Raw genomic sequence first — 108,109 nt, 5'->3', positions numbered from 1 at the left:
TTTTGTCTGACTTGTCGTTGTGTTTTCTGACTTGTTAATTTGTTTTCCGATTTGTCGTTGTGTTTTCTGACTTGTTAATTTGTTTTCAGATTTGTTTTTGTGTTTTCTGATTTGTTAATTTGTTTTCAGATTTGTTGTTGTGTTTTCTGAATTGTTATTTTGTTTTCTGAATTGTCGTTGTGTTTTCTGACTTGTTTTTTTGTTTTCTGAATTGTGATTTGTTTTGCACCTCTCGGCCACCGTATGAACCTTTAGTCTAATTACACATTGTTACCTAGTCAACCGTTATCTGAGATTTGTTTTCATGATTGCCGAATGTAAATAGTTTTATCTCTAAAAACAGTTTAGCCTATAACGCTAGTATAATGCTAGTATATAGGGCATAGAGTAATGACAAATAAAAATCGCTTGTCATTAACACTAAAAAGGCTCAAAATAGCCCCACAGTAACACGACAGCATAAAAAGAGTCGCTACATTCAAACCGAAGCATTGAGAACTTTGTCAGTGTCCATACAGTTTAATAAGCAGATGTTTTATACACACAGTAAATTTCGCGAATTCAGGAAGAAGCCATCTTGGAAAAATAGTCTCTACCAGTCGATCTACGAACGCCGATCCAAGTGCGCTGGTGAGATGTGAATAAGGTGATAAGGTGAGCGCGAACAGTAGGCTCCGTGTACATATTGAAGACAAGTAAACGGTTTGTGTTTCTTCTGGAAACAACGGACCATTTGAGATTCTGCACAGTTCAGCGCACTTGGATCGGCGTTCGTAGATCGACTGGTAGAGACTATTTTTCAAAGATGGCTTCTTCCTGTATTCGCGAAATTTACTGTGTGTATAAAATATCTTCTTATTAAACTGTGTGGACACTGACAAAGTTCTCAACGCTTCGGTTTGAATGTAGGGACCCTTGTTATGCTGTCGTTTTGGTGTGGGGCTATTTTGAGCCTTGTTAGTGGTAATAACAAGCGATTTTTATTTGTCATTACTCTATGCCCATATACTAGCATTATACTAGCGTTATAGGCTAAACTGTTTTTAGAGATAAAACTATTTACATTCGGCAATCATGAAAACAAATCTCAGATAACGGTTGACTAGGTAGCAATGTGTAATTAGACCAAAGGTTCATTTTGCGCCGGAGTTGTCCTTTAAGTGCTTTATCCATGTGTTCAAAGTACCAAACATGACAAAAACACAAGCACATGCTCAGTAGAGCAAATCACCAAAATGGCAAGCCGTTTTAGCTTTTATTCATTTCCAGGATATGAATTCTTGATATCAAGAATTCAATTGTTGATATCAAAGATTAAATTTTTTGATATCAAGAATTTAATTGTTGATATCAACAATTAAATTATTGATATAAACAATTACATTCTTGATATCAATAATTACATTTTTGATATAAAAAATGTAATTCTTGATATCAACAATTGTATTTTCACTAGTGAAATGTCACCATATGCTGCCATTCAAAACCAATTGTTGATATCAAGAATTGATTTCTTACTAGTTGAAATTCCAATTTCACATATCAGAAATACAATTATTACTAGTAAAACCTTTATTTTTGATATCAAGAATTCAATTGCTACTAGTTGAAATGTCTATTCTTAATATGCACAATTTAATTTCTACTAGTAACAATGTTCATTTTTGATATCAATAATTCAATTTTTACTAGTGACAATGTTAATTTCTGACATCATGAATGTGATTGTTACTAGTAAGAAAGCCATTTTAGATATCTGAAATAACAAATATCAAAAGATCAATATAATATCAAGATATAAAATATCACAAAATATCAAATAACATATCAAAAATGGTCATTTTTACTAGTAGCAATTGAATTGTTGATATCAAGAATAGACATTTCAACTAGTAACAATGTAATTATTGATATCAAAAATGATATTTCTACTAGTAAAAAATCAATTCTTGATATCAACAATTCATTTTGAATGGCAGCCTATGGTGACATTTCACTAGTGAAAATACAATTACAGATTGTTGATATCAAGAATGTAATTGTAATTCATATCCTGGAAATGAATAAAAGCTAATACGGCTTGCCATAAATCACAAGCCATGTCCTAACGGCAGCCAAAGAAAACACTCGTAAGCCACATGATCACCCAAAATATGACAACATGAAATCACGCAGCCTGTGAAAAACACAAGCACAAGCATGCAACACAGCACAAGACAAAATGTCCCAATTTCTGATATCAACAATTAAATTTCAACTAGTCAAAATTCATATTTCTGTATGTGATGACGTCATTGTTTATATCAAGAATTAATGTTTACAAGTGTAAATGTAATTCCTTTCATAAAAAAAAAAAACATAGAGTGCCGAAGTGATGACGTCACTTTGTAGGACGACTCGGAAGCTAGCGGCGCATGGGTTCCCTCGGTCAAAAAGGAATGCATTTTCCCCATAGACTTTTGGAAAATCACAAAAAATAAGATATGTGTTTAACAAAGAGTTGTGACCCTTACACGTTTTGTCTATCAAGATAATCTTTACAAGTTAATCCAAAATGTATACATTTTAAAAACACATCAGACACAATAAAGTTTAAAAGCAGGTTATAACTGTGTGTTCTATGTCATAGATAAAAAACGTGAAAATATTTAGAGGTTTTGTTCACCACAGACCTTATTTCAGGCGATTTAGCAAAAACCCATTCAAAAATCCCATATTCTTTAGAGCGAGGGAACTGTAGTGCTAAAATGCTAACTCACTTCCGCGTTTTGGCCTACAGAGTGACGTCGTAACTTCGGCACTCTATTGTTACGGTTAAAATCCAATTTCTGATATCAAGAATGACATTTTTAACTATTTTTTTTAATTATGTTTCTGCAAGTGTTGGTGTCAAGAAAATATCAAGAAATCATATTATTAGTGGAAATGTAATCCCTAATGTTAAACATCGCCATTGATCGAAAAATCCAATTTCTGGTATCAGGATTTATTAAGTGAAAATCATAGCTGTCAACCCTCCCGTTTTTTCCGGGTTTCTCACGTATTTTATCTCTGTTCCCGCTGTCTTCCCGTTTTAGTATTTTCCCGTAAAATATCCCGTATTTTTACGCTCTGATTGTGTGAGACGTACAAGCTCGGACCTATTCGGCTTGACGTCGTTCATACTCGGATGCAGCGCTGCGCGCGCTGGCCGGAGACACATTGGCTGCATGCGTCTCAGCTGCGTGGCGTGGCCGTTTTTATTTTACTGTCTATGGTTTTTATTTCGGCTCCCATGTTAACAGATTAGAGCTTGCACACTGCCTGCGTGACACGCGCAAACGCGTGCATGCTAGAAATAGAACCAGATGCCTATTTTCCACGCGACACACAAGCGTGTTGGAAGCGTTTCCAGGCCAAAAAAAAAAAACGATGTTCATATGTCAAAAATTTCCATTATTTTTGCCTATATATATTTTCATGTCATTTTTTAAACAATCGAGTCCTGGTGTCCACTACAGAGGTCATAGCATAACATAGGAATAAAATATATATATATTTTTCATTTGTTTCTTATGCTCTTAATAATGTAAAAAAAAAAAAAAATCCCTTATTTTGGTGATGGATTCCGGGAAATCTCCATTATTTTCAATGTTCAATGTTGACAGCTATGGAAAATAATAGAAAAAGCGGCTTGCCATACTGCATCTGCTGGTCGCGTGAGTTCTCGCGGTATTACAGGATGTACATCAGCTCTCCGCTGGAACTTGTGGTTTGTTATGTTCGTTTGCTCCAGAAAATGACAGAGGCCGAACTGTACACGGTTCATAAAGGTGTGTACGTGCCGACGCATTTACACCCTCCTGAAAGCCTGAAATACTGTGAGGAGTTTACTTTCCGTCCAGATGACATCCTCATCGTCACTTATCCCAAATCCGGTGAGTTTGCAGAGTTTTACTTTTTTATTATTGCATTAACATTATATAATTATCATTCTGTAAAGCGTCACTCGGCAGATAGTAGCCCACTGTGAACTTAGTAGTTCGTTAAACGTCCAACAATTCACCATGAAAACTGTTGTGAACTGTTGAAACCTGTTGTGTACTTTTTATATAAATAAAATATTGACAATATTGAAAATATTGACTCATTTAGCCTACTGTATGTTAAAAACTGTAGCAAAATATCTTGCAGAATTTACAACTTGGTTATTCGTTTAAGTTGCTGCAGAAAGACAATCGATTTCCTTCATGCTGTCTAGGCAGCTCACGGACAAAACCTGCTTTGGACTGGAATGTTTGTTATGTAGAAACATGGCTGTGCATGTTAATAATTATTACAAGGCTGGATCTGAAAACACATAATATACTTCCCTGCTGTATAGTAGGTGACAAAATAATATGTTCGAATTAACTGATGGACACTTTACTATCCCATGAGGCCACGGGAAAGGGTTTATGAACTACCAGGTCACTTGATAATGACAACATGTGATTTAAACAAAGTGATAATTTTAAGAGTGTGTCACTGTGTGTGAGTAAACTCAGTCATGTCAGTGACCCGTGATTCGCTCGACGTTCTCAGGCACCACATGGATGCAGGAGGTCGTGCCCTTGATAGTGAGCGAGGGCGACCTGACGCCGGTGCTGACGGTGCCGAACTGGGACCGAGTGCCGTGGCTGGAGGAACACCGGGCGATGCTGCTCAGTTTAGACCAGAGACCGTCTCCTCGCATCTTCGCCACTCACTTCCATCACGCAATGATGAACGAGTCTTACTTCAAGATAAAGCCCAGGGTAACACCAACGTCCAGGTGCACTTCATAACTCATAAATCATGTGAATCGTCGTCTTCTGCATGCTTTGCTCTGTGCTTCAGGTCCTGTACGTCATGAGGAACCCCAAAGACGTGTTCACGTCCTCATATCACTACTATGGGATGGCCTCATACCTGGTGAAGCCGGGAACCCAAGACCAGTTCATGGACAAGTTCCTCCATGGAGACAGTAGGACTTCAGTCAATCAATCAATCACTTTATTTATAAAGCACAATTAAACACAACTTCCGTTGACCAATGAGCTGTACAGATTAAAAATACTAAACCAAAGCTAGATAAAAGACAAGGACAAACCGCAGACAGATCAAATAAAAAAGTCTTTAACCTCACTTAAAAGTGGACAGTACTAATTTCAGGAGGGAGATTGTTCATTATGGCTCTCCTCATGTTGTTCAACCCCGTAAGACTTTCGTTCATCTTCAGAACACTAATTAACCCTTGTGCATCCTTATGGACATTTTTGTCCTTTTCAGTTGTTTTTTTTTTTATCACTTTGCCTGTTTTAAAGCTAACGGCAAAAAAAAAAATGGCACAGGTGTGTATTTTTATTGGAATTTTAATATTTCACCGTCATTTTCTTAAAAAAATATTTTTTGCATTAGGTACAAAAAATACTCCCTCTCAGCGCCTTTTGGACAAAAATGTCCCCATTGAAAACTGCCATTTTTAATCTCCGGTTCAGTTAACTATAAAATTATGCAATCTTTGTTCAGAGGCTTTCATTCTGATGGCAAGGCTTCAAAATTTTATTTTTTACAATTTTTTTATCAGATGGTGCCATTTTTTTTCCATGGATGTCAGAGTGTGGTTAGTATGTGTGTTATAAAAAAATATGTGTGTGTTTGTAAGACTGAGACAGAAAAACTGCAAATTCAAATCCAATCACTGTGAGCTCCAGTGGGGTTTTGCTGCCACCCAATGGGGAAAATATGTTACTATGCCCAAACAAACTGTTACCCAAAGCTCATTTTTTGAGATATCATCCTCAAATTTGTAACACAACCTTTTTAAAATTATGGCTTTGATTTTATTGCAGTTTTGAGTTTAACCTGATTTATAAAATATATATTTTATGTAAAATATTTTTTATAAATAATTTTCATAAACTTATACCTATATAACTTTTTTTTTGGATTGACTTATTTATTTATTTTTACTTCAGCAATAATCTGCAAAGGGTCTTCTTTAAAATGATATCAAACTTAAGTCTGTGCTCCGAAGCGTCACATTTTTATGACAGTTTTTTGACATGCACATTTTTGTCCTCTTTTTACCTAAGTGTAACTTTTTTAAGTAGGGCTGTCAAACGATTAATCGCGATTAATCGCATCCAAAATAAAAGTTTGTGTTTACATAATATATGTGGGTGCACTGTGTATAATTATTATATATATATATAAATACACACACATGCTTGTATATATTTAAGAAATATTTTCATGTATATATTTAGATATAATTTATATTATATATAAATGCTATTTTTTTTTCTTAAATATACATGCAAGTATGTGTATAGATACAAAATAATAATACACAGTATATTATGTAAACATAAACTTTTATTTTGGATACGATTAATCATTTCACAGCCCTAATTCAGAGATCATTTTTGTTAATTAATGTCAGCAAAACATTCTTTTTAAAAAAATGTTTGTTTGCTGGGATTTTTATCACTTGAGCAAACAAACCGAAGGTCCAAATACTGAAGTACAAATCGATTCTCCTGCCTATAGATCCCAATAAACTATGGTAATATAGTTTTCTCTTTGTCCTGCAATGAAATGAATTACAGGTTTGGTGTGATTCAAGCGTGATTTCTTTTCTCCACAGTCATGTTTGGTTCCTGGTTTGATCATGTGAAAGGTTGGCTTAATGCGGGTGACCAGGAATCCGTACTGTACGTTTTCTATGAGGAGATGATCGCTGTAAGTTTGGGTGAATATGGAGCTTGAGTTTATGACTGCTGTCGTTACCACAGATGATATAAGCTTGTCTTTATCCAAATCTTCCGTCAGGATTTGAAAGGATCCGTGGAGAAAATCGCTCAGTTTCTTGGGAAATCTCTGAGTCCGGACGTGACGGAGAAGATCGCCGAACACTGCGTTTTCAAGAACATGAAGCAAAACAAAATGTCCAACTTTTCTTTGGTTCCAGAGGAATTCATGAACCAGAAGAAGTCAGAATTCCTGAGGAAAGGTAGCAGATCATTTCTTCTTAGTGATTGGGGAAAAAACTGACAAATACTCACTCTTCCATGCTTCAAAAGTTGCAAACGCACCAACAATAGTGTTATAAAAATAATTTCACTTGAATATCATTTGACTGTAAGAGTTACTGTAATCTTGTCTTGTTTTATTGATCAGGAATCGCAGGCGACTGGAAGAATCTGTTCAACGAGGCTCAAGAGCAGCGATTTGATGCTGTGTACAACGACAAAATGAAAGACGTGAAATTCAAGTTTCCGTGGGACTGAACAAATAGTGCTTTTAATAACCCTGATGAATCCTTTGGTGCTCGTTTATAATATTCCTGGTCCGCAGATGTGTGTGATTATTACATAAATCCACCTTGACTGTCTTTTTGTCCACATTATTTTATAGATCACAAAAGTGGTTCTGCTCTAGATATCTCTGTAATGCATTACTTTATCAAAATTAATATTAACATTCCTCCTTTGATTAAAAGTATAGTTTCTTTATCAATGAGTGACAATGATTTAGCTGTGTTAATTATGCTTTCTTACTATTTTAATGTGATTTGGTAATGTTTTACAATATGTTACAAAGAAATATAAATTTTACAGCATTTATTAACCTTTCATGTTAGTAAAAATGTTCAGATTATTTACTATGTAAACAGATATAATACTGGATCATACAAATGTATTCATGTATAAAACTGAATAAATAACTTTTAAAGGCACTCTATATTACTCTTTCTTAATCATAATGTATATAATGAGTGAGTACATCATGAACTCATCTTGAGTTACGACGGTACGCTTATAATTAGTGTTTTTATTCGGACTATTTTACACCACCCGCTGCGGAGGAGCACAGTACCTGCGTGACTTGTCATAGACATAAACAGAGAAGTAGCTCCGGCAACAATGTTCTTCCGCGAGACGCATGCAGTTCTGTTTATTAACCGTTTTATAGAAATCTTGGAAGATTCAAATTGGATTTTTAGATTGAGTTGTATGCAGTTTTATTTTTAATGCCCGAAATTTTAATAAATATATAGTGTGTTATGTATAATCAGCTTTCAAATTCCTGAGGTAATCGTGAGTGAAAACATGAGCGATATGCTTCCACATCACTAGAGGGCAGCGGTGCTCCTCTTAAACTCCCAACGGCACAGAACCGAAGAAGAAGAAGCTTAGAAATAGAAACATATCGCGCATCTGAGGGAAATGGGAATAAATTCGGAGTCAAACTCATTCATATGTTTGGAGTTCAAATGACTATTCAAAACAACTGGTCCTACCATTATTTACAGTAATTAGATGATATATCTTACATTTACATATTAGAACGGGCGCTACTTTTCTTGAGGTATTTATTTTAGCCGCAAAACTATCTTCAAACAGCGTAACTTACCTAAATAGTATTTTCCCCTTTTGGATAAATCCAGTTTTATGTGACTTAACAGATTATTATTAATTTGCTGCGCTTTTCCTTCTGACTAAAAAAAGTAAAAGACACAAGTCAATGAATCAGGATTATGATTTACAACGTATGGAAGTTCAATGTTATGAAAGTCTTGTTTATGTATCAAATAATAAATTCTCATCTTTAAATCTGAGATGGCACACAGTTTTTCTGAAGAAAATTTAAGTTTGAACTGAAATGATTTTTGTCTGATATCTGATGTTAGATGAGTGGAGGCCGTCAGAGAGAGCAGGGGCCCCCGGCGAGGTCAAGGGCCCCGGAGGAACAGACGCCCCCCACGTCAGGAGCCCATCAAAGTATTGTTCACCTCTCTCTGGTCCAGCAGTATATACAATTTATATTTTTATCACTTTTTATAGTTTGTGTCAGGATAAAGATACTACACAAACACTCACACACTCACTCATAAAAACACTCATACACATCACTCACTCATACAAACACACACACACACACACACATGCTTACATATACATTTTAATGAATTAGTTTGTAGCAGGATAAAATCTGATGGGAAAGATATTACATGTCTTGCTCAGCTGTACCGTACACCTTCTTCTTCCTCTTCTTCAGGCCCGTCGCTGCAAACCCTGATAGAGGAGGTCGTGAGCCTCCTCCAGAGTTACCCAGAAGGCATTGAGGTGTCCCGGCTCACCGCCCTCTACAGACGGGTCTACGGTAAGAGGTTCGGGCCCTTGACCAGCTACGGGCTCTCAGGCCTCCAGGAGCTGTTCCTGCAGATCAGGGACCGGGTGTGTGTGGAGAGGACACACACTACAAACATCATCAGAGCCGTGACCCCGAGGCTCAGAGGTCAAGGTATGAACCTTTACCCAAGACAGATTCTAAAATAAGTGTAGTCGGAGTAGCATAGTGGCCAGGTTGATTAACTATCATTTTTTAATGAATGTTTTTTTGTAAACAAATAATTTAAAGTGGTTTTTGAATCCAACACTGAAGTGAGTTAAACTGCAGTTCCTCCACTGGCCACTAGAGACTCAATCCCATAGACCCGCATGTTAAAATGGCCAACTTTACAGCAGAATAAAACACGTTTACAGTCTAGTGCAAAACGTGGTTTTGGTCTATATCGCTAATTCTGCTCTTCATGACGACTGTGAGAGGGTGTTTTTTTTTAAATAACTCATCCGTTTACATTATATTAAGTCTTAAAGTTCTGCATAATTAAGGGCGTGGCCATTTGAGTGACAGGTGCATTGTCGCTGATGTCACTACTAGCCGTTTGTCTGCTAGCGTTAGCGTCACGTCACCTCAGCTAATATGCATCCTATGCAATGTCGTTTGCAGGGTTCGATCAAGGTGCTTAAAGTACTTGAATTTGGCTTTTTGACATTGAACTCATGGAAAACCCTTGAAAACAGACATATTTACAAACAGGTACTTGAAAAGTGCTTGACTAAATATAATATATTTGAAATTTGATTAAAAAATACTAAAAAACAAATCTTTTCACGCAAAATGATCACTGCAGCCCGTCTGTTAAATCGATATGAAACACGCCAACAATATAAAATAAAATATGAAGAGTTCAGATGCAAAAGCCTCTAAATGCCATTTGAAATTTTCTTCTAAAATGACCATTTTTATCAAACTTGTATATTTAAGTTCAGTAATTTCACTTAAATAACAATTAATAGGTAATCTTCATTGCCATTTAAGTGAAATTACTGAACTTAAATATACAAGCTTGATAAAAATCATCATTAAAGAAGAAAATTTCAAATGGCACTTAAAGACTTTTGCATCTGAACTCTTCATATTATTTACTGAACAATAATATCCATTACAAACTTTGTATTAAATATATTATTAAATGTGTTGTAAGTTGTGTTTTTGATACCTTATATCCTTGAAAATCCTTGAAAAATACGAAAGATTTTGTTTGAAAATTGCAATGTCTGATTGTAATCCTTCAAAATAAAAAAAGTAGAGCTTGAAAAGTACAAGTAAATATTAAAAAAGGGTTTCCACACACACACACACACACACACACACACACACACACACACACACACACACACACACATATATATATATATACTATATATATATATATATATATATATATATGAAGAGTTCAGATGCAAAAGCCTCTAAATGCCGTTTGAAATTTTCTTCTAGAATGATCATTTTTATCAAGCTTGTGTATTTAAGTTCAGTAATTTCACTTAAATGGCAATGAAGATTACCTATTAATTGTCATTTAAGTGAAATTACTGAACTTAAATATACAAGCTTGATAAAAATTATCATTCTAGAAGAAAATCTCAAATGGCACTTAGAGGCTTTTGCATCTGAACTCTTCATATATATATATATATATATATATTTACATTGAGTCAACCTCAAGGAACATATAAAAATAATTAAAAAAGAATATCCTCATGGCCTCTTTTAATTGAACATCTAATTCTAATGTCTAATTTTCTATCATTAAATATGTATTTATATAATAAATCTCAATGTATTTGATCAGCTTTTGTTATTGGTCTTGCAAAAGTTGCATCATTAAAACATTAAAACTAAATGCCAAATAAATTATTATAATACGATCTATACGGCATGTATCAGTATTTCCTGCATGCTGAGCAAACGAGGGATCTTTGTAAATAAGCATATTTTATTTTCCTCACTGCCCCTTTATTTGGCCAGCCATTTGAGTATCGTGTTTCAGGGAAATGCAGTAGCGTATGTCATCACAGGCTCCAGCAGGGAGAGTCACATGACTTCCTTCACAACAGAGAGCCTTAGATCAGCTGAGGGCAGGAAAACGAAACCTACGGGTGAAGCTCATGCCGTCATTAATCATTCCTCACAAGCCCTCTACACGCTCACACTGTGTTGTTATGATCGCAGTCGAGTCGTTTAACGCATTTCTCAAGCATGTTCAGTCTGTCAGGTAGGATCTTTAACCAGATGGTTGCCTTGTTTTCTAGAAACGAGAACATGACTCAAGCCTTTTGTTTCAGTTTTGTTTCTCATGATGCAGTGCATATTTATGATCTAGTCTAGTATAAGGCAGAACACAGTACGTTAGTCACTCAGTTGTTCAGACAGAGCTGCACATTCAATGGGTAAGACTATGCTATGCTAACACATGCGTATAAGACATTATTGTAAAGTGTTACCAGGTTTATTTGATCTTACTTTAGAATAAATGGTGTTATAATGAGTATGTATGTAATTCACTTGTGAAATGGCTTGTGAACCCATTGTTATTGCTGAATAACTTGGCAAATGTAACTGATTTATATACAGCATTTATATACAAATTATTATTATGCACAGCATTAATTATTATGTGTAGGGTTAGAATTAATTATTATGTGTATTAATTATTAATTATTAATACAGCATTAATTAATTATTAATTATTTATACAGCATTAATTGTTATGTTTCCCCCAGTAGTCAATAATTTTATTCCTTAAAACTCATCTTTGATCACCAAAATGACATATTTAAAAGTTTACATGCCTTAAAATATCTTGAATGTAACTCGACACCCTCGGCTCATTTAGTATGCGCGGTTCTATTAATATGCAAATGAGCTCCGCCTCCACTCACTCACTCAGAGAGCCACTGGTTGTCGATCACACGTTGATCTGATTGGTTACAAGGTGGTTTGTGACGTCAGAAACACCAGCGATTTCAAAGTGTGTTTTTGAGACTGTCTTTGGTTCGCTGCAGTTTTAAGGAGGAAATACTCAGCAATGCTGTCCACTTATCAACTTAAAGCATATTAAAAGCACCACATAGACACATAAACAACATTAAAAGCTTGATTATTTAGCTTATGAGACAAAAAACAGTTTTACTGAATTATATGAAGGCTTACTTGTGAGTTTTGTCCATTTCAAGTTCAAAAGTGATTCTCGAACGAACACCGCAGTGTGGAGTATATTGAAGGTGGAGTTTAAGAATAAAATCCTCAAAGGAATGTTCGTTGCTGTTGAATTTTGATGTAAAATTTTAAGTCCATATTTGATAAAATGTGTAGACCTTAAAGGAACACTCCGACTTTTTGGGACTTTAGCCTATTCACCTTACCCCCCAGAGTTAGATAAGTCCATACATACCTTTTTCATCTCCGTGCGTGCTATAAGTCTGTTTGACGCACCCACCGCTAGCCTAGCTTAGCACAAAGACTGGATGTGAATGGTTGCAGCTTTCATACTGATCCAAATGAGTGGCAAAATAACGCAAACGTTTTCCTATTTACATGTTGTGATTTGTATAGTCACATAATGTACAAATAACAAAGTCAAATGAGACACAGACATCTTTTAACCGTATAAAACCTGGGAACTATTCTCTGAAGGCGAAGCACTGCTACTTTGACGGCGTAATAACCGCATCACCGGAGACACGCCGTGGTGAGGAGCGGAGAGTTCGCTCGGTGTTTGGGTAATAGAGTCAGCAATTTATAAATAGTAAAAGCGTAGTTTAGAGTAATGGGTTTTCGCTCTATTGTAAATAGCTGCGACAGTAAACTGGGGAGGTAATACCATGTTTCACAGAATTCCAACTAAAAACGCTGACTGGATGAAGAAATGGCTAACTTACTCTGGATATTTATCCAAACACACCTAAATAGATTATCAAGGGACATTATGTTTGCTCGGTACATTTCAATGAGGACGACTATTTTGAAAAAATGGAATTTGCCACACGGACCATAATGTGCTGAAGGATACGGCAATCCCATCTATAGCACAGACAGGACAAGTGGATCACCTGCGGCTGAGGTAAGTGATCCGTTATGTTTTTAGATGACCTACTGTAACAGTGCCTTTAGCCAGATCTAATGTAACGTTAGTGACACTATTATATGATTAGGGTATGAATATGTTTTTATCTTGATGCGGTGCGGACGCGCTTGGGAAAAAAAAACGAGCGTGTTTACCGCGTTGAACTTGCACCCTGCGCGCGGCGCGCCTAGTAGCCTAAATTTGAAATAACCATGGAAATAACGAACTTGAGCGTGCAAAAGGGTACGATAGGCTGTGAGTTCATTGTGCAAAAACAATTTGTGCTATTACTTTCCCCTTATTCTATCCTATAGTAATGCAATACTGTATATTATATAGGCAAATGTATTTACTGTTGAATACATTTGGTTCAGCTAATAAATTGCATTTAAAATATATTGATTCCTGTAATAATAATTATTTATTCATGATATTTATAAATCTGGGTGCGTTTTTGGTTGGAAATCAATGAAACATGGTACTGTATTACCTGGTCTCCCCTGTTTATTGTCACAGCTCATACAATAAAGCAAACACCCATGATAAACCTTGCTTTTCTATCTAACGTTAGTAATTGCTGACTCTTTATTCCAACGCTGAGCGAAGGTAACTCTCTGCTCCTCGTCACGGTGCGTCTCAGGTGATGGTTATCTCTGCCCAAGTAGCAGTGCTTCCCCTTCAGAAAATATAGTATTTATACGGTCAAAAGATGTCTGTGTCTCATATGACCATGATATTTGCACACTCTGTGACTATACAAACCACAACATGTAAATAGGAAAACGTTTGCGTTATTTTGTCACTCATTTGGATTAGTATGAAAGCTGCAACCATTCACATCCAGTCTTTGTGCTAAGCTAGGCTAGCGGTGGGTGCGTCAAACAGACTTATAGCACGCACGGAGATGAAAAAGGTATGTATGGACTTATCTAACTCTGGGGGGTAAGGTGAATAGGCTAAAGTCCCAAAAAGTCGGAGTGTTCCTTTAAAAATATTATTTTATGTTAAAGGAGTAGTTCACTTTTTTTTTTTTTTAACTTTTGCTGATAATTTACTCGCCCCCGTGTCATCCAAGATGTCCATGTCTTTCTTTCTTCAGTCGAAAAGAAATTAAGGTTTTTGATGAAAACATTCCAGGATTTTCTCCATATAATGGACATCAATGGGGTCCAAACGGTTCAAGGTCCAAAAGACAGTTTCAGTGCAAACTACAAACTGTTCAAAGGGCTTTAAACGAGTTAACGGACGCAGATTCATGTTTTCGTTACACAGGGAAACATCAACACTATATTTTTTAATGTGTTTTGCGCCCTTTCCGGAGCTGTGCGTATCTACTACCAGATTAAACCTAGTCTCGGATTAAACTAGTAGGATTTTCAGTGGCCGAATCGCCTGTTATACCTTATAATATAAAGTACTATCAGGAAAGCCATCTTCAAATATATCTTACACTATATGTCCTATATTTTACAGGTGAAGACTTTGAAAAGAGATGCAAAGAGGTCGTGGAGTTGGTGAAACGTCACCAGGAAGGGATTCCTCTTATAAAATTAGCAGTGTTTTATAATAGGGCGTATGGGAGATCTATAAGAAAGAAAGAGTTAGGCTTCTCCTCAATTGCAGATTTCATTGACTCTCTCAGCCACGAGCTGTACGTGGAAAAGGGTCAGATCTTCTACAGGAGGGCCATGGCTGAAGCTTCAGCACCTACAGGTAAATTGTCAACTTGTATGACTCAAAAAAATACAATAAAATTAAGGGTTCTGTCATTCACTCTCATATGTTTTTTTAATAGTTTTCTCAGCACCCGTTCACATCGATGGGGTTTGTGAAGACGTTGTGGAGCTGGTTAAGGAAAATCCACAAGGCATTTCTCTTAAGTCGTTATCTACATTCTTCAATCAGAAGTATCGGCGAAACCTCAAAGTCTTAGACTATGGTTTTAGCTCAATCCCCGACTTCGTTGATTCTCTGAGCGACGAGCTCTTGGTGGAGAAAAAGAGAGTCTTCCATAGGAGTCACAGAAGTGTCCCGACACCAACAGTGGACATCAACCCAACACCTGCGAATCCATCCAGCAAAGCAAATGTATTGGGAGATTACTTTGCTCAAAGAGGTAGTGAAATGACGCAAGAGGATCTGATAGATAAAGTTAACGAGGTTATAAGAAAGTATCCCGCTGCAAACAACTCCATTAGTGAACTGGAGAACGGCTACTCCCTCTTATTTGGGTCAACATTGCCGTTAAAAACGTACTCCTCTTGTCCAGCGGTAGACAATAAACAAACAGGAGCAAAGTGCCTTGACAGTAAGAGTATATACAGTTATATAAGGGGCTTTCACACCGGAGGAGCCAATTGGAGGAACTAATTTGCTCCAACTCCAGAGTCGGTCTAAACCAGCGCTATAAGAACTATCCTTGACATCGCTGATTGGCCGAACGCACCAGCACCCACTATTTTTTTTACAAACATACAGATTATAGCCTATATATTTACACCGAAACTAACATAAAACATAAAAAAAGATGGCCGCCAACGGGTTTCGATTTTGAGATGCGCAAAATTTCCGTTTTTTTATTTTTATTTTTACATTTTTAATTTGTTAATTTTTACATTTTAAATTTTTAAAATGTTTAAATTTTAAAATGTTTAATTTTTTTTAATGTTTTAATTTTTAATTTTTTTTATTTTAATTATTTTAATTTTTTTAAATTTTTAATTTTTTTTAATTTTAAATTTTTTAAATTTTTTAATTTTTATTTTTTTAAATTATTTAATTTTTACAATTTTAAATTGTTAAAATTTAAAATTTTTAATTTTTTTTTAATGTTTTAAATTTTTAAGTTTTTACATTTGTAATTTTGTAATTTCAAAATTTGACGCACAAATTAACACAAAGTGGTCAAGCATCAAACTATACGCGAATTTTACACTCTATTCACGTCTGGTGTGAATGTAGCATTAGGGGAACCATTAGTTCTCTGGGACTAGAACTATCCAGTGCGAAAGCCCCTTTTATAGACTATAAATAAACGTTTTCTTGTTCTTAAGTCTTTAAAAACACGTCTTTATTTTTGTAGAACCACAACAGAAGATTGACGAGGACCCAAAGAAGGTTCAGTCCAAACCCGTGGTGGATGACCAAGTGGTCCGGCCCAAGGCGAGTTTAACCCCCCTTGGTAATCTGTCATTTGGCGACTTCCCAGTTCTTGGTTCCAAGATTCCCAAAGCTGAGGAGAAGAAGCTGAAGGAGGGACGAGGGCTCGTCTTCTACGAGTCCTTCTACAGCCAAGTGAGGGAGGTTCATGGTGCGCACATGCGGGCCGCAGACGCCTTGCTGGAAGACGAAAACAACGTTCGGAGACGGAGGAAAGCCATGAGCGCAAGCGAAGTGAACAGTTTGGCGGAGGACGTCATGAGAGCCCTTTCAGCCGTAGGAGAGCATGTGACCATCGAGAGGGTTTGTGTCTTGGGAAATAATCCAGACCTATTTTGTTCACTTGCCCAATGTCGAAACCATGACTACATTTTTGTTTTTTCACAGGTAATATGCAGAGTTTGCTCGCTTCTACAAGTGTCTACTTTGAAAGATTTGAAGGTGGACGCTCGTTGGCATCTGCCTGCAGTGCAGGACCTTCAGCGCACCATCAAGGAGATCAATTTGTACATTGAGGTATGAGGTCATGTGATGAGTCTTTTCTCTGGTGTCTTGAGTTCACAGGGTTCCTACGCAGTTTGGAAAAGTATGGAATTTGATTTGAGTAATTTCCAGGTCTGGAAAAGTATGGAAAAAAATAATCAGAGTATGGAAAAATATTGATGTTTCCAGACTATTGTGCCTATTTCGTTTTCTAAATATAAAATTAATCATTTCTAAATGTATATAATATGCAATCGTCTTTTTCATGGCGTTTGGATTAGGCTGCCAGCGAGCGCTGCCTAAAGATCGTTTTTACACTTGATCTGCCAGAGTCTAGTCTGCAGTGATTGGTTGTTACGTTGTTAGGCAGCAGTTGCCATCACAGCGCCCCTACCTCAAACAGAGTTTGACTAAACAACTAAACATGACTTTAGCTCTATTTTCTAATTTTCTGGTTAATTGTACATGAACATCCTTTCTGTTTTTGTAGGGGTTTACAGTTATTTAAATTTTAAAAAAATTAAATTTCAAAAATGAACAAATATTTAGCATTGCAGTTTTAATAAAATGCTGTGCTTTGAACCTGACTGGGTTTGGTGTTAATTGACTTGTACGTGTATACAAATTTAACACGATCGCATACACATTTTGACTTGTCGGTGCTGATAGCATTGTGGGTAAGTGCGTCACCATGTAGCGCCATTGTGCGTCAGGATCATCAATCTCAATCTCCTATTCGAATTAAAGGCAAAAGCGCCAATAATACATCTTTAGAATGTAACATACTTGTTAGCAGTTGAATTTTAAAACGATTTATCAGAACAAGTTAAAGACAACCACTATTCAACCAGAAAGAAGTCATATAACCATTCCAATAACTCCGAAGCTGTTCAGTTCTGCTAAAAAACCTGAATAGTTCCCTTTAAATATGGTCGGAAAAATCTGTAGTGAGGTCTGGAAAAGTATGGAATTTTGAAATGGAAATTGTGTAGGAACACTGATGTGTTTCTTTCCCCGTCAGTCAGTGGAGGCGGTGTCTTCTGTGTGCACACTTTACGAACTGGGACAGGCTCTGGCCAATCTGAAGAACAAGAAGCGCTTTGAAGAGCTCAATCTGGGCCCTCTCTGCAAGATCCCTCTCATCCACCGAATGTTCAAAATAGATCCAAATACTAAAGATGATGATGTACATCAGATTGCAACTGTGGACATTCTCAGGGTGAGTTAGTTTGGCACTGGCCGCGTACTTGACCGTCCTGCAACATACTCGAAATGAGGAGTACGTCTGTGGTGATGTAATGCTGTGGTTTTGCGCTTGCTTTAGAGTCTCCGAATGTTTCGGAGAAAATCCAAGACGCCTAGAATTGACCTTGCTGATTTCCTGAAGCACCTTGCAGACCATTATAGCTGCGAGTCGCCTTATGAGCTCGGCATCAGAATCCAGAGTCTTGGGTTGCCCATTTCGGTAAGATTCTCTATTGTTGTTGCCATATTTTTTTTGGTCTGTCCACCCCTCTTTTGGAAATGTCTGATTCGTTGTTGAGGGTTCAGTCTGCAAATAGGGATGCACGATATTAGAGCCAGGCCGATACCGATACAAATATTTGTTGGTTTTAAAATCCGATATATCGGCCGATATTATTTTTATTTCAGAAACGCGCAACAAAATAATAACAGATTTATTTATGAGTTTTCATTAAAATAATATGATAATGCATTTTAAAAAGAAACTTGTTCCTATTGTCACAACAGAACGGAGGAACATCAAAATATATTAAAGTTCTGATAAATAAAATAATAATTAGTCCCTACATTGCCTTATAGTTATAAGCTACCTTATAATTACAATGTCAGCTTGCTTATCCCTTTACCTGCACTTTTTGACGACACTCATGACATGGTTGAAGCGTGATTCGTCCGTTTTTTTTTTATTTTTTAAATATTAATTTATCGGCCGTTTATAACTGCCGATACCGATATTTTAGAAAATGCCTAATATCGGCCGATAATATCGGTCTGGCTCTACACGATATATCGGCCACCATAACGGTATCAGCCGATATATGTTCGTTTTTAATGTACTCGTTATCGTCCCGTTAAGAAAATTTGGCTGACATATTAAAGCTGATAAATAATATATTATTTTCTTGACGCTTCAGATGCGCACTGCTCAACATGATGGGTTTGAATTGCTTGAAATATGATTGAATGCACAAAAGTTCAACATGTGCAGCACAAATCTATCATATCGGCTGCATAACATTATAATGAGAACATCATGATGAGACTTCTGTTTTTGTAATCAGGCCCTCAAAAATTATATAAAAATTTGGATTTAGATTTATCGGCCAACATATCATTATATAATCGGTTATCGGCTTTCAAATATGAATAATTATCGGTTATATATCGGAAACATAAAGGCTTCCGTCCTCAATGTAACTGGATGGAAAAGTCTTCAATATTTCTCCTTTTGTGTATTGTGAAATATAGAACATAAAATGGATTATATTGTGTGTTTGGGACATGGATTTTAATGGTGACACTTTAGTTTTTGTAATCAGTTTCTCAAAATTATATAGATTTTTTTTATCGGCTGGTCATCGGCTTTCAAGCATAAAGAATTATCGGTATCGGCCAAAATGTTCATATCTAATCCATTGAAAATACATCCTTCAAGAATTTTCCAAAACTCTAAAATTCCCATCATTCTTAATCCAATGGTGGCATTTGAAAAGACTTTGGACTTATTTGCTCATGCTGTGTTCTTAGACGTTGGGCAAGGCATCGTCTTTTGAGCATTTACTCATGGACAAGGCCAAAGAAGCCATTCAGAGGGAGATTCAGGAGGAGGTGGATGCCAAAATGTTTAAGATCAAGAAGAGCCTGCTGGATCCCGCCCAAGGACCTGTGATCCACTCCCAGATGGGAAACTCCGAGCTTAGGAAAAAATACGCAAATATGACCGCCGCCGAAGCAGTCATGGAAGTCTTCATCAACTCCGAAGGCGTCTTCAGTAAAGCTATGATGAAGGTGAGCAACTTGATGCTTTTCTTGGACTTGATGCTCCAGTCCAAATATCTAAATATTCTTAAGTCAAGGTGCATTTACTAGATTAATAAAATGATGTACGATATTATGTCCTGGTTTCCGGGGGAATTAATCAAAATCAATTTGAGTGAGTTGATGCTTTAAAAAAAAGCTAAATTATCTGCTCAAGAAAAAATTATCTTAATTCAAACAGAAACAAGACTATTTTTTACCCCATTGGCAGATCATTTAGCAAGTTTTAAGCAAAAATATTTATTTATTTCCCCAGAAAACAAGACTTAATGTCTTACTGTATGTCATTTTACTACTTAACTAAATGCATCCCGATTTAAAATTTTTAGATTTTTGGACTGGAAAGCATTTTTTGCCGTGTAAGGGCAAGTATTCTTAGGCTTATTCAGAACAAGCTCACGTATTATTATAAAACGTTGATTGCAAGCTGGTTTTTCTTGTGGTTTGGATGTTTGATGTCTGCTGACCGCACTGGAAACGCCCGAGTTGCTGTTCTTCATGGGTGTCTTCTTGCTAAGTTAATTATTTAGCAGTGCTTGCTTTGGCAATCACCTCTATTACTTTTGTGCATACTACTAAATTTTTTTTTCCAAAACTCCTAACTACCGAATTCGAGTTAAAGGAGTAGTTCACTTCAGAATTAAAGGAGTAGTTCACTTTTAAAAAAAAAATTGCTGATAATTTACTCGCCCCCATGTCATCCAAGATGTCCATGTCTTTCTTTCATCAGTCGAAAAAAAAATTAAGGTTTTTCATGAAAACATTCCAGGATTTTCTCCATATAATGGACTTCAATGGGGTCCAAACGGTTCAAGGTCCAAAAGACAGTTTCAGTGCAAACTACAAACTGTTCAAAGGGCTTTAAACGACACCAGACGATGAATAAGGGTCTTATCAAGGAGCCTTCGAGTCATGACTCAAAAAAAGATTTGTTCATTTTTGATAAACGAGTTCGAACAGGAGAGTCACGAACGTGCATCACAGAACAGAGCAAGGCGAGCATTTGAGCTTATAAAACTTAAACTTTGTTATTTATTTATTAAATGAGCGATCGTTTCGCTTGATAAGACCCTTATTCATCGTCTGGAATCGTTTAAAGCCCTTTGAACAGTTTGTAGTTTGCACTGAAACTGTCTTTTGGACCTTGAACCGTTTGGACCCCATTGAAGTCCATTATATGGAGAAAATCCTGGAATGTTTTCATCAAAAACCTTAATTTCTTTTCCACTGAAGAAAGAAAAGACATGGACATCTTGGATGACACGGGGGCGAGTAAATTATCAGCAATGTTTAGTCTGACATTTTTTTGGTCCACGACAAGATTTTAGGAGTCAAAATCGCGTAATCGGACACAGACTAAGAAATCGTGTATCGATGTAACCTTGCTCTCACTTGAAATGTGTCCCCACATTAAATCCTTGAATTTGAGGGTATTGGACCTGGAAAGTCCTTCAAAGCTCCTTGAGTTTGAAGTTAACCGAGGTGTGGGAACCCTGTAATTGAATCCGACGGAGGACATTTTCAACGAACGTGTCATGCAAGCGTCTGATTGTGCTTGTTTTTGTGTGTGTCCTCAGAATATCCAGGCATTCCTGTTGTGTGTGAACAATGACCGGCTAGCTAGAGCCCTATTCCAGCTAGCTATATGCTGTGGCTCCCTGGACGCGCCTCAGGATCTGGTGGCCAAAGAAAAACCTCAGAGAAAAGCCGAGGCAAAGAAAGCTACGGAAGAGAGAGCAACAGAGATGCTCCCCACTGAAGGTGTCCTTATTAGTTATAGTGTTTTCATTTTTAGTTTTATTTAATGAATATGTCCTCTCAGTAACACAATAAACACACAACAGAAATGAGAAAGCATCTGCACTCAAAGCACTCAAAGATGAGTTTTAAGGGATGCAATATTGACTACAGAGGGACTTAAATAAATAAAATAGTTAGTTTTGTTAAAAAAAAGGATGAATTGTTACCAATTAATTCGGGAAAATTTTAGTCAGCTGACAGTCTAACATTTCGTTACGAAACATTGCATTGATTTGTTGCATCTTTCTTTCTGTTATAATTAATGTTCTCCTCTTACTAGCATGATGATGGGGAGTGTGTATAATCAGTATTTGTTGAATCATATGTCATACTTCATTAATTGATATGCTTTCCTGCCTAACGATGTGGTCCTGTGTTGCATAGCTGACGTGAAGAGCTATTTCCAGGATCGCGTGGCTAGCTTCAGTAGCACACCTAGCCTAGCTCAGCTGCGCACGCTGGAGAAGAAGATCGCAGAACACTTCGGGTGTAAGGACTTCAGTCAGCTGCAGCAGGGAACCTACCTGGACTTCCTCATCAAGAACAAAAAGGTGTGTGTTTCTGCTTCACCTCGTCTTTAAGTCGAGTCTCCTTCATCTATACAGCGCTTTAACAGTGTAGAGTTTCACAGCAGCTTTACTGTGATAACAGGAGATTACAGTAACAGAGAGTGTTCAGGCTTCACAGCAGATCTAGAATAAAGGTATTGTCCAAATAAAGTTAGTTTTGATTGATTCACTTCCGTCGCAACGATCATTAGTGATTTTTTTTCCCCCTTGCAAATTGTTTTATGCATTTTATCTGCATGTAAGATGTCCTTAAGTGTCACGTAGCGCACCTATAAATAAAAAGTATTATTTTTTGTTGTTAAAGGAGTAGTTCACTTTTTAAAAAACTTTTGCTGATAATTTACCTGCCCCCATGTCATCCAAGATGTCCATGTCTTTATTTCTTCAGTCGAAAAGAAATTAAGGTTTTTGATGAAAACATTCCAGGATTTTTCTCCATATAATGGACTTCAATGGGGTCCAAACGGTTCAAGGTCCAAAAGACAGTTTCAGTGCAAACTAAAAACTGTTCAAAGGGCTTTAAAGTATTCCAGACGATGAATAAGGGTCTTATCAAGGACCCTTCGAGTCATGACTCGAAAAAAGATTCATTCATTTTGATGAACGAGTTCGAACAGGAGAGTCATGAACGCGCATCACAGAACAGAGCAAGGCGAGCATTTGAGCTTATAAAACTTAAACTATGTTATTTATTTATTAAATGAGCGATCGTTTCGCTTGATAAGACCCTTATTCATTGTCTGGAGTCGTTTAAAGCCCTTTGAACAGTTTGTAGTTTGCACTGAAACTGTCTTTTGGACCTTGAACCGTTTGGTCCCCATTGAAATCCATTATATGGAGAAAATCCTGGAATGTTTTCATCAAAAACCTTCATTTCTTTTCCACTGAAGAAAGAAAGACATGGACATCTTGGATAGGACATCCCTATTTAAATGAATTGACCCTGTTAACTGGTTTTTGTCCTGTCAGTTTAAATAAAATAAACGAGAAAGAGAAAATCACTTTTATGAATTATATTTAACCTATACTGTAAAAACTGTATATTTTAAATTTGATTATTCAATTACTGAACACAGTTACACACCGTGATGGCGACAGCTTGTAAAGTGTGAGATCCAGAGCAGAATGGTGTGTGAGGTTTGTGACGGTGTGTGTTGCTGTTCCCGCAGATCCTCCAGGAGGCAGCAGGGGGCGCCGTCGCCATCGACAGCCAAGACCCCGGAGTCAACGGATTCAGGCCTTGCAGACAAGATGTGTTTGAGTTCATCAAGCAGTGCGGGGAGGGCGACGCCAGCAGAGTGAGTGTCGTGTGAGAGCTTATGAATTTTGAATTTGGGGTTTTCATATCTGTAATCCATAATAATCATCAACATTATAACAAATAAAGGCTTGAAATATCTCACTTTGCATGTAATGAGTCTATATAATATATTAGTTTCACCTTTTAAGTTGAATTACTGAACTTTTGCACCATATTCTGATTTTTTATTCATGTTAAAACAACATATATTTCGCATAGGGATGCAAGATAATTTGTCCCGAACACCAGATTATATGTCTATTTTAACACGTCTTCGGTTCAGCTGCCGTTCATCGAGGCGGCCCTGAGGAGCCACTACGGGATCCGGGACAGTCGGGAGCTCGGGCACGGCCCCCTGGGTTGTCTTGTGAACTACACGCAGCGGCAGAAAGGTCTGAGCGGGGACGCCGTCGCCAGCGTTGTGCGCTACGAGTGCCCGCTGATGCCCGCCGGTTCAGGGTGAGCTGAGCGGCTACGCTAGCGCTGCACGGTTCATCACAATGAACCCGCACGCCATTTGGCAGAGGTGTTTAGAGGGATATATGTGTGTGTGTGTGTGTGTGTGTGTGTGTGTGTGTGTGTGTGTGTGTGTGTGTGTGAGTGAGCCATACTTCACCATTTGAGTGATTACATTAATAATTTAAACATTTTTTGTATTACAAGTTTTCTCAAATTTTGTTTAAATATGCAAATGAGGTGCTATCTAATTAAATATTCACTAGTTTGCAAACTTTTCTAGAACAAAAATCTGAACACTGGATGAAGTCAGGTTCAAAATTCTTATTTCATTTGTTGTGATATTTAGATTTCTCTATTTATCACTCTCACATTTTCGCCATTTGTAAAAACCTTCAGAATATAGATAAGAATAAAACTGAAGTGTTTGGTGTGTGTAAGTGGAGATTTCAGGCTCAGTGTAGGAGGAAAAACTAATTTAGAGTAAACGGCCCCCGTGTCATCCAAGATGTCCATGTCTTTCTTTCTTCAGTCGAAAAGAAATTAAGGTTTTTAATAAAAACATTCCAGGATTTTCTCCATATAATGGACTTCAATGGGGTCCAAATGGTTCAAGGTCCAAAAGACAGTTTCAGTGCAAACTACAAACTGTTCAAACGGCTTTAAACGATTCCAGACGATGAATAAGGGTCTTATCAAGCGAAACGATCGCTCATTTAATTAATAAATAACAAAGTTTAAGTTTTATAAGCTTAAATGCTCGCCTTGCTCTGTTCTGTGATGCACGTTCGTGACTCTCCTCTTCATCAAAATGAACAAATCTTTTTCCGAGTCATTTGGTTCATTCAACGAACGAATTGACTCGGAAAAAGATTTGTTCATTTTGATGAATGAGTTCAAATAGGAGAGTTACGAACTTTTTTAAGTCACGATTTTTTTAAATAAGCGCTCGTTTCGCTTGATAAGACCCTTATTCATCGTCTGGAATCGTTTAAAGCCCTTTGAACAGTTAGTAGTTTGCACTGAAACTGTCTTTTGGACCTTGAACCGTTTGGACCCCATTGAAGTCCATTATATGGAGAAAATGCTGGAATGTTTTCATCAAAAACCTTAATTTCTTTTCAACTATAGAAAGAAAGACATGGACATCTTGGATGATGTCCAAGAAAGTTTTTTAAAAAGTGAACTACTTCTTTAAAGATATGCACTATAAGTGAAATGTAGAGATGCAAATGCTCTAAAAGAGACAGTTAAAGTGTGTTTAGGGTGTTTTCTGTCCACTAGTTTGAAAAAAACAATTTATGAAAAGCTGAAGTTGACAGATGCATGAAAAAACACTATAGTGTCTCGACCCTGTTGGCTGCAGGCCTCATCGAGTGTGTGTGTGTGTTCTCAGGGAGTGTGTGTCAGATACGGTGGGTCTGCTGGGCGAGGTGAGCCGCGATCAGGCGTGTGTGTGTCTGCTGTCGGCTCCTCTTCTGCAGGATCTGCAGGAGTGGACTCAGTGGGAGCTGGTGTTTCGGCCCGACCTCGGCCCCATCAAGGACTTCATCGACAAGCACTGTGGTGGGTCAACACAAGCCGGCCTCCTTCGTTTATTTTGATCGTTCATGTGTGACCCTGGAGCACAAAACCAGTCACAGGGGTCAATTTCTTTAACCCTCAGGTGCTCTTCGTTTCGGAGTCACACTTGTTATCTTCCGGACACCTAAAAATTAAATTTCCTCCATCCCAGTAAAACCAATGCAATTTATTTTTGTTCTATAATATTTATTCTTTGTAATTTAGTATTTTGAGACAATTTGATTGAATTTATTAATATTTATGCAATATTTATGGTCTATTTTTGCCATGGAAAAATATATATTTTTCTATATATATGTATATTATTATATATTATTTATATATTTATTTATATATTATTGTATATTATTATTATATTATATTATATATATATATATATTATTTTTTTCAAAAAATTATTAATGCAGTATTTTAGTTTAATATAGAGTCTAGGCCTTCAGAAAAAAAATATTTTTTGAAGAAAATTAGCACCATCTGGTTACAGTATACTGTAGAGAAAAAGTGTAGAATCATGGTGTGACCACTAGATGGCATGTACAGCTCTCTATGGAGAAGCATGTGAATTCCCCAGCTGTTTATGAACACATTTTTTTTTTTTTGGTGGTTTTGAATATATAGTTGAAACAATCTCAAAAACGATTTTTTATAAAAAAAAAAATTTAAAAAAAAAAAAAATATATATATATATATATATATATATATATATATATATATATAAATGTGTGAATTTTTGTGTTTTTGTCAATTTTCCATTCATTTCCTATGGATCGGTCATTTTTGACCAAAGACCACAACTGTGACTATTTTTTTAAGACCACTTAGCATGCCCGGATCATGACCTCAATTTTTTTGTGTGTTCACATACATAATGCCATAAAAGTCACCAGGTTTCATAACATTGCGATGAAGCTGTGATTTTTAATCATTCAAAACATACTTTTTGTAATCAAAATTTATTGGTGTGTATGTGTATAAAAGTGTATTTGTATGTGTGTGTGTGTTGGTGGGTGTGTCTGTTTTGCACTCTAGATGTTGTAGAGTGTCACCCCTTTCCTGCGGTGTACTTTTTTTTAGAATTGTGGCCGATTTATAGATTGCACGTACAAATATTCAGAGAATTTTTTTTTGTCAATTTCCCATTCATTTCCTATGGGGGTCATTTTTGACCGAAGACCACAAGTGTGACTATTTTTTTACGACCACTTAGCATGCTCGGATCATGACCTCAATTTTTTTGTGTGTTCACATACATAATGCCATAAAAGTCACCAAGTTTCATAACATTGCGATGAAGCTGTGATTTTTAGAAATTCAAAACAGAACATTTTTCGGTCAGAAATGACCAAAGAGCACCTGAGGAAAGCTGAATAAATAAACGTGGTTTGTTAAATCTGGAATCTGATGGTGCAAAAAAATTAAACATGAGAAAATCACCTTTAAAGATCACGATTGTGCAGCATTCACTCACAAATATAAATGTTTCACATATTTACAGTAGGAAATTTACTAAATATCTTTATGGAACATGATCTTTACTTAATATACTAATGATTTATGGCATAAAAGAAAAATCTATAATTTTGACCTAGACAGTGTATTATTTTATATACACAAACACACCCATGTGATAGAGTATACAGTAGCACAAAAACATGCTTATCTAATAATTCAAATCCCAGTAAATATCATGATGTCATTAATATTGGGGATAATGTCTTGTCTTTGATTGGTTCGTCATTTGTCATCAGGTAAAACGAAGCTGCTGGCTCTCGAGGTGTCTCCCGGTGTCCTGCTGAGAGTCACCACCGATACCAGTGACAAGCACTTCTCCGAGTCGGCTCAGGCTCTGGACCCGGTCGGCACCGCTGGGCACCTGGTCTCCATTGTGGTGTCTGATGGGATACCGAACACGCCCACGGCGCTCTTAGCCAATCACATGGAGAGTGCGCTGAACGTAGCAGTTGCACAGGAAGGTAGGAGCTGCTGTTCTCTCGTGACACCCCTTGCCACAATATATATTATTGTCACTATCCATACATACATATTGTTGCATTTCACAATTCGATTTGATTTCGATTCACAAGCTTGCGATTCGATTTCGATTACGATTCGATTCAGTATTGATTATTTTGGATATCAGGAACAATACATGGCAATTTTTTTCAATGTAGGGCTGTCAAACGATTAATCGCATCCAAAATAGAAGTTTGGTCTTTACACAATATATGTGGGTGCACTGTGTATAATTATTTTGTATATATATATATATATATAAATACACACACATGCATGTATATTTAAGAAAAAAATATTATTTTTATATCAAATATTTATATATAATATAAATTATATATAAATCTATATACAGTATATACATGAAAATATTTCTTAAATATATACAAGCATGTGTGTGTAGTTATATATATATATATATATATATATATATAAAATAATTATACACCCACATATATTATGTAAACACAAACTTTTATTTTGGATGCCGTTAATCGCGATAAATCATTTGAGAGCCCAATTTCAGGGAAAACAAATCTCTTAACTAATGCTGAGTCAGTTGTAGCATACTAGTCTTCATTAATATTGAAGGTAAAAAATAACTGACCTGTAGCTTTACAAACACTTAAATTACACTTTAACATTATATGAAATATAAACATTTAAATGGTGGCTGTCATAAAAACTTGCCAGATTTATTCAAACATCCATTACATATTGAAGAACATTAAAATTATAATGAATATGTAAATGGTGCATATATTTAGCAAAATTCTCCACTCTACAGTTAATTTTTATAGCTGACTAACCGGCTAAGTTTTTGGTCACATGGTTTTTCTGAGGTAAATGTGACGTTATATTACATTGTTTACAAGCTGTTTTATTGACATCGCGGTCTTTCCACGGTTGAAACGCTGATTGAGCGTTTCCATGTGACATGATCCGGCTTTCGATAGTTGTACTCAACCTTTTAACACACTTTCAGAAGCTCGTTCATGTTTATTTGGCGCTGTAACTGGTATTATTAAGGCAGAAGAGAAGATCATGTGATCTCACGCCACAGTGCCAAAACGCTATTCGTAAGAAAATGGATGTAATTCGAAATCTGAGACTTTATTTCATAACAGTAGTCACAAAACACAAATATTATTGCGATTTATTGGATGTGATGTGCGCTACAATGCTCCATTCATTCATCAAATGAAAATAGGATGACTAATCAATTCTTGAGATTTAATAATCAATATCGGTTCGTAAAAATGAGAATCGATTAATATGGAGAGATGGATATTTTTTACCCAGCCCTACGATATATATTGTGACACCCTTATTCTGCACTGGTGTGTTTATCTTGTCTGTAACACGCTATCTCTGCTAATGTTGGACTCATGTGATGTTTGTACACAGGACTAGCGCCCGGGGAAGAGGAGTACTCGTGCGGCGGCGTGGCCCGCTTTGTGCTCGAATGCATCGCAAGGATTCCCACGAGGATCTGCAAGGAACTCCTGCAGCAGGTGAACAGCCAAACTACTGTCTTCAGGCAAACTCTGGAAGAAAACCACTGTCACTGTGCATTACAACAAAAAATATTGCTTTTTAGGACATATATCTAAACAGATACATTAAGATATTAACTTGAGAATTAAAGGTTAAGTTATAAAGTGTTGTTTTATGAAAACATCATCAAAATGAAGTCAGTTTGTGCTTGAAACAAACACAAATATCTGTCAATGTGGACTGAAAAATAGTTATTTGTGACAGAAATTTGTAATCACAAACTCGTTTTGATAAGATATGTGTTTTGTTTTCTGAAAAATGTATCAATTAAGTGCCTTAATGCTTTAAATTAAGTCTGTTTTTGTCCAAATTGTAAGATAATTGAGTATCAGTTAAAGCCAACATGCATTATGCATTATAAAGGTATTCATAATGCATGTTATAATTAAAGGAGTAGTTCACTTTTAAAAAAACTTTTGCTGATAATTTACTCGCCCCCGTGTCATCCAAGATATCCATGTCTTTCTTTCTTCAGTCGAAAAGAAATTAAGATTTTTGATGAAAACGTTCCAGGATTTTCTCCATATAATGGACTTCAATGGGGTCCAAACGGTTCAAGGTCCAAAAGACAGTTTCAGTGCAAACTACAAACTGTTCAAACGGCTTTAAACGATTCCAGACGATGAATAAGGGTCTTATCTAGGAGCCTTCGAGTCATGACTCGAAAAAAGATTTGTTCATTTTGACGAGCGAGTTCGAACAGGAGAGTCATCGCATCACAGAACAGAGCAAGGTGAGCATTTGAGCTTATAAAACTTAAACTTTATTATTTATTTATTAAATGAGCGATCGTTTCACTTGATAAGACCCTTATTCATCGTCTGGAGTCGTTTAAAGCCCTTTTAACAGTTTGTAGTTTGCACTGAAACTGTCTTTTGTACCTTGAACCATTTGGACCCCATTGAAGTCCATTATATGGAGAAAATCCTGGAATGTTTTCATCAAAAACCTTAATTTCTTTTCGACTGAAGAAAGAAAGACATGGACATCTTGGATGACATGGGGGCGAGTAAATTATCAGCAAAAGTTTTTTTAAAAGTGAACTACTCCTTTAAGGCTGCATGCCTTTTGTGCTTGAAGGGACGCATACACACGACATTGTCAAAAGGCCAGAGTATCCTCGTAAACACAGTTGCTAATGAACGTAATCAATTGAGAACGCAAACGGATGTGTGTCGTTATATTGGATCCATGCATTAGTTCTTAAAGTGACAGCAGCCTAATAAACCTCATCAAACTATAAAAGACAAGGAATTAATCTTCGTTAAAGCTACAAAAGGGATTTTCTCTATTTAATTTATACAGTTAAGACTGTTATTTTACATTTGATTATTCAATTTCTCAACCTGAATACTGTCAGACTTACTTAGAAAAATTTATATAAAAAATTCAGCTGTATTTATCTGTATTTCTGTTTTCTATGCAGATACACTCCTCTACATAATCATCCTAGAAAGATTAAAATCTTTAAAAATAGAGCTGGTGAAATGATTTTCATATCATCCAATATCGCAATGTCACGCAGCAAAGTACCCTTTCATAAGTGATTGCAACCAGAGTTAAAATGCATTATAATATTTTCAAATTCCTTGTTGCTTCTGAAATGAGTTGCTTGTCATGTGTTTTAAAGCATTATAGTCTCTATGGGTGAATTGATAAGTATTATAATGCTTTATAACTATGGGTATTTTTATTCATAGGATCATATAATGCATAATAAGGCATGATTTTGAAAAAATTCTTTTATAATGCATTATATGTGAAGATGTTACTGATATATATTTTTAAATGTTTACATTTAAAACGTATTAGTAAATGTTGAAATTAATTCTAACTAAGATGAATCAATGCTGAATAAGAATCGTTCCTTCTTAGCTCATGCTCACTAATGAACCTTGTTGTAAAGTGCTAGGCGAAGATCATTTTCCCATCATCCCTCGGGTGTCAGGCGAGACGTCTCGTGTGTGGGAACCAGAGGCTCTCGGGGCGGGAAAAAGTCCTGTATCTAGGTTGTTGTCATGACAACCGTTGCCGAGTGTCTTTTTTTGGGGGTCTCCTGTCACATCATTAGTCTCGAACGCCTTTCTTCATTCCCATAATGACACGAGAGCGCCTGCTGGGTATTTGCTTTATGATTGGCCTTAGGCTGGCATTTGGCAGATAATGTTTGTGCTGCTTGGCTATAAATGACCTAACATTGCAAATTCACTATAGTATGTTTTAAATCTCCCTGTAGTCAATAATTTTATCCCTTAAAACTCATCTTTGATCATCAAAATGACATATGTAGACGTTTTTTCATCCCTTAAAATATCTTGAATGTAACCCGACGCCCTTGCCTCATTTAGTATGCGTGCTTCTATGAATATGCTAATGAGCCCCGCCTCCACTCACTCAGAGTTCCACTGGTTGACGATCACACGTTCTGATTGGTTACTAGTTCGTTTGTGACGTCAGAAACACCAGCGATGGTAAAGCGTATTAAAAACAACATTAAACGCTTGATTTTTATTGATTAAATGAAACCTTATTGTAAAGTGTTACCAAATATTCTTTAAAAGTAATTATCATTGGGAACACTTTATTGTACAGTGTCATTGTTATATGTAGTTACTGAAGTAATTATAACTAACATGGAATTACAACTAAACCAAACCAAACCCCATTCCTAACCCTATAATATGTAGATTTATTTTTATATATATTTTAGATATATTTTTATGTATATATTTATTAAGCTTTGTCAATGTTCATATCTGTGTTCACGTTGCAATTACTAATGAAGTGTTTCTTATAAGAAAAAACTCACTTTTTTAGGTGTTCTTTTGTACATTTTGTATTTCTATCTGTGTATTTTTTCTCCCTCGTTATTTTATTGTGTAAAGTGCCTCGAGAAGCTGCTTTAAAGGCGCAATATAAAATAAAGTTAATTGTTTATTTCACTTCAAAAATGCTTTTCTTACTGAGTATTTGTGTCTTGTTTCCAGTCCAAATATCAAACATTTCTTAGATCGAGATGCATTTACTAAAGTAGTGAAATTACAAAAGATATTATGTCTTGTTTTCTAGGGAAATAAATAAAAAATTAAGTGAGTTTTTGCTTAAAACAAGGGAGAGTAATTTTTTGTTTTAATTAACATTATTTTTCGGACCCCGTTGGCAGATAATTTAGCTTTTATAAGACTTAATATCTTATGTCATTTCACTCATTTAGTTAATGCATCTTGATTTAAGAGTTTTTAGATATTTGCACTGGAAACAAGACAGAAATACTAAATAAGAACGGCATTTTTTGCAGTGTGTGTGTGTTTATGATTTGGTGTGTGCAGGTGTTTCTGGAGCCGCTCTCTAAAGTGCTCGGTCAGGCCAAATCTAAAGCGCTCCTGCTGGACGCCGCCCGGTCCAACACGCGTCACCTGACCAAACTGCATCAGATGGGGCTTCTCCTGGGCATCACCGAGTGGAGAGGAGACTTCAGCAGCAAACTGGTGTGTCCAGCTCGGCCCGAAGCGCTCGCACGCCTCAAGAAGGTCTGAGTTCACTTCTGCTTTCCTTAATCAGAACCTGGTTTCAAACTGGATTCTGTAGACACCAAAATTGTTTCACTGTTTTAACTTTTGGTGACTTGACAAATGCGCATTTGTAAATGTTTCCAAAAGGTTATAAAATACAGTAAGTGTTCTCATCTCATTACGAGGTGGGAAGCATCGAAAAAAAAACCGAAGTTGCATTATGACTGCGATTTAATTAAATGAATATATGTTTCAGTGTGAAGCGCACATTTGTGTTTATTTACACATGAGCAGCTCATTTGAGTTGCTTTAATGTGCAGTTTTCTTAAATACTCTTTATTTTACAATGGAACATTACATATATTTGTTTTTTTAGCAATTATTATTTATGAATAATAATAATAAAATGTAGTAGTAGTGTTACTATTATTTATGCCATTCTGTATAAACAGCATTTTGTGTTGCAGTGCTGCAAAAAAGCACAGCAAACCTGCATTGTTTTAAATCGCATTTTAAGTCGCAATTGCAATTTTTTATCACAAAAATCATGCATCTCTAATTTAAAGTCATACATGTTAAGCTGCAGACAATGCAAAAGCAATTCAACACAACTATATAAGTACAACCATGTATAACGATGTAACTACAGGTGAAACTGGAAAAATGAGAATATGGTGCAAAAGTTCATTTATGTCAGTAATTCAACTTAAAAGCTGAAACTAATATATTATATAGACTCATTACATGCAAAGTGAGATATTTCAAGCCTTTATTTGTTATAATGTTGATGATTATGGATTACAGATATGAAAACCCCAAATTCAAAATTAGAATATTGTGAAAAGGTTTTCATATCTGTAATCCATAATTATCAACATTATAACAAATAAAGTCTATATAATATATTAGTTTCAGCTTTTAAGTTGAATTACTGACATAAATGAACTTTTGCACCATATTCTCATTTTTCCATTTTCACCTGTATATATGTTTCGCTGTGATGCTGTTTCTGAATAGCGTTACAGTAAGTGAATGAGAAAATGTTGAGATTTGGGGTTTATTGATGAAATCTCTGCAGTTTGTGGTGGAGGACTCGATGAGCGATGTGTCTTCAGTGCTGAGTCTGAGCGAGATGGAGAACGACGAGCGAGCGCCCAGCTCTTCCCCCAGCAGCCCGAGAGCAGCGCCACCGCAGGGTGAGACTCACGTGTGTGTGTGTGTGTGTGTGTGTGGTGCTTTAGACACGGTCACATGATGAGTTACAGGAGCTTCATCAGAAACTCAGAGCGTCTGGTATTTAAGTCTTAGGGTCAGCGAGAGGGATTTTACTGCAAACCGTAGACATTAAATAAAAGAACAATACAGAATAGGTATACGCGTGTAGGATCATGTTCGCTTGCAAATGAAAGATAGATGATAAAAAAAGGATAAATGTGTAGAAGAATATGATTTAAATTAATGAATGAATAATAAAAATGTGTAGAAAAATGTCAAAACAAACAATATACAAATAAATGTATAGGAAAAAATGGCTTAAAATTTAAATAAAAGATCAATAAAAAGTGCTAAACGTGTGTAGAAAATAGGATTTAAAATGATATAAAAATAACAATAAAATTGATAAAATGTAGAAAAATATGAAGTAAAAATTAAATATAATAATAAGCATCAAGTGATAAATATGTGTAGAAAAATATGGCTTAAATTTTATACATAATAATAATAATAAAAAGTGATCAAATGTAGAAGAATGTGGCGTAAAAAATTAAATAAAATAACAATAAAAAGTGATACAGTTTAGAAAAATATAGAGTAAAAGTGAATTATAATAATAAGAATAAAGTGATAAATATGTGTAGAAAAATATGGCTTAAATATTACATAAAATAACAATAAAACAGTGATAAAATATGTAGAAAATATGGCTTAAGTATTACATAAAATAACAATAAAAAAGTGATCAAATGTAGAAAAATATGGCTTAAATATTACATAAAATAACAATAAAAGTGATAAAATATGTAGAAAATATGGCTTAAATATTACATAAAATATGTAGAAAATATGGCTTAATTATTAAATAAAATAACAATAAAATATTTAGAAAATATGGCTTAAATATTACATAAAATAACAGCAAAAAAGTGATCAAATGTAGAAAAATATGGCTTAAATATTACATAAAATAACAATGAAATATGTAGAAAATATGGCTTAAATATTGCATAAAATAACAATAAAAAGTGCTAAACGTATGTAAAAAATAGGGTTTAAAATGAAATAAAATGACATTAAAAAGTGATAAATGTAGAAAAAAATGGTTTAAAATTAAATAAAATAACAATATTTTTTTCTTTTAAATGTAGGAAGTGTTTTAAATTAAATAAAAGAACAATATAAAAGCTGTTAAAAATTTATAGCAAAATATGCTTTAAAATTAAATAAAAAACAACAAAAAAGTATGTACAATTTTTTAAATGGAATAAAATAATGAAAAAAAAAATGTAACCAATGTGTAAAAAAATATGGTTTAAAATTAAATAAAAGAATAAAAATGTGGCCCCTTTTAAAGCAGTTTTCTTCTCCTGAAATGACTTGATTCAGACAGTGAAGATGAGGATGATGATGATGAGCAGATGTACGAGCTGGTGTCTGAGGGCAATGCAGAGACGGACGGCAGTGAGGAAGAGGAGGAGGAGGGCAGAGAAAACTCCACGACTGATGATGAAGCAGAGGAAGAAGAGGACGAAGAGCTCGACCAACACAGAGCCATCATAGAGGACATCAGGTGCGTCCCTGATGAAAAAAGCTTTGCTTTTCATTTATTACTGAAAGTTCTCCGATACCACATCACAAACTGATGAAGTTCAAGCATTATCACGCACAAGTGAACAGTCAGTAATAAAAGAAGAACAAATACACAAATTACACGCAGAGATGAACACTAAATAACACATTCAGGGACAGAAATTGATAAACAAATTACATATAGGCTCATCTCAGTTATTAAAGCTGTATTTTGTTGTTTTATGAACATTAACGACACAGACGACAGCAGGAATATCAGTGCCGTCACTTTAAGACCGAATACACTGACAAACATCCGGTTTCTCTCTGGACTGTTCATGGCAGACCCGAGAGAGTGCTCGCAGAGACGGGGATTGGTGTGTGCGTTCAAGAGAAAGAAGAATCAATTCGGTGTTCGAGAAATCTGAATCTGAAACACACACCCCTCTCTCTCTAACGCTGTGTGTGCTGGTGTTGCAGGAAGGCTGAGTTCGGCATCGGCGTGGAGCTGAACGAGGAGGGCCAGACCCTGATGAGGAAGCAGCAGGCGAGACTGGGCCGCAGTCTGGAGCGCCTCTCCACCGAGCTCTACAGCAAAGACACACACTTCGTCCTGGAGCTCATTCAGGTCCGGACCTGCAGGGGTCATTTCGCTCAACTTCCTCACATTTCGTAGAAACATTATTTTTTCACAGACGAAGACGAGACGAGAACTAAATAAAAACAGTTTGGAATGACAAAAACTATTTCGCCAACGATTAAAAACGAGTTGGAAATGTTCATTAGGGAGGATTTTGGGAAGAGATCCAGTCTGAACGCATGAGCAGTGTCAGTGGTGTGAGTCTGACCCTCTGATGGTCCTCGTCACTTCTGACCGAATAATTTTCTGTTTTGAATTATTAAAAATCACAGCTTCATCGGAAGGTTATGATACTTGGTGACTTTTTTGGCATTTGGTATGTGAATACAAAAAAAAAATTTAGGTCATGATCCGAGCATGCTATTAAAAAAAATAGTCACACTCGTGGTCTTCAGTCAGATATGACCGACCCATAGGAAATGAATAGGAAATTTACAAAAAAACTAAAATTCTCTGAATTTTTGTTTGTACAATCTACAAATCGGCCACGATTCTTTAAAGAAGTATACCGCAGGAAAGGGGTGACACTCTACAACATCAAGAGTGCAAAAAATTTACACCCACACACATACAAACACACTTTTATACACATACACACCCATAAATTCAGACTACAAAAGAATCTGTTTTGAATTTTTAAAAATCACCGCTTCATCTGAATGTTACGAAACTTGGTGACATTTCTGGCATTAGGGATGTGAACACACAAAAAAATTGAGTTCGTGAAAAGTGGTCGTAAAAAAATTAGTCACGATTTTGGTCTTTGGTCAAAAATGACCCCCATAGGAAATGAATGGGAAATTGAAAAAAACATAAGAATTCACCATTTTTTAATGAATTAATTTTTGTTTTTTTACGATTTTTTTAATAAGAAATAGTTTTTGAGACTGTTTCAATTATATATTCAAATCCTCCAAAAAAAAAGTGTTCATAAACAGCTGGGGAATTCACATGCTTCTCCATAGAGAGCTGTACATGCCATCTAGTGGTCACACCATGATTCTACACTTTTTCTCTATACTGTAACCGGATGGTGCTAATTTTCTTCAAAACATATTTTTTTTCTGAAGGCCTAGACTCTATATTAATCTAAAATAGTGCATTAATAAAAAAAAAATTATATATATATATATATATATATATATATATATTTCCATTGAACAAATAGACCATAACTATTGCATAAATATTAATAAATTCAATCAAATTGTCTCAAAATACTAAATTAAAAAGAATAAATATTATAGAACAAAAATAAATTGCATTGGTTTTACTGGGATGGAGGAAGTTTAATTTTTAGGCCTCCGGTCACTTCTGACCGGGAAGGCTCAGGACGTGACTCATAAAGAAAGACCATCAGAGGGTTAATTTATATATTGATCATAATAATAAAGATGTTCACTTGTGTTGAGTCACACACTACCAGGTATAAGTTTGGAATAAGTTGTTTTTGAAAGAAGTCCTGACGTGTTTGACCTCAGTTTTGTGTGTGTGTGTGTGCAGAACGCTGATGACAACAGCTATCCTGAGGGTGGAGAGACACCGGCTCTGATGTTTGTGGTGGAGAGAGATTGCATCACCATCATGAACAACGAGAGCGGCTTCGAGGAGAGCAACGTGCGGGCCGTGTGTGACGTCGGCAGGAGCACCAAAGGAAAACACAAATATGGATACATCGGTACTGCAAACTATCCATCCATCCATCCATCTATCTGTAAAAAACACTCAAAATAACATACGTTTTAGTCTAAGAATGACTCTTTACCAGTGCAATAACAGACTGGGATAATGAAGGATGCATGTATTACCAAAATAAGAGTCCCTCCTTTAGAAATCACATTCTCAGCTGGATCTTAACAAACCGCCTGTATTTACCCACAATCCTTCCTCTGTTTTTTGTCATACAGGACAAAAGGGCATTGGCTTTAAATCAGTTTTTAAAGTCACCGACTGTCCTGAGATCCACTCCAATGGCTTCCACATTAAATTCGACAAGACCAGCGGCCCCATGGGATACATCTTACCACACTGGGTCGAGCAGGAGAGGCCCGTGAGCCAAGCTGCCAAGGACATCGCAGAGCAGAGGTCAAACATACACTCATATGTGAAATATGTTCATGATGATGCATAATTTAATAATACATACCTGTTGCAGTGGCCTTTTGGTCTTTCAAGGTGCTTAAAGTTGACTTTCTGATTTCTAAGTCCTCTTGAAAACAGCCATTTTTATGAAGAAGTACTTGCAAAGTGCTTGAATTATTGAAATACAATATATGAGAAATTTATTTGTAATTTTATTGAGAAAGCAATCTTATCACACGCAGTCCATCTGATATAGATATAGAGGTGTTTGGCATGGCTATGAGTGTGATATTGCTCATATAAATATCCAAGTGTATGATACAGCTTTTATTCTTCAGCCAGTCGTATATTAGTGGGAGAAAAAATCCGTGTGAAAGAGGAAAGCGATATCTTTGTCATAGTATAGTTAAAGTTACCGCATTCATCACATGCGCTGCACTGGATTTGTACCATTTTGTTTTATTAGTTTATTTTTATTTATATATTTACCTTTTTTTTTAGAATTTAAAAGATAATAACGAAAGATATTATTTGATAAAAGAGATCTCTGATTTTAGTCCTTGGGAAAAAAACAACAACAAAAAAAGTAGTGCTTTTTTATTTTCTGTTTTGTTTCCAGTCCAAATATCTAAAAATTCTTAAATCAAGATGCATTTACTAGATGAGTAAAATAAGATATTATGTCCTGTTTTCCAGGGGAATTCATCAAAATTAAGCGAGTTGATGCTTAAAATAAACAAAATTATCTGCTAATGGGGTCATAAAAATGATCTTAATTCAAACATAAATAAGATTATTTTTTCTGACCCCACTGGCAGATAATTTAGCTTTTTATAAACATCAATTCACTCAAAACAAGACTTAATATCGTAATATTGTGTAATTTCAGTACTTTAGTAGATCCATCTCGATTTAAGAAATGTTTGATATTTGGACTGGAAACCTGACACAAATACTAAGTAAGAAAAGCATTTTTCTGCACAAACGCTGTTGTGATGAAACGGCTCTTGGTGTGTGTGTGTGTGTGTGTTATCATAGATGGACGACAAAGATCCACCTTCCCCTGCGGTCGGAGAACTACCAGACTAAAAACCTCTTCCATGATGTCCATCCCTCTCTCCTTCTCTTCCTCCATCGTCTGCGCTCCATCACTATCTTCAATGAGGTGACGACCCTATAAAACCTGCTCTATCATAACTGAAGTAAAAGTCTTTTAGTCTAACTGTACAATCGTCCTCCAGCTCGTGATTCATCAAATCTCTGATCTTTATCAAGTAAACACAAGAATAACTTTCAAAATGTTAGTAATATTTCAGCTGGACTGGATTTTTTATCAAGTATCAAATATCAGGCTTTTGAGGAAGGTTCATTAACATCATTGTATTGCATTGTATTATATGTTTTAAAACTACTGAGCTTTGATCATAAAACTTAAGCATTTAAAGACATTATTGGTGGATATTGATATGCATTTTATGTAAGTATATGCTGTACTGTTATAAAGATCTCATTGATTTACATTACAAACGATGATATACATGCATTGCAAAGTGAGATATTTCAAGCCTTTATTTGTTATAATTGTGATGATTATGGATTACAGCTTATGAAAATCTTTTCACAATATTCTAATTTTGAATTTGGGGTTTTCATATCTGTAATCCATAATCATCACAATTATACCAAATAAAGGCTTGAAATATCTCACTTTGCATGTAATGAGTCTATATAATATATTAGTTTCAGCTTTTAAGTTGAATTACTGACATAAATGAACTTTTGCACCATATTCTCATTTTTCAAATTTCACCTGTAAATCATATCTGCACCAAATTGCGTATTTTTACTCCGTTTGAGTCTTGGATTACAACTAAGCTGAGATGTTTTTCCTCCATATTCCCGCTATATCAGATTATATGAGCCGTAAAAAAGCCTGATGCTCAACAAATTTTTTTTTTTTTTATATATATATATATATTGACTATATTTCATATGTCAGGGTTTAAAGGATTAGTTCTCTTAGGATTAGTTGAAAAAACTTTTGCTGATAATTTACTCACCCCTATGTCATCCAAGATGTCCATGTCTTTCTTTCTTCAGTCGAAAAGAAATTAAGGTTTTTGATGAAAACATTCCAGGATTTTCTCCATATAATGGACTTCAATGGGGTCCAAACGGTTCAAGGTCCAAAAGACAGTTTCAGTGCAAACTACAAACTGTTCAAAGGGCTTTAAACGACTCCAGACGATGAATAAGGGTCTTATCAAGCGAAACGAGCGCTCATTTAATAAATAAATAACAAAGTTTAAGTTTTATAAGCTCAAATGCTCGCCTTGCTCTGTTCTGCGTGACTCTGAACAAATCTTTTTTTGTGTCATTTGGTTATTTTTTTTGTTCATTTTGATGAACGAGTTCGAACAGGAGAGTCACACAGAACAGAGCATTTTATTTATTAAATGAGCGATCGTTTTGCTTGATAAGACCCTTATTCATCGTCTGGAATCGTTTAAAGCCCTTTGAACAGTTAGTAGTTTGCACTGAAACTGTCTTTTGGACCTTGAACCGTTTGGACCCCATTGAAGTCCATTATATGGAGAAAATCCTGGAATGTTTTCATCAAAAACCTTAATTTCTTTTCGACTGAAGAAAGAAAGACATGGACATCTTGGATGACACGGGGGCGAGTAAATTATCAGAAACCTTTTTTTTAAAGTGAACTACTCCTTTAAGTGCATTGTTTCATCTTCAGGCCGAGAAGCGTTTGGTGTCGATGACTCGCAGAGATTTGAGCCATAACATCCTGGAAGTGTCTCACAGCGGTGGAGAAGAGCGTTGGCTGGTGGTCAAGAGAATGCTTTACCCCAAAAAGGCAAGTCCCACACACACACTTACATGTTCACGGTCAGTCAAACCAAACATAATTTACACACCAGATATCATTTTTGATATTGTTTTACTAGTGTGATCAGGAAACTATAGTTCATTTCTGTAAGTGAGGAGAGCAAAATAAAGTAAACTGTGACATATTACACTCAAATATTCTTTAAATTGATACAAATTTGGGAGCAAAAGTGACTCCTCCAGTTTGAGCTGATGATGTTTTGCTGAAGTGTGTTTTCTGCTCTTTTTACACACACACTGAACAACATTCGCATTGCTTGGTCACTGGTTGAGCTAAACTGGTATTATCTAATTGTGTAATTTAACAGATATTCAACATAATTCATGTGTGAGAGTCCAACAGAAGGACGGACAAAACCAGTCACATATCAAACACTGATCTGAGAACTGAGTTCTGCTCATTTTTGAGCCAATAAACTGATAATGTTGAATAAATTCTGGTTTGACTGTATGTCTAAAATGTGCTCAGAAACCAAGGGAAGTCGTCCTTGTCCCAGTTTTGTCTTCTTTTAATTGGCCTGTGTTCAGTTTCGGGGAGCGTTCCTGTGGTTTATTCCTCTGGAGAGCGACATGTTTTACTCTCCCGTCTCATTCAAACTTCATGCGCAGAATCTTATTAGCAACATCCGTTTGTACCCTTTGTTCTCAGAGAGAGATCACAGCACTGTCTGTCCGTCTCTGGGATTTCTCTTACTCGTAGACACGTAATCACACGCAGAAATGTGTTTCAGAGGCTCGTACACATCAAACTGCAAAGATACGCTAATGTTGGGTGGTGTTCGTTTTAAAGAAATTGATTGTTTTATTTAAGACATTTATGATGTGGCAAAGGACTTCTGTTTAATATAGAAGGATTTCTGAAGGATCATGTGACATGTTAAATTACACTTTATTATATATTCACATAGAAAATGGCTGTTTTATATTGAAATAATATTTTTGATCAAATCAAATTTTTTTCATTTCATTGATTTTTTTGCATTTATAAATAAAAATCTCCCTGATTTATATATGTAGATAATGCTCAATATTTTGAAAATAATAATAAGAATAAAAACACTCAAAACTAATGCATTTTTCAGAATAATTTTTTCAATTATCATTTGAATGCTTTGATGCTTAAATGTAAGAATTATTTGAAATACTTGTTTTTACATTTTTACTTTGTTTAATGTACATTTTAGAAATACTGTGCGTCCCTATATTATATATAATTCAATAACTTCAGCTTTTCCTCAGTATTGCTGCGTGTTTTTAAATCATGATGTCTGACGTTCACCGAGTGTCTTCATCGTTGTCTTCATGTTTTCCTCTGCAGATTAAAGAGGACGTGGAGTCGACAGAATTGGCTCTTGCGTTTCAGCTCAGCGGATCGACTTCCTGTGACGTGAAGCCGGAGAAACAGCCCGTCTTTGCCTTTCTTCCTCTGCGCAGCTTTGGTTTCCGGTTCATCATTCAAGGTTTAGTGACTTCAAGGCTTGAAATATCTCACTTTGCATGTAATGAGTCTATATAATATATATATATATACACACACACATACTATATATATATATTTGTGTTTTAGTTATGTGCATGTGTGCAGGTTACGTGCATCTCAGAGTGGTTTCGTTCACAGTTAACTGCTCCACACGAACACTTACTCATTAAAGAAGTGGAAGAAAGCAGAATAGGAGCTCTTTAAAACACTGCATCATTGATGCTGATATAACCCTGTCACGTTGTGTTCTGTACTGCAGGGGATTTCGACATCCCGTCCTCCAGAGAAGACGTGGACCGGGACAGTTCCTGGAACCAGTGGCTCCGCTCCGAGATCCCACTACTGTTCGTTCACGCCATGGATGTCTTCAGTGTAAGAGACGAGTGGGATTGATACATTTATTCCCATATATTTGCATTTTAACTCCAGCTTCAGATGGAGCTTCGAGGGATAGAAAATTAGCCCATTTACTCACGAATACAATCAGAGTTATATTAAAGGAAGAGGTGGAGCACTTTAATGATGGACAGATGCACTTTTATGATGGACAGATGCACTTTTATGATGGACAGATGCACTTTTATGATGGACAGATGCACTTTTATGATGGATAGATGCACTTTTATGATGGACAGATGCACTTTTATGATGGACAGAAGCACTTTTATGATGGACAGATGCACTTTTATGATGGATACATGCACTTTTATGATGGATAGATGCACTTTTATGATGATAGATGCACTTTTATGATGGATAGATGCACTTTTATGATGGACAGATGCACTTTTATGATGGACAGATGCACTTTTATGATGGACAGATGCACTTTTATGATGGATACATGCACTTTTATGATGGATAGATGCACTTTTATGATGGACAGATGCACTTTTATGATGGATAGATGCACTTTTATGATGGACAGATGCACTTTTATGATGGACAGATGCACTTTTATGATGACAGATGCACTTTTATGATGGACAGATGCACTTTTATGATGAACAGATGCACTTTTATGATGGACAGATGCACTTTTATGATGGACAGATTCCATATGATGGACAGATGCACTTTTATGATGGACAGATGCACTTTTATGATGGATAAATGCACTTTTATGATGGATAGATGCACTTTTATGATGGACAGATGCACTTTTATGATGGATAGATACACTTTTATGATGGACAGATCCACTTTTATGATGGACAGATGCACTTTTATGATGGACAGATGCACTTTTATGATGGACAGATCCACTTTTATGATGGACAGATCCACTTTTATGATGGACAGATGCACTTTTATTATGATAGATGCACTTTTATGATGGACAGATGCACTTTTATGATGGATAGATGCACTTTTATGATGGACAGATGCACTTTTATGATGGACAGATGCACTTTTATGATGGACAGATGCACTTTTATGATGGACAGATGCACTTTTATGATGGACAGATGCACTTTTATTATGATAGATGCACTTTTATGATGGACAGATGCACTTTTATGATGGACAGATGCACTTTTATAGACTTCAAAACAGAAACGGCCATTCACTGCCATTATAAAGCTTGGAAAGAGCTAGGACATTTTTTAAATAACTCAATTGCTAAATAACAATTGTATTCGTATAAAAGAAGAATGTCATATAGATGAGCTTGAGTAAATCATGGGCTAATTTTCATTTTTGGCTGAACTATCCCTTCAAGGCTCATAAATCTCCCTTTAGCTTGTTGCAAGAAAAGAAAAACTTGCTTTCTTTATGTTTCTTTGGTCATTGAACCAAACACAGTGCTAACGAATGCATGCGATGTGAATCCCACAGCAACACCCAGAGTTCAGAGGGCTCGAAGGACTCTGTTACTTTCTGCAGTTTATCCCTCAACCGAGCGAGATCCTGGACTTCTTCAACCCCGTGGCCAATCAGATCCTTCAGTTGCTGAAGGGCAGACCGTGCCTCCCTGCGAAAGAGGACCGCGGTGAGGACAAATTCACTTTTACATTAAGAGCCATAATATAGATATTCCGCAGTTGGACATTGGGGTCAGTGAGAAGGTTTTTGGGGTGTGGGGAAGAAATAAAATAAATCAAGCAAGAATGCATTAAATTGATTTCAAGTTAAGTTACATTTATTTCTACAGTATAGCGCTTTAACTAGTGTTTTAACACAGCTTTACAGTGATAACAGGGAAATAATGCCATATATATGAAATAAAATAAATACATATGTGGCAAATTAATGAGGTATACATATTCGAAACGGATCAAGAAAAGTTATTTTTCCATTTAGAGCCAATATTTAATGCAATATTTAGTATTTGAGTGTTTTGAGCTAAAGCTAGGGACTTATTTATCTTGTGAAATGGCATTATATGAATATGCTAAGCTGATGTTTTGCATTTATGCTTATTTTACATTGCATTTCAAGGTTCACATTTCCATTCTTATCAGTCCGTTTACGTTCAGTGCGTTGAAGATTAAAGGTGTCTCTTTGTTTAGATGGCGGCGTGGAGTTCAAGCAGCCGTCGCAGCTCGCCGTGTGTCCGGACCGCCTGATCCAGGAGGTGATTGGAGGAGAAGATCTGTGCCGGAGCCTGAGCCTGTCGTACCTCCATCCGGCGCTGCAAACTCGCCTCTCCAGCTCCCTGCTCACAGCGCTGGGCGTGCATCGGCTCCGCGCCGCCGAGATCATCACCGTCACCTGCTCCATGGCCAGAGAACTCGTGCAGCACGGCCGGCTCAACTCAGGTGGGGCACTATTCATCAGAACCTGTGTTTTGCAGCCCTCTTAAAGGAGTAGTTCACTTTAAAAAAAAAAAACATTCCAGGATTTTCTCCATATAATGGACTTCAATGGGGACCAAACGGTTCAAGGTCCAAAAGACAGTTTCAGTGCAAACTACAAACTGTTGAAAGGGCTTTAAACGATTCCGGACGATGAATAAGGGTCTTATCAAGCAAAACGATCGCTCATTTAATAAATAAATAACAAAGCTTAAGTTTTATAAGCTCAAATGCTCGCCTTGCTCTGTTCTGCGAGACTCAAGATCAAAATGAACAAATCTTTTTTCGAGTCATTTCGTTCCAAATGACCTGAAAAAAGATTTGTTCATTTTGATGAACGAGTTCGAACAGGAGAGTCTCGCAGAACAGAGCAAGGCGAGCATTTGAGCTTATAAAACTTAAGATTTGTTATTTATTTATTAAATTAATGATCGTTTCGCTTGATAAGACCCTTATTCATCGTCTGGAATCGTTTAAAGCCCTTTGAACAGTTTGTAGTTTGCATTGAAACTGTCTTTTGGACCTTGAACCGTTTGGTCCCCATTGAAGTCCATTATATGGAGAAAATCCTGGAATGTTTTCATCAAAAACCTTAATTTCTTTTCGACTGAAGAAAGAAAGACATGGACATCTTGGATGACATGGGGGCGAGTAAATTATCAGCAAAAGTTTTTCAAATGTGAACTTTAAGGCGAAATGTGAACTTCCATTTAAGGCGAGAGGGAATAGGGAAAAAAAAACTAACCAATATCAGCTTGAAACTTCCCCTGTTGATTACTGACATTAAGACAAATACATGTTGTATTACAAGTTTTTAGAATATGTATGTTTAAATATGCAAATTCGGTGTTATCTCATTAAATATGTGCTAATTTGCATATATTTGAACATTGGATAAGGCCAGATCCAAATTTCTTGTTTCATTTTGTTGACATATTAGAGTCAAAGGGATATCTCTTTTTATCACTCCATTACTCAGAGAAAAATGTCAATAGCCATAAAATATCAATCCCCATTTTTAGGTATCAAATGTCCCAGAATCTGAATGATATATGAACAAACCCTTCTGTGAAAACCTTTAGAATATAGATAGGAATACAACTGCAAGCTTTGATGTGTGTAAGTGCCGCTGAAGAGGAGATTTTCCACTTTTTTTCAGATTTGCCATTTTGAGAAAAAAAGCCTTTAAAGATTTCGCTTTTAGACTTACCGGGATAGTTCACTTTGAAATTAATTTTTGGTATGTTTTATCTTACCTTAAGGGCATCCAAGATGTAGGTGTCTTTGTTTCCACAGTATTTTCAATTTTGATATTTTTAGGTCAAACCGTTCGTGTCTATCAGTCATATAATGGAGGTCTATGGTCACCACCTCAAAGAGCATACACAGAGAAGTCCAAATTAAACATGATTTAATGACTCGTAAATGTAAGTACACATTGATGGCCTAAGATACAAAACGAGCGGTTTGTGGGAGAAAACGAACAGTGTTTATATCGTGTTTGCCTCTTGTAACCACAGCCACGTCCAACTGATCTGAGGGCGCGGGCGCTTTGTGGCTATAAAAATAGATCCTAAAAATAATCTACAGGGAACGTTCCTAGAACCAGATGGGAACCGTACTGGCACGTTCTGTGTTTGCTGGGTTATTAGTTCATGTTCACTAATGTTATCTAATGACGTAATGAATTAGCTGATGTGTGTCCTCCGCTCAGAGCCCGATCTGGCGCGGCTGGCGCGGCTGCTGGTGTGTGGCCTCCGCGCGCTGGAGCCGGAGTATGAAGTGGACGCGCTGCTCCAGACGCTCAGAGAGGTTCCCATGATCCCGCTGGCCGACGGCAGTGTGGTTTCCCTGAGTTCAGAGGGAGTCTTCTTCCCTCTCAGTGATGTGACGCAAGCCGGCACAGGTACCTTTTTTGTTTTTAAAATACATGATTTCGACATATTACCGTTTTTTTTTTTTAAACGGAGAAAAACTGAAGAAATGTATGCTTTTGTTCCGCAAGGAAAAAATCTTTCAAATCAAAATCTTTCTTTCTTCAGTCAAAAAGAAATTAAGGTTTTTGATGAAAACATTCCAGGATTTTCTCCATATAATGGACTTCAATGGGGTCCAAACGGTTCAAGGTCCAAATGAGAGTTTCAGTGCAGCTTCAAAGGGCTTTAAACGATTCCAGACGATGAATAAGGGTCTTATCAAACGAAACGAACGCTCATTTAATAAATAAATAACAAAGTTTAAGTTTTATAAGCTCAAATGCTCGCCTTGCTCTGTTCTGCGAGACTCTCCTGTTCGAACTCGTTCATCAAAATAAACAAATCTTTTTTCGAGTCATTTGGTTCATTCAACGAACGAAATGACTCGAAAAAGATTTTTCATTTTAATAAATGAGTATATATATATATATATATGTATTTGTATTTCAACTACACTTTATTATTTATATATAATTAGGGCTGTGCAAAAATTAATTTCGATTAATCGCATCCAAAATAAAAGTCTGTGTTTACATGATATATTTGTGCGTGCTGTATATAATTATTTTGTATATAAATACACACACATGCATGTATGTATTTAAGAAAATGTGTTATTCATATGTAAAATATTTATATTTATATAATATAGATTATGTATTTTTATATATATACAGAATTTAAGCGCAAATAATTCTTAAATATATACATGTATGCATAGGTATTTATATATACAAAATAATTATATACAGCACACACAAATATATTATGTAAACACAGACTTTTATTTTGGATGCGATTAATCGCAATTAATTTTTGCACAGCCCTATATATAATATATTTGAGCTGTCAACGTTAATGTGTTAATTATTTTCTGTTTGTGTGTATGCAATTAACACAGGATCTTTTTTTGGCATTGTTGGTGTTCAATTAAATTAAAGCGGTTGTTCAGAAATGCATCAGACATGAAAAGAAAAGCAGTTTAATCCAAATCTCCTCAATGATGAACATATTTAATTTAGCCTTTTATTCACATTGATGAATGCACATACAGGGAACTCAAAATATGGTGACATCATGGAAGATTAAAAGTGGGCGAACCAATGATGTTTGAGCTTGCGTCGATTCATCTTGTAGTGCGTCTGGAGTCGTTGTTTCCCCGTCTCTCTAGACCGGTCTTCGATGAATGATCGTCCTCATCTGCTATTTCATGAATCAATAAAGTGAGTCACAGGAGAGAAAGACGCACTACTTGCGTCATTGCAGTAAAAAAAAGGTATTTTTGTGAATGAAACTCAAACTGCAGATGCATTTCTCCACCTCTAATCTCCTTCATAACTCGCTTCTCTTTGATTTATGACCCATTTTTTGTTGTCAGATTAGTCAGATGCGTCCTCACTGCTCCGGCCGAATGGAAACGCGTCATGCTAACGCTGTGTGTCAGGTAGAGTCGGGCATAGCTGCTAAAATCAGTGATGAATTAAACATCAGGCTCAGCGGGACAGGAAGTGGGTCATCAGCCGCTCTCATGCTTCCTGTACAGGGCTTCAAATTAACTTGTTCACTCACAGGCCCAGTGTGGCTACTAAATCTTTTACGTTACCAGCCATTCAGAACGTCTACTAGCCAAAAACGTAAAAGAAATAGTCAAGTCACAGCGCTTTTAACAATACAGAGTGTTTCAAAGCAGCTTTACGGAGATAACAGGAAAATAACGCAACATTATTTAAACATCGTATACAATTTTGAATATTGCTGATTACTCACAAAGCACTTAATGCTCTTTAATTTAATATTCAACAAAATATCCAGATTAACTACGGCCCTGTATATTATGAAACTGGAAATGAGAATATCGTGCAGAAGTTCACTCAAGGTGAAACTAATATATTATATAGACTCAGTGAGATATTTCAAGCCTTTATTTGTTATAATTTTGATGATTATGACTTACAGATATGAAAACCCCAAATTCAAAATTAGAATATTGTGAAAAGGTTTTCATATCTGTAATCCATAATCATCACAATTATAACAAATAAAGGCTTGAAATATCTCACTTTGCATGTAATGAGTCTATATAATATATTAGTTTCACCTTTTAAGTTGAATTACTGACATAAATGAACTTTTGCACGATACTCTAATTTTTCAGGTTTAACCTGTATATATAATTAAAAATATATAAATATATAAATATACACTCTAAAAAATGCTGGGTTGTTTTAACCCAACTTTGGGTCAAATATGGACTAACCCAGCCATTGGGTTAAATTTTTACATTACATTTTTAACCCAACATTTCGGGTTTGTCCATATTTGACCCAAAATTGGGTTAAAACAACCCAGCATTTTTTAGAATGTAATATATATATATATATATATATATTCAAATTCAAATCTGAAAGTCTGTGCAAATCTGTCATTCACTTAAATGTGAAGTCCTGAAAAAGTTGCTTGTCCGGAAAAATAAAATACAATTGTGTTGTAATTATAAATTATTCTGAAGCAATATTCTCATCAGTGTTCAATCAGCTTTGATATATTTATATTGTCATATCTGCATATCTGTCTTATTCTCATCCTTCGCGGGTCAAATCGAAAAATTATCCCTAATGATACTTTTTTGCTCATTAGTATGGTTGAATTAAATCATTGAAGATCAGCAGCAAAGACATCGGTTAATAAAGTGAGAATAAATTCATAAAGTATATTTGTGTAATTTTAATATTAATTATAAAAGTTTTGCATAAAATTCTGAGATTGCGTTTCACTGTTTTTATTAATTTTGAGGAATTCTGGATGTTTTTGTGCATGTGAGACGAGTAAACGCATGATCACATTTAGTCTAGAACGAAAATAACCATCATGTTTTCACACACATACATTTCTCTCAACATGAGGACAGGACCGCTGTCAGTCAACAAATTTGAAAAAGTAACAAGCGTTACTTATTTGATCTTAGATATTTTTTTTGTAAATTGTAACAGTAATATGTTACTTCAGTAGTTACTTGAAAGAGTAATCTGCTTACTGTACGTAACTCCCGTTTACCTGTAATGAGCTCCACACAACCCCTGTCCTGCTCCGGCTGCAGATCTGAAGGCTCTGTACCAGGACCTGAACACCGTGGAGCCGCGGCTGCTGGCGTGTCTGGACGAGCTGGGGAACTCGCAGGTTCGGGAGGTCCTCCGCAGACTCGGCGTTCACGAGCTGGAGCCTCAGCAGGTCCTGCAGCAGCACATCTACCCCGTGCTGAGGAGCAACGCCTGGCAGGTCAGAGAGGAACACACACGCTCGCACACTGAGGCGCTAATAGAATTAGAATAGTAATGGTATGATACACTTTATGAAAATTAAAACTAATATAAAATTTTAAATGTTGTTAAATTTAATTAAAATTGTATTTAAGTTAATTTAAAATGCATGTTATTTTGTCTCCATACAAGTGAACTTATGCATCAAAACATTGCTTTGTAAAAAATTACTTTGTACCATAAAATTCCCTCAAAATACAAAAATATATTATACTAGGAGGAAAAAATTGAGTCGTGTTCGTCATTTAAGGCTCTGAATTGGAGCTCTCAAAACGCTACGGATGCGTAAAACACAGATTTGAGTAACGCCACATTGTTCGCTTGAGCCTCCAAATTAAAATTAATATAACATTTTAAATGTTATAAAATTTAATTAAAATTGTATTTAAGTTAATTTAAAATGCATGTTATTTTGTCTCCGTACAAGTGAACTTATGCATCAAAACATTGCTTTGTAAAATATTACTTTGTACCATAAAATTCCCTCAAAATACAAAAAGATATTATACTAGGGGGAAAAAATTGAGTCGTGTTCGTCATTTAAGGCTGTGAATTGGAGCTCTCAAAACGCTACGGGTTGCGAAAAACACAGATTTGAGTAACGCCACATTGTTCGCTTGAGCCTCTAAATTAAAATTAATATAAAATTTTAAATGTTGTTAAATTTAGTGTTTACGTTAATTTAAAATGCATGTTATTTTGTCTCCGTACAAGTGAACTTATGCATCAAAACATTGCTTTGTAAAAAATTACTTTGTACCATAAAATTCCCTCAAAATACAAAAATATATTATACTAGGGGAAAAAAATTGAGTCGTGTTCGTCATTTAAGGCTGTGAATTGGAGCTCTCAAAACGCTACGGATGCGAAAAACACAGATTTGAGTAACGCCACATTGTTCGCTTGATCCTCCAAATTAAAATTAATATAAAATTTTAAATGTTATTAAATTTAATTAAAATTGTATTTAATTTAATTTAAAATGCATGTTATTTTGTCTCCGTACAAGTGAACTTATGCATCAAAACATTGCTTTGTAAAAAATTACTTTGTACCATAAAATTCCCTCAAAATACAAAAATATATTATACTAGGGGAAAAAAATTGAGTCGTGTTCGTCATTTAAGGCTGTGAATTGGAGCTCTCAAAACGCTACGGAAGCGTAAAACGCAGAAATTCGAACCCGATCCGATTTTTTTATGACGGACGAAAGTTACGTGAAAAAAACGTGATTGACAAAATGTCAGGTCGTATTTTTTTTTTTAACACGAATTTCGTACTCGGTGTGCGTGGGCCTTTCTGCCAAGTTCACACTGCACGATGTTCTGGGGTAGTGTTCAGTCACTGGTGTGTGTGTGTGTGTGTGTGTGTGTGTGTGTTCACACTTTACAAAAGAAAGAATCGCAGACAACTTCTGTCTGTTTATTCCTCGCAATTCCAAGTTTATATCTCACAATTATGACTTTTTCTCGCAATTCTTCATGATCACGAGTTTATAACTTGCCATTCTGATTTCAAAATATGAACTCGCAATTGTGTAATTAATATGCATAAACACAGCATAAAAAATAACAATGGTAATTGCGACTTCGCAATTCTGACGGTTGTCTTGCAATTCCAAGTTTATATCTCACAATTATGACCTTTTCTCGCAATTCTTCATGATTACGAATTTTTAACTTGCCATTCTGATTTCAAAATATGAACTCGCAATTGTATAATTAATATGGAAGGTTGTTTCCTCCACAGCATAAAAAATTACAATGGTAATTGCAACTTTATTTCTCGCAATTCCCGAGTTTATCTCTCAATTCTGACGGTTGTCTTGCAATTCCAAGTTTATATCTCACAATTATGAGCTTTTCTTGCAATTCTTTGCAATTCCAAGTTTATATCTCACAAATATGACCCTTTCTCGCAATTACGAGTTTATAACTTGCCTTTCTGATTTCAAAATATGAACTCGCAATTGTGTAATGGGCTCTATGCACGGCGGTATTTCCGGTGAAGGATTAAGGATGCTCGATAACTTCCGCCGATCGTAGAGTCCAAAGCAATACCGAGAATTTATATTGAATTTTATACTCCATGGTTATACTAATGAAACGTTAGTCACAAAAACAGATAAAACAGACACCCCTCGTTGTGTTTATGCTTCTTTTTCAAATTATATTAAATGAACATAACTATATATAAAATTACATCTAAACGTATGTACGTTTCGTTTCAAAGTCGGGAGGACAGTAAATATTGAAGACTCTGCCATAACCCCTTTTTCCTCGGTTTTCCTCCGCTTTAATCTACACAACCGGAAATGGACGAGCATCCTTACGTCAAATGCGGAACTTATGCGTGCATATAGCCCATTAACATGGAAGCTTGTTTCCTCCACAGTATTAAAAATAACAATGGTAATTGCGACTTTATTCGCAATTCCCAAGTTTATCTCGCAATTCTGACGGTTGTCTTGCAATTCCAAGTTTATATCTCACAATTATGACCTTTTCTCGCAATTCTTCGCAATTCCAAGTTTATATCTCACAATTATGACCTTTTCTCGCAATTCTTCGCGATTACGAGTTTAAAACTTGCCATTCTGATTTAAAAATATGAACTCGCAATTGTATAATTAATATGGAAGCTTGCTTCCTCCACAGCATAAAAAATAACAATGGTAATTGCGACTTTATTTCTCGCAATTCTTTTCAATCACGAGTTTATTACTTGCCATTTTGATTTTGAGATATAAACTCGAAATAATGAGGAAAAAAAACCTGTCGGCGAGCAAAAATCGTGAAACTCTGACTCGATAAACTGCTGATAATGACGAAACTTGCGACTATAGTTGGCTAGCGATGCTTTCGGGAAACACAACTGGATGTTTGAAACTGGATCAAGTGTGTGAAAATGCTGTCATCTATTATGAATGTGCCTCATATTCTCATTTAATTCATTTTCTCTTAGAAAAAGCCCAAGGATGTTGTGGTCAGCTACCTGGTGTTCATCAAAGCGCACTCTCAGGATCAGGACTACAGGAGCCTCGCCGCACACATACCTGTGCTGACCAGCGAGGGCTTCCTCTTCCCTTCACAGAGCAAAATACAGTTCTCCAGCCAGTACGGCAACATCGACCTTCCCAGCGTGCTCCCTGGTAAACGAAGTTCAGCTTGGTGTGGGATTTACTTTGAAATTGCTAGTAAAATTTACAAAATATTGCAAAGAAATGGCAAGTAACACATTAAATTAAAAATGAACACACTTTTAACATTCTTTTAACACACTTTAATGAACTGTTATAAACTTCAAAGTTTTGTTTGCAACTTTGAAAAATAATTTTGAAAATTAAAAGTGTAGCCTTTTGGTGAATTAAGATGGTGACGCTTTACAATGAGGATTTGTTAGTTAAATCATAGAAGCTTTTGTCCACAATGGAAAAAAAAGGTAAAAGATCCTAATTCTGACTTTATTTCCTGCAATTCCAAGTTTATCTCGTAATTCTGACTTTATTTTTCGCAATTCTAAATTTCTCGCAATTCTAACTTTTTTCTTGCAATTGCGACTTTATTTCAATTCAGCTTTTTACTTCTTGCAGTACTGACTTTATTCCTCACAATTCCAAGTTCCAAGTCTATCTCGCAATTCTAAATTTATGACTTGCAATATGTGATCGTATCTCACAATTCTGACCTTATCTCAATTCCAAGTTTATCTCGAAATTCTGACTATTTTTCTCTCAATTCCAAGTTTGTCACAATTCTGACTTTATTTCTCTCAGTTTCAAGTTTATCTGGCAATTCTGACTTTTTTCTTGCAATTCAATTCAACATTTTACTTCTTGCAATTCAGACTTTATTCCTCGCAATTCCAAATTTGTATCTCAGAATTCTGAATTTCTTTCGCAATTGCAATTTTTTTTTTTTAGAATTTCAAGTTTATATCTCGCAATTATGACTTTTTCTCGCAATTCTTTGCGATTACTAATTTAGAACTTGCCATTCTGATTTTGAGAAATAAACTCACAATTGTGTAATTAATATGGAAGCTTGTTTCCTACACAGATTTAAAATAAAAAAGGTAATTGCGACTTTTTATCTCACAATTATGACTTTATTTCTCGCAATTTCAAGTTTATATATCACAAATTATGCAATAATCTCGCAATTCTTCGTAATTATGAGTTTATTACTTGCCATTCTGATTTTGAGATATAAACTCGAAATTTTGAGGGAAAAAAAGTCATAATTATGAGATTAAAAAGTCATAATTACCTTTTTTTATTTTTTAGTCTGTGGCGAAACAAGCTTCCATATTATCTACATTAGTTAACATGAACTAACGATGTTAATTTCAGCATTTAGTAATACATTATTCAAATCAAATAATTATTATTATATAATGAAGTGGACCCGAGCTAACATGAACTAACAATAATCAGCTGGATTTGTACTAACTAGTGTTAACAAGGATTATTAGAAACTTTTACAAATAAATTGCTCATTACTAATGTAACGTTTACTAATGGAACCTTATTGTAAAGTTTTACCATTTTAAATCCCACAGAAATATTCAGTTATGATCAAATTACTTCATTTTTTGAGTAAGCTTCACAGTTAACTGCAAAAAAAAAAAGATTTTCTTACTTAGTATTTTTGTCTTGTTTCCAGTCCAGATATCATTTCATAACATTAATAAGATGCATTTCATTTTATTTTCATTTTATTGGAGAAGGATAACCCCTTGAGATGGAACATCTCATTTTCGAGGGGGTCCTCAAGATAACACCAAACACTTACAGACATACTAAAGCTCTTCCACACAACCAACACCCCAAACTGTCCCAACTCTGTCCAAAGCATATCACATAAACAATATACTATGACATTAGGATAGCCTATATTACAGGAGAAAACCATAATTGACGAAACCACAAAAACAAACAAATATAACCTACATATACATACAAATACAAAAATACATACCTATATACACATATGCACACAAACATGCATGCATGCATGCACTGCCTACATACATACCACATACATACATACACATGTACACATCCCCGCACACATGCTCTTTTCTTCACATTAGTGAAGGAAAAAACAAAAGACAAACAAAATAAATAAATAAATAAATAAATAAATAAAGCAAATTAAAACACAACTCATATACTAGGAAAACATATACATTGGTCACAAGATTGCAAGTAAGTTAAAAGGGCTGACTTAAAGAGTGGAAAGGAAGAGATGGACCTTAAGGAACAAGGTAAGCTGTTCCAATCAGAGGGGGCTTTGAATTTGAAAGAACGTCTTCCAATTTCTTTAGATATATTTGGGACAGAAAAAAAGAGATGATCAAGGTGTCTCAGACCATAAGTTGACCTATATAGAACTAAATGTTGCTTCAAATAAAAAGGATAATTAAAAAATATACATTTATAAACAAATTGAAACCAGTGTAGCTGACGTCTAGCCTTTGGTGATAAAAGATTCAATTGTTGGTACATATGACAATGATGGGTTTGAAACGGACATCTCAACACAAATCGACAGAGACTGTTATAAACAATATTTATGGGTTTAAGGTGTGATTCTGTTGTACTCATATAGACAAAGTCAGCATAATCAATAATAGGAAATAAAAGCTGAGTTACAATTCTTAATCTAATCAATTGTGTAAAGCAATTAATTGAACGATATAATAATCTTAAATTATAATTTACTCTTTTCACTATAGAATCGATATGAGGCCTAAAGGAGAGGCTGGAGTCAAGCCAGAGGCCCAAGTATTTCAATTCCTCAACATTCTCCATTAATGTACCATCTGAGAATTTAATTGTTAAGTTATTGCCATGGTTATGTCGAGCAGATCTAGTTGAGAATAACATACTATAAGACTTACTTTTATTCAATATAAGTCCATTATTCGAAAACCACTTTTGAATAGTATCAAACTCAAGTTGCAGTGATGATTGGATTGAAATAATATCACGTTTTGAAGAATAAATAACTGTATCATCAGCATACAAGAGAATTTGACTATCAGAGCACATTTGTGGGAGGTCATTAATGAAAATAGAAAATAAAAGAGGGCCTAAACAAGAGTAGTACTAAAGTAGTAAAATTACATAAGACATTAAGTCTTCTTTTCTGGGGAAATAAATACAAATTAAGTGAGTTTTTACATAAAACATGGAAAATTATCTGCCAATGAGTAAAAAAAAATAATATTGTTTTTGTTTGAAATTGATTATGAACTGATTAATTCCTCCAGAAAACATGACATGATATCGTATGTCATTTCACTCATCTAGTAAATGCATCTCGATTTAAGAATGATTAGATATTTGCACTGGAAACAAGTCAAAAATACTAAGCAAGAACAGCATTTTTTGCAGTGTAATTGACTCACCGAACTAAAAGTCTTTCGTAGGGACTTACAAAAGCATGAATTGTGCATGAACACGGATCCACCCAGTCCTTCAGAGCCAACCGGTGACTTTCCTTTCCCAGGTGTGGCGTGGGTCCTGCTGGACGCCTGCTACCTGGCGGCCGATCGAGACGTGAGCGGATGGAGAGAGCTCTTCAGTTCACTGGGCGTGCGAGACCTTCTGATCTTCAGGAAGGAGAAGCGCACATTCACTACATCTGAACTGGTGAGGACGGGTGGCACTGCAAAAAATACTGTTCTTACTTAGTGTTTGTGTCTGGTTTCCAGTCCAGTTATCTAAAAATTCTTAAATCGAGATGCATTTACTAGATGAGTAAAATGACATAAGATATTATGTCCTGTTTTCCGGGGAATTAATCAAAATTAAGTGAGTTGATGCTTAAAATTATCTGGCAAAAAAATAATGTTAATTCAAACAGAAACAAGATTTTATTTTATTTTTTTACTCCATTGGCAGATCATTTCCTTGTTTTAACAAAAACTCACTTAATTTTTATTTATTTCCCCATAAAACAAGACTTAATATCTTATATAATTTTACTACTTTAGTAAATGCATCTTGAATGCATGCAGAAATGTTTAATATTTGGACTGGAAACAAGACACAAATACTCAGTAAGAAAAGCATGTTTCGCAGTGTAATGAAGCATGTCAGCGCTTGCTTTTGTTTTGTGCGCAACCTCGATTTCAGCCAATCACGGCGCTCCCCACGGCCTTTAATGGAGTGGAAGTGTGAAATTGGCAGTAATTGGATGTGATAAAAGGAGGACGTCAAGCTGAACTCCTCAACTTCCTATGCCATTTGTGGTCTCAAATAACATGTTGTACTCATGCTGTTCTGTGATCGTAGGTTTTTTTTATCCTAAATGTAATGAGAACAGCTGAAAATACCAGGAATGGGTGATTATGAAACACACTAAACTAATTTTCCTTAGTTAAAATATGTCATTAAGTGTGCCTGACCTCATCATATAAGCGTGTGCATTCAGTGATGTTCGTTCAGTAATTCATTCAGATAAATAACTTTTTTAACAAGAAATTATATCTTGTTTTCTTAAAAAAATAATAATAATAAATAAATTTGCAAATTATTTATTTGCCAATGGGGTGAGAAAAATAATCTTAATTCAAATGGAATAGATGATTCTTTTTCTTACCCTGTTGGTAGATCATTTTGCTTGTTTTAAATAAAAAGTCTAGAAATTTATTAATTTAAATTAATTAAAAAATTTATTAATTTAAACTTAATTTAGAATTTTATTACTATCAGAAAATATGATAGAATTTCGTTCAGCCACAGAATAAAACATTTTAAAAGATAATTGCTACTTTTTTCTCAGAATTTCGAGTAGAGAAGTGCGTTACAATTCTGACTTTATATCTCGCAATTCTAACTTTATAACACACAATTGCGACTATATATCTCGCAATTCTAACTTTATAACTCACAATTGTGATTATATCGCAATTCTGACTTTATAACTCGCAATATATATTGCGACTATATATCTTGCAATTCTGACTTTATAACTCGCAATTGTGACTATATATCTTGCAATTCTGACTTATAACTCACAATTGTGATTATATCGCAATTCTGACTTTAAAACTCGCAATATATATTGCGACTATATATCTTGCAATTCTGACTTTATAACTCTCAATTGCGACTATATATCTTGCAATTCTGTCTTTATAACTTGATATTGAGACTATATATCTCACAATTTTGACTTTATATCTCGCAATTGCGACTATATATCTCGCATTTCTGACTTTATAACTTGATATTGCGACTATATATCTCACAATTCTGACTTTATATCTAGCAATTGCGAATATATATCTCGCATTTCTGACTTTATAACTCGCAATTGCAACTATATGTCTCACAATTCTGACTTTATAACTCGCAATTGCGGCTATATATCTTGCAATTCTGACTTTATAACTCGCAATTGCAACTATATCTCACAATTCTGACTTTATAACTCGCAATTGCGAATACAAATCTTGCAATTCTGACTTTGTAACTCGCAATTGCGGCTATATATCTTGCAATTCTGACTTTATAACTCGCAATTGCAACTATATCTCACAATTCTGACTTTATAACTCGCAATTGCGAATACAAATCTTGCAATTCTGACTTTATAACTCGCAATTGCAACTATATCTCACAATTCTGACTTTATAACTCGCAATTGCGAATACAAATCTTGCAATTCTGACTTTGTAACTCGCAATTGCGCCTATATATCTTGCAATTCTGACTATAACTCACAATTGAGACTTTATATTGATAAACTCGGAATTGCGAGAAATAAAGTTAGAATTGTGAGATAAAAAGTCACAATTACCATTTTTATTTTTCGTTCCGTGGCAGAAACAAGCTTCCATAAATGTCTTATGTCATTTTGCTTATCTAGTAAAGACTTCTTGATTGAAGAATTTTCAGATACTTGGACTGGAAACTAGACAATAAGGCAATAAGGAAAGCATTGCAGTGTAGTTCATTCATATTGCATTCTGACCTCATCATCATAAGCTTCATTAGAGTACAGTAGTCTCTCCCGGTATGGTCCTGAGTAACCTGACGTCTCCTCCAGGCGTCGAGCCCGTGGGCGGTGGAGAGCGAGCTGTGGCCGAAGCCTTCGGATGGGCGTTACGTCATCGAGGATCATCACTGCGCTGAGTTTCATACGCTGGCCACCGCCGATCTGCCGGCGAACACTAAACTACAGCAGAGACAAGCTCTCATCAACCTGATGGACAAGCACTGGAATGCTGGGTAATAAACACTGCAGAAGATGTGCAGCATGCACCCCACTTTCATGCACATTATATATTTACATTTATGCATTTGGCGGATGCTTTTATCGAAAGCGACTTGCATTGCATTTCAAGGCACACATTTACATTCTTATTATTGCTTTCCCTGGGAATCGAACCCATGAGCTTGGCGTTGCAAGCGGCATCACTCTACTGTGTGAGCTACAGGAAAACGCTATGCATTGAAGTCACTTTCCCTGAGACTGGATTTAACAGGGGAAACTGCGAAAACACGAGTAAAACAAACAAATATCAGTTTAAACTAAAGCTTGGACTCGATATAGTGTTCCAGAGATCGTGGATATCATCATGCAGCCAGAAATCATGTTTCCTCACATTTATATGAGACTGATTTCAACACCGGGGAAATACATACAGCAAATTTGCCTGTGAACACTTTATATAAACACAATATAGGTCTAAATCCATGTGATCCCTCATATCACTGTTATATATATCACCATATCGTTGTCCAGCCCTAAAAGACTAGATTCTGCTTTGCACTATGGCTGGAAAGACTAAGCGGTTGAACTCTTCAACTCATCCAGAAACCCAGCAAGTAATGCCGTGATCCCTCATGATTTGTCCACTTAAGCTCAATATGCTCTCTGAACAGCTCTTTAGTCCAGATTATTCAACACTACGGTCGCACTATTAGTCTGGCATGCAATTCATCATCTGCATTTGATCATTTTTGACCTGCTGTCTGGCATATGTGTGTGTGTGTGCTTGAAGGATTGGGCTGTTTATTTAATGGACTGTGTCTGATGACCATAAATCGGGAACATGCATCCGTCTATTCTTGGTCGCTCGCTTTTATAAAGCGAATAAAGTAAACTGTCATGAGAACTTGGTTTTAGCGAGTCTTCTGGCACTTGAATGGTTTAGAAACACATTAAAACGCCAACATAGGAATCATTAAACACTTTAATCATTAAAGGGAATCGAAATGCAGGTGTCTCATCGAATCCCTGATTATTGGAAATTTGGAACCGGTTCTGAAACGGTAATGATGTGATTGCTTGCACACTGCTTGTATAGTTTTGTACTGTACATTAAAAAAAAAATGAGTAAACCACCTGACAGATTAATGTAATGTAAACCCATAAAGCGAAGTGCTTTCTTAACCACGGTCAGAAAAATTTCTGTTTTGAATTTCTAAAAATCACAGCTTCATCGGAATGTTATTAAACTTGGTGACTTTTATGGCATTATGTATGTGAACACAAAAAAAAATTGAGGTCATGATCTGAGCATGCTAAGTGGTCGTAAAAAAATAGTCACACTCGTGGTCTTCGGTCAAAAATGACCCCCATAGGAAATGACACGAAAATTCACAAATTTGTATTTATTTTTTTTACATTTTTTTTTATAATAAATAGTTTTTGAGATTGTTTCAAATATATATTCAAATCCACCCAAAAAAAAAAAAATGTGTTCATAAACATCTGGGGAATTCACATGCTTCCCCATAGAGAGCTGTACATGCCATCTAGTGGTCACACCATGATTCTACGCTTTTTCTCTATACTGTAACCAGATGGTGCTAATTTTCTTCAAAAAATATTTTTTTTCTGAAGGCCTAGACTCTATATTAAACTAAAATACTGCATTAATAATTTTTTGAAAAAAATAATACATATATATAGAAAAATATATATTTTTCCATGGCAAAAATAGCCCATAAATATTGCATAAATATTAATAAATTCAATCAAATTGTCTCAAAATACTAAATTACAAAGAATAAATATTATAGAACAAAAATAAATTGCATTGGTTTTACTGGGATGGACGAAATTTAATTTTTAGGTGTCCAGGAAGGCTCAGGATGCGACTCCGAAACGAAGACCGTCTGAGGGTTAAGTTCGATCATTGTAAAATGTTACCATTATTTTTGTATTATGTGAGCCTCGGTGTGCCGACTTTCTTCAGTTTTCTATTGTTTCTTCTGTCGAGTGCATATGTTTGCCGGTGATGGTCTTTCTTTGCTCAGCCCATGACCCCTGTGCTGTGTGTGTTTCAGAGAGAGGTTCTCGCAGTATCTGCGGGCGCAGGTGTTGGACAGCGCGGGCCGCCCCGTGCGAGAGGCGCGGTCCTCCTTCCATCACTTCCTCAGGCAGCTGCCCTGGGTCCCAGCGTACAGGCCGTCGACCCCCGAGAGCCGGCCCGTGACCTTCCTGCAGCCCACGTCTGTCTACATCTACTCCGCACACGTGCACCAGCTCCTCGGCTCACACGTCGATTATGCATACGCCGTACAGACGCCCAGCGACTTCACCAGCGCGATAGGTAACGCTACGCTTAATAAACATACTGTAAATACTCTACCGATTGAGATCAGGCAAGACAAATCTTTTGGTATTTTTAAATCTCAGCTTAAAACTCAATTTTGTAGGTTAGCTTTTAATTGATTTATTGTCTTTTATGTTTATTTTACTGTGTGTTATGTCTCTTTGTGCGTTGTATCTTTGCTGTTTTCATTGTTTTTGTACAGCGCTTTGAGAGGTTAATAAAGGTTATTATATTATTATATAAATTTAAGCTTCTTGTACAGCACTTTGGACAACTGTTGTACTAAATTGTGCTTAAGAAAGAGAGAAAGAAAGACAGAAAGACAGAAAGAAAGAAAGACAGAAAGACAGAAAGAAAGAAAGACAGAAAGAAAGAAAGAAAGAAAGTAAGAAAGAAAGAAAGAAAGAAAGAAAGAAAGAAAGAAAGAAAGAAAGAAAGAAAGAAAGAAAGAAAGAAAGAAAGAAAGAAAGAAAGAAGTTTTCCCTTGTTTGTTTCGAATGTACACAATTTTTCAAAATTTTGGGGTCTGTAATTTTTATATACAGGTGAAACTCGAAAAATTAGAATGTGGTGCAAAACTTCATTTATTTCAGTAATTCAACTTAATAAAGAAATGAATAAAGAAATGAATTTCTTCTAAAGAAACGAATACTTTGATTTGGCGAGGGTGCATTAAAATGATCAAAAGTAAAGATATTTAAAATGTTACAAAAGGTTATATTTCAAATAAATGCGGTTCTTTTGAACTTTATATTCATCAAAGAATCCTGAAAAATTTGAATTTATCCTGGTTTTCAACTCGCTAATGAACATCGTGATTAATCGCATCCAAAATAAAAGTTGTTTTCATAATACACTACCTGTCAAAAGTTTTAGATCATTTAATGTTTTCATAAGAAGTCTCTTCTGCTCAGCAAGGCTGCATTTTTTTTTGTGATATTGTGAAATATTGTGACAATTTAAAATGATTTCCTTCAGAAATCACTCTAATATGCTCAAAAAACATGATTTTATTATGATTTTATGCTCAAAAAACATTCATTATTACTTTCAATGTTGAAAACAGTTGTGCACATTTTTTTTTTTCAAAAATTCTTTGATGAATAGAAAGTTCAAAAAACAGCATTTATTCAAAATAGAATCTTTTTTAAAATTATAAATGTCTTTACTGTCACTTTTGATCAATGTAACTCATCCTTGATGAACTCAAAAAATAAAATAAAACTTCTTACTGACCCCAAACTTTTTAAAGGGTAGTGTTTAATGTTACAAAAGCTTTCCATTTCAGATAAAACCTGTTCTTTTTGAACTTTCTATTCATCAAAGAATCCTGAAATAAAAATGTAAAAAAAAACAGTTTTCAACATTGATAATAATCCTACATGTTTTTTGAGCATAACATCCTCATATTTGAGTGATTTATTTCACAATTTTACTGTTTTTTTGTTTTAAAAAAATGCAGCCTTGGTGAGCAAAAGAGACTGCTTTTGAAAACAATAAATGATCTACAACTTTTGACCGGTAGTGTATATGTGTGTGTGTTAATTATTTTCTATGTATATATTTAAGAAATATTTGCATGTATATATATCTATACATCATGATTTATATTATATATAAATAACACATTTTTCTTAAATAAATGCAACATGCATGCGTGTGTATTTATATATAGAAAATAATTATACACAGCACACACACACATATATTATGTAAACAACTTTTATTTTGGATGTGATCAATCGCGATACGTTTCACAGCGCTATTTTCAACATTGATAATAATCAGAAATGTTTCAATGCCAGCCGGTGCATATTATTACAGCTGAGGTATACGTGTGTGTGTGTGTGTGTGTGTGCAGGAATGAGACACAGTGTGCACGTGGAGGACATGATTGGCTATCTGAAGCGCTGGTGCACGAAGGTGTCCGAGGATCCGTGTGACGAGCCCGAAGGAGCCGACTTCAGCTCTACTGTGGGTCACATCCATGCAGTGTACCAGTACCTGTACGCCGAGTGCACTAGCGCCCAGATCCGAGACCTGTTCCAGCACTCGCCCGCCGTCTTCATCGAGTACGACAGGTCAGATACTAACTATATATATTCTTCAAAGGGATAGTTCACCCAAAACTGTAAACTCTGTCAGTACTGACTCTCCCTCGTGTTGTTCAACCCCGTCAGACTTTCCTTCATCTTCAGAACACTAATGAAGATATTAAGATAAATCTGAGCACTGGATCACTCCTCCATAGGCTTCTGTTGTAATTGAAACTTGCCGGCCCAGAAAGTTATTAAAGACATCGTTAAAATAGTCCAAGTGACGACAGCGGCTCAACCGCAAGACTTCAACCAATAGTTTCACATCATCGCACCATAGGCTCCCACTGCAGTAATAGACTCCGCCCACTGCAGTAATAGGCTCCGCCCACTGCCGTTCAAACGCTTAATGGCTGACTTTTTGCCTACACTGGATGTGAGCGTTGTGTCAAAAGCCATTATAATGACTGACGCTGTCTACACTCGTACAGTATACAGATGCGTGTTCAGTTTTCAGTCGTATGGTTTATTTTAAGGCGTCCCGGATCGCGTCAGTATGTTTGTTCGGAGCGTTTGATTGTCTTGTAAACGAGCCTCAGTGTAATGAAGAAACTTTTGCCACTGTAAAGTGAAGGATTTCATCGCGCTTTGTCTGCGAATGACGGTTTTATAAAACACTTACTCAAAACGGTTTCCTATGCAATGACGTTAGCGTTTACTGACAAGCCTTAACGGAGCCGCACATTAAAAGAGGCTCAGAATTAAGCTTGAAAATAATATTTTACAGTCAAACCAACATTTATTGAGACACTTTCAACATTATCAGTTTATTGGCTCTAGTTTATAAATATGAGCAGAACTCAGTTCTCAGATCAGTGTTTGATATGTGACTGGTTTTGTCCGTCCTTCTGTTGGACTCTCACACATGAATTATGTTGAATATCTGTTAAATTACACAATTAGATAATACCAGTTTAGCTCAACCAGTGACCAAGCAATGCGAATGTTGTTGCATTAGCAATTACAGAAAACACACTTCAGCACAACATGACCGGGTCTGAATCATTTTTGGTTTGACTGTATTTGTTTTTTGTGTGCAAAGAAGTTTATTAACATTATAAGTGAATGTGTCCTCATGTGGTGCAGGACGGACGAGTGGTGCTCGGGGCGCTTCTATCATCTTAAAGAGGTTTGCTGGTGGGATCCGACGGGGATGTTCCAGAGATACAAGGAGTTGATCCGGCGGCCCGACAGCGGCGTCCAGGAGCCCAGAGTCTTGGCTCCGCTCTATAATGGGTTGCAGGACATGAAGAGCATGTTCAAGGTTTGTTTAGGGTGTAATAAACATCTATAAGCCCGACATTATTGCCATGTTCTGGGTAAGAAATAGCCTATATTAAAATGTTGCACTGTTTTGTCTAAATAAATTTAAAATGAAATGCCTAAAAACCTAAAATTGTGAATGTAGATATCACTGTAGACATCACAACAGTGTAATTATTGATGATTATGTCTTACAGTTTATGAAAACCTTTTCACAATATTCTAATTTTGAATTTGGGCTTTTTATAATCTGTAAACCATAATCATCAACATAAAGGCTTGAAATATCTCACTTTGCATGTAATGAGCCTATATAATATATTAGTTTCACCTTTAAGTTGAATTACTGAAATAAATGAACTTTTGCACCATATTCTAGTTTTTTGAGTTTCACCTGTAAATGCATTGTGGAAAATATTTACATAGTTGTGGAATCCAGTTGTAAAAATGGAATTTACTGTATAAATTTGTGGCAATTTTGGATGAGTCAATCAAAACCACTTTAATGTGATACACACAGAAACTCAAAAGTCTTGTCAAAATAAAAGTTTAGTTTAACTTGAAGAAATTATGACAGACGTATATTACTATTATTCAGCAGAATGTAATAATGACAATAATAAGTTCATTAAAGCAATATTTTTTAGTAATATGACTGTATTAATTATACAGTGAATTTTTGTTTTGTTTAGCCAAAAATGAAAGAAATTAATATATGTTTAATTTGTTGCTTCAAAAATAGAATTTGGGGGAAAAATAATGGGACACTATTATTGTTAAATTTAATAAATTATTAAATTGTAAACTTTTTAAAGTCTATTCACTAGACATCGTTTATTAAAATTTAATTAAATCATTAAAATTTAATCAAAATTTAAACAAGAAATTTGGGGGAAATACAACATTTCATAAAGCCCTATTATTTTTAAAATTAGTTTAATAAATGATTAAATTGTAAACTTTTTTAATTATTTAAAATAAATGCATTTTTTTAAAAATAATAAATGTATTAAAAAAATGTATCAAATTATTACATTAAATACATTTGGGAAAAAAGAAAACATAGGGCTCTATTATGATTTCAAATTTGAATCAATTATTACATATAAAAAAATCAGTTGATTAAGACATCCATAATTTGTTTATATTAAAATAAAAAATGAAAAAAGAAACCAGAAAAAATGTAAACAAAACGAGGAATTTGGAACACAATAAACAGGTTTATTCTATATCTGCGTATATATATATATATATATATATATATATATATATATATATATATAAAACATATATATAGTGTATATAAAGTGTATATTGTCATTGCAGTCGCTGAGAGTGGAGCAGAACCCCTCGATGAAGCAGTATGTGTCCCTGCTGGAGGCCGTGTGCGAGTCCTCTCCGCTCGCCACAGGAGACGTCGTCCAGGACGTGTCCGTCATCTTCGCCAAACTGGGTACCAGTCGAACTCGCCATAATTGGCCATTAAACTGGCATTTCTGATCTCTCTCTCTCTTTCTCTGTCTCTCAATTCAATTCAAATGTGTTTTAATGGCATGACAATTATTTCAATGTATTCCAATCATCATACATATACACACCGTACATAAAATAGGCAGATAAATAAATAAATAAAATAAAAAGGTAAGTTTAGAATTCTGAAATGTTGATTAATTGTTCTAATTAATCAACATTTCAGAATTCTATGAACAATTTAGAATTCAGTGAGTGTGTGTGTGTGTGTGTGTGTGTGTGTGTGTGTAGGCAATTTATAATACCAGGAAACATAAAATTGAACAAGAAACAAGTTATGATTTAGAGGCAGTGTTTTCAAATCAGTGAAATCTAGAATTTGAATGAATTTTCGATATTTTAAAGCCATGAATGATCTTGATCTTTGATTTGATGCAATAAGGGGTTATTGATGACAGCCTGTGTTTTGCATGATGTTGCCTTTTCTGTTCTGATTTTTGTTTGACAGTGTGTTAAATGACTGGGCAATGTTTTAAAATTTGTAATAAAATGATTTTGAAACTCTCTCTCTTTCTAAAAGCTGATAAATGTAAAGTCGGTGGCCACGGAGAGCAGGACCAGGACGCGCCGCTGAACTCCACGTACTGCATCTCTCTGAAGGGTGAGCGTGTGTTTATCGAGCTGCTGAATCCCTGCTCTGCTCTCGTCTTCATCTGTCTTAATGTCTCAACAGAAATGGTGTCCCATAAACGAGTTTTCCCCACCAAGACTAGCGGATGGGTCACGCTAGCTCGCAAGCCCATGATCGCGGACAGCGCACACTTGGAGAAGATCTTCAAATCGCACGGTTCGGTTTGTTTGCTGAACCTGCCGTCCGCCGCCAGGAGAGCCGCCAGCAGATCTAGGCCGGAGACAGGTACAGGCCTCAACTGTGCAGGACTCTTGCTTTGTACACAGAGAGCCAATGCTAAATCAGCCGTTGAGCTACTCAGTGTTTAGAGGCTTCCCAAAGTCAGTGATGATGGAAACCAGCGCTTTAAATCAGACGTTTCATCATGAACTTAAAAAAATGAGTATATCGTCCAAAAGTGCATTTATTTCAGTAATTCAACTTAAAAGATGAATTTAATATATTATATAGACTCATAACATGCAAAGTGAGATATTTCAAGCCTTTATTTGTTATAATTGTTGATCATTATGGATTACAGATATGAAAACACCAAATTCAAAATTAGAATATTGTGAAAAGGCTTTAATATCTGTAAGCAATTATAACAAATAAAGGCTTGAAATATCTCACTTTGCATGTAATGAGTCTATATAATATATTAGTTTCACCTTTTAAGTTGAATTACTGACATAAATGAACTTTTGCACCATATTCTCATTTTTCGAGTTTCACTTGTACCGTATTTGCTGATCCCTCAAACTGTGTTTAAATTCAGGGGCGTGTGATCGATATTTCAATATTACGATGTCATATATGCCTTTTTTTACACAACCACTGGACTTTAAAGCCGAGAGCCTGCAGGCAGAGCCAGTGTTGTTTGATGCACTGCTCCATTTTGAGCTGTTCTGCTCTTTTATTGCACTTTATCTATTAGCATGTGTAGATTTAGGCTTTAGAGGCGATCTAGAAACCTCCAATCCAGCAGCTTTACACACAGCAGACTGAGATTTGAGATTGAGATCGGTCAGATTTCTGTTGTTTTTAACCTTCTGGGCTTCGGGGTCTATACGACCCCAACAATTGATTAATTATACGAAAAATAGACATTTTTGATCATACAAATAATATATCATTTTTTTGTTTACTTCTCATCTATTCATTAATGCTGTGTTTTTTTGAGATATAAAGTAGTTTTGTATCCATATACCACACAATTCCTCAACTACACCATTAGCTTTAGCATTAGCATATGAAATGTTATTTTTTTATGATACGTTGCATTTATGCTCTAGTACTAGGCCTTCATTTCTGTGTAAAAAATTTCAGATTTATGCTGGTTTTTTTGACACATGATGAAAATATATTTAGTTTTTTTCACATTTTCCATTCATTTCAATGTGGGGTCATATTGACCCCGAAGACCAGAAGTGTAAACATTTTTTTTTTAACATACCTTCAGAATAACCCAATCAAGCCCAGTTTTTGTGTGTGTGTGTGTATAGATATATAATGTATGAAAAGTCACAAAATCTTATTCCACTCAGATGAAGGGAACCTTTTTTTTTATTAAGTAAGAGTCGATTGGGGTCGCTAAGAGAAGTCTCTTATTTTCACCAAGTCTGCATTTATTTGGTTAAAAATACAAAAAACGGTACAATTTTAAAATATTAGTACAATTTAAATCAGCTGTTTTCTATTTTAATATATTTTAAAGTATAATTTATTCCTGTGATGAAAGCATCATTACTCCAGTCTTCAGTGTCACATGACCCTTCAGAAATCACTCTAATATGAGGATCTGATGCTCGAGAAATGTTAATATTTAAATGTTTTATCCCTTAAAACTCATCTCTGATCACCAAAATTACATATATAAATGTTTTTCTCTCGATTCGATTCTCGATGCCTTGAATGTAACTCGACACCCTCGCCTCATCCACTGGTTGACGATCACACGTTGATCTGATTGGTTACAAGGTGGTTTGTGACGTCAGCGATTTCAAAGCGTGTTTTTGAGACTGTCTTTGGTTCACTGCAGTTTTAAGGAGGAAATACTCAGCAATGCTGTCCACTTATCAACGCACACACGCAGATTAAAACTGACTTATAAACAAGCTGTATTTGGGGGGCGTTACGTTCGGCTGTGTTTTAGCTGTGTGGTGAATGTCCTGGGTGGTGACGTTAGTGCTCTGGTCCTCTCGTCCGCAGGAAAGCCGGAGAAGGAGCTGTTCAGCGAGCGCGATCGGGATCTGTTCCTGCAGATCTGCGGCGTACAGAAACTCTCCCGCTGCGTGACCACCGAAGCGCAGACCGAGCTGTACCGGCCGTGTCCCGCACTGCAGGCTCTGGTCCGACAGCTCGTCCCGTACATCCAGAGGTTCATCTTCCACCATCCGGACTTTGAAGACGTGTACAGTGAACTGAAGGATTCTGGGATTGCCAAACGCATCAGCTCGCTGAGTTTCGGACAGGTGTGGTTACTCACGTTTATATTAATAAGCCATAAATCATGATAATGCGCCTTTTATTGCCTACACGTAGTCAAACCAGCATTTATTCAGCACATTATCAGTTTATTGGCTCTAGTTTATAAACATGAGCAGAACTCAGTGTTTGATATGTGACTGGTTTTGTCCGTCCTTCTGTTGGACTCTCACACATGAATTATGTTGAATATCTGTTAAATTACACAATTAGATAATACCAGTTTAGCTCAACCAGTGACCAAGCAATGCTTCATGTTGTTCAGTGCGTGTGTGTAAAAAGAGCAGAAAACACACTTCAGCAAAACATCATCAGCTCAAACTGGAGGAATCACTTTTGCTCCCAAATTTGTGTCAATTTGAAGAATATTTGGGTGTAATATGTCACAGTTTACTTTATTTTGCTCTCCTTACTATATAAATGTCAATATACAATATCAAAAATCATATCCGGTATGTGAATTATGTTTGGTTTGACTCTGTGTTCTGGTTAGTACATTAAAGGGGTTCACTTTTTAAAAACTTTTGCTGATAATTTACTCACCCCCGTGTCATCCAAGATGTCCATGTCTTTCTTTCTTCAGTCGAAAAGAAATTAAGGTTTTTGATGAAAACATTCCAGGATTTTCTCCATATAATGGACTTCAATGGGGTCCAAACGGTTCAAGGTCCAAAAGACAGTTTCAGTGCAAACTACAAACTGTTCAAAGGGCTTTAAACGATTCCAGACGATGAATAAGAGTCTTATCAAGGAGGACCCTTCAAGTCACAACTCGAAATTTGTTCATTTTGATGAACGAGTTCGAACAGGAGAGTCACACAGAACAGAGCAAGGCGAGCATTTGTGCTTATAAAACTTAAACTTTGTTATTTATTTATTAAATGAGCGATCGTTTCGCTTGATAAGACCCTTATTCATCGTCTGGAGTCGTTTAAAGCCCTTTGAACAGTTTGTAGTTTGCACTGAAACTGTCTTTTGGACCTTGAACCGTTTGGACCCCATTGAAGTCCATTATATGGAGAAAATCCTGGAATGTTTTCATCAAAAACCTTAATTTCTTTTCGACTGAAGAAAGAAAGACATGGACATCTTGGATGACACGGGGGCGAGTAAATTATCAGCAAAAGTTTTTTGAAAAGTGAACTACTCCTTTAAGTTAAACTCAAGTGATGTTGCTTGTAATAATGCACTGAACACACTCTCCACACACACACACACTAAGATATGCGCTTAATAAAACCACACATTTGCCTAGATTAACATTAGAGCGAACGGCTCTGCTATTTACATGTTTCAGGGGATATTAGCCATATTTTGAGGTCGATAAATGAATGGCGACTGAATTTCCGTCACAGCCGGCGTGATTTCGCCACTTTTTTTAGTTTTATTTTTCCAATTAAACGACTACTGTAGTTTTGGTCGTCTCAGCCTCTTCTAGAGAGCGACAGGAACTGAAGCGTGTGTGTTTGTGCAGGTCGGGAAGCTGTATAATCATTATCGGCTCGAGGTGCCGGACGAAGACCCGATCTTCGAGAGCGAGGATATTATATGTCTCCTGAAAGACAAAAAAGAGCTGTACATCCACAAGGATCATCTCTCAGCGCGACTGGACATCTGCAGGTACAGCGCCTCCCTGTGGTTTCAGCACGTCATGCTCTCAATCCTCATGAGGGACCGATGCCGATAACTCTTTATATCTGAAAGCCAATAACTGATAAATCTAAATCCAAATCTTTATATAATTTCTGAGAGCCTGATTACATAAACAAAAGTCTCATCATGTCCCAATCACACAACTATAATGATGTTCTCATGATAATGTTACGTAGCCGCTATGACTATATGTCAAGTGTATTTTCCTTTTTTGAACTGATTCCAATTATATTTCAAGCAATTCAAAACCATCATGTACTGATGGAAATAATGCATTATTTATCGGCTTTAACCCTTATGCTGCATTAGGGACATTTTTGGTCTTTTGCAGTTTAATTTCTTTGACCATTTTGGCTGTTTTAATGCAAATGGTATGAAATTTGGCAAAATTGTGACTTTTTGGATACATGTAAAAAATGTGATCCCATTTTGCAAAATATGTATAACACACACTGTGTAGATCAAATAGTAACACTCAGCACCATAAAGACCAAAAATGGCCCATTGAAACCCATTAAAACGTTGTTTAAATCAGTAATACATGAAACATGATTTTTGCACAAACATCCTTTCATTTTGAAGCAAAAGCATTATATTTGCATTATATAGTGTATTCCACCAGATGACGTCACTACATATTTATTCCCTATGGGTGGAAATGCACCTTATTTTAGGCAATAGGCAATGTTTAATAGGTGGCCATTTTTGGTCTCTAACGCGCTAAGTGGGATTTTTTGCAAAGTGGGACTGTGATAATCCAAATCTAAAGTTTTCTCTTTGCATTTAGTTTATTGAAAATAATTGAATTTTTGTGTTTTTTCCTCTTATACAAATCGATGGTTTCGCAAACAAAACTGGTAATTAAAGGGTTAAAATCCTGAAATTGAATACATTTTTGGTAGTTATGATGAGGACTGATGCTGGTTAAAAGATTTAACTTGGTAAAAGTGGAAAATAATAATAATATATAATATTTTAGGCAATGTTTAATATGTGGCCATTTTTGGTCCTTAATGCACTCAACGGTGTTAAAAATCTAATGCAGCACAAGGGTTAATATATCGGCCAAATTTTCTAATCAGGCCGATAACGATAACAATAAAAATGAATATACAGGTGAAACTAGAAAAATGAGAATATGGTGCAAAAGTTCATTAACTTAAAAGGTGAAACTAATATATTATATAGACTCATTACATGCAAAGTGAGATATTTCAAGCCTTTATTTGTTATAATGTTAATGATTATGGATTACAGACATGAACACCTTTATTTGGGGTTTCCATAAACTGTAAGTAAATGTAATTATATCAAATAAAGGCTTGAAATATCTCACTTTACATGTAATGAGTCTATATAATATATTAGTTTCAGCTGTATATCGTCTGGTACCGATATGGTGGCCGATATATCGTGCATCCCTAATCCTCGTGTGTGTGTTTATGTTATTTTGCAGAGAGCTGGTGAAATTGTTCACCACTGAGAAGCCGTTTGCCAAAGAGCTGGAGCGCTTCCTCCAGGGCCTTGTTACAGCCATAAACGTGAGTCATATTTGATATTTATATTGATATTTATGCATTTGCAGACGCTTTTATCCAACTTACATTGCATTTCAAGGTACATTTTTTACATTCTTATCAGTTCTTGCTTTCCCTGGGAGTATAGAGTTTAAATCCGAGTCGGATCGTGATTAAAACGAGCCTGCAGGCCCCACACACACACACACACTGAAGCCAGCTGTATTCCTCCAAGGTCACGCCGCCCTTGTTTTCAAAAGCCGGATTGAGTGGTTGAGAGCTGAAAGCTAAATTTATGGCTTGAAAAACACTAAATGCTGCATCTAAAGTGAAAGGCGAGAACACTGTGGGATAAAGACGAGGGTTTCCTCTCACCTGGAGTGATATGGACTCGCAGAAACTACAGCATTTATTCAATCCAGAATAGTATGTTAAAATTAATGTAGCCATACATACATTTAATAAAGTTACATTTTTGACCTTTTATAAAATATTAAAGTTTCTTCAGCAGAGATCGGCAACATTTATTTCAATTAATGTAACATGGCTCTTGTTTTTATTCACATATGTACCAATTACACTCTTTGTGTTAATTTCATATATTCATATTTGGTCTTTAGGTATGTCATGTGGTGCAGGCTATTATCATGAACTAAAACCGTAAAACATTTATTCCTTGAAATAAAATAAATATTAAATGGAAATGTATTTAAAAAAAAATGTATTTAAATAATGACATAAATACTAAATATTAAATGTACTAAAATTGTTTTTTTAAAACAACATTTCTAATTTTTGTTTGTTTTATTTTAAGCACTAAAATCTAAAAACTAAAACTTATAATAAGTGTAATAATAGTTTTAATATGATAATAACTATTTAAAAAGACATTTAAAAAAATGACAAAAACTACAAAAATAGAAATCAATATATTAACAAAAACTATAATAGTGCCTCAGTGATGCTAAAATAAAAATAATAACCCACATTCTTTACACCTTAAATACACGAGTGTACGATTTAATTTTCTAAAATATATAAGATAATTTTTTCTATATAATAATGCTTTGTCTGCATGTTTCATCCCGATTTGGTTTACAAATGTTTTAATTAGCATCAATAAGCAGTAAATTAGTTTGCTATTTTTCTAATAGATAATAATCACTAATTCCAAACTACTTAATTTATTTATATATATATTTTTTTATTTATATGTATGTCTAATTTTGTTATATATACTTTCATGTATTTTTTCAATATTTTTGTTACTGTATATATATCTATATGTGTGTTTGTGTATATATATATGTAAATATGACTGTTATTATTTATATAAATTATATATATTATTGAATTAAATGAATCTCGATTGTGATTAACTACGATCAAGTAATTGGCGTATCTTGTAATTATTTTGCTTAAAATGTCTTCTTGATTGACATCCCTCACATGAATCTTGTTAATCATGTGACCCAGGACCGAGCGGATTTAAAGAGGCTTCTGGACCGGGAAAACGCTCAAGAACTGCCCGAGGCCGAGGAGCCGTGGGACGTCCCGGCGCCGCCAGCGGTGGAAGCGCGAACCGAAGGTAATCAGATCCTCCGAGCATCCAGGAACTCACAGCTGTGTCGATCCGCCCTCGTTTCATCACTCCTCGCGCACAGTGCGCGTATGCTAATGTGTGTTTGTCAGAGATGAAAGCGCAGCTGTTGCCGGGCGAGAGGAGAGAGAGAGCGAGAGAGTCGCATTAATAACCAGGCCTGCGCACTGACACACTTCTCACCGCTCGGGTTCACATCACATGTGCAGTTTCATTCAATATTCAATCAATATTACAAAGTCTTTCAGCTAATTAAGCCCTATTCACACGGGATTGGCATTACCTGCTGACCTCTAGTCATTTGTAATAATTGAGGAGGTTAATTTGGCCACACTGCAAAAAATGTTTCCAGTCCAAATATCTAGAAATTCTTAAATCAAGATGCATTTACTAGATGACCTGTTTTAGGTCCTGTTTTCCAGTGGAATTAATCAAAACTAAGTGAGCTGATGCTTAAATTATCTGCTAATGCGGTCAGAAAAATAATCTTAATTCAAACATAAACAAGATTATTTTTGTTTGTTTGTGCGCAGAAGCAACCTCGAATTCACGATTGCGTTTTGATTCAATATTGATTCGTTTGGATATATCAATCAAAAAAATCTAATTCATTAAACTATACAGGAACTCTGTCAGCTGGTACATTATTGTAATATTAAAGTTGAAAATGAACAACTGAATTGTACACAGACATTATTATTTTAGCATAATAATGTTTCTACCACAATTCATCTTTTGCAATATAAACATTTAACATAAACATTCACCGGTATGAACATTTTGGCCGATACCGATAACCCTTTATATTTGAAAGCCGATAACCGATATATTGGCCGATAAATCTAAATCCAAATTTTAATATCATTTTTGAGAGCCTGATTACAAAAACAAACGTCCAAATTGCAAACAAAAAAGGAAATAATTATTTATTTATCGGCTTTAATATATCTGCCAAATATTTTTATCAGGCCTTACGATAACATAATATACGATACGATATTTTTATCAGGCTACAATAACAAATATTAACATGTGATGATAAAACGATAACATAACAAATTATCATATACGGTCTGATGAACTAAAATACTATTTTCAATTTTATTATGAAATTATTTGGTAACACTTTACAATAAGGTTCATTAGTTAACATTAGTTAATGTATTTACTAACATGAACTAACCATGAGCAATACATTTGTTACTGTATTTGTTCATCTTTGTTAACGTTAGTTAAGAAAAATACAGCTGTTCATTGTTTGTTCATGTTAGTTCACGGTGCGTTAACTAATGTTAACAAGATTTCAATAAAATATTAGTAAATGTTGAAATTAACATTAACAAAGATCAATAAATGCTGTATATGTGCAGTTCATATTAACTAATGTAGTTACGTGTAACTAATGTTAACTAACGGACCTTATTGTAAAGTGTTAGCAATTATTTTTTCAAAAACACATTATATAAAACACCATATCAGGTGGCTGATTTATCGTGCAACGTGTTTTTGAAAATATATATATTTCATTACAAAATTGAGAATAGTTGAATAATTAAGAATAATTAAAATAATTGAAAATAATTTTTTCATTTTGAACTTTAATGTCACTTCAGCAATAATCTTCCGAGTGTCATCCTTGAAAAGAGATCAACTTCAGTCTGTCGCTCTGAAGCGTTAAAGTCGGCAGTGTAATTTTCAGCTCTACGCTCAAAACGTCAATAAATGGATTATAAATACAGCGTAAATATAATCAATTAAAATTGAAAAATTTTATATTTTAGATCCAGCCACAGCTGTACGGACGCATAATTTTGTGCTTTAAAATTGATATTTACAGGGGACACTCGAAAAATTTGAAAATTTCGTTTATTTCAAAAGTTCGTTTACTTCAGTAATTCAACTTAAAAGGTGAAACTAATATCTTATATAGACTCATTACATGCAAAGTGAGATATTTCAAGCCTTTTGCTGATTATGGCTTACAGATATGAAGCTTAGAATATTGTGAAAAGCATAATCATCAACATTATAACAAATAAAGGCTTGAAATATCTCACTTTGCATGTAATGAGTCTATATAATATATTAGTTATGAATTACTATTGAACTTTTGCACCATATTCTCATTTTCCGAGTTTCCCCTGTAATACGGCCGGTTTTGTGAGGCGAGATCAGTGTTGATCTGTGGTGTGTGTTTGCAGTTCGTCCATCAGAAGTCATGGAGGAGGAACAAACGCCGGCGGATCTGAATAAGGAGGATCGTCTGGTTTGCTGGCCGCCCAAAGCTTCGCTCAGTAAAGCCGGCGTACAGAGTTCAGGTAAAGACCAGGAGAGGAGAGGAGCCACTTTGAGATTTGAGATTTTGAGTTGACAAATTTTAGTGTTTATTGATGTTTCGTAAGTTTATTTTTAGTGCTGTCAAACGATTCAAATATTTAATCGCGATTAATCGCATTAACGTCATAGTTACTCGCAATCGCATAGATTTTATCTCCTCTAAATGTCCCTTGATTATTTTTCTCATTTTAATGCTTTTTTAAATTTTTGTCATTCATTTCGCGCAAATTGAGCGTCTGGCGCGAATTATTTTATTTTGGTGCTTTCACGCGAGTTCGCGAATTCATGTTAACTTTTTAAAAGTAATCTTTCCCTTCAGAATCTTATTGGCATCAATTTCTGCGTCTCGCGCTCGCCATCCACTCAACACCTAACGTTAGCCTACTACTATTTGGCGGTCTCGCTAGCCCAAACAAGTGTGTGTGGCGCCTGTTGTTTTGTTTCCGGTCTAGCTAGATCCGGAGTGGTGTTGTAGTTTTTCTAACGTTACTAGTTGTTGTAACAGCATGTAAAAAAAACTACAAAGTTTGCTAGCCCAAAAAGAACGTTAATCTCGCGATAAAAAAATTGACGCCGTTAAAATGGGTTTGCGCTAACGCCATTAATAGCGTGTTTAAATGATAGCACTATTTATTATTATTATTATTTTTTTTTTGAACATTGTATTTATTGGGTTTTTTTTCTTTTCTTCAAAAAAAAAAAAAAAAGGGGGATAAACAATACAAAATACAAATTGAAAAATTCTTCCATATCACAACCCTATGTCACACCCCAAACCTCCCTCCCACAGTGCCACTAATACCATAAACAGAGTAAACAAGAAAAATGCATTATTTTTTTTTTTAGATCAGTAAATCATGTGACCTTAGACCCCGCTTGTTCTTGTGTGTTTGCAGTGGTACCAGCGGACGAGCTCGTAACGCATGTGTGTGTGTTTTGCAGGTTCAGGCAGCCAGGCTTTGGAGGAGGTGATGAAGATGTGGCCTCCTCCTGCTCCTCCAGCTCAGTCCCGAGACGAGAGGAGCGCGTCCAACACCGGTGTCCATCAGCGGACCGCAGAACCTCCAGCGCATGGAGATCCCAGAGCCCCACACCAACACCATCAGGCCCCCAGAGCGAGCAGCACCGTCCCACAGCCCTCAGGTCTACTGACTCAAACATGTTTTAGGTCATCGTATTGGTAACTTGGTAAAGATTTTGGGAGTTGCTGTGTAAAAACACACACACAAAAAGGTTAAATGGTCTTAAACAGTAGTGCTCCTCCGCTGACCGTGAGACAGGTTTCCTCTAGTGGAGGCGTTCGGTACTGCAGCCGAACAACATCTCACTGAACGCTCGTTTACTGAGATATCAAGCTCAAATTTGGAACTAGGGAAAAAATCCTGTTTGATTTTTGAGTTGAATCGATTGTTAAATTGACTTTCCATGTCTAAAGACGTTTCCATTTTCAACACCAAATGAAATGAAATACTGTCCAATCACGAGCCAATCTGGCGTCAAAATGATTTATCTGTGCACTTCATTATTGTGTTAATAATCCTGAATCAGAATCAGTTCTTCTCCAGCATCTCTTCTCTGATTATGTGGGCGGGGCTTTAACCTGTCACTCACATGAGATCAGCCAATAGCAATCCAATCAACTCCACAGACACAATCAAGCCCCGCCCACATGTGTTCTCGTTCTAGAAGCGTTTCACTCGATATACGACACAATAGAGAGTAAAAGAGCGGGGCAACTTCTGTTTTATGTCGACTAAAAGAAACTATTTTAGCTAAAAGTTTGTGAATCGCTGTTTTGAACTTGTTTTTGTTCACACAGAGGAAGGAGAAGAGGATGTCAGTCGTCAGAACGGAGGCGATGAAGCTCCAGCGGACGAAAGCAGCGCCGCAGCGGATCCGCAGTACGTGTTCCTGTGTTTCATGCATAAAGCTCGACTAAAAGCATCAATCGAAAGCTTGAACAGTCAAAATTCATCCCGTTTTGAAGTTAGACGTTGCGTTACCGTGAAAACGAAACATTAAAAGCTTTTAGCGGCTCATTTAAAAGAAAAAAAAATTGGAACACAACTTGTTTACACATTTGTCTTTGATTTTCAAGCAATTTTAGAGTCCAAATTATTTAGTAAAACACATATTGTGTATAATATTAATATTAATAATTAATATTATAATATTAATATTAAGTCCCCCTGTGGTGAAAATCCAGCTTTTATGTGTGTTTAATACGCTTTAACACACACCATGTGTAAATTCATAAGTCGACAGTAAGTCTCAAAACCACGCTTTGAAATCTCTGGTGTTTCTGACGTCACAAACAACCAGATCAACGTGTGATCGTCAACCAGTGGATCTCTGAGTGAGTGAGTGGAGGCGGGGCTCATCTGCATATTCATAGAACCGTACATACTAAATGAGGCAAGGGTGTCGAGTTACATTCAAGATAGTTTAACCCTTACTAGCATCCTTATGGTCATTTTTGTCCTTTTCTGTTTTGGTTTTTTTTATCACTTTGCCTGTGTTAAAGCTAACTGCAAAAAACTTGGCACAGGTGTGTATTTTTATTGGAATTTTACTATTTCACCGTAATTTTCTTAAAAAAATATTTTTTGCATTAGGTACAAAAAATACTCCCTCTCAGCGCCTTTTGGACAAAAATGTCCCCATTGAAACCCATTAAAACTGCCATTTTTAATCCCCGGTTCAGTTAACTATAAAATTATGCAATCTTTGTTAAGAGGCTTTCATTCTGATGGCAAGGCTTCAAAATGTTATTTTTTACTATTTATTTTTATCAGATGGTGCCATTTTTTTTAAGTTTGGCCTTTAAAACAAATATCGCTTTATCCCTGTTTTCTGGTTCGGCATATTATAGAGCCAACTGGATAAATTATGCAACAATATTTGTGTGGGTGTGTTGGTATGGATGTCAGAGTGTGGTTAGTATGTGTGTTATAAAAAAATATGTGTGTGTGAGAGAAAATATACTGAGAGAGAAAAACTGCAAATTCAAATCCAATCACTGTGAGCTCCAGTGGGGTTTTGCTGCCACCCAATGGGGAAAATATGTTACTACACCCAAACAAACTGTTACCCAAAGCTCATTTTTTGAGATATCATCCTCAAATTTGGAACACAACCTATTTTTAGATTCATGACTTTGATTTTATTGCAGTTTTGAGTTCAACCTGATTTATAAAATATATATTTTATATAAAATATTTTTTATAAATAATTTTTATAAACTTATACCTATATAACTTTTTTTGGGATTTTATTATTATTATTATTTTTTTTTTTTTTACTTCAGCAATAATCTGCAAAGGGTCTTAATGATACCAAACTTAAGTCTGTGCTCCAAAGCGTCACATTTTTATGACAGTTTTTTGACATGGACATTTTTGTCCTCTTTTTACCTATGTGTAACTTTTTTTAATTGATGCACAAGGGTTAAGGAAAAAAATTTCAAATATGTAATTTCGGTCATCAAAGATGAGTTTAAGGGATCAATCTTTCTTCTCACCGCATTTGAACACGTTCCTCCTCCAGAAGCCGGACGGCTCCTCAGGCTCCAGAGATGGTGTTGAGCCGGTTTCAAGGCGCTGAGAGTCGGCCTCGTCCGCCGATCACGCTGGATAACGCGGTGTGGAGCAAGTCCATGAGTCCCGAGGACGTCCTGGAGGATCTGGCGCTGGACTGCTCGATTCCTCAGACGCTGGTGCTCCCCGCGGACCAGGAGGACTCGGCCAGCATCGGGCAGTGGGGAGAGCAGCTCGTCTTCTCCTTCCTCACGCACTGGAGAGAGACGGGCGGCCGCTCGGGTCCCAGCGAGATCACATGGTTCAACGAGAGGGGCGAGAGCGGGCGCGCCTGCGACTTCAAGCTGAGCTTCCCTGGTAATACACCGGCTACACTTGATGTTAACTAACACAACCTTTGGTTTTAATTACGTATCAGTAAACGTTGAAATTTAAATAAAAAGCTGTAGAAGTATTGTTCATTATTAGCTCACTAATGAACCTCAAAGTGTCACCTGAATGCTTGCAGCCACACTAATTACCAGTAAACTTAAAGAGTGTTATGATTAGTTAACTTATTTATACTTTGTACAAAATAGCATTATATACTATAATGGATTTTGAAGGTATACTTTCAATGCGTTGTTACAATGATCATTTTCGGCACAGTTAAAAATATACCTGAAAAATGTTTTTAATAAAGCGTAAAAAAAAAAAATTCAATATATTTTGAAAAAAATTTAAAAAAAATATTTTTTATAAAATATAATAAAGTGCCATTATTTTAAAGTGTGTTAAAAGTTGTGTTGTGAAAATAGGTAAAGCATGATGCTGGATCACAAAACCATGCGTATATATGTGTATTTGTGCAAAATTCAAAATTATGAAAAATCATGGGTGTATAAAGTAAAGATCATGTTCCATGAAGATATTTGCAAAATTTCCTACCGTAAATATACTAAAAATATATTTTTGTGAGAGAATGCTGCACAATCTTTACATCGTTTGACTCATGTTTCGATTGTTTTGCACTCTCAGATCTCAGACGTTCATCATATCTCGTCCAAATATTGTCCTATCCTAACAAACCACACATCAGTGGATAGCTTATTTGTTCAGCTTACTGTTCAGTACACGTCTCAATTTCAGAAAATGTACCCTTATGACTGGTTTTGTGGTGCAGGGTCTCATATACTTTTAATATATTTAAAGATATTTTTTAAATATAAAAAAATAAATATTAATATATAAATAAAAATATAAATATTTTTACTTTTTAGATTTAAAGTATTTTTTGTAACTATATTTGCATTTTACTATTAAAAAAGGGAATGAACATTTTCTTGAGAATTTCTGTTGAATGCTTTAATTTTCTTCACTTGTTTTTGTGTTGTGTTTTATTTTTATTTATTTATTTTTTGCTAGTACCTTCACTCGACCCTTTATTACCAGTTGATGGATGATTGTATGTGCTGCCTGTACCACGGTTCTGACGTTGTAAAATTATAAAAACAATTCTTCAATAAAAAAAGGGGGAATGAAACTGGAAAAATTAGAATATGGTGCAAAAGTTCAGTAATTCAACTTAAAAGGTGAAACTATATAGACTCATTACATGCAAAGTGAGATATTTCAAGCCTTTATTTGTTATAATTGTGATGATTATGGCTTATATGAAAACCCCAAATACAAAATTAGAATATTGAGAAAAGGTTTTCATATCTAATCAAAATTATAACAAATAAAGGCTTGAAATATCTCACTCTGCATGTAATGAGTCTATGTAATATATTAGTTTTAGTATAGTTATATTAGTTTGGAGTCAAACTCAGTGAATGTGGGTGTTCCTCACTAGGGTCGGCAGGCGAAGCTGAGCGCGAGATCTTCGTGGAGGTGAAGACGACGGTCCGGCGAGATCGGCACTTCATACACATGTCTGCGAACGAGCTGGACCTGGCGCTGAAGGAGAGAGAGCGATACCACATATATCGAGTGTACGGCGCTGGAGATGTTCGGCACGTGCGCCTCTGTCGCATCAAGAACCTCGCTCAGCATCTGCACTCCAAGTCTCTGGAGCTCTTCTTATTCGTGTAGCCGCTTTTACCCTCAGGTTTTAGAGTCTGTGTTTGTATTCTTGTGTTTGACTACTAATGTTTGTACTGGGATTATATGAGATTACACATTTTGCTCCGTTCAATTGCATTTGATCACGTCTTGAAGAACATGTTTATAAAAGTGTAACTTCCCTGTTTGATTAATTCAGTAAATGAGTTAAATGTTCTGAAAAAGAGAGGTCTGAATGGATTCATTGGATGAAAGTCTTTATGGATGGAAAGGAAACCGTTTGGTGTTTAATTAAGGACAAATGTGGCATTGCATACAAACCATAGATAAAACTGTAGGAAAAATAACCAGAACAAACTACAAAAAGTGATGTGTTAATTATAACAACATGGAGGATAACTATAAAGCACAAAAACATGTAAAAAATAAAATAAAGCTACATATATACATATGTTTATAACTATAGTCATGTTATATGAAGTTATACAGGGTTTACATCATCGGATGTCATCGTTATAAAACGCTGATGTAATGTTGGAAATAAAGTGAATTCGGTCACAAAACGTTCCCCTAACGTTAGCATATGGTTCACATTTGAGAGTCAAATAATATAATTCTTAATGGTTATATTTTGGTTTTATTTTGTCACCATAAAAATAATCCAATGATATATGGAAGCTTGTTTCCGCCACAGAATGAAAAATAAAAAAAGGTAAAAGTGACTTTTTATCTCAAAATTCTGACTTTTTTTCTCACAATTGCAAGTTTACATCTCGCAATTCTGAATTTATTTCTCAGAATTGCAAAATATAAAGTCAGAATTGCATGATATAAAGTAGCAATTGCGTGTTATAAAGACAGAATTGCGAGTTAGTCTTTTTTCTTTCCCCTTAAAATAGCTTACATGATAGCTCACAATTGTGAGTTTATATCTCACAATTCTGAGAAAAGATTTAGAATTTCGACATATAAACTCGCAATTATGTGTTATAAAGTCAGAATTGCGAGAGATAAACTCGCAATTGTGAGAAAAAAAGTCGCAATTACCTTTTTTATTTTTCATTCTGTGGCGGAAGCAAGCTGTCCTTTATCTCGCAATTCTGACTTTATATCTCGCAATTGCAACTTTATATCACGCAATTCTGACTTTATAACACGCAATTGCGAGATAAAAAGTCGCAATTATTATTATTTTTTTATTCAGTGGCAGAAACAAGCTTCCATAAATGAGTGATTTGGGAAGTCGCTGGGAATTTTTAGATTAGCCCTAAAAAGCAAAAAAAAAAAAAATGCATTTACATTTTCTGTCATCAATTCATTTCACAATTATTTGTATAGCACTTTTCACAACACACATCATTCAAAGCAGATTTACAGAAAATACACGAGTCCACATTACAGTGTACAGTGATCTGTTATCAGAGGAGACTGACTGAGTTACGTGTTTCAAAAATCACAGCTAGCGAAAAACGTATTAATTAAACTATGTCATAATTTAATACAGGAACAATGAGCTCAATCTTATTACAACGAATAAACATTAAAATGCAACTAAAATATGCTCATATGCTACTAATAACGGTAAATAAACCTAATACCTAAAAAAAACTATTATAAAATGCATCTCTGAAACCGCCTCAGCGACTAGTCTCGCGTAGCCAGACCTTCAGACTGACGGCTGAAGGTCTGGAATTCATAGCAGCTTTCTTTGGCCAAGGCCCGCCCATAAGGCCGTTTGACCGACATGTCAAACAACCAATTACAGTTCGTTTCATTCAGCGTCACGTTTCGGGGCGTGGAAATGTCCCCACAACATCAGACCGGCGTGCAACAAGTCAGTCAGACTCAGCAGCAGTCACCGGAGGCGCTCGTTAACAACGGTCCGCGTTATTAAATTCACCCACAAACTCGCGCTCATGTCCATCTTATGCCCGCTTTGTCACACGGCCAGTTCAACCTCGTATAAATCAGGTTATGTGTGTAAATCACGTGCTCACGAGCGCTCACTCAGACACACTGTACCCGGCGCTGCTTGTGCGTCACAGTTATGTTCATGAAAGCGCTCCACCGTTCACAGTAACCGGCTCGTCTCATTCAAAACAGCCAGCTGTAACGTTAGCTGTCAGCGAGCCGCCGCACATTGAATACTCGCAGTCAAACGTTTGACTCTGCAGTATCTTATGCACCTTATAATCCAGTGTGCGCATATATGAATACTGAATCGGCCAGCTGCGATGTCAGCGTCTGTTGTTTCATGTTTGCCCACAAACGCGGCTGATATCCCCTTCGCAATTAAGTACTTCACTTGATCTTCCATAATCGATAGGAGGGGACATACAACTACGTTTAGCTGATCTTGATTAATGCTCATTGTCACTCATAAACTCAACAGTTTTTCTTCCGCAATCACACTTCTGCGCTTTGTTTCCCGGCGGACCGAAAATAAACGCGACACTGACGCCCCCCGGAAATCCGATAAAATTCAACCAATCAGATGACGACTTCGACATTCCTGAAGTGTTTCCAGTTAAGTGTACCATATGCATCAGACGTTTAGCCAACGTTCCGTGGGCGTGACGTCTGAGGCTGAGACTACTCAGCGACTAACGCTGCTGTTTGCTGTGATTGGCTGATGCGCACAGTAGGCGGAGTGTACAGGTGACGCAGGAAGCGTCCTGTGCTGCTATTGGCTGGCTCTCGCTGTGGGCGTGGTTTCATCAGCCCCGCTCGGAAGCTGTGATTTTCCCCCTCAGTGTCAGTTGATCCTCGCCGGGTGAATGTCGTCCGATTCTCCGAAACAAATGCGGATAAAAGAGACGCGACACTGTACCATGAGAACAGACTCGCATTATTATAATATTTGTGGATAGAAGCAGAAGCGCTGGTGTTCTGGACGGATTTCATGTTTGGTGAGTGCACCCCGCTCGATGTCAACAGTATTATGGCATTGCAGCAGTCGATACTCCGATGCTCGATTAGAATGACTGTCCTGCTCTGGAATGATGGGGATATGAATATGAATAATTATAATCGCTGCCTGACGACCTTAAACATCACTGCAGAATAATAATTGCTGCTAGGAAATTAACGAAAATAAAGAATAATAATAATGGTGGTATTACTATAATTATATATTTCTATTAATTCATAAGCACTGATGAATAATAGTAATACCACTATTATGTTTATTCACTTTGTTGAGCCAATTGGATTAAAAATAATAATAAGGGATTAAGGAGTAATAGTAATATATAATAAATTATTATAACATAAAAATGTTTTTGCAGTATAATTCATAAAAATAATTAATAATAAGCATAATATAAAAAACAATTTAAAAAAACAATAAAAACTATTATCCTGCTAATACATATATATATATATATATATATATATATATATATATAGAGAGAGAGAGAGAGAGAGAGAGAGAGAGAGAGAGAGAGAGGGAGATTTGTATTTGTTCTGGATATGCATGTATGATATTCCTTTTGTCCTGTTCACCATGTAAACGTATTCCCCCTTTAAGATGAGCAAGTGTGTGTGTGTGAAGCTGCAGACTGCAGGCAGCACTGTGTGTGTGTGTGTGTGTGTGTGTGTTCTCAGTGCGGATAGGATGAGTGTGCAGGTATCCGCAGGTCACCCAGAACTCAACAGCGTTAAATGGAGGCTGTCAGAGAGCGGATGAGAAATGAGCGGATCGACTCGGGGAAAAGAGTTCGGATGCTGATGCTGAACATCAGTGCAATTTACACTCGCTGCTGCTGCTGAACGCCTCACACACACATGCACACACATGCAATCAGCTCTTCACATGCGTTTGCAATCAGATAGATACACACACCGATTTGCACGATCACACCGGACAACAGCGCTAACACTTTTGGGAGAAATGTGGCGTTAACACACACACCGAGAGACCCACACTTTATAACAACACCGTTTCTCCACATTCAGTCTTATAAACTGTATTGTCCCGGCTGTGTGTTCATTCTTCATCAGTGTTTTATTATAAACAAACACCAATATTGGGGTAATACTGTAGATTATATTTCCAATCATATTCTTTGAAGCGTCTTGGAGTAACACACAGTCCAACCAAACATTATTCAGACACCGGATGTCATTTTTGATATGTTTTGTTTGGCATTAAATTACAGAAAACTAGTTTAAGGGATAGTTCACCCGACATTTCGGTCATTATTAAAATGATATCAAAACTGCATTTTTCCATCTTTGAAATATGGCCGTCTCTATCACTCTCAGATGCAGAAAGGCTCATTCACGCCTTCATTACGTCGAGGCTTGATTATTGCACTGCACTCTATGTTGATCTCCCAAGCCCATCCATTAAAAAATCACAATATATTCAAAATTCTGCCGCCAGGCTTTTGACGCACACAACTGCCCGACAGCATATGATATCACCCCAGTACTCCATGATTTACATATACAAGCACGCATCGAATTCAAAACACTGATCTTAACGTACAAAAGCGATTCATGGGACGGCCCCTGCCTATCTCTGCAGCTTAGTTAGCTCTCACACTCCAGCTCAATCCTTCATCAGCCTCGATATAAATTAAAATCAATGCATTTTCGGTCGTAGCACCGCATTTATGGAAAGCTCTACCTTCAGGAATTAGAGACTCACCAACATTGGACGTTTTCAAGAAGTCTTTAAAGACACACCTTTTTAGAGTTGCTTATCGTGTGTCTGTTTTTATTGTTTCTCATTGTTATCCCTCTTTTTTTGTATACTGTAGCGCCTTGAGTTTAAGAAAGGCGCGTTATAAATAAAATGCATTATTATTAATATTATTATTATTAATTACAAACCCTCGTGTTTTTCGACACCCGTAAGACTTCGGTTCGTCTTGGGAACACAAATGAAGATCTTTGTAATGAAATCTGCGAGTATTTTGTCCCTCCATTGACAGTCTACGCAACGCATCAGTTGTGGAAAGCTCAAGCATGTCTGCTTCCCGTGTTTCTCATCACACACTTGAACTGTTTGTGTTCGCTGATCAATGTTAATCGGTGAATAGAAGACAAATTAAATCTGTTTATACATGTCGTAGTTTCCGTTTTCCTCAAATTACGCAACTCTAACGACCTTCGGGGAACTTGTGGAAATGTGAGAACGTCACAAAATGTTACAATTTGTTCATATACAGAATGTTCATATTAGTCTCTCAAAGGTCGAATATGACGTGACTCATCTGATCAGCAACAGGTCATCGCATCGTCGCTTTTCACCAATCCATCAAATCCATCCCCCTTCATTTGAGAAAGTCTTGCAGGGTTAGTTATGAATATTCCAGTGTGGAAGAACTGAGAGATTAAAGCCCCGTGTTTGTTTCTCCTTTCCTTTCCTCTCGTCTGCGTTTTTCCAGCTTCGATAAAGAAATGACAAAATATCTAGTGCTCAGGAATAAATGAGCCATGAGTGTTTGATGACTTTAAATGGTTGTGCTGACGAGACGCAGTGGGATTGTGTACCATAATGTGTGCTGAATGTCTTCGGATGTCAAGGCTTGACTTTACAGAGATTTGCTAGATTTGCATTTCTTTGCCTTGAGCAGTTTTGACCCAGTGAGTCATTTATACCCCACCAGCCCGGCTTTATTCCGGAGTATTCCGCATCAGCCCAGATTTATTCCCGGCTTTATTCCCGGATTTATTCCCGGCTTTATTCCAGGCTTTACTCCCCGCGTATTCCGCAACAGCCCAGCTTTATTCCCGGCTTTATTCCAGGACTTATTCCCGGCGTATTCTGCAACAGCCCAGCTTTATTCCCGGCTTTATTTCAGGATTTATTCCCGGCGTATTCCGCAACAGCCCAGCTTTATTCCCGGCTTTATTCCCGGATTTATTCCAGGCTTTACTCCCCGCGTATTCCGCAACAGCCCAGCTTTATTCCCGGCTTTATTCCCGGCTTTATTCCTGGCGTATTCTGCAACAGCCCGGCTTTATTCCAGGATTTATTCCTGGCTTTATTCCAGGCTTTACTCCCCGCGTATTCCGCAACAGCCCAGCTTTATTCCCGGCTTTATTCCCGGCTTTATTCCTGGCGTATTCTGCAACAGCCCAGCTTTATTCCCGGCTTTATTCCAGGATTTATTCCTGGCTTTATTCCAGGCTTTACTCCCCGCGTATTCCGCAACAGCCCAGCTTTATTCCCGGCTTTATTCCCGGCTTTATTCCTGGCGTATTCTGCAACAGCCCAGCTTTATTCCCGGCTTTATTCCCGGCTTTATTCCCGGCTTTATTCCTGGCGTATTCTGCAACAGCCCAGCTTTATTCCCGGCTTTATTCCAGGATTTATTCCCGGCGTATTCCGCAACAGCCCAGCTTTATTCCCGGCTTTATTCCAGGATTTATTCCCACGGTATTCTGCAACAGCCCGGCTTTATTCCTGGCGTATTCTGCAACAGTGGCTTTATTCCCGGCTTTATTCCTGGCGTATTCTGCAACAATCTGGCTTTATTCCCGGATTTATTCCCGGCTTTATTCCTGGCGTATTCTGCAACAATCTGGCTTTATTCCCGGATTTATTCCCGGCTTTATTCCTGGCGTATTCTGCCACAATCTGGCTTTATTCCCGGCGTATTCCGCTCCAGCCCAGCTTTATTCCCGGCTTTATTTCTGGCGTATTCTGCAACAATCTGGCTTTATTCCCGGATTTATTCCCGGCTTTATTCCTGGCGTATTCTGCAACAATCTGGCTTTATTCCCGGATTTATTCCCGGCTTTATTCCTGGCGTATTCTGCAACAGTCTGGCTTTATTCCCGGATTTATTCCCGGCTTTATTCCTGGCGTATTCTGCAACAGTCTGGCTTTATTCCCGGCGTATTCCGCTCCAACCCAGCTTTATTCCCCGATTTATTCCCGGCGTATTCCGCAACAGCCCAGCTTTATTCCCGGATTTATTCCCGGCTTTATTCACGGGGTATTCTGCAACAGCCCGGCTTTATTCCTGGCGTATTGCAACAGCCCGGCTTTATTCCCCGATTTATTCCCGGCTTTTTTCCCGGGGTATTCTGCAACAGCCCGGCTTTATTCCCGGCTTTATTCCCGGCTTTATTCCCGGCCTACTCTGCAACAGCCCGGCTTTATTCCCGGCTTTATTCCTGGCGTATTCTGCAACAGCCCGGCTTTATTCCTGGCATATTCTGCACTCTTTATAAAGTCCTGCTGTGAATAAGTCAGACTTCCAGACCGCGAGAACACTGAGTTCTGCTATATAACTCATCCCGCACTGTTGAATGACCTGAACTCCTCCAGTTTGTTGAGGAGAGATGAGTTATCTCATAAACACAGCCCACATTCCAGTGCCCTGGCAAACACCCAGAACACCTTAGCATTGCGTTGGTGAGTTTAACACACATTATTCACACAATGTGAAAATCTCATGATGTTTTTTGTGCGTGCTGAAGTTGGGTGTCGTGACATGCAAGGTATAATGTGATCATAAGATCATAAGAAAGCTGTTCCACTTAGCTGGATAATGAATGGATTTTGCATCATTAATTCAGTTATTATCCTGTTTATTGCGTTGAAGATGTTTGAAACATTGCATTGTGTAAAGTGTTATAAAAATAAATGTAACTTGACTTCCATCATTACTGTTTAACCTGCACTTCTGATGCACTGGCACTTTTACATTTATACAACTTGTGATCGACCCGACTGATACACACTCGCCTAAAGGATTATTAGGAACACCTGTTCCATTCCTCATTAATGCTATTATCTAATCAGCCAATCACATGGCAGTTGCTTCAATGCATTTAGGGGTGTGGTCCTGGTCAAGACAATCTCCTGAACTCCAAACTGAATGTCAGAATCGGAAAGAAAGGTGATTTAAGCGATTTTGAGCGTGGCCGGTCTGAGTATTTCACAATCTGCTCAGTTACTGGGATTTTCACACACAACCATTTCTAGGGTTTACAAAGAATGCTGTGAAAAGGGAAAAACATCCAGTATGCGGCAGTCCTGTGGGCCAAAATGCCTTGTTGATGCGAGAGGTCAGAGGTCGACTGATTCAAGCTGATAGAAGAGCAACTTTGACTGAAATAACCACTCGTTACAACCGAGGTATGCAGTGAAGACACAACACACACAACCTTGAGGCGGATGGGCTACAACAGCAGAAGACCCCACCGGGTACCACTCATCTCCACTACAAATAGGAGAAAGAGGCCACAGTTTGCAAGAGCTCACCAAAACTGGACAGTTGAAGACTGGAGAAATGTTGCCTGGTGGTGCAGGCTGGTGGTGGTGGTGTAATGGTGTGGGGGATGTTTTCTTGGCACACTTTAGGCCCCTTAGTGCCAATTGGGCTTCGTTTAAATGCCACGGCCTACCTGAGTATTGTTTCTGACCATGTCCATCCCTTTATGGCCACCATGTCCCCATCCTCTGATGGCTACTTCCAGCAGGATAATGACCATGTCACAAAGCTGGAATCATCTCAAACTGGTTTCTTGATCATGTCAATGAGTTGACTGTAGTAAAATGGCCGCCACAGTCACCAGATCTCAACCCAATAGAGCATCTTTGAGATGTGGAGGAACGGGAGCTTCATCCCACAAATCTCCATCAACTGCAAGATGCTATCCTATCAATATGGGCCAACGTTTCTAAAGAATGCCTTCAGCACCTTGTTGAATCAATGCCACGGAGAATTAAGGTGAAAGGGGGTCAAACACAGTATTAGTGTGTGTTCCTGATAATCCTTTAGGTGAGTGTAAAAGCAGACTAAGTCATTGAGGCTAATTTAACTATTTTGACATATGACAAATGACTTTTGGCTGATTCGGTTAGCTCTCGAATCTTATTGGCTGAGTGGTTTCAAGCGTGCTGATATAATCATCCAATAGCACTGGGATTTTTCACAGATTGGATCATTGTTGTTGATCATTGGTGTTTTTTGTGTTAGACTGTCAGTGTGTGTGTGTGTGTAGGTGCCAAGTCTTTTTCAGTGACTCTTTCCGCAGGTTACATCATTACTCCAGTAGGTGGCGACAAATTACGTTTATGAGTGATTCATTCTAAAACACAGATTCATTCGTGGACAAAATGAGTGATTGAATCATTCAATTGTTGGATGTGTTTGACTTGAAGCGGCGCTGCGTATACTGATCTGTGTATGACATGCAAGTACCTGAGAGCGGCTATGGTTTTATTTGATTTTTATTAAATACCAATCACATTGCAAATAATAAACATATCGTTTAACGCATAGTGTATTTTTTTAAACAAATATAGACAAAAATAGTAAAATAAAATATACAGTATGAGTATGATATATAAAATAATAATACACGTAAAAAGAAAAGAAAATCACAAACCGAAAAAGGAGCAGGCATCAGGAGATCATCATATAAATAGCATAAAAGCTTCCTAGTGCGTCTTGCTTTACTATTTTTCAAGGTAAGTAGTAACAATATAATTTTTCATATCTATCTGAGCTAACAAAAAGTTAGGCTTTCCTTTAGCCCATATTTGTTCCCAATAATCAATCAACGATTAACAATAAAAGCCACTTTTGGTGGTAATCTTTCTCCACCAATTCAATCAAAAGACTGATTTATTCAGTCATTGAATCATTTAATCCACTGATTTGTTCAAAACACTGATTCATTCAGGAAACACCACAAATAGACAAAGTAACTGCCTATATTTTGTTCAGAATGTAAGTTACTCATTATTAATTACTCATAAATTACTCACAGTACAATTAATACTCATATTTTGTGTTCATTAAACACATAGTTAATATTAAATTACTTACAATATTGACTGTTTTGTTTACCAACAAAAATAGTTCCAAACAAAGATCCGACCAGAATTATTGCATATGGGATGTTATCTGCTGATATGAAAAGTTCACTGTATATCATAATAATAAATAGCATTTATGACAGCGATGATATTTTGTTTTCTTTTTACAGTAAACATTAAATATTACATATACAATTTCCATCATAGGAACAATATGACATTAAAAATAGTCTCTAATAGTCTTAAGATGAACTTGTTTATATCTGTAGACACCCTGAGAAATTCTAGGACCATTTTTTATTTTATTTTAGAGTAAAACTTCTTTGAACTTCTTTGACCATCTAACTTCTAGAAAAGCAGGTCAGGCGATCTCTGTTTTTAAAATTGACCGAATTATAAATCTTCCAGACAGAGCCATGAGGACTTGTAATATTGCATGAGACTCCTGAGACGTGACAGTGTTGAGATTAGCAGGTTAGATCAGGGTAAGTGAAGTCCCTGTGTGTGTGTGTGTGTGTGTGTGTGTGTGATCTGCAGGATGAGTAGTCACGAGTGTTTCTCTCAGACTGACATGTGTTTGCTCTTGTGTGTGTGTGTTGCAGGTTTTCATGAGCTGTTCCTCCGTCAGAATGAGCTCTTCTCCCGTCGGCCCTCGCGTGTGCGTCGATATCCTCGAGGAACTGCAGGTCTTCGCAGCTCAAAACCTGGAGAAGGTCGAGGTCAACAAATACTATGAGGTCATACGAGAGCTCGGCAAGGGGACTTATGGGAAGGTGGACCTCGTCATCCATAAGAGCAGAGGTACAGGCCAGACCTGGGTTATTATCGCCACTGTTCTCAATACTTCAAATAAACTCCGTCTGTTGTTTGTGTTTTTAATCTGCTTTAACACACACCATGTGTAAGTTGATAAGTGGACAGCATTGCTGAGTATTTCCTCCTTAAAACTGCAGTGAACCAAAGACAGTCTCAAAAACACACTTTGAAATCGCTGGTGTTTCTGACGTCACAAACCACCTTGTAACCAATCATATTCATAGAACCGCGCATACTAAATTAGGCAAGGGTGTCGAGTTACAGTCAAGATATTTTATGGTGTGAAGTATTTTTTTCCCAAGGAAATGTGTACTTTAGATTAGTTTTAATGGATCAAATTGTTGACTACAGGGGGACTTAACTGAAATAAAATTCAAACTTTCAATTGAATGTACTCAAATAAATCAAATAAAAATATAACTTAATTTATATTTATGCATTGTATCCAAAGCGACTTACATTGCATTTCAAAGCACACATTTACATTCTTATTATTGCTTTCCCTTGACCGTGGCATTGCAAGCGCTCTACTGTGTGAGCTACAGGAAAGCATTAATAAAAATCTTAAAGAAACTTAATAAACAGCATTACTCCAGTAGATGGCGACAGAGTCACTGAATCATTCATTCAACCAATCCTTTCAGAAAACATTCGTTCAGAAAATGAAACGTGAGTGAGTCATTGAATCATTCAAAAACATTGATTCATTTGCCAAATAAACAAGTGACTGTTTCATTGAATCATTTACTCAACCAATTCATTCAAAACACTGATTCAGTCAGAAACAAAACAAGTGACTGTATCGTCAAAGATATAACAAAAAACTAAATGAATGAAAATGACAAACACACACAACAAAAAAAACAATAAATTAAAATGAACAATATCAACATTTAACTCACAATAACATCATTCCAAACCAACTTGGTATTTAGGAATGATGTCGGATTAAAAATATATTTGTGTGTTTATTTTTGTCATTTTGTCACAATACAATTAATGCTCTTAATTTTTAGTGCAATAAACAAGTAGTTAATATTAAATTGCTGACTGTTTTTGTTCAGTTTTACCAATGAAAATAGTTCCAAACACAGAACTGAACAGAACTATTGCGTATCTCAAAAATTGATAATTTTGTCATTGAATATTAATGTGCTTTGTAAAGTAGTTCCTTGTTTTCCGTCTCATGGTCTAATGTTCATGCGTGAGGTTTATAGCAGGTGCCGTAATCTGAGAGATTAATGAACTAACTAATCTAATCTGCTCGTGTTTCTCCTCGTCTACAGGAGCCAAGATGGCTCTGAAGTTCCTGAAGAAGAAGACGACCAAGCTGAAGAGTTTCTTGCGGGAGTACAGCATCTCCCTCTATCTTTCTCCGTGTCCCTTCGTCATCAACATGTTTGGCATTGCGTTCGAAACGGAGGAGTACTATGTGTTTGCGCAGGAATACGCGCCGTCTGGAGACCTGTTCGACATCATTCCTCCACAGGTAAACGGAAGCATCTAACATCATTTTCCACTGATTTCCAGGAGCTTTTTTTAACCTTTGTAAAGACAATTACCTTAAAGGTACAATTTGTAAGAATTTTGTAATAAAATATCCAAAAATGGATCGGCATGATGATAAGTTCTACGATTCCGCTTATTCACTGCGTCATCAATCTACGCCTCTGTTATTGTAAGAGGTTAGCGCCCCCTAGTGGTGAAAACAATTACATATTGTAGCTTTAAATGTGTCTGTGTTGTCTTTTATATAAAATACTTCAATTTAACCAATTACTTCAGTCAATCAGAATAAAATGACACCACAAACACAAGAACAGAAGCTGCATCTCTCCTGTCATTTACAACACAGAGATAACAGGAGAATAATGCAACACAGTTTGTTTCCAGTAGAGTATAGCGTCACAGTCCAGCTTGAGTAAGTTCAGTGATGCTTCATTTCAAATAGCTATTAATTTAGTTCGTTTATAGAAAGGGTGATGTCATCGTCCAGCTCAGTTCAGTTCTCATATATTGCTGTCAATGCAGGAGATCAATAATATTGCTGGATATTAAGTTGAATGATGATGGTGATGATCCTTGTGTTGGTGTTTTACGACCTGCGTTCTTGAATCTTTTCTATTGCTCTTTGTTCTTTTTCTCTCCCTTTTTTTCCCGTACGAGCCCCCGATTATTATTATTTCGGCCCGTGTTCATAGCCTGGTCCCACCAGACTCGTACATCGTACATGGATCATGGATCTGCCATAACCAATCGCTAATGTTTGGCCGTGACGTATGACGAGTCAAACTATCGCACGACATCAACGTCATCGTTCTCAGCCACTCCCTCTGTTCACTGATTGGGCCGGCAAACAATTGACCGGAGAAAACCAAAGAATACACCACAATCCCAGACGTAGTACTGAAGGAAAATGAAAATTGAGCGGAAGTATGTATGAGGGCGGAGCCAGGCTAACGTGTCGAGCAGAATATAGAAACTAAGAGGGTGTGGTAAAATAAAGTAAAGATCACTCCCATTACGTAAGGGTTAATGCCAGGTGAGGTGTCCATTATCAGGTATTAATGGACAACGATGAGGCGTGTGTGCCCGCTTATACCATGGCCACTTGCCAAATAACACATTTTTAAAACATTAGTTTATATTTTAATTAGTTTCACAATCGAAATCTAAACAATAACTTGGTTTCGCCTGATGGTTTATTTAGCAAGCGGAGATATTTGTAGTCCGCTTAGCTCGGAGAACCCTCCAGTTTAGCTAACTCACGAGCCAGAAAGTTAGCATTATTTTTTTCATCTAAGTTAGGCTTGTCTAGCCATAGGCGTCACACTTTCGTTTTTTTAACCTATAATTAGAACACACAGGTAGGCGTAGTATAACGACTAACTACGGTAGATGTTTGTTTGATACAATAAATTGTAACCGGATACCTTGACTGCCTGTTGCTATGGTTACTCATTTATTTAATAATTTCGAACGGTGAACAGTCAGTTTCACCAGAAGAACTCCTTTACTAGGGTGTCCTCTGTCACTTTTTAATGGACACCCTGCAGCCAATCAGAATCGAGTATTCACCCAGACCATGGTGTATTGATTATTACTCTGATTATTGCTCTGATATTTTTGGGCTAACTGTGATTTTGTATATGTACAACGCATTACTCAGTCTCCACTGATAACAGATCGCTGTAAACTGTAATGTGGACTCGTGTATTTTCTGTAAAGCAGCTTTGAATGATGTGTGTTGTGAAAGCGCTGTATATAAACGTGCGCTGCATGTGTGTGTGCACAGGTGGGTCTCCCGGAGCCGGTGGCGAAGCGTTGTGTGCATCAGGTGGCCATCGCGCTGGACTACCTCCACTCCAAGCAGCTGGTGCACAGAGACATCAAGCCCGAGAACATCCTAATCTTCGACAAGGAGTGTCGTAAGGTCAAGCTCTCGGACTTCGGCATGACTCGGCGCTCCGGTTCTCCGGTGAAGCGCGTGAGCGGCACGATCCCGTACACGGCACCGGAGCTCTGCGACTCGTCGAAACACGAGGGCTTCAGCGTGGACTACAGCACAGACGTGTGGGCCTTCGGAGTGCTTCTCTTCTGCATGCTCACCGGGAACTTCCCGTGGGAAAAGGCCATGCCTCCCGACTCGTTCTACGAGGAGTTTGTGCGCTGGCAGAGGCGGCGAACGAATTCGGTTCCGTCTCAGTGGCGTCGCTTCACAGACGAAGCCCTCCGCATGTTCAGGAAGCTCCTGGCGCTGGAGCAGGAACGCCGATGCTCCGTTAAGGAAGTATTCGTGCATTTCGGGCACCGCTGGATGCTAGACGGGAAAAGCGGCGAAAACCATCATCAGTCGGCGCAGAACTCTTCATCCGAGGAGGAGGAGCTGCTCGTGGACCGCATGAAGAAGCAGAGCTTGTCTCCGAAGGCTTCGGCGAGTCTCGGTGTGGAGTCGGGGTCGGCTCACCTCTTCACATCCGTGTCCACCAACAGCTCCGTCTCGTCCACCAACAGCTTCGAGCGCTCGGCCCGGGACAGTCCAGCCAGCAGCCGGATCCTCGTCACCACGCCCATCGAGATCTGTGTGTGAGCGCGCACACACTCGCACACGCGCGCACCGATGAAACGTGTGTACGATATAGCGCTATTATATGGAACCCTGTTTACGACATAACTAAAAAATCCTGCTTTTGTGTATCTTAATGTTTAGGGATGCACGATACATCGGCCACCGTATCGGTATCGGCCGATATGTGGTCATTTTAAATGTTATCGTTATCGGCCTGATGAGAAAATTTGGCTTATATATTAATCTTATATTATATCTATATATAATATATATTATATTATATCGACCGATATATCGCTTATCGGTTTTCAAATATAAAGAATTGTCGGTGTCAGCCAAAATTTCCATATCGATGCATCCCTAATAATTATGCTATAAAAAGGCATAGTTATGATTTGCTGATTCATAATTATGACAAAAAAGTATTATGTACCAAATCAAAATTATGAGATTAAAGTCAAAATTATGACAGTTTTAATTAATGATGACATCATAATTACTATTTTTAAGTCATGATTGTGACTTTTACCCCTGGTTTCACAGTCAAGGTTTAAGTCTAGTCTCAGACTAAAATGCATGTTTGATCTGTTTTTAGTGAAGTTATATTAAAATATGTCAGTGCCACTGTTTCGTCTCAAGATGCACATCAGAAATATATATATATTTTATTATAGGGCAAGTTTAGATACTTAAATGTCCTAATTGAATTTAGGCCTAGTCCTGGCTTAATCTAAACCCTGTCGGTGAAACCAGGCCTTTGTCATATTTTCGATTTACTGTCATAATTCTGACTTTTTAAGTCAGAATTACAAGTGTTTAGGTCATAATGTGTAGTAGTGTCATAATTATGACTTGGTACGTAAGTTTGACATTTTATGTTAATTAAATGATTTACAAAAGACCGATTTTTTTTTTTCCTTACGTGATGAAATGGGCTTCCAGTCACATTAGCTTTAATTCAGCAAAATCGAATGGGCGAAAATGTCGGTTTATCGTCAGAAACCGCTCACACAGAAGTCTCTTCCAAACCCAGCATCTTTCTGTTCGTTAACGCCAAATTCACGTGACAAACTTGAAAATGAGCTAAATCGAAATTCCCGATGACGTAGATTCCTTTCGAAATGACTGCAATTCGCCCGCGAAAACTCGCTGAACAACGATAAACGCAAGCGTATATTTAAACGGAAGGCAAATTAAGAGTCTGTTTACACGACACTGTTTTTAACTAAAAGTTAGTCGTCTTCACGGATATGTGTTAACTGGATCGTTTTGACAACGTTGTCGTTTGTACGAGAGAAAAAAACGCGAAGAAAAACATTTCCGGTTTTAGTAAATGGTTGTCGTGTAAACGAACCCTTAGTTTGTGTTCGATGTGCAGTTGATTCTCTGGTCGCTCCACTAACATTCCTAACAGAGATTTGCGTGTTTAGAAACAGTCTGCAAAGAAACGCTGTGAAATAGCGCAATTCTCCAAGTGGATCGAAAGCTTGATCCCACTTCCGGCTCGGGAAGAAACACGAGGGCTTCCCACAAATCTCTCTAAAGCAATATATGAAGCAAAAAAAGAAAGAAAGGAGAATATCTGGGATCTTCATTCTTGTGAGGAATTCATCAAAATCATTTCTGTGAACAAGCAAACAGTGAGGACTGGGACGTTGATGATGAACTTATGAGTGTGTGTTCGAGATTTGCCACGATGTTTTTTTATTAAATCCTGATTTACTGAATGTTCGGTACGTGCAACACACGAGGTTTGTGTCGCAGATATTGCATGTGTTTATATAAATTGACTTGTAGACTGTTGTTTTTAATTAATTGTTCTTAATTTATCAGGATTCTATAGTGTTCAGAAAAATATATATTTTTTAAGTTGATGAACAAACATCAATATTTTTTATTTAATTTTAGTACTTTGGCGCAGTCGTGCCTAACTTATTTTTCACGTGGCTGAAGGTCGGCTGCTTCGACGAACATTAATTGAACATTTATTCATGATGTTTTAGAGTATTTCTCAGAGTTTGGCTGTGATGGCTTTATGATATTTCTGTTGCAAAAAGAAAAACTACTAGTTTGTGGTGGTGAACAACACACAATTATCCACAGGTTCAAAAGACATCTTTTTTGCCTACTATATTTTGTGTTTGCTGTTCCCCCTTTAAAGTGTTATCCTATATATTTTCTACATTGGTTTAAACTGAAATGCAAAACAAAGAGCAAACATAATAATAACTGCATGACGTTGATGAAAACATTGAAAACTAGTGTTTTGAGATTTGTCAGAATTGATGTAATGTGAATTTTTTTGGCGTCACAACTTCTTGCATAATGTTTCGGGGTGAAAATTTTAGTAGATGACATAGGGCAAAACATCAAGCCAGCCAAATGATTGTTGGTTTTGTTGTCGTGTTTGTATGCTGCTGCTGTTGTTGTTGTTAATGTTGTTGTTGTTTATTTCTCACTGAGATCAAGCACTACCTGATAAAGCCTGTGTGTGAAACACATCTGCTGTCATCTACTGAAACCCATTATTTGCAGATCGCCAGACAGCAACAGTGTCGGCCCAGATCCGGGACATGTGGATCCCCAGCTAACAGGACGTCTCAGAACGTCTATATTTCACTGCTATAGTGCGATGCATCGAAATCCACTAGGTCGTCTCGGCTGTTTCCTGAAACCATATTGTCGCAAATTGGTCGTTCAACCGCGTTGGGTAATGACGTCATGCACGTGGTGGAGTAACAACTACTGTTAATTAATCAATTAACAATACTGTTAATTTGAGATCGAATTAATGCTAGAAATTTTGTTATAAATTACAGACATGGCATCTGAGTTTTTCTCAGTTATTTTGCTTTATTTCCATCGGCTCGTTGCCGGCACACATGCGCAGTTTTCAAAAACGGCGCTTTGAATCTCCATCCATCCATCCATCCATCCATCTTCTTCCGCTCATCCGGGGCCGGGTCGCGGGGGCAGCAGTCTAAGCAGAGATGCCCAGACTCTCCCTAGACACTTCCTCCAGCTCTTCTGGGGGGACACCGAGGCGTTCCCAGGCCAGCCGGGAGACATGGTCTCTCCAGCGTGTCCTAGGTCTTCCCCGGGGCCTCCGCCCAGTGGGACGTGCCTGGAACACCTCCCCGGGGAGGCGTCCAGGAGGCATCCGGAACAGATGCCCGAGCCACCTCAGCTGACCCCTCTCGATGTGGAGGAGCAGCGGCTCTACTCTGAGCTCCTCCTGAGCTTCTCACCCTATCACCCTATCTCTCCAGCCACCCTGCAGAGAAAGCTCATTTCCCACCAGCGAGGTGACGTTCCACGTTCCTAAGGCTAGTTTCCGTGTCCAGGGATTGGGTCGCCGAAGCCCCTGCCTTCGACTGCCGTCCGATCCTCTCTGCACCGGCCCCTTACGGCTCCTCCTGCAGGTGGTGAGCCCACGGGAAGGCGGCCCCACGTCGCTCCTTCGGGCTGAGCCCGGCCGGACCCCGTGGGTAGAGGCCCGGCCACTAGGCGCTTGCATACGAGCCCCAACCCTGGGCCTGGCTCCAGGGTGGGGCCCGGCTGCGCCATACCAGTGACGTCACAGTCCTTGAATATACTTCTTCCATAAGGGGTTTTTGAACCACTCTTAGTCTGACCCGTCGCCTAGGACCTGTTTGCCTTGGGAGACCCTACCAGGGGCATATAGCCCCAGACAACATAGCTCCAGGGGTCATTCGGGTACTCAAACCCCTCCACCACGTTAACCCATTCAGACCCTGTGTCCATTACAATGGACATCACATGTCAGCCCCCTTCTTTAACTGGAGCATTTCACCTATTTTAAAGCCTTCAGTCCATGAGATTGGACGTTTGTCATCCAATCAAATGCCAGTAAAGCTCTGCATGTAGTAATTATATATAAAAAACTCTACATTGAAGAGAAGCATGGCAGCACTTCTCTCCAAACACAGAAGCAAGCAACATTTCTAAGGTGTATTTACATTTTGTATATATTTTTGCCAGTATTTCATAGTTTGTATGTAAAATAGAAAGATTGAACTTATTATCCTCGGTGCGAAAAATTACGTTTCTCCAATCTTCTCAAAACTATGGATTCTGATAGAAGGCCATGAGACTTAGACCTGAGTGCAAAAATGGAGTCTCTAGACCCTTCCAGAGCTGAGATATTGAGATCCCAAGTCGCATTTATGCCATTATAAATATCTCAATATCTCAGCTCTAGAAGGGTCTAGAGCCCTGTCATTTTTTGTTTTTTTTTGGGGTAGAAATTTTGAGTGTGGCATAAATGCTATGTGGGATCTCAATATCTCAGCTCTGGAAGGGTCTAGAGACTCCATTTTTGCACTCAGGCCTAAGTCTCATGGCCCTCTATCAGAATCAAGAGTTTCAAGAAGATTGCAGAAATGGGTCGCAGAAATGCAGAAATCCCACATAGCATTTATGCCACACTCAAAATTTCGACCCAAATAAAAAAACGACAGGGGTACCCTGTCGTTTGTCGAAAATTACGTTTCAAAAATTACAAAATTTCGCCAAAAATGGGCGAAATTTTGAGTTTCTCTGATCTTCTCGAAACTCTGGATTCTGATAGAGGGCCATGGGACTTAGACCTTTAGTGCAAAAATGGAGGCTCTAGACCCTTCCAGAGCTGAGATATTGAGATATTTATAATGGCGTATGCTACGTGGGATCTCAATATCTCAGCTCTGGAAGGGTCTAGAGCCTCCATTTTGCACTCAGGTCTAAGTCTCATGGCCCTCTATCAGAATCCAGAGTTTTGAGAAGATTGGAGAAACTTATTTTTTCACACCAAAAAAAAAAAAAAAACGACAGGGGTAACACTGTCGAAATTTTGAGTTTCTCTGATCTTCTTGAAACTCTGGATTCTGATAGAGGGCCATGAGACTTAGACCTGAGTGCAAAAAATGGAGTCTCTCACCCTTCCTGAGCTGAGATATTGAGATCCCACATAGCATTTATGCCACACTCAAAATTTCGACCGAAAAAATAAGTTTCTCCAATCTTCTCAAAACTCTGGATTCTGATAGAGAGCCATGAGACTTGGGCCTGAGTGCAAAAATTGAGTCTCTAGACCCTTCCAGAGCTGAGATATTGACATCCCACATAGCATTTATGCCACACTCAAAATTTCGACCCCAAAAAAAAAAACGACAGGGGTACCCCTGTCAGGTTTTTTTTTTCGGTGCAAAAAAATAAGTTTCTCCAATCTTCTCAAAACTCTGGATTCTGATAGAGGGCCGTGAGACTTAGACCTGAGTGCAAAAATTAAGTCTCTAGACCCTTCCAGAGCTAAGATATTGAGATCCCACATAGCATTTATGCCATTATAACAGGGGTACCCCTGTTGGTTTTTTTGGGTCGAAATTTTGAGTGTGGCATAAATGTCAAGTCACATTTATTTATATAGCGCTTTTCAGCAAGGCGACAGTGGCAAGGAACCAAAACTCCATCAGATTGGATGGAGAAAAAACCTTGGGAGAACCCAGGCTCAGTCGGGGGCCAGTTCTCCTCTGGCTTACATTCATATTGTTTATATATAAATATTAAATATAAATATTGTTTATGTATAAAACGGCGCCATAACATATCGCAGGCGTTGAGTTGTCTCTTCACAGGCGTTGGTCCTCTCATCGCAGGCGTTGGGGCATCCGAAATCCCCGTGAGAGGCTGGATACAAAACTGGACCTGACGAACGCCATTTTTCTCGGGACAGGCGTCCCGAGATAACAGCAGAAAGGCAGATGGGAAATAATTAGCATAGCTGATGTTCATAGTGATTTCCATTATACGGGAGTCGGTGTTAGAAACCACTATCTCACAAACTCTCTGTAACCTGAACTCTCCGCAACCCAACCATACGCGCCGACCCGTTTGACTAAGGCTGTCGAGCCCCACTGTCGCGGAAATGCGTTTCAGTGGCAAACGGTTCCGTATGGCATAACAGAGGACTAAAAGGTAAGCATTATGTGAATGCTTGACTAAAGAGATGCGTCTTTAATCTAGTTTTAAACTGTGTCAGCGAGTCAGAGCCTCGGACCGTATCGGGAAGGCTATTCCAGAGTTTTGGAGCTAAATGCGAGAACGCCCTCCCTCCTTTACTGGACTTCGATATCCTAGGAATGGCCAGAAGCCTTGAATTTAGTGATCTTAAGGAACGCGGTGGATTGTAGGGCGAGAGAAGGTCCGTTAAGTACATAGGAGCTAAACCATTTAGGGCTTTATAGGTCAGTAGTAGTACTTTGTAGTTGATACGGAACTTAATAGGTAACCAGTGTAGAGATGATAAAATCGGTGTTATATGATCATATTTTCTTGACCTAGTAAGAACTCTAGCAGCTGCATTTTGTACTAACTGTAGCTTGTTTATTGAGGATGCAGGACAACCGGCTAATAAAGCATTACAGTAATCTAGTCTCGAGGTCATGAATGCGTGAACTGATTTTTCTGCATCAGAAATAGATAGCATGTTACGTAGCTTAGCAATGTTTCTAAGGTGGAAAAAGGCTGTTCTTGTAACATATGAAATATGATTTTCGAACGACAAGTTGCGGTCTAGTATAACACCCAGGTCTTTTACTGTTGTGGATAAAGTAACAGGACATCCGTCTATATTAAAGTTGTATTGTAAGAGGTTTTGTGAGTAGGTTTTTGGACCAATAAGTAACAGCTCCATTTTATCTGAATTTAATAGCAGGAAATTACGCGTCATCCAGCATTTTATATCTTTGAGACACTCTTGTCATTTTAGATGAGTTAGTGTTTTCATGTGGTCGCGATGAAATGTATAATTGAGTGTCGTCAGCGTAACAGTGGAAATTAATTCCATGTTTTCTTATAATATTACCAAGTGGCAGCATATATATTGAGAATAGCAGAGGGCCTAAAACCGATCCTTGCGGTACTCCATAGACGTTATCTTTGATTTTTTCCCATTTAAACAGACAAAATGATAACAGTCCGATAAGTACGATCTAAACCAGCTTAATGCCTGTCCCTGGACACCAGTGTAGTTTTGTAGTCGATCCAAGAGTATTTTATGATCTATAGTGTCGAACGCAGCGCTAAGATCAAGTAGAACTAGTATTGAGATACAGCCTTGGTCATTTTAACTAGCGCAGTTTCTGTACTATGATGCGGCCTGAATCCAGACTTCCAGAGCTGAGATATCAAAACTCAAAATTTCGACCAGAAAAAAAAAACGACAGTGTTACCCCTTACGTTTTTTTTGGGGGGCGAGAAAATTAAGTATCCCCATTCTTCTCAAAACTCTGGATTCTGATAGAGGGCCATGAGACATGGACCTGAGTGCAAAAATGGAGGCTTTAGACCCTTCCAGAGCTGAGATATCGAAACTCAAAATTTCGACCAGAAAAAAAAAACGACAGTGTTACCCCTTACGTTTTTTTTTTTAGGTGAAAAATTAAGTATTCCCAATCTTCTCAAAACTATGGATTCTGATAGAGGGCCATGAGACTTAAACCTGAGTGCAAAAATGGAGGCTCTAGACCCTTCCTGAGCTGAGATATCGAAACTCAAAATTTCGACCCGAAAAAAAAAAACGACAGTGTTACCCCTCACGGTTTTTTTTTTTGGGCGAAAAATTAAGTATCCCCAATCTTCTCAAAACTATGGATTCTGATAGAGGGCCATGAGACATAGACCTGAGTGCAAAAATGGAGGCTCTAGACCCTTCCTGAGGCGAGATATCAAAAAATCTAAATTTCGACCAGAAAAAAAAACGACAGTGTTACCCCTTACGTTTTTTTTTTTTTGGGCGAAAAATTAAGTAGCCTCCATTTTTGCACTCAGGTTTAAGTCTCATGGCCCTTTATCAGAATCCAGAGTTTTGAGAAGATTGGGGATACTTAATTTTTCGCCCCCCCAAAAAAAACGTAAGGGGTAACACTGTCGTTTTTTTTTCGGGTCGAAATTTTGAGTTTTGATATCTCAGCTCTGGAAGGGTCTAAAGCCTCCATTTTTGCACTCAGGTCTATGTCTCATGGCCCTCTCTCAGAATCCAGAGTTTTAAAAAGATTGGGGATACTTAATTTTTCACCCCAAAAAAAAAAACCGTAAGGGGTAACACTGTCGTTTTTTTTTTCGGGTCGAAATTTTGAGTTTCGATATCTCAGCTCTGGAAGGGTCTAGAGCCTCCATTTTTGCACTCATGTCTAAGTCTCATGGCCCTCTACCAGAATCCAGAGTTTTGAGAAGATTGGGGATACTTAATTTTTCGGCCAAAAAAAAAACCCGTAAGGGGTAACACTGTCGTTTTTTTTTCTGGTCGAAATTTAGATTTTCGATATCTCGCCTCAGGAAGGGTCTAGAGCCTCCATTTTTGCACTCAAGTTTAAGTCTCATGGCCCTCTATCAAAATCCAGAGTTTTGAGAAGATTGGGGATACTTAATTTTTCGCCCCAAAAAAAAAACGTAAGGGGTAACACTGTCGTTTTTTTTTCGGGTCGAAATTTTGAGTTTCAATATCTCAGCTCTGGAAGGGTCTAGAGCCTCCATTTTTGCACTCAGGTCTAAGTCTCATCGCCCTCTATCAGAATCCAGAGTTTTGAGAAGATTGGGGATACTTAATTTTTCGCCCAAAAAAAAACGTAAGGGGTAACACTGTCGTTTTTTTTTTCGGGTCGAAATTTTGAGTTTCGATATCTCAGCTCTGGAAGGGTCTAGAGCCTCCATTTTTGCACTCAGGTCTAAGTCTCATGGCCCTCTACCAGAATCCAGAGTTTTGAGAAGATTGGGGATACTTAATTTTTCGCCCAAAAAAAAAAAAAAAACGTAAGGGGTAACACTGTCGTTTTTTTTTTCGGGTCGAAATTTTGAGTTTCAATATCTCAGCTCTGGAAGGGTCTAGAGCCTCCATTTTTGCACTCAGGTCTAAGTCTCATCGCCCTCTATCAGAATCCAGAGTTTTGAGAAGATTGGGGATACTTAATTTTTCGCCCAAAAAAAAACGTAAGGGGTAACACTGTCGTTTTTTTTTTCGGGTCGAAATTTTGAGTTTCGATATCTCGCCTCAGGAAGGGTCTAGAGCCTCCATTTTTGCACTCAGGTTTAAGTCTCATGGCCCTCTATCAGAATCCAGAGTTTTGAGAAGATTGGGGATACTTAATTTTTCGCCCAAAAAAAAAAAACGTAAGGGGTACCACTGTCGTTTTTTTTTTCTGGTCGAAATTTTGAGATTTGATATCTCAGCTCTGGAAGGGTCTAGAGCCTCCATTTTTGCACTCAGGTCTAAGTCTCATGGCCCTCTATCAAAATCCAGAGTTTTGAGAAGATTGGGGATACTTCATTTTTCGCCCAAAAAAAAAAAACGTAAGGGGTAACACTGTCGGTTTTTTTTTCTGGTCGAAATTTTGAGTTTCGATATCTCAGCTCTGGAAGGGTCTAGAGCCTCCATTTTTGCACTCAGAAAGGAGTAACACTGCCGTTTTTTTTTCGGGTCGAAATTTTGATTTTCGATATCTCAGCTCAGGAAGGGTCTAGAGCCTCCATTTTTGCACTTTGGTCTAAGTCTCATGGCCTTCTAACAGAATCCAGAGTTTTGAGAAGATTGGGGATACTTAATTTTTCGCCCCCAAAAAAACGTAAGGGGTAACACTGTCGTTTTTTTTTCTGGTCGAAATTTTGATTTTCGATATCTCAGCTCAGGAAGGGTCTAGAGCCTCAATTTTTGCACTCAGGTTTAAGTCTCATGGCCCTCTATCAGAATCCAGAGTTTTGAGAAGATTGGGGATACTTAATTTTTCGCCCCAAAAAAAAAAACGTAAGGGGTACCACTGTTGTTGTTTTTTTTTGGTCGAAATATTGAGTTTTGATATCTCAGCTCTGGAAGGGTCTAAAGCCTCCATTTTTGCACTCAGGTTTATGTCTCATGGCCCTCTATCAGAATCCAGAGTTTTGAGAAGATTGGGGATACTTAATTTTTCGCCCAAAAAAAACCGTAAGGGGTAACACTGTCGGTTTTTTTTCGGGTCGAAATTTTGAGTTTCGATATCTCAGCTCAGGAAGGGTCTAGAGCCTCCATTTTTGCACTCAGGTTTAAGTCTCATGGCCCTCTGTCAGAATCCAGAGTTTTGAGAAGATTGGGGATACTTAATTTTTCGCCCAAAAAAAAAAAAACGTGAGGGGTAACACTGTCGTTTTTTTTTCTGGTCGAAATTTAGAGTTTTGATATCTCAGCTCTGGAAGGGTCTAGAGCCTCCATTTTTGCACTCAGGTTTAAGTCTCATGGCCCTCTATCAGAATCCAGAGTTTTGAGAAGATTGGGGATACTTAATTTTTCGCCCAAAAAAAAAAACGTAAGGGGTAACACTCGTTTATTTTTCGGGTCGAAATTTTGAGTTTCGATATCTCAGCTCTGGAAGGGTCTAGAGCCTCCATTTTTGCACTCAGGTCTAAGTCTCATGGC

The 108,109-nt window shown here is 36.9% G+C and overlaps 3 protein-coding genes across 6 annotated transcripts; all 3 read left to right on the top strand.

Moving 5' to 3' along the window:
• The first annotated feature begins 3,714 nt into the window (after window positions 1-3,714).
• Window positions 3,715-7,741, top strand: LOC120464366 (sulfotransferase 2B1). Its single transcript, XM_039653784.2, has 6 exons — window positions 3,715-3,917; window positions 4,564-4,775; window positions 4,858-4,984; window positions 6,650-6,744; window positions 6,835-7,015; window positions 7,183-7,741. The coding sequence occupies exons 1-6, from the start codon at window positions 3,722-3,724 to the stop codon at window positions 7,290-7,292; spliced, it is 921 nt and encodes a 306-aa protein (XP_039509718.2). The 5' UTR covers window positions 3,715-3,721; the 3' UTR covers window positions 7,293-7,741.
• Window positions 7,742-8,680: 939 nt separating this feature from the next.
• On the top strand, window positions 8,681-83,553 carry LOC120464269 (uncharacterized). Of its 4 annotated transcripts, none has more exons than XM_089121744.1 (48): window positions 8,681-8,786; window positions 9,064-9,309; window positions 14,735-14,974; window positions 15,057-15,377; window positions 16,344-16,723; window positions 16,808-16,936; window positions 17,925-18,122; window positions 18,228-18,368; window positions 19,676-19,936; window positions 21,544-21,727; window positions 22,151-22,317; window positions 23,505-23,633; window positions 23,919-24,094; window positions 25,488-25,657; window positions 27,424-27,648; window positions 29,096-29,202; window positions 32,575-32,775; window positions 33,836-33,953; window positions 35,362-35,545; window positions 36,025-36,172; window positions 37,688-37,862; window positions 38,092-38,269; window positions 39,305-39,431; window positions 41,016-41,135; window positions 42,486-42,627; window positions 42,907-43,019; window positions 44,487-44,640; window positions 45,161-45,409; window positions 47,160-47,351; window positions 50,519-50,697; window positions 53,703-53,889; window positions 57,254-57,396; window positions 59,801-59,982; window positions 62,050-62,315; window positions 64,180-64,399; window positions 65,501-65,678; window positions 67,004-67,130; window positions 67,728-67,808; window positions 67,881-68,063; window positions 70,029-70,291; window positions 71,779-71,924; window positions 73,414-73,498; window positions 74,951-75,062; window positions 77,276-77,392; window positions 78,354-78,554; window positions 79,231-79,312; window positions 80,958-81,304; window positions 82,782-83,553. In XM_089121744.1, exons 1-48 carry the CDS (start codon window positions 8,696-8,698, stop codon window positions 83,018-83,020), a joined length of 8,604 nt encoding a protein of 2,867 aa, XP_088977870.1. In that variant the 5' UTR covers window positions 8,681-8,695; the 3' UTR covers window positions 83,021-83,553. The 4 variants fall into 4 exon arrangements, with proteins under 4 accessions (XP_088977870.1, XP_088977869.1, XP_088977871.1 ...); XM_089121743.1 differs by having other exon boundaries at window positions 15,057-15,569; XM_089121745.1 differs by lacking the exons at window positions 8,681-8,786; window positions 9,064-9,309 and adding an exon at window positions 11,260-11,410 and having other exon boundaries at window positions 15,057-15,569.
• Window positions 83,554-85,767: 2,214 nt separating this feature from the next.
• Window positions 85,768-98,291, top strand: bsk146 (brain specific kinase 146). The gene is made up of 4 exons (XM_039653889.2): window positions 85,768-85,899; window positions 93,383-93,581; window positions 94,883-95,085; window positions 96,892-98,291. The coding sequence occupies exons 2-4, from the start codon at window positions 93,389-93,391 to the stop codon at window positions 97,684-97,686; spliced, it is 1,191 nt and encodes a 396-aa protein (XP_039509823.2). The 5' UTR covers window positions 85,768-85,899; window positions 93,383-93,388; the 3' UTR covers window positions 97,687-98,291.
• The last annotated feature ends 9,818 nt before the right edge of the window (window positions 98,292-108,109 follow it).

Source organism: Pimephales promelas, chromosome 17, assembly GCF_988280905.1.
Source record: "Pimephales promelas chromosome 17, fPimPro1.hap1.1, whole genome shotgun sequence".
In the NCBI taxonomy this organism is placed as follows: domain Eukaryota; kingdom Metazoa; phylum Chordata; class Actinopteri; order Cypriniformes; family Leuciscidae; genus Pimephales; species Pimephales promelas.
Note: the sequence above shows the minus strand (reverse complement) of the source record. Positions and strands in the feature narration are given on the sequence as shown.

Excerpts from the sequence above, each read along its gene's own strand:
- LOC120464269 (XM_089121743.1), top strand. The coding sequence starts at position 8,696 with ATGAGTGGAGGCCGTCAGAGAGAGCAGGGGCCCCCGGCGAGGTCAAGG. Across the intron at positions 44,641-45,160 it reads CCCTGCGAAAGAGGACCGCG|ATGGCGGCGTGGAGTTCAAG; the intron begins GTGAGGACAAAT and ends CTCTTTGTTTAG. Across the intron at positions 53,890-57,253 it reads CCTTCCCAGCGTGCTCCCTG|GTGTGGCGTGGGTCCTGCTG; the intron begins GTAAACGAAGTT and ends TTCCTTTCCCAG.
- LOC120464366 (XM_039653784.2), top strand. The coding sequence starts at position 3,722 with ATGTACATCAGCTCTCCGCTGGAACTTGTGGTTTGTTATGTTCGTTTG. Across the intron at positions 4,985-6,649 it reads CAAGTTCCTCCATGGAGACA|TCATGTTTGGTTCCTGGTTT; the intron begins GTAGGACTTCAG and ends TTTTCTCCACAG. Across the intron at positions 6,745-6,834 it reads TCTATGAGGAGATGATCGCT|GATTTGAAAGGATCCGTGGA; the intron begins GTAAGTTTGGGT and ends ATCTTCCGTCAG.
- bsk146 (XM_039653889.2), top strand. The coding sequence starts at position 93,389 with ATGAGCTGTTCCTCCGTCAGAATGAGCTCTTCTCCCGTCGGCCCTCGC. Across the intron at positions 93,582-94,882 it reads CGTCATCCATAAGAGCAGAG|GAGCCAAGATGGCTCTGAAG; the intron begins GTACAGGCCAGA and ends CCTCGTCTACAG. Across the intron at positions 95,086-96,891 it reads TCGACATCATTCCTCCACAG|GTGGGTCTCCCGGAGCCGGT; the intron begins GTAAACGGAAGC and ends GTGTGTGCACAG.